General features: G+C 35.0%; 8 protein-coding genes across 8 annotated transcripts in view; 6 read left to right on the forward strand and 2 right to left on the reverse strand.

The window, feature by feature from the left end:
• Positions 1-5,844: 5,844 nt before the first annotated feature.
• LOC132556420 (MLX-interacting protein-like) lies at positions 5,845-45,181 on the forward strand. The gene is made up of 18 exons (XM_060220866.1): positions 5,845-6,240; positions 10,261-10,367; positions 12,314-12,387; positions 13,976-14,095; positions 14,470-14,644; positions 15,118-15,207; positions 15,678-15,751; positions 17,309-18,166; positions 20,059-20,191; positions 32,526-32,692; positions 34,442-34,529; positions 36,528-36,643; positions 36,862-36,957; positions 37,359-37,446; positions 37,733-37,832; positions 38,273-38,396; positions 38,825-38,954; positions 39,713-45,181. The coding sequence occupies exons 1-18, from the start codon at positions 5,864-5,866 to the stop codon at positions 39,829-39,831; spliced, it is 3,036 nt and encodes a 1,011-aa protein (XP_060076849.1). The 5' UTR covers positions 5,845-5,863; the 3' UTR covers positions 39,832-45,181.
• A 9,639-nt stretch (positions 45,182-54,820) lies between these two features.
• Positions 54,821-59,874, forward strand: LOC132555930 (uncharacterized). The gene has a single exon (XM_060220343.1). The coding sequence runs from the start codon at positions 54,910-54,912 to the stop codon at positions 59,704-59,706; it is 4,797 nt and encodes a 1,598-aa protein (XP_060076326.1). The 5' UTR covers positions 54,821-54,909; the 3' UTR covers positions 59,707-59,874.
• A 7,600-nt stretch (positions 59,875-67,474) lies between these two features.
• LOC132555017 (transducin beta-like protein 2) lies at positions 67,475-76,789 on the reverse strand. The gene is made up of 12 exons (XM_060219388.1): positions 76,663-76,789; positions 75,142-75,354; positions 74,596-74,647; positions 74,402-74,464; positions 73,979-74,087; positions 73,521-73,620; positions 72,624-72,710; positions 71,925-72,060; positions 70,970-71,019; positions 70,048-70,230; positions 68,833-69,019; positions 67,475-67,850 (listed from the first exon to the last, which is right to left on the reverse strand). The coding sequence occupies exons 1-12, from the start codon at positions 76,787-76,789 to the stop codon at positions 67,796-67,798; spliced, it is 1,362 nt and encodes a 453-aa protein (XP_060075371.1). The 3' UTR covers positions 67,475-67,795.
• A 329-nt stretch (positions 76,790-77,118) lies between these two features.
• On the forward strand, positions 77,119-84,010 carry LOC132555426 (DNA polymerase delta subunit 4-like). The gene is made up of 4 exons (XM_060219810.1): positions 77,119-77,229; positions 79,199-79,324; positions 80,286-80,397; positions 82,668-84,010. Exons 1-4 carry the CDS (start codon positions 77,130-77,132, stop codon positions 82,690-82,692), a joined length of 363 nt encoding a protein of 120 aa, XP_060075793.1. The 5' UTR covers positions 77,119-77,129; the 3' UTR covers positions 82,693-84,010.
• Positions 84,011-89,373: 5,363 nt separating this feature from the next.
• LOC132556822 (uncharacterized) lies at positions 89,374-97,931 on the forward strand. Its single transcript, XM_060221299.1, has 4 exons — positions 89,374-90,006; positions 90,336-90,585; positions 92,405-92,503; positions 93,046-97,931. Exons 1-4 carry the CDS (start codon positions 89,374-89,376, stop codon positions 97,878-97,880), a joined length of 5,817 nt encoding a protein of 1,938 aa, XP_060077282.1. The 3' UTR covers positions 97,881-97,931.
• Positions 97,932-101,749: 3,818 nt separating this feature from the next.
• LOC132556226 (serine/threonine/tyrosine-interacting-like protein 1) lies at positions 101,750-108,194 on the reverse strand. The gene is made up of 9 exons (XM_060220647.1): positions 108,056-108,194; positions 106,686-106,747; positions 106,042-106,141; positions 105,765-105,833; positions 105,184-105,251; positions 103,894-104,039; positions 103,032-103,129; positions 102,526-102,638; positions 101,750-101,881 (listed from the first exon to the last, which is right to left on the reverse strand). The coding sequence occupies exons 1-9, from the start codon at positions 108,162-108,164 to the stop codon at positions 101,750-101,752; spliced, it is 897 nt and encodes a 298-aa protein (XP_060076630.1). The 5' UTR covers positions 108,165-108,194.
• Positions 108,195-108,718: 524 nt separating this feature from the next.
• On the forward strand, positions 108,719-115,573 carry LOC132554646 (malate dehydrogenase, mitochondrial-like). Its single transcript, XM_060218994.1, has 8 exons — positions 108,719-108,848; positions 109,667-109,919; positions 110,256-110,365; positions 111,463-111,591; positions 111,889-111,993; positions 112,664-112,735; positions 113,115-113,267; positions 114,817-115,573. The coding sequence occupies exons 1-8, from the start codon at positions 108,777-108,779 to the stop codon at positions 114,949-114,951; spliced, it is 1,029 nt and encodes a 342-aa protein (XP_060074977.1). The 5' UTR covers positions 108,719-108,776; the 3' UTR covers positions 114,952-115,573.
• A 7,213-nt stretch (positions 115,574-122,786) lies between these two features.
• The window catches only part of LOC132556918 (telomerase-binding protein EST1A-like), a 26,712-nt gene continuing 5,319 nt past the window's right edge, over positions 122,787-144,179 (forward strand). The window contains exons 1-19 of the mRNA XM_060221406.1: positions 122,787-122,885; positions 125,787-125,987; positions 127,099-130,022; positions 130,366-130,530; positions 130,829-131,012; positions 131,369-131,592; positions 131,976-132,054; positions 132,480-132,590; positions 133,025-133,201; positions 134,480-134,541; positions 135,485-135,630; positions 136,178-136,430; positions 137,216-137,313; positions 139,187-139,290; positions 139,954-140,134; positions 140,345-140,629; positions 142,481-142,695; positions 143,534-143,615; positions 143,913-144,179. The exon at positions 143,913-144,179 is cut by the window's right edge and continues 5,319 nt beyond it. Coding sequence (XP_060077389.1) covers positions 122,787-122,885; positions 125,787-125,987; positions 127,099-130,022; positions 130,366-130,530; positions 130,829-131,012; positions 131,369-131,592; positions 131,976-132,054; positions 132,480-132,590; positions 133,025-133,201; positions 134,480-134,541; positions 135,485-135,630; positions 136,178-136,430; positions 137,216-137,313; positions 139,187-139,290; positions 139,954-140,134; positions 140,345-140,629; positions 142,481-142,695; positions 143,534-143,615; positions 143,913-144,043 — 5,721 coding nt within the window. The 3' untranslated portion in view covers positions 144,044-144,179. The remainder of the gene's footprint in view (positions 122,886-125,786; positions 125,988-127,098; positions 130,023-130,365; positions 130,531-130,828; positions 131,013-131,368; positions 131,593-131,975; positions 132,055-132,479; positions 132,591-133,024; positions 133,202-134,479; positions 134,542-135,484; positions 135,631-136,177; positions 136,431-137,215; positions 137,314-139,186; positions 139,291-139,953; positions 140,135-140,344; positions 140,630-142,480; positions 142,696-143,533; positions 143,616-143,912) is intronic.

Below are 144,179 nucleotides of genomic sequence, written 5' to 3' on the forward strand. Positions count from 1 at the left end.
CTCGTTCAGCTTGATCATCTTTTCCGAAGACTGAGATTCTCATTTCTCACCCTCAATGTTTGGTATTCTTGATGTGACATCATAGTGTTATGCAAGGGGAATCCCCTTCCTCTCAACCTAAGGGTGAGACATGGGAAATTCACACACTGGTAAAAGCTTGGATACACCTGTTGAGGGTAATAGAAATTATTGTCTCACACAGTTGTGCAATTTGGAGCACTTTGATGATACCAGTAATCTGTTTTAAACATCTTGAGTACTCTACATCATCCCACTCTAGATCTGTGCTAGTCATGTGTAATGAGGGTGAAGTTTTAGACAAGGTATATCCAATTAATTAACAAAGATATCTTCAAATCAGACTTTTTTTTACCAGACTTGAAAACTTTAGAACCAACTTGAAAGGGATTTATCAAAATCATATTTTGGGCTTAAATTTTACGGTTTCACAAAAATGTACACTTTATTTGCACTTGATTGCATGGATGAATCATGCTTACAAAATTCACACAAAATCAAGCTATTACTGATTTTTTTTATCATTTTGTGGACATATGAGTTCATTGATTAAAAGTTACCTTGAATCAATCAAATCAAAAGCTCATGAAAGTCACTGGCTTTACAGTAGGACAAGTATCAGGCTCATAAGATACTGAGTAAATAGTTCTGTTGGAAGGTCAGTATGTGTTGTTTACCATCAGGCAATGTCCAGTAAGGTCAACGCCCGGTCAGTTTGAGGTTATCTTACCGTGGTGACATTCTCTTGTAAACATGTTGACCTATGTAGTGATCAGAGGAATGGTTAGCTTTATATATTTATTATCATTTATTTAAAGTAATGTTTGTTCCTCATTAATACAAAAAGTTCTCACAGAAATGTCTCCGAGTGTGAAGATAGGATTTATTATGAGTTATTAGTAAATGTTAAATTAGCCAGATGTACTTAATGATACTTAAGCAGTCAAGCTACGGTAAAATCCTATATTTGGTGTTGGAAACTAATTGGTAGATGATTAAACTTGTGGTTTAGTATTATCATGGAGGTCAAAATGTTTTAGAACCAAAACAAAAATAAAGTCGTACAAATCAAATATTTAATTCCAGAAAGTTCAAATTAGTTGATGTACAAATTTACAATGTATGTTTAGGTGAAGTCTGTTCCAGTGTACAAGTTTGTAAATAAACTGTAGATATCAATACAGGTCAACGAAGGACAAAAAAACACAGGTTTGATAGGAAAGAGAGAGATAATTATTGAAATCATTCTGTAATGATATAAGTATGAGATAGTCAATAAAACATTATTCTTGTGTATGTTACTTAATATATTCTGTTATGCATTTCAACTTTGTTATTTATCAGATATGCATCAGGAGTTAAAAAAAGAATTTGGAAGAATGTATTTTTCTTTCATTTTGCAGTTCATATTTTGTTTATTTATAAAAAAAAAAATAGATTAGAGAGTTGAAATGAAACCATTATTAACCATGAATTTTTTACTAATCAGTGTCATTGATGACACAAAAATGTATTTGTCCTACAAAATGTATCCAGAAATATCATAGGATACTACAAAACCTCAAAAAACACAGAGAATATTTAACTTTTTGTGTGTATGCAGAATGTTTAAAAAAAATCATTTCAATGATTTACTGCAGAACTGTTGATGATAATGTAATGCTGACTTTCTTTGCACCATGTTGCCTTTATCATTGTTATATATTCTAGGTTTTTTCTGTCACTTTTATTTCATTTAATTGTTAAAGCTTTCAAAGTTAGTTTCCTGTCTTTTGTTTGAACAATACAATTGGTTTTGGTTATTTTTACGTTATTTGAAATATTTCCACAAGATTTTTGCATCCATTTTTTTTTTTTTTTTTGTATAAGTAAAAGAATGAGAGAACAGTTATGTCTGGTTTCAGATGAAACTTAACTAAGAAAAAACATTTAAAGATTGTTTAAGTATTACTTCAATTGTTGTTATTTTGAACATTCATTATTGTTACATGTGTTTGCGACTCAGTAACTATTTTCCTTGTTGTTTACATGTGATTTCACCACTGTTTGGTGTTGGGGAAACTCGTCATATATATATATATATTTCACAGTAGCTGCATAATTGTCGAAATAAAATCAGATATGAATTTTTAAAATCACGATGCAATCATGACTTTGTTGTTTTATTCCCTGCAAAAGAATATGGACTGCCTTTTGACCAGTGATTTCTTACACAGAGTTGCTTCCCTTAAATCATCTGTTCACACCAAAGAATGGTGAACTGTGAAGCTCAAACCTATGACATATTGAATCATTATTGACTGAAATCAAATGAGAAGATTCTAGACAACAGGTCAAGGTGATCAGGTCAAAGGACAATACCAAATAAGGTGATCAGAATCAAAAGAGAGGTCACCTAATTAAAGGCCAAGGTCATCAGATCAACGGTCTCTTGTATCTTCTAATGGCTTAACATTTTGGTAAGACAGTAAGAAGCAATGTTGTCACAATCAGACAAGGTATCAACCGACCAAAGCTCAAAGTCATTGAGTCAAGTGTTCAAGGTCAAATTTCATATTATTTAACTGATAAATATTTTGTTAATGTTTTACAACACACCTCATATTTTGGATAAGTAACTGACATGAAAAATATTATTTCATTAATAGAATACCCTTAAAGAAAGTTTGGCCACAGTTTAATTCTTCTGAATATTGTAACATGATTGTAAGGTGCAGGGACATGAATTTAAAAAATGATATACCATGGCAGATTATGCACGAACATATTAAGGAGACCAATTGGAGAGATGTAATGAAGAAGCAAAATGGAGTTGGCGTAAATTTGCCAATATTTCATAATAGGATTCAGAAGCTAGTCGACAGATAATACTTTCAAATAATATTATAACAAACTAGTACAACAAATGCTATTTCCCTGTAGACACTTGCAAAAATAACAGTGAAATATATGATGTCCAAAAAAGCAGTAGAAACGACTAATGTAGGATAAGAAGCAACACAACAAAGTAAGGATGGAAGTAAAGTTTAGGACTTGGGGAAAATATGCAAGACCTTTGAACAATCATTTACAATAAAAGTAAAAACTTATTCCAAATGTGTATGACAATATCTAAATCAAAATCAGAGGTAGAAATTTTGGATTTATAGATAAATTCTAAAGCCGCGGTAAATAAAGAAAAAACACTTATTTTGGGAACTTTTTCCGAAGTGTAATAATCAAGGAAGAAAATGGAGAAATTCCAAATTTACTAAATAAAGAAATATGTAGCAATATGACAGTACTTGTGATAGTGAAATGGTTAGTTTATCAAGGATCTTAACTAATTTTAAAAACCAATTCAGTGAAAATGTCAACAAGAGGCCTATAGGGCTTATGTCGTTCACCTGACTTTCCCAGGATGTCAAGACCCACAGTTTATACAAAATTGATTCCCCTTTATCCAATAAACCTTCAGGCGTATATTGGAAAAAATACTACTACATGCAGTCCAGTCCACATATGACGTGCGTTCAGTACACCACTGCTGAATAAAGGACGTCAGATAATAGTTTATATAATTATCACCCGTCCATTAGATTTAAGAAGCTCTGTTATATTCTTTGTCAATTTTGTTTCTATAATTTTTTCTGAGACAACTGAAACATAGAATTTGGTATTACAAATCAGAAATTTTCGCAATTAATTTAGTGTACAGTCATGTGCGCACACAGTTCAGTGCAATCAGTCTGAATCCCTAATCCACCTGAAGAATGGAAATATTTTTTTTCGTGTATCCGATATATTTTTTTTTTTTTTCATTAATTCCTTCCTAGATGAGTTTTTATCTGTTTAAATTGCAAAATGTCTGTTTCAACTGGAAAAATGTTTATCACTTTAGACAACATTATATAAATTATGTATATTTCCAGTCATAGAAGTTGACTTTCATAACCTAATATAACTTTTAGCTGAACACCACAAGAAAAAACATATCTAAATACGATATTATCACATTTTGTACAAACTTTGATAACAAATATATTGAATTAATTTGAAAGTTCAAGTGTTGTCTTTTGTTCTATAGTGACTCTTGTGTTACATAACTGGTCATTTCAACACCCTCGTGAGACAACGGTGTTCAATCTGATACTGATCGTAACCCATGGAAGTTCGAGGACGACAACATTACCACCTGGCATGTTTAGGAATCGTTAGTCCGGAGGACTCTGTTAATCTACTAATGATTTGATATTTTGTCTTTGACGCAATTGACAGAAACTTCTGGACTAATGCTATATTGTCGAGTTAGCTCTTTATTGTCCTCGAATGAAGATAGACATTTATGATTAGATAAAGCAGAGCCAAAATAATTATTTAAGCTGTATCATGCAGCTTCTAGGTCTTGTCAGTGACGCTGAAGGGTTGAAATTTGAAATCAAGAAATCCATAAAGGATAATCAATATAAGTACATGTGTATAATCTGAAACATTCCAAAAATCGGAAGAATGAAACCGCAGCATGCTGATTGGTTCTATAGGGTGCGTATTTTGACGCACCTTACGCGTCTGTATAACTTGTCTGTGTTGTTGTGGCAGTGTTTTTGTACAAGACATTGCTCTGTAGAATGTGACGAGCCCTCTGTATGTTGTTCAATGAGGTCGCTATCAATGACCCAAGCTGTTGAATCATAGACCGATAAACAAAACAAACAAGCAAATATATGTTTGTAAGAGGATCTATATATATACACATATTTGTTCATGACAATCGTTTATAAGTTAATGACCAATAACAAATGCTTCCTGTTACAATGGCTTATCTTATTATTATATAAATCAGATTACAAGACTGTACATTCTATAAATCACTGCTTTTATGTTTATGAAAATTGCTCGATTATCCGAAAGGCAAACAAAAAAAAATAAATGAATAAATTAAAAGTCTAAAATATAATTGAACAAATGAACAAACACTTTTTGTATGTTATGAATACAATATATGTTGTTGTATTAAGGAAAAAAATAAACAGTTTTCTGGTTAGATATTTGACATGAAAAGTTAATATTCATTTCGAAAGCATTTAAAATGCCGACAGTCTATATATCAAGATTATATTACATAACATATTGTTATAATGTAGATATATAAATCTACGACTTTGTGAATTTTAAATAGACACTTTGAGTTTACGTAATCAATAGTTTGTCAAACTCCTAATAATAAATCTAACTCATCAGTTCTAATTATGTTTAAAGAAGTGTTCTGAAAAGGCAAATCGTGTTCCGTACGAACAGATGGAAAAATTCAAGTTTGCGAAGTCTAAAGTCCAAAATCAACGCATATAAATACACAGTGTATGTGACCTATATCTTGACGTGACGTACTTTGATATGATAAGTTAGCTACTGTGTAAGGAAAATTTGACAACACAACTATTCGATTCAATATTCGCATTGTTTATATTATATGTTGTTGGAACAATAAATATTCATCACTTCTTACAGATATCGTTTTATGTCTGGCCTTCAAGTATATGCCTGATATACATTTTCCGTAAAACACGTTAAATAAATTTACACATCATCATGTACACGGCCTTAAATTTATAAACTTATAAATTGATAGAAGCTAACAAGTTGATGTAATTGTTGCAGTTCGTCCAAAATTAAGGCACCTGCTACATGGAAGTAATCTTAAGGGAAACCCCCAAGGAAAACGAATCTAGTTTTTGTTTCAAATATTACCCCGCTGGGAGCCTCATCTAACACGCCCTCTATGAACAAGTTTTGGTGTAATGGCGGACGAGATTGGAGTAGGCCTACAGAGCCTTTCGTATGTTGTTGACAGTGAAGATATTCGGAAATGATGAGTGTGGAACCTTGGCCGTTACCCGATACGTTGGGTAATGGGAGGTATATGAATTCGCACAGAATGAACATTCAGTCAAACAGCCGTAATGTAAGTATGTCGGAATCGCGAGACGACAGAGACGAAGATAAGAACACTATACACAGTGGTCAGTTTATGCTAAGTCGTGTCCACGATCATGACCCTTCGCCATCTCTTGGGGACGATGACGGGCCTAGGATTCATCGTTCAAAGGACGAGAGTTATGATTTTCGCAAGGCATGCAAAGAAACGGCAAAGAGTTATACGTTTACGTCAGGAAGGAGCACAAAGACCATCGATATAGACGAATCGCTCTCTACGTTGTTTGATTGCATGAGTCTAGCTTACAGGTGAATAGTTTTGACAGCTAATGTTATACACGTGCGATCATTGCTCACGTTTATTATGTAATATCTTGATGAGGCCATCAAGTGCTATCTTTCCTGTCTTGAGTATTAATAATCAGAAAGACATGTAATGGTTTGCTGTTGTATAACCATTTATATTATCTAAGGTCAACAAACCGTGACTGGGTCAGGTCAGGCCGTTCAGGTCAGTCATAGTTAGTACATGTAAGGAATTATAGACGATGTTACTTTTTGGATGTTTTGTGCAGAATAATCAAAAGGAATATGTACAGAAATTTGTTTGTGTACTATTGAATGGCAGTAGTTTTCCTGGACCACTTAATAAATAATGGACACATGTACACACATGTACATATAGATGATAGAGAATGAATAAAATTAACATGACATTCAAGGACTTTTAAGTTAAACTGTAACCTGCAATGTGCTCCTTGACACTTCTGTTTAGCTTGATCAGTTAAGTGTAAGACTAGCAAGCTAGATGTCCTGGGTTAGAATCCTAGAATATTCATCGAAATAATGATCTCTGTTACATTGGTACCTCTATATGTAGGGAGTCGTGAATAATACTCAGCATTTCTTCCCACATGCATTGTAACCCTGGTAAATACTATCAACAATAATATTTCATTCAAGTAGAGAGAACATATCATTACCTTGATTGGTTGGGGTATTGGTCAATAAAAGATTGTAGTGAATAATGCTTAGTTCTACCTCTCACAAACATTGCTAGGACCCTTGTAATTTAAGGACTAGTTATTTCCTAGAGGAAGGGTATGTAACCGTAGTAATCACTATAGCAACATAGTAAACACTATAGCAACGTAGTAAACACTTTAGCATCATATAACTCTCGGCTAGAGAGAACTTGTCATTATCTTGATCAGTTTAACTATTAAGTCACAAGCCCAGAGTTCAAATCCTAGCAGAGACATCGAAATGACCTCTGTTACAACTTTAATACAAAAAATAATCCATTAACTTATCAGGACATTTTTCAATTTGAATATAATTAAAAGTCATTCTTTTTCATTGTTCTCCTGGAGCTCTGTCTCTAACATACTATACTGTAGTCCTTATGTAGGTAATGCATTACCAGTTAAGATGAGGTAACAGTAATGCTTGTGTATAACAGCTAATTATTTCAGCCAATACCTTCACGGTCATTTAATGTTTCCACTTGGAATACTGTAGTCAACCTACTTAGCACACCTGACCCTATTAGCCTAATCCCAACCTTTCTGGGGAAGAAAGATAACTGCACTTATTAAAACCTACAGTAGATGTCAATTGACAGTTAACTGTGTTACTTGCTTGTTTGGCATGTTTCTTAGAAACAAAATTCTATTTGAAATGCATATTTAATTAGTGAATACACAGACATTAGAATCAGGATACTTGACTTCAAGCTAAATGTATGATGTTTTAATATAAAAGTTGTTTCTATTGGGTTGTTTACACTGATAACAAAATAGCTGACTTGTTTTTATTTTTGATTTCTGGTCATGATAGGTAAAACTAGTGTAAACATTTTTAAGTATAATAAAATGAGTATGCATATTGTCAATATCAAGGGGTGATTACATTAAGTGGTAGAACAGATAAGCACTCTAACTTTCAATCATTCCGTAGAATTATTTTGTTGTATTTTCTTGTAGATATTCATGTTTCTGCTTCATTCAAACAATAAATAGCAGCAAGTAATGGCGACACACTGAACATTTAACACAGCCATAAATCATCCTTGAATCAAAGCAGATTTCATTTTCCATGCGCTCTGTAAAGTGTCATGCGCAGAAGACTACCTTGTGATAGGGAGCAAGACTGGGAGAAGAAATTTGAAAATCCCATCCCATTTTCCGATTTTGTTACAGTCACTGGCTGTGAGCTATGCAATCATTGATGACACATGGTTGATCCTTCCTATATACTAGAGGTTATACATATACTGAAATATACTATTTTTTGCTTTTTTTAATATTTCACCATGGTATATTGTAGGGTACAGGGTCACATGACTGTATAATGCAGATTACAGGGTCACATGACTGTATAATGCAGGGTCACATGACTGTATAATGCATAAATGTGTGTGATAGACCATTGATCTTAGAGGGTGCGATAGCTGTACAGTTGTTATAGAGAGGCAGCTTATGTAATCTTGTATAAAAATAATGCATGGGTAGACATTCCCTTCCCATGGCGATTTGTGTTGCTTAGGAGCTTAGAAACAGACTTGTCTTAATTAACGTGGCCGTTTCCTAGCTTTACTATAATACTGTTGCTCTGGGTGGCATGTAACAGGCCTTCTGTTCTTCATTGACAAACTACCTTCCATAAAAGTAGTCAAATATTCGTTGACAGCACTATTGTTACACTGACTTACATTACTATGGACACATGAGACATTTTGAGAAGTGTTACAATTGACAGTTCTACACCAGAAAAAGTTCACTGAAGATTATAACTCCTGGTAGGTCATAGCTATCGGCATCTTTCAAAGTGTAAGCAAGTTGATTAGAGTAACTTGACTAACTAACTGGTATATCCCCATATTTCGGAGGGAGACACCAGATTAATCAGTATGATCTCTTAATAAACACATACATTTTCTAAAATCCAATTCTCATTCATGGAAATTCCAAAATGTTTTCAATAAAATATCTTTTCCTTCCCACTTTAGTTTAGGTACTGCAATATTCCAAATATTTCCATGTAGTCTATTTGACTTATGTGCAGACTCTGGATACTTAAAAATTCCTTGAAAATAGCATAAGACAGCAAGCATTGCCAGAGCTGTCAAAGCACATCTGCCCCCGGCGGCCATCTTGAGACTCTTCCATATCCATGCATATGATAACAAACATCTTGTAATGAAAAAACACTATCCTACTAATACAATGTGGAACTCCTGATCTGTTTAGAATGTTCTAATTACAAACATCTGATACACCTAAATGTCCACAAATATATTGCTTGTATCCTGGTGTGCTTATTATTTTGAATTCCAATTATAGAATCCATTTTATAATAGAATCTTTTGGTGTTCATTCAACTGTATTATGCACATACAAATTATGTTGTGACAAACGCTATTATTCACTGTTTTGGAAGAGTTCTGTAATTTTAATGGCAAAAAAAAAAAAAAAATGTTTAGCAGGTCCGTCCTAGTATTTTCACTTGGTATGCTCTAAGTTATCACTTAAACATATAGCACTGTTTTCTCTCAACATACAAATTATGTTGTGACAAACATTATTATTCACTGTTTTGGAAGAGATCTGTAATTTAAATGGCAAAAAAAAAGAGGTAAGGAATGTTTAGCAGGTCCGTCCTAGTATTTTCACCTGGTATGCTCTAAGTTAGCACTTAAACATATAGCACTGTTTTCTCTCTTGACCATTTTAACTCGTTATTATCAATTTCAGATTTGTATTTTTTTCAATGCAATAGTTAATGAATATTTCTTCAGCATGAGTCGGTTGTTTATTGTTCCACTTAAGGGTTAGTAGAAGATAGCTCGGATGTCCTATCTGTGATGCTAATTTTAATATTTTCTGACACTTGATGTTATAATATTATTTCCTTTCTGAGATATACACTAATGTCTGACTCTTCATTATCACTTCTTGATGTTTTTATTTTTTGTTGGTCACTATTTTAAAAAAGCATGTTTTAGAACTTTTTTGATCTTGCAAATTGGAAATTATCAAATTTGATCATTTTATCTGCTAGCTGGCTTTTCTGTTCGTTGAAGTGAAAATTTGAATGAATTATGAAAATCTTAATTCTTAAGTCACAATCTTTGACATTACTTAGGGCTAAACCCCAAAATGACAGGAATTATTTCATCATTGGTTAACATATATTTTTATTGAATCAAACCTACTGAAGAGTTTTATTGAAGTTTGCAGGAAAGTACAATGCCAGTAAGAAATCAATTGATAAATGCTTTACCAAAGTACCAAAGTTAAACTATATCTTATAACTTTCTACTTCCAGTGGGAAACTGACCTCGCCCAAATGGAAACAGTTTCGTGGCCTGCAGCTGACAATTAAAGACAAGATTCGACTAAACAACCTGATATGGCGTGAATGGTCCATGCAATGTAAGTGTACTTGGCAGAAGTGTACTTGGCAACATTTTTTGTAATGTCTAACAGCCAACAGGGCCTTTAAGCTTGATGCTTGTAAACAAAATCTAGTGAGTATTATAAAAAGTTATACTCACATTTTTATCCTGTAATGAGTCTGTGAGTCTAACAGATCTTATATGACTCAAAATAGAGAATACCAGAGTTAAGTTATTATAACTCTGTCAATGAAATATCATTTAGTTGGAATTTCTGCAGAATCAATATATTCGTTGAGTAGGCTTATCACCAAACCTGCAGAGAAGAGGCTGTATAATAATGAATTTATGTGAATTGTATGCAAATTGAATAGATGAATACCAGTAATACTGACCAGTTGGGGCCCTTTTTTGGCTAATATGTATCTTATCTTTTAGTTGATTAATGAAAAGCTTTGAAAAAAGTTTGTATGAAAGTCATTGGGCTTTATTCTGATTCTGATATATGACAGTCACTATCTTTTGTTAGACACAATAATTTATACAAATTTGTATTGTGTCTTCTGTGATATCGAAAGTATTGTGTCTACTGTGATATCAGGTCCTGTGTTTATTTCCTGTTTGAGTTTTCAAAGATGTCAAATACTTTTATGAGGTTTTTATTGGTCTTTCCTGTCAGATGAGAGTCAATAAAAAGCCCAATGGTCTGTTGTGTAATATTGCCCCAAAAATATTTCACGACTAGATAGGAGATAGATTGCAAATGTTTGTCATTGATGTAATGAGTATATTGAATTGTTAAGTCATTTTTGGCTCTTTAATATGTAATGAACTCAGATTTTTTCAAAAAAGTAGACAACCCTAAATCAGGGTTAATTCAAAAATGAAGATGATTTGATGATATTCTCATTCACTCATCATGATGATAATAATGATGCGATGTTGTGCTTTTGGCCTATATAGATAACAGTGGTGTAAGCAAATTGTTTGTTAAAAGTAAGAATATTTCTTTTAACAAATCTTTTTTTCAAATGTTTTCCGATCTTGATTAAGTCAAATAAAAACACATTTTTTAAAATGTAAAATTATGTAATTTAACTTAGCTTTGCCATTTGTTCTTATTTTTCTCAATTTATTGTGAAATCTGTCAGTTCTCAAAGGGACTTAACTCCAGTTTGACACAAAAATTTGAGAAGTGCTCACTGGAATGTTGGGTGGAAATTTGACTCAGAATTCACTGTCATTGATATTCAACATTAACTTACTCATGAGAATTGGTTAGTTTAATTTTTTTTTCTTTTTATTATGATTTCTTTAACCAGAATGTTAATTTCATATATATTTCCATGATACAATATGGATTCAGTCTTCTGTGTATATATACATTGAATTACATTTTGGGACTGATCCAAAACCATGATGGTTGTCATTTCATTTAGCTTGATTTTAATAAATAAATGTTTCTTGTTGTAATGTGACTGGTCAGAAATCATTGGGTTTCTTAATCAAAATTGCCTGTGATATTGGAAACCATATTAATATATTTAATGTTATTGAGGAAATGATGAGTGGAGCCCTCCTAATTCAGGACACTTTAATAGTTGAGATATGACCCAGGGCTCCCCAACCTTCCTCTCATTATACATGTACACATTCTTGCAGATGTAATGAAATATTTTTTGTGGAAAAAAAAAATCTTAGATCATACTTGAAAGTTCTGATGAATAATACTAGATTAATGATGTCTTTTTGCAAAAATAAATAAATAAATCAATTTACATTAGGATTCATTTCAAACTTAAGGTAAAAAGCTGTTAGTAGTTCCAAATTTAGTAATGCATTATATTAGAAAATGAAAATGTAACCACCACCTCAAGGAAATAAAAGGATACATTTCATCTGTATTTTCACAACATTTCATGTAATAGATGACATATATATACATATCATTTATATATACAATCCCTATCACTTTCATTTTAGATGTCCATGGAAGGAATTCAGTTGTGTGCCAGTTTGCTGCATCTGTTTCAGATGACATCCATACTAAGCCAGAGGTAAAGTTATGAAAAAATGCGAAAAAGTCTATGACAATTTTTTTTTAAAGTTTCTATCAAAGAGATTACCATTGAGTGAGTGAAACAGCTGTAAATATTTTCTTTTGATCATTGTTGACGAATATCAATGTTAGTCAAGTTGTGTGTGTTTTTAGGTAATTAGGAATTTGGTGATGTCTTGTGCAATTAAAGCAGTGCCGTCTGTCCATTTGTAGCAACAGTTCTGTATATAAGATGTCTGACTTATTCCTTGAAAGGTTTAGTTTAAACAATAATTTTATTAAACCTTACTACATACAATGTATTAACATTTCATTATTCTTTTAATTGTAACTCCGTGGGGTTTTTTGGTCAAAAAGAATAAAAATATGTAGCATGCTACAAGAACATCAAAAATTTTGTCTCCATATTTGGAACATCTCCTTTTGATTATTGGCACACCTCCAGATTCTGGAAATTTGTTTAAGCAAGGATGTGCAGGAAAGATTTTGAAAATTTCACCAAGATGGAATGTCAATAAGGAACTCCTCTTGGAAATAATTGTCTCCCTACTTTTTCAAACTTTACTGTTTTTACTGTGATTTTCCTCCCAAGAGTAAGAACCATCAGTATTATGTGGTTGTTGTTGATAACATTTGAAATATCAAGGATAAATTGAAAGCTTTGTTTCTAATCAGTAGATTTAATTTATTTTATTAAAGATGATAAAATAGTTATATCATGTTGATGTCAGCATGCCATGATTTAATTGCACCAATCGAAAATGAATATCAACATTGGACTTTGGTCATTATTGTTGTTGGTTGGTGTAATAAACTCCTGGACAGAAGCCATTAACATGCTATAATTGTATAATATATCTAGGTAGTATGATGTGGTAGTATACTTAGTATTCATAACATCAGATCCTAAACCTGATTCAGTATTTACAATCATAAGCCATGTTAAAGGGTCAAAGGTCAAATTTGATGTAAAAATTTGGAAATCTTTTGTACAAGATATCTCATGTGCTTCTCAGCAGATTTACTTCAAACTTAACCATGATGTCACAGAATTAAGTTGAAATTAAGTGGGTATTTTTGGTTGTTATTGGTCACAGTTAAAGGGGTCATAGGTCACACTTCAGTACTTAGGCTATGAAATAGGAGGTGTACTATAGAACATAGAGTTCTGCACCTTCTTAAATTTTTGTGGGATCATTAGTCCAAGTTTAAAGGTCAAAGGTCATACAACAATTGAAGAAGTTAGTTGATATATACTCCTGTACCATCTGAAAGATCAAGGGGTCAAAGATCAGAAGGTCACAAGGTACCTTTATATGGGTCAATAATATGAAACGCTGATGCAGTTACACATACAACTTAAAATGAAATTATACAGGTTAATACAGATTAAGATTTTTTGATACTAGCTGTTCAGCAAGATTTTGAAATGTTAACTAATGTTATTTGTAACATTATTTTATCATTTTGGTAATATTAAAAATCATAACTGACCTCAGCACAAATTCTACTTGACCCGGAGGACAGCAGAGGTGAATTGTACTGCCCTGAATGGTGCTGATCTATGTCAATATTTCTTTTCATAGTCAATAGTCTTAGAAGGGAAGTACTGGAAACGAAGATTAGACACCGTCACATTTGAGTACAAGAAATGGCGTCGATATCACTGCAATCAACAAAGAAACATCAGAAGGAGAAACACCAGTGTAAGTCTGTTTTTCATTGCTCAGTGACACCAAAACTTTTGAGTGCATTTAAATCCCTCTTCAAACTTTTTAATTTTGCTTTGTCGATAAGGTGGGGAAGCAGATGATTGTGGAACTACGGCGAAATTTTCCTGTTATAAAGTAGCCTTCTGACGTAAATATTTATAGTGGAGATGTTGTAATAATTTTATGATGTGTAGAGTGAATGCTATAATGTCAGTTTTAAGTGATTTCACTATTATCCACTCTGATGTTTACAACAGCATGGTAATAGCTGTATACCACAGGCCCATGGAACCTCTTATTTTTTGTTTGTACTCATGATACAGTCAGTGCTTTGTATGATTATGAAAAAATCTTCTTTTCCCATACAGATGTCAAATTTGTCGAACAAAGTTGGCAGTGTGACCATGTCAACAGCTTCCCAATCACAGTCAGCCACAGACGTATATTTAAATAGTACAGACTTTATGGACATGGATCTGGAGGATGAGCTCTTTAATCAACTTAATCATTCAAACTTTACTTTCCCAAATCCTAAAGAATTCAGTAAGCATTACTCATTCTCATTATGTTCAAAAATAATATATTATTGAATATAATTAAGCAAAAATATGTTGTTTAACTGGAGAGACTGCTCTCTCTCCCCCAAAAGCAAAAGGGCTGGGCAAAATAAGGGACATAGAGGGGAAAAAAACCAGGTTAGCAAAATAAAAAAAAAAAAAATGTAAAAATTGTGATAACTCTGGATTAGTCAGGTCAGGTTCAAATATTATTAATCAAAGATTGAGTTTGTGGGTTAATATTTCATTAAAAATTTCCGTAGGTGATTTGTTTATGTTTTATTTTGTGCTTTCTTGTCTTTTAAGTTGTTCCTTTAGATAATTTTCTAGGGAGTTATCTCCCTTCTATTTGTATCTTCATGTCTTATATATTTTAAGTATTCAGCTCAAATGTGTAATCTGAGAAAAAAGACAAACCCATGTTGTATTACTGAGATAAAAGGAGTGATATATTTTCAGGTTCATATGGTATATCCAATCTGCTGCAGCCTGGTCTAATCCCTCTTCAACCAAACTTTGAAGACACCGATGCTCTCATGGATTTCGAAGGTAAGTTTATAGTTATTAGTCTTGTTAAGGATTTTTGAAGAAAATTGTAATATCTACTTTAGCATTATGTGTTCTGTGATTTGACTGTTTCATTTGAGGGATGGCATTAAAATCATTGCAGTTGTCTCCCCTGCCAATAACTCTGATTAAGAACATGTCCACTGGTAGTGTTAAAACTAATCAGCTTTGGTATTTGTTAGATAGGCTGATGAATTAAGTCATTTCACAATATTCCAGCATGATTTCTAAATCTTTTCTGGCAAATAATAATAAAAACTCCCAGTGTTGACTTTTTAAGGCTCAGTCTCTGGAATGTTACAGAAGGTATTTTTATTGCAAGTTTAAAAGTCAAAAGTAGGAAAAAAATCAAATGCGTGTCAGCCATAGTTCCTATTGTACTGAAATTATTTTAATTGCCACTCTATTCCTTTTTACTTTTAAACATTTTTTTTCTGATGTTTCTTTCACAGATCTCTTACAACAAACTAACAAGCCTGGGAATTCTGTTGTACAATTCACAGGAAGCACCTCATCCAGCTCACAGGTACAGCAAAAGAAAACAAAAAACCTTTGACAGATACAGAAATAGATGTATGATATAGAAGAAGAAAAAAAATTCTTATTCAGCGGTATTTTCAATTTGAATGTAAGAATTTCGGTTTTTAGTCCCTTGACAATGAAACCTGAGGGGACAATACTGTTAGTCTCCATCCATCTGTATGTCTGTCTGTCCGGATGTTGGTTTCCAGATGATGACTTAAGAAAAGATGGATGGATCTGAATGAAACTTCATTTAATGTTAGGTTATGAGGAAATACAGAGTGGGATTGAATTCGGGTCAAAAGGTCAACTACAAAGTCTCTGTTGCTAAAAAATGATATTTTTTGCAAATTTTGGATTCCTGATGATAATTCAGAAAGGATTGATGAATTTGGTTGAAACTTTATACATTGTTAATTTATGAGGTAATATAAAGTGGAATTATTTATGGGGTCAAAAGAACAACTACGAAGGTCATTGTTACTAAATATAGACTTTAATCATCATATTTTGACTTCCAGATGATAATTTGTGATAGGGTTCACCGATTGTATTGACATTTGATGCAATCTAAAATTATTAGAAAATATATAGGGTGGGATTGAGTTAAGGTTTAAAAGGTCAACTGTTAAGGACAATAGACATTTTTCACCTTTTTTAGGGCCCAAGGATATGCGACGCATAGTTTGTCAGAATAACACCAGTAGTCAACTGAACAATGTTCAAGGTCACTGTATCAAAATTCCAAGGTCAAATTTTACATCTTTTCATGTGCATACTGACAGTGTAACAAGAATAGTTAAATTTACCCTGAAAGGTCAAACACATAGCTGGGTTCTTTCTGACATGTCAGTGTTTGAGTTTGTTTTCCAGATAATCGCTTAATTGAATTAAGGATGACAAACCAGATTAAAACTTCATACAGTATTAAGCACAAGCAAGAACATATAAAGTTTTTTCTGCGTAATTTTTTGTGGTTTTGTGTCCTTCCTGTCAAACCACTTGTTCATAGCTATCAAGGTCTATGTTGCTTAGAAAATTTAATTAACAGCAGTGGACGAGTGTTGCATGCAACACTAACTGTAAGCTTGTTGTATTTAATGTGAATAAGTAATAGATTCAACATCAGATGATGATGCCTTTGCAAAAACACATACATTACTATCGATGATTGTTATTGCTACATCCTGAGAAATACTTGATGGATTTTACATCTATGTTCCCCTTGGTCCCAAGTTTTGATTTTGTATTAACAAAAGAGAAGGGAAAAGATCTGTCTCTAAAGAACAAATAACGTGTGAACAATAGTGGACACTAAAATCTTGTTAGGGCTCTTGTTTGTTATCTAGCAACAACTTAGCATAATTGTCACAAGAATAGATACCGTGTTGTAATTATTGAAGTGATCATTTTAATTTTCATTTCAAATTTTGTTAAGACTTTAAGAATGATATTTGTGGTGTATTTATCATTTCTTATAATGATAGGATTAATTATTAAAAGAAATTGAAATATTTCATGTTTTAAGCAACTACTGACAATTACTATATTTATTTTTCAGAAAGTTTACCCTGCAGATGACTTTGACATAGGCACAGGATCTTCATCTATGTCATTGCGTGCTCTGCTGCAGCCAACTGTACCTTCTCCTCCACCCCAAAAAGTGGCGACTCAGCGTCCTCTTATTCAGAGCCCACCTGCTCCTCAGCTGCTCCCGTCTATCTCTTCTCCTGTCCAGTCACCCCCTCAGCCTGACCAATCTACAGCACTTGCTGGAGGTAACACTGGAGGTAACAATGCTATGGTGGACCTGATCAATCTTCTACGCATGGCACAACAGTCACCAGAAAACAATAGTCAGCTTGTTTCATTGCTGGCAACCCAGCTTTTAGAGACACAGGCCTCTTCAAATCAGGCAAATGAAGCAGCCCTGCAGATGCAACAGTTTCAACAACAACAGCAAATTGTACAACAACAACAACAGCAACAACAACAACAACAGCAACAGCAACAACAGCTGATACAGTTGTTACAGCAACCTCAACAGATTCAAATGCAACAAACTGCTCCACAACAACAAACGTTTTCATTGCAAAATAATCAACAACAAGTTCTCCAACAACAACACTTCACAGTACAACAGCAACAGCTACAACAACCAACAAGGCTACAGCAGCCAGTGGAAGTGAAACAACCGACATTAAGTGCTAACAAAGCAGTCAAACCTGATGGACAATCAAATCAAAGTACAAGTCCATTGCAGGCTGCTCTCTTGTCTGGACTGAAGTCAAAGGTTACATCACGTGTGGCTAGCAAATCTGCTGCCACAGCAACTGCTACAGCATCATCACAGGCTACAGTAAATAAGATGAACAAATCTGCCATTGCGAAGTCTGGTGGAGAGTTTGTAGTACCAAAGGTAAGTAGCACATCCCAGAGTAGCTGTAAAATATTGTAGCACCAAATGTCAGTAGTACATCTCATTGTAGCTGTAAAATATTGTAGCACCAAAGGTCCGTAGTACATCTCAGGGCAGCTGTAGAATATTGTAGCACCAAAGGTCAGTAGTACATCTCAGAGTAGCTGTAGAATGTTGTAGCACCAAATGTCAGTAGTACATCTCGGGGCAGCTGTAGAATGTTGTAGCACCAAAGGTCAGTTGTACATATCAAAGTAGCTGTAGAATGTTGTAGCACCAAAGGTCAGTTGTACATATCATAGTAGCTGTAGAATGTTGTAGCACCAAAGGTCAGTAGTACATCTCAGAGTAGCTGTAGAATATTGTAGCACCAAAGGTCAGTTGTACATATCAGAGTAGCTGTAGAATGTTGTAGCACCAAAGGTCAGTTGTACATCTAAGAGTAGCTGTAGAATGTTGTAGCACCAAATGTCAGTAGTACATCTCAGGGCAGCTGTAGAATATTGTAGCACCAAAGGTCAGTTGTACATATCAGAGTAGCTGTAGAATGTTGTAGCACCAAAGGTCAGTAGTACATTTCGGAGTAGCTGTAGAATATTGTAGCACCAAAGGTCAGTTGTACATATCAGAGTAGCTGTAGAATGTTGTAGCACCAAAGGTCAGTTGTACATCTCGGAGTAGCTGTAGAATGTTGTAGCACCATATGTCAGTAGTACATCTCAGGGCAGCTGTAGAATGTTGTAGCACCAAATGTCAGTAGTACATCTCAGAGTAGCTGTAGAATATTGTAGCACCAAAGGTCAGTAGTACATCTCAGGGTAGCTGTAGAATGTTGTAGCACCAAAGGTCAGTTGTACATATCAAAGTAGCTGTAGAATGTTGTAGCACCAAAGGTCAGTAGTACATCTCAGAGTAGCTGTAGAATGTTGTAGCACCAAAGGTCAGTTGTACATATCAGAGTAGCTGTAGAATGTTGTAGCACCAAAGGTCAGTTGTACATCTCGGAGTAGCTGTAGAATGTTGTAGCACCATATGTCAGTAGTACATCTCGGGGCAGCTGTAGAATGTTGTAGCACCAAATGTCAGTAGTACATCTCAGAGTAGCTGTAGAATATTGAGGCACCAAAGGTCAGTAGTACATCTCAGAGTAGCTGTAGAATATTGTAGCACCAAATGTCAGTAGTACATCTCAGAGTAGCTGTAGAATGTTGTAGCACCAAAGGTCAGTAGTACATCTCAGGGTAGCTGTAGAATGTTGTAGCACCAAAGGTCAGTTGTACATATCAGATTAGCTTTAGGATACTGTATTAACAAAGATCAGTGTATCTCCCAGCGAGCAATAGAATGCAGAAGCAACATATGCAAAACATGCAACAGACTTTTCCAACCACTCTTTTACCTAGCAATAATTAATGAATTATTGTTCAAATGCAGTATCTGTATTTGAAATAAAGAGACAATGTGGATGATGTGTATCATTGTACCAAATTGTTAAATTCCTATATATCACTAGCAAAAATCGCATGTTCTCACGAAAATAACTGAAATTTGTCAGGAATCTGAGGTTACCACAATGTAGCAGTACAAGTCATCATATATTATCCTTAAAAAAGGGGAGATAAGTCACTTTACTTTCATGAAACAAGTTTTGAATTTTGTGGATTTTTGAGATTTGTGATATTAGCAGTGAACTGTCATGGATATACAAATTTAAGATAAAGCATACCTCAAAATTCAACAAAATTAAATCCTCAAAAAATTAATATTTCAACGGTAACATTCATGCTGACATGAGCTGTTAATTCTGGTTATTTCTAACAGACAGAGACAGACAAGATTTGATGTTTTAGAAATGTTCATTTAGAAGACTGTTTTCATATTTAAAATTCCAGACAAAAGTTATGCGAGTGAAGGCGCGACAAGGACAAACTCCGTTACTGCCTAAAACTTCCTCCTCTACACCTGTTAGTAGCACTTTAACACCCTCCCAGCAGAATACTTACCTGGCTCAACTTCTCACTAAAGGTAAGTCTCAATTACTCAATATATTTGTAGATCCTAGTATAGAACATCGCTGAAACCTGAGTTTGTCCTCTGTCCTGCTGAAATAGTTCAGACTAAATGTAATCAGATTTGCTAACTCTGCTAAGCAAGTCAAGTGTTGCTATTGGTTTATTTTGAAACAAGCTCATGAAAACTTCATAAAATAATTTAGCTTTTTACAAAGATATTCAATATTGCCACCAAGACTGCCATCTTCAGAATCTTTTGAAATATTGATTGATTTGAAAACCGTGTGTGTTGGATCAAAAGATTGTTTCTGTTCGGACCTGTAGAACTGTTGAGAGTCAACCTACTCTAATATTTGTGTATCATAGGTTTTACTATATTTATTCTTTATGTGTTCAATCAATTTTGATTGTTATTTTGTCATTCTGTCTCTCTATAACTGAAAAAAGTGCTAAGTAAGATTGAATTGAATTAATTTAATTGCATCTGTGATGGTATAGCTATTAAACTGTGTACATTTTGTGAGGGATTTGGACATACTTTCACACTGGTAATTAGCCTTGACCTTAGAATTTTTTCACTCGACCATGAACATAGTGATGTGATACACAACGCACAAGAGGCACATCAAATGTATCCAGGAAATTACCATCAATGGCAACAAAAACACGTTATTTTGAGCCGATACTTGCCATCATGGCAGACAATAAACAGCTTTGTTGACATTATTGAGGTATTTCCAGGGTTTGTTACAACATTGTTCATTTTATCAAGGTTCCAAGTTCCTTTATTACTCCTCCAATAGTAACCTGGGGGAGGAACGGGAATTAGTTTTGTTTTTATACGCCCGTCGAAAGACAGATATATTATGGTATGGCGCTGTCCGTCCGTCCCGTGTCCATTGTAAACTTTTACTTGTCTGGAGATCTCCTACATTTTTCAGCCAATCTTTATGAAACTTAGTAGGCTTAATCACCATGATATGAAGTTGTGTTTTCCTGAATGGGGTTTTGATTAGACTATTTGAATAAGAGTTATGCCCCTTTGTTTATTTCACTATAGAAATCTTGTCTGGAGATCTCCAACATTTTTCAGCCGATCTTTATGAAAGTTTGTATGCTTAATCACCCTGATATGAAATATAAAAATCTTGTCTGAATATTTCCTCTAACCGATGTTTATGAACTTTTGTAGGTTTAATCTCTATAACATGATTTTATTTTTCTGAATGGAGGTTAATTAGATGATATATACAGAACCATTCCAAAAGTATTCAATCACTTAATATTTTTACGATAAATTTGAGTGAATATTTGATCATGTGATGAAAAGGATCTTATATTCATTTCCATTTGACGTGAGATTTATGAAACTCGCGTCAAATTTTTCATTTTACCTCACCAAATGCTCTGTAAAATAAAAACGTCTTAGGATCGTTTCATAAATTCCTCCTACTTTTTTCGACCTTTGACTTCCATCAAAGTACACCAGGTAGAAGACTGTAATTCTTGAATTAACTTCTTTGTTTTGGATATTCACGGGCCTATTTTGTTCCGCTTTGTGGTACTCTTGTTGTACCTATCTTTCCATCCTTATTTACCTTGTCGGGACTGTCTTTCCTAAACAGTACACTACATGTCACTGGAACTTCATATGGGTGGTATTGGTTCATCTGTGTGAAACAGTGTGTCTTATATCAAAAATAGGTCACTCTGACCTCTGTTTTGACCTTTAACCTACATCAAAGTAAAGTTGGTCCATTCTCTATATTCTACATTACTTGCAACTGGAACTTTATACTTGGAGTATGAGTCTACCATGGTGGGGCAGTGTGTCATGTACATTACATATAAAAATACATTGTTACATTGCTGTCACAACCAGCAGTGTAACACAATACCCTGTCACAGCCAGCAATGTAACACAATCTCCTGTCATAGCCAGCAATGTAACACAATACCCTGTCAAAGCCAGCAATGTAACACAATGTCCTGTCACAGCCAGCAATGTAACACAATACCCTGTCACAGCCAGCAATGTAACACAATACCCTGTCACAGCCAGCAATGTAACACAATACCCTGTCACAGCCAGCCATGTAACACAATACCCTGTCACAGCCAGCAATGTAACACCATGCCCTGTCACAGCCAGCCATGTAACACAATACCCTGTCACAGCCAGCCATGTAACACACTACCCTGTCACAGCCAGCCATGTAACACATGTAACACAATACCCTGTCACAGCCAGCAATGTAACACAATACCCTGTCACAGCCAGCCATGTAACACAATACCCTGTCACAGCCAGCAATGTAACACAATACCCTGTCACAGCCAGCCATGTAACACAATACCCTGTCACAGCCAGTCATGTAACACAATACCCTGTCACAGCCAGCAATGTAACACAATACCCTGTCACAGCCAGCCATGTAACACAATACCCTGTCACAGCCAGCCATGTAACACAATACCCTGTCACAGCCAACAGTGTAACACAATACCCTGTCACAGCCAGCCATGTAACACAATACCCTGTCACAGCCAGCCATGTAACACATTACCCTGTCACAGCCAGCCATGTAACACAATACCCTGTCACAGCCAGCAATGTAACACAATACCCTGTCACAGCCAGCCATGTAACACAATACCCTGTCACAGCCAGCCATGTAACACAATACCCTGTCACAGCCAGCCATGTAACACAATACCCTGTCACAGCCAGCAATGTAACACAATACCCTGTCACAGCCAGCCATGTAACACATTACCCTGTCACAGCCAGCAATGTAACACAATACCCTGTCACAGCCAGCAATGTAACACAATACCCTGTCACAGCCAGCCATGTAACACAATACCCTGTCACAGCCAGCAATGTAACACAATACCCTGTCACAGCCAGCCATGTAACACAATACCCTGTCACAGCCAGCCATGTAACACAATACCCTGTCACAGCCAGCCATGTAACACATTACCCTGTCACAGCCAGCAATGTAACACAGTACCCTGTCACAGCCAGCCATGTAACACAATACCCTGTCACAGCCAGCCATGTAACACAGTACCCTGTCACAGCCAGCCATGTAACACAATACCCTGTCACAGCCAGCAATGAAACACAGTATTGGTCACTGCCAACAATATAGGAAGATATGGAAGGTTGTTTTATTCACTCATCTTTATAAAGCAAAGATTATTATTCCCCTCCCATCAAAGTTGGTAGGGGATATTCAAATTGGTTCTGTTTGTCTGTCCTTCCATCTGTCTAGATGCTGCTTTCAGTATATCTTTTGAAGGACTGATCGGATTTTGATGAAACCTGGGTGGTACTCTTGTTGCCTTAATCCCTTGTCCAAGTTTGATTAATAGGAAATTCTGCAAATATTTAATGAGGCTGTTTTGACCTGATTGGCTGATTTTTTTAATCACTCTCAGATACTACTTTCCACATTATATCTTTTGAAGGACTCGTAGGATTTTGATGAAACTTGGTTAGTACACTTGTTACTTTAATCCTTTGCCCAAGTTTGATTAATGGCGAATTCTGTGCATATATAATGAGGCTGCTCTGACCTGATTGGCTGATTTTTTCATCACTCTGTGGGACATCTTTGTGCACTTTATCTTACGAAGAAATGATACAATTTTAGGAAACTTGCATCTTTTACTTAATACCTTAATTACTTGTTAAGGTTTGGCAGACTCTATGCATATTTTATGAGACTGCTGAAACCTGATTGGCTGATATCTTTCAGCGCTTTAGCTGAATGCTCTCCACAGGTTTTCTTGTGAAGGAACAAATGAAATATGATGAGACTTGCATGGTAGACTTTTTACTTTAATACTTTGTTCAAGCTTGATTATCGGCAAATTCTGTGCATAATTAATGAGGCTGCTGTGACCTGATTGGCTAAAATATTTCAGCACCCTTACTGAATGCTTTACTCATGTTATCTTTTGAAGAAATTAATGAATTTTTAATGAGACTTGCTTACAAAATCTCCTCACTCAAGTTTGATCAACCATGAATTCCATCAAAAGTTTTATTATGATACTTGCTTAGTAAACTTAGTACCTTAACCACTCTCTTAAGTTTGATTATCAACTAATTCTGCAAATATCTAATGAGGCAGCTGTGACCTGAATGGCTGATTGCTTTGCACACAATATCTTCTGAAGTAATAGTAAAGAGATCTTTAAAAGACTATAAACATATCTCTTACCTATTTGGAAACTCAGATGCCACAAAGTTATGGAAAATGAATAAGTATAATAATGATAAGGAACAGAACAGTAACAATAGGTCTTTTCACCCTTATAAATTTATGATAGTGAATTTCCAAAATGTTTTTAGAAGTCTAATGTACGAAGTGATGTAACACTATCACTGGTTATGCTTCGTTTTACTGATGGTAACTATCTTTTTATTTTACATATCTGAAGATTAGATGCTGTATTGTGTTTTATCAATGTGTATAATCATTTCACTGTTTTGTCATACTTGAGCTGTAATAGAATCATTGATTGATCCAGCATCACTGAAATTAAGTGCCAAATATTCTATCATTACCATTGGGTAAAAGAAGGGATTATGAAGGTATGATCAGCTGATTTTAATATTCATAGTATTTTGCAGCTAAATTTTTATCATACAGAACTTTAAACTGAACATAAACATTGAATTATTCCAATAATTTAGTTTTCCATGTTGCTAATTTTAAATGTTTATAATTTACAACTTAATATGGGTGGGGGATCTCTGTGACCATGTCCTTTTAGGACTGTGATCAGAAAATTAAATTACAGGTATTTAGGTAAGGGTTTATTGTAGCTGTCCACAATTTTAGCACCTTACTGAAGAAATTTTGCAATGATGTATTCTGACAAAGTCCAAGTTTTAGAGCAAAACCGATAGGCAATACCTACTAAATTACATGAAACTGCCTTTTAAATTCATAAAAATTAATAGAAAAATGCTATTGGACGTGATCACCTTTCCTGGGCACTTTGTTGTGTAATTACCATCTAAAGTCCATGTGATCACCTTTCCTGGGCACTTTGTTGTGTAATTACCATCTAAAGTCCATGTGATCACCTTTCCTGGGCACTTTGTTGTGTAATTACCATCTAAAGTCCATGTGATCACCTTCCTGGGCACTTTGTTGTGTAATTACCATCTAAAGTCCATGTGATCACCTTTCCTGGGCACTTTGTTGTGTAATTACCATCTAAAGTCCATGTGATCACCTTTCCTGGGCACTTTGTTGTGTAATTACCATCTAAAGTCCATGTGATCACCTTTCCTGGGCACTTTGTTGTGTAATTACCATCTAAAGTCCATGTGATCACCTTTCCTGGGCACTTTGCTGTGTAATTACCATCTAAAGTCCATGTGATCACCTTTCCTGGGCACTTTGCTGTGTAATTACCATCTAAAGTCCATGTGATCACCTTTCCTGGGCACTTTGTTGTGTAATTACCATCTAAAGTCCATGTGATCACCTTTCCTGGGCACTTTGTTGTGTAATTACCATCTAAAGTCCATTGTGTTTAATTTCTTGGAATGAAATTGGCTTCTTTTGTATTCTCTTCAGATTTTGAAATCAAAACTATAACCTAACATGATATAACATTTTGATTTCATGGTTTCTAACCTTTGTTACAGGTAGAGATTAATATTTGAGCAGGAATATAAAACATAATATGAAAGAATTTGAAAAACAGAATTATTTTCAGGGACATGTACTGCATTTCTGGGGCAGGGTTTGGTTACTCTCTCACACACTGTGATAATATTCTAAACTGCCTTTATCATCAGACTAATAAATTCCTGTTTTTAAGTTTCTATTCAGAAACATGAAGGCACCTTTTCTGTGACCTATTATTATTGAAAGACTGATTGTATTTTTGTGTGGAAGAGTCCATCGGTTGTAGCTGGGAGAGTCTATTGACTTGAAGGGTATAGCTACTTATGTACATTTAAGTGGGTCAAGGTCAACCGCACTTTGTCTGGTGTTACACATTCAGGACAACACAGTGTGAGATGTCCATATCTATTGTACCATACACGTGATTTATTTGATATTGTGATGATGTTGTGGTTGACTTTTTGTAATCGATTAGAATTGTAGTGTTTCATGCTATAATAGTTAATATATTCAAAATACATCACAATGTTTCGGAGAGAAAATCAATGAAAAAGCTGAAATGAGTGTACAGGACCTGATGAACTGATTACTATGATGTTATACAGAATTAAGTACTGTTGATGTGATGTGATCAACAGGACTATAATTATATCTATGTAAGATGTTTGTGTCAGTAGTATGTTTTGGTCACTGTTGGTCACAGTAGTGCTGTGGTTACTGTTGTCTAGACAAGACAGGTTTCTGTGTTTACAGACTATACAGGTTTCTAGACTAGACAGGTTTCTGTGTTTACAGACTATACAGGTTTGACTATACAGGTTTCTAGACTAGCCAGGTTTCTGTGTTTACAGACTATACAGGTTTCTAGACTAGCCAGGTTTCTGTGTTTACAGACTATTCAGGTTTCTAGACTAGCCAGGTTTCTGTGTTTACAGACTATTCAGGTTTCTAGACTAGACAGGTTTCTGTGTTTACAGACTATTCAGGTTTCTAGACTAGACAGGTTTCTGTGTTTACAGACTATTCAGGTTTCTAGACTAGCCAGGTTTCTGTGTTTACAGACTATACAGGTTTCTAGACTAGCCAGGTTTATGTGTTTCTTTGTTTACAGGCTATAAAGGTTTCTAGACTAGCCAGGTTTCTGTGTTTACAGACTATACAGGTTTCTAGACTAGCCAGGTTTCTGTGTTTACAGACTATACAGGTTTCTAGACTAGCCAGGTTTCTGTGTTTACAGACTATACAGGTTTCTAGACTTGACAGGTTTCTGTGTTTACAGACTATACAGGTTTCTAGACTAGCCAGGTTTCTGTGTTTACAGACTATACAGGTTTCTAGACTAGCCAGGTTTCTGTGTTTACAGACTATACAGGTTTCTAGACTAGCCAGGTTTATGTGTTTCTTTGTTTACAGGCTATAAAGGTTTCTAGACTAGCCAGGTTTCTGTGTTACTGTGTTTACAGAATATACAGGTTCCTAGAATAGTTTCTCTGCCTAATGACTGGATTAATTCAAAACATGTCCTTGTACATGAGAGCTCTCATCCTTAGGAACATCAACACCAACCTACATATATACTGCTCAATTAAATGTGTGTGTGTGTGTGTATTAAGCGTAACTTAAAAATAGATGTAAGGAACACCTGACTTATAAATAGATTATGTGTGGCTTATGTTTAGAGTAGGGTTAGGTATATAATATGTTTGTCTTCAAGTGTAGACAGTGTTATCAGTTTGGTGATAATCAAGTACAATTGTACCTAATACAGTGCAGTAAATCAGCAAGGTCTGTAGTATACAATCCACTAGACATAAGCAATTAAACTTATATATATATATAGGTAGGCCTACTTGAAAATTTTTATTAAATGTATGAAGGTAGTGAAAAAAATGGAAAAAAATAGGTAATAATTTAAGATATTCTGTTTCTTGGTTATATTTGCTTTTGATAAAGTGACCTTATGACTCACATCTGTCTTAACCTGTCATGTATTTAACACATTTTGATGATTCGACTTGTACGTATGTTTTGACATGGGCTGATCATGAGCTGATCACATGACCGGTTCATGATTAGTAAGTTCACATGTGACTGGGGAAACTTGCTGTCAAGGCCACTTTTAGTCAGTCTAACCCTGTCAGGGCAGCCTGTACTAGTCTAGTGAATGTAGTCAGCATGAGAGGACCGTCGGTAATCTACATGACAACATGGCCTGGTAAGCTAGGTTTAAGTACTGTGTGTGTGATCCTTCCGTGATCACTGATCCAAGTGTTTGATAACTAGTTATGTAATAGGACTGCTTACACTGGTATTTAAAATTCTATGGAATATGTAACACTAAAACAGTTTGTTTATAAAACCAGGAATCATGGAACAACACAAAACAAGGTAATTATTTACAAACTTTGGAATGATGCAACACCACAAACAAGGTAATTATTTACAAAGTTTGGAATGATGAAACAACACGAAACAAGGTCATTATATACAAACTTAAGTCGCAAACTACAGAATGATGCAATACCACAAACAAGGTAATTATTTACAAACTTTGGAATGATGAAACAACACAAACCAAGATATTTTTATACAAAATAAAGTTGCAAACTACAGAATGATGCAACACCACAAACAAGGTAATTATTTACAAACTTTGGAATGATGAAACAACACAAACCAAGATATTTTTATACAAAATAAAGTTGCAAACTACAGAATGATGAAACAACACAAAACAAGGTCATTATATACAGAACAAAGTCACAAACTACAGAATGATGAAACAACACAAAACAAGGTCATTATATACAGAACAAAGTCACAAACTACAGAATGATGAAACAACACAAAACAAGGTCATTATATACAGAAGAATGTCACAAACTACAGAATGATGAAACAACACAAAACAAGGTCATTATATACAGAACAAAGTCACAAACTACAGAATGATGAAACAACACAAAACAAGGTCATTATATACAGAACAAAGTCACAAACTACAGAATGATGAAACAACACATAACAAGGTCATTATATACAGAACAAAGTCACAAACTACAGAATGATGAAACAACACAAAACAAGGTCATTATATACAGAACAAAGTCACAAACTACAGAATGATGAAACAACACATAACAAGGTCATTATATACAAAACAAAGTCACAAACTACAGAATGATGAAACAACACAAAACAAGGTCATTATATACAGAAGAATGTCACAAACTACAGAATGATGAAACAACACAAAACAAGGTCATTATATACAGAAGAATGTCACAAACTACAGAATGATGAAACAACACAAAACAAGGTCATTATATACAGAACAAAGTCACAAACTACAGAATGAAGCAACAACACAAAACAAGGTCATTATATACAGAACAAAGTCACAAACTACAGAATGATGAAATAACACATAACAAGGTCATTATATACAGAACAAAGTCACAAACTACGGTCATTATATACAGAACAAAGTCACAAACTACGGAATGATGAAATAACACATAACAAGGTCATTATATACAGAACAAAGTCACAAACTACAGAATGAAGCAACAACACAAAACAAGGTCATTATATACAGAACAAAGTCACAAACTACAGAATGATGAAATAACACATAACAAGGTCATTATATACAGAACAAAGTCACAAACTACAGAATGATGAAACACCACAAAACAAGGTCATTATATACAGAACAAAGTCACAAACTACAGAATGATGAAACAACACAAAACAAGGTCATTATATACAGAACAAAGTCACAAACTACAGAATGATGAAACAACACATAACAAGGTCATTATATACAGAACAAAGTCACAAACTACAGAATGATGAAACAACACATAACAAGGTCATTATATACAGAACAAAGTCACAAACTACAGAATGATGAAACAACACATAACAATCATTATATACAGAACAAAGTCACAAACTACAGAATGATGATAAAACAACACATAACAAGGTCATTATATACAGAACAAAGTCACAAACTACAGAATGATGAAACAACACAAAACAAGGTCATTATATACAAAGTCACAAACTACAGAATGATCAACAACACTAACAAGGTCATTATATACAGAACAAAGTCACAAACTACAGAATGAAACACCACAAAACAAGGTCATTATATACAGAACAAAGTCACAAACTACAGAATGATGAAACACCACAAAACAAGGTCATTATATACAGACTATAGTCACAAACTACAGAATGATAAAACAACACATAACAAGGTCATTATATACAGAACAAAGTCACAAACTACAGAATGATGAAACAACACAAAACAAGGTCATTATATACAGAACAAAGTCACAAACTACAGAAACAACAACACATAACAAGGTCATTATATACAGAACAAAGTCACAAACTACAGAATGATGAAACACCACAAAACAAGGTCATTATATACAGAACAAAGTCACAAACTACAGAATGATGAAACAACACATAACAAGGTCATTATATACAGAAGAATGTCACAAACTACAGAATGATGCAACAACACATAACAAGGTCATTATATACAGAACAAAGTCACAAACTACAAAATGATGAAACAACACATAACAAGGTCATTATATACAGAACAAAGTCACAAACTACAGAATGATGAAACACCACAAACAAGGTCATTATATACAGAACAAAGTCACAAGCTACAGAATGATGAAACAACACATAACAAGGTCATTATATACAAACTATAGTCACAAACTACAGAATGATACCAAGCTTATTATTTACAAACTACAGGAATTATAGATTTATACAAACCTAAGAAATATTGAAAAGGAGAAATCAAGATAGTTTTGTAACCAAAGTACTGTGGTTTAGTTAAAAACAATGGTAAAGTCTATTAGTAATGAGGATAGGAGGAAGCAAAATAATTATGGTCAAACATAGATATTACCTTATAATAAGGATACTGTGAACCCACCTATTATTCTTTTATTTTAGCACCTTTCACATGAAAAATACAACATTGAAATACCATTACACTGACATTTTCCCTTCTGTAAGTCGTCAATAAAGCAATTATTGCAAATGTGCAAATTCATCCTTGAGCAAATGTTTTCAAAATTGATATTGCACTGAAATTTGGTTATGCTCAAATAAGTACGTTCAATGTATACAGGAGACTACTGTTAATAAGTGGTCTGCTCTGTTAAACACAAACCTGGAAATAGATGAAGAAAGCAAGATAAAAGTATGCTGTTGAATGTATGAATATGGAAACAGGAAAGCTTTATAGGAAGATAGAACAGTTTACATATAGTATGTATAATACCCACACAAAAATGTCATGCATGGTCACACCAGAAGCCAGAGGAAACTGAAACTTGATAAGTAGGCATAGATAGATGGAGATAACAAACAATAATTTGTATGTTTCCTTGGTAACACCGTATTCTACTCTGAGGAAGAGGGCTTCTCTTTACCTTGAACTGCATCAGTTTTGAAGACTAAAAATACAGTTCTCTTGGCTTCAATTCCAAGTGGTGACATTGTGATAAATAACCCCCGTGGTAAGGGAAAATTGGTAACAAATTGTGATAAGGGAACAGATATATTGTATAGTTGTTAGGACAGACGACCTTAAGCCATTGTGCTTCGCCTGCATAAACATTTAAAAGTTCCTCCAATGGGATTGAGCTCAAAGTTGTATGGAATGATACCAATATGGTCCTGACCAAGTGTTGATATTTTTCAGGCATTCTGAAATTCAAGATGGCCACTGTCCTGAAAAACTTATTTTAAACTTCTCCTCCAGTTCCACTGGATAGGATGTGATGAGCCATTCACCGTTTAACATTTTTAATTGGACTGCATTGACCTTCTGTCTACTCGAGAATGTTTTTATCGTAACAAGACATGTCTTAAAACCCTTTTTGAAACTGTTGAGAATTGTAAAATTCTACATTACCTGAAAGATGTTGGTCTATATAATAGATTTTGATGTACCATTTTAATCTTTTGTGTTAATACAACCATTTGAGATTTCTAGCATTTGTCTTTTACCTTTTGGTTTGTTTGATATTTCCTTTTGGATCGCTGAATGTTTTACCGGTTGATGGCCCTAATGACCTTTTATGTGTTGATGGGCTGTAAAGAATGCAATAATAATAATAATGATAATAAAAGTTCCACTTATGCCACTGAGCTAAAACAAATTGGTGGAAATGTTAAGGAATGGTAGCCAATAAAGTGTTGTTATTTTTCTACTTCGTCAAAACTTTGACATTGCAGCCAGGGAGGCCAGTTTGTAACATGATTGCGCAATCATGGTTATCATGTGCATCACCTATTTCAAACTTCATCTCAATTTTCACCAGTGGGATCGATCTCCAACTTGTTTGAAATGACCCTGTGATAGTCCTGACGAAATCTTTTTGTTGGTTTGTTGTTTTTTTTTCAGCCGGATTAAAACTTCATCATTTTATAACATGATTGTGCAATTGTTTTACATGAACAGAACCTACCATTGATGAGTCTCCGATACTTCCGAGGAATGTTTGAATTTGAATTCATCCGATTTGTCAGACCACCATCAGTGAATTCTGTGGTTTGTCCATCCATTCGTTGATTGTCAGATGACCATTAAAGCCCCTGGTCCTCTTGTTTATACATTACTTATGGTTACAGGTACGTACCCAGGAGCAGTGATTAAAGTGGAAAAGGATGCCGCAATATCTAGTCCCACCCCCTCAAGTTTGTCCATGCCAGGTCTGTCACTACAAGCACCTAGCCGTCCTCAGGAGTCACTGTCACAGTGTACCCCCTCCCAAACTGTAACAATCAGTCTGCAGGAGGTAAGAAAATGCTTGGTCCTCATGTTTGTCAAATGTTTGATTACCTTTAAGAAAATCAGGCGAAAATTCATTTACTGTAAAGAGTCTTTTTTTATTTGTAAGGGCTCCTGTTTTCATAGTTAATCCAAAACCATGCAGCACAAGAGTGTATATATCACAGAAGCTGTTAATTTTGTTTTCCATACTATCTTTATATCACTATTCCATGCTATCCTCAAAAGGTTACATCAATCTGGATATCAAAATTTGGCATCTTTTGATCAATCTCGATATCAAAATTAGCTGTCTGTTGGGTCACATCAATCTGGATGTCAAAATTAGCTGTCTGTTGGGTCACATCAATCTTAATATCAAAATTAGCTGTCTGTTGGGTCACATCAATCTTAATATCAAAATTAGCTGTCTGTTGGGTCACATCAATCTTAATATCAAAATTAGCTGTCTGTTGGGTCACATCAATCTGGATATCAAAATTAGCTGTCTGTTGGGTCACATCAATCTGGATGTCAAAATTAGCTGTCTGTTGGGTCACATCTGGATGTCAAAAATCTGGATGGTCAAAATTAGCTGTCTGTTGGGTCACATCAATCTGGATGTCAAAATTAGCTGTCTGTTGGGTCACATCAATCTGGATGTCAAAATTAGCTGTCTGTTGGGTCACATCAATCTGGATGTCAAAATTAGCTGTCTGTTGGGTCACATCAATCTGCATATCAAAATTAGCTGTCTGTTGGGTCACATCAATCTGGATATCAAAATTAGCTGTCTGTTGGGTCACATCAATCTGGATGTCAAAATTAGGTGTCTGTTGGGTCACATCAATCTGGATGTCAAAATTAGGTGTCTGTTGGGTCACATCAATCTGGATGTCAAAATTAGCTGTCTGTTGGGTCACATCAATCTGGATATCAAAATTAGCTGTCTGTTGGGTCACATCAATCTGGATATCAAAATTAGCTGTCTGTTGGGTCACATCAATCTCGATATCAAAATTAGCTGTCTGTTGGGTCACATCAATCTGGATGTCAAAATTAGCTGTCTGTTGGGTCACATCAATCTGGATATCAAAATTAGCTGTCTGTTGGGTCACATCAATCTGGATATCAAAATTAGCTGTCTGTTGGGTCACATCAATCTGGATATCAAAATTATCTGTCTTTTGGGTCACATCAATCTGGATATCAAAATTAGCTGTCTGTTGGGTCACATCAATCTGGATATCAAAATTAGGTGTCTGTTGGGTCACATCAATCTGCAAATCAAAATTAGCTGTCTGTTGGGTGACATCAATCTGCATATCAACATTAGCTGTCTGTTGGGTCACATCAATCTGGATATCAAAAGAAGTCATGTTTTGAGATCACATTAATCTATAATTCTAAATTAAGAGTCATTTGCGATCATAATAATCTGAATATGAAAATGATTAGCTGCCGTTTACGTCACACCAATCATAGAAATCTGTAAATATCTTTTTCTAAGCTATTTCAGTGTATTCTGTTAACTCTTGTTGTTAGTATACTGCATCATTTTATTGAGTTTCAAATTATGTCGTAGAGAAACACTAACAATGGGTCATTATATTTCATCAATCTGTTGAACAACTAGATGTTGTATAGATTTATCAGTATGTCATTTGTCTGTAATATGATTCTGAATTTGCATGTTCATCTGACATTATCATATGAAGAAATGTTTTCTAGATAAGAAAATATTTATTGGTGATATTAATTTCTGTTATATAATCAGCCATCTGACTTAAGCAGTAGGAACAATCTGTTTGGGACAACAGCCTCCACTCTCACTGGTAGATCTACTGATGACATCTTCTTAGACTGTAAGTATTTACCACACATATCTACCCTGTTATCTGTGTATATATCTACCCTGTTATCTGTGTATATATCTACCCTGTTATCTGTGTATATATCTACCCTGTTATCTGTGTACATATCTACCCTGTTATCTGTGTACATATCTACCCTGTTATCTGTGTATATATCTACCCTGTTATCTGTGTATATAACTACCCTGTTATCTGTGTATATATCTACCCTGTTATCTGTGTATATATCTACCCTGTTATCTGTGTATATATCTACCCTGTTATCTGTGTATATATCTACCCTGTTATCTGTGTATATATCTACCCTGTTATCTGTGTACATATCTACCCTGTTATCTGTGTATATATCTACCCTGTTATCTGTGTATATAACCACCCTGTTATCTGTGTATATAACTACCCTGTTATCTGTGTATATAACTACCCTGTTATTTGTGTATATAACCACCCTGTTATCTGTGTATATAACTACCCTGTTATCTGTGTATATAACTACCCTGTTATCTGTGTATATAACTACCTGTTATCTGTGTTATCTGTGTATATAACTACCTGTTATCTGTGTATATACCCTGTTATCTGTGTATATAACTACCCTGTTATCTGTGTATATAACCACCCTGTTATCTGTGTATATAACTACCCTGTTATCTGTGTATATAACTACCTGTTATCTGTGTATATAACTACCTGTTATCTGTGTATATAGCCACCCTGTTATCTGTGTATATAACTACCCTGTTATTTGTGTATATAACCACCCGGTTATCTGTGTATATAACTACCCTGTTATTTGTGTATATAACTACCCTGTTATCTGTGTATATAACTACCCTGTTATCTGTGTTACTACCTGTTATCTGTGTATATAACCTGTTATCTGTGTATATAACTACCCTGTGTATATATCTGTGTATATAACTACCCTGTTATCTGTGTATATAACTACCCTGTTATCTGTGTGTTATCTGTGTATATAATCTGTGTATATAACTACCCTGTGTATATGTGTATATACCCTGTTATTTGTGTATATAACCACCCTGTTATCTGTGTATATAACTACCCTGTTATCTGTGTACCCTGTTATCTGTGTACATATCTACCCTGTTATCTGTGTATATAACTACCTGTTATCTGTGTATATAACTACCCTGTTATCTGTGTATATATCTACCCTGTTATCTGTGTATATAACTACCTGTTATCTGTGTATATAACTACCCTGTTATCTGTGTACATATCTACCCTGTTATCTGTGTATATAACTACCTGTTATCTGTGTATATAACTACCCGTTATCTGTGTATATAACCACCCTGTTATCTGTGTATATATCTACCCTGTTATCTGTGTATATAACCACCCTGTTATCTGTGTATATATCTACCCTGTTATCTGTGTATATATCTACCCTGTTATCTGTGTATATATCTACCCTGTTATCTGTGTATATAACCACCCTGTTATCTGTGTATATAACTACCCTGTTATCTGTGTTTATATCTACCCTGTTATCTGTGTATATATCTACCCTGTTATCTGTGTACATATCTACCCTGTTATCTGTGTATATAACCACCCTGTTATCTGTGTATATAACTACCCTGTTATCTGTGTATATAACTACCCTGTTATCTGTGTATATAACCACCCTGTTATCTGTGTATATAACCACCCTGTTATCTGCGTATATAACTACCCTGTTATCTGTGTAAATACTGTCTATAAATAAACTGTGTTATGACCACACATGTAATATAACATGTAAAAGAGCTGTGATTGGCTGAAATTCCAGTTTGTTTCAATTATGATGTCATGACATCAAGATGTCACATTTATTTTGACATCACTAATAAAAAAAAAGCCCGATAGATATAGATTCAAGGTATAACAGCTGGAGTAAACGTGTTGATAATGATATGGAAATCATGGAATATGTATGTAAATACAAGAAGCTCCAAAACTAAATCTAGCCTTACTTTACAGGTACAACCGGCTCCAGTTTAAAGTCCAATACAACATCTATGGTGGCGGACAGCTCCTCGATCCTTGACACAAGCAACCTTGAAATGGGAAGTCCACTCTCTGACACAGAGGATAATGTGAGTTCTGAGTAAGGCTTCTTGGTAATATGTTTTATAGAGTGTGGACATGCTACCCATCCTCCATGGAAAACACAATCAATTTTAGATAATTTCATTCTTAATGTGTGTTTTCAATGTTTGTTTTAATTTCAAATTTTTAAAAATATTTGTGTCGCATACTTACAAGATGATTTCTTTGATTAAAAAGTCTCAAGTTATTTTAATGTGTACTTCAGGATTCCCCTAGAGGGCGCCACAGTAGTGGAGATGGGGGAGGTACTCGACGTGTGTCTCACACCTCTGCAGAGCAGAAACGTAGATGTAACATAAAGGTAAATATTAAAAGTACATTTTACAGACTTACAGACTCTGTGGTATTTATCCTTTACAGAATTACTGCCGTACTTATCTGATAACTCTCCACCTCTCCCCTCCCCCCCCCCCCCTTCTCTCTCTCTCTCTCTCTTTAGTATATTACATACCTGTATGTATATTAGAACAGCTTACTTTTCTTATTAAGATTAATGTTTCACACATCAATTCAGATGAAGTTGCTTCTGAGGTAGTGTAAATTACCAACAATCATGATGATTAAGAAGATGTTATTTGTGGATAAAGTATATGATTCATTCAACATTAAGTTGACTTATTTTGATTGTGTCTTTTTTAAAATACATAGCACAGTAAAAGCATAGATTGGAATTATGGTTATGACCTCTATTGTATATTTCAGAATGGATTTGATGTTCTACATTCTCTGATACCAGCGTTAAGTCAAAATCCAAATGCGAAAGTCAGCAAAGCAGCCATGTTACAGAAAAGTAGGTCACTGCTGTCAATTACAACTCTTTTTCGTGAACTTGATTGTCTTGTTACTGATAGTTTGGTGCATTCGGAATGACTCGCAACATGTTGTATATTTTTACTTGAAGTTTATGAAGTGGTGTAATATAATATTTAAGGGACAAGGTATCAAGTTAATTGTCTGTTAAGTGGATTAATGTCATAAATCAAAAAAAAATTCTTACAAGTATGTTTATGAAAAAATTAACACTTCCTAATTAATTAGTAATTGAAATATTTCAATAAGAGAAAGGTTGGTTTCAGCTGCTGATTACTGTAAGAAATTGAAGTCAGAACGAGCTCAGATGCAGAAGGAGGCAGAAATTCTTAAACAAGAAATTGAATCTCTCAACCAGTCTATCAGGTAAATATGTCTCCTAACAAGAAATTGAATCTCTCAACCAGTCTATCAGGTAAATATGTCTCCTAACAAGAAATTGAATCTCTCAACCAGTCTATCAGGTAAATATGTCTCCTAACGAGAAATTGAATCTCTCAACCAGTCTATCAGGTAAATATGTCTACTAACGAGAAATTGAATCTCTCAACCAGTCTATCAGGTAAATATGTCCCCTAACAAGAAATTGAATCTCTCAACCAGTCTATCAGGTAAATATGTCCCCTAACGAGAAATTGAATCTCTCAACCAGTCTATCAGGTAAATATGTCCCCTAACGAGAAATTGAATCTCTTGGCCAATCTACTTATAAGTGATGTTAGCTTTTACTCTGAAAGGACAATTTATTTCACTTTTTGTGAGCGGTTGATTTCACTTTTAAATGCCAATTAATTTCATTCTCACAGTCAATGCCAGTCACAGTTACCAGCCACTGGTGTTCCTGTGACAAGACAGCGAGCTGACCAGATGAAGGAGATGTTTGATGAATATGTCAGGACGCGTACTCTGGAGAACTGGAAGTTCTGGATTGTATCCTTTATGTTATACTAAGTAATGAAATTCATCTGAACGACTGTTCTGGTAAAGGCCTGATATCTGTGATTGGTTGGTGATATAGATAGCTTTGAGAGTCCCACATGGATACAGAGAGTAGAATCTGGATGTTGTTTCATTAAGCACACTATATACTTATGTAGATTGCATGGTTTATCATTTTGATTTGGCTTCCCTGTTCTAGCTGGTGGATATCTCACTGAACAACATGCAAGAGGCAACGATATGCTATTCAAACAATTTTGATGGGTCATAGAGTACACTTGACGACTTTTGAAATAAAAGATGAGATGATTTGGCTATATCTAAATGAGCTCTCACTTGTTTTTGATGTGTTACATACTTCAGCTATGACTAAAAATGTAAAGGAATTAGGTGGTGTTAATTCCTTGACCATCGTCCAGTTTTCAATTATGGTGAAACCACTGTTTGAGGCCTACAATAACATGGTATCTACAGGTAGTGTGGATGAGATGTGTAGGACCACGATGGCTTGGCTTGATCAGCACTGCTCACTTGTGTCCCTCCGACCCAGTAAGTGATTTTGTCATTTAATATGCTCTATCCTTTTCCTACCATCCTTCAAAGCTGTGTTATCAGTCTCCTTTTTTCGTATAACATTGCATTTCATCTAGATGTAGAGTAGCTAAATCAGACAGCAAGTCTTTTGAAATTTTTTTGTGTTGACGAATAAACTTTCAGTGATTTTAGTTCACATCGCCCATTCATCCATCCATCCATCCATCCATCCCTTCCCATCCTCAAACAACATCTTTATTTGGTTGAAATGTCCCTGGATGAAGCTGAACAGAAATGGTGAAAATGACTTTAACCCATATTCAAGATCACAGGTCAACATTTGGTAAAACTTTCAAATGACTTCTTCTCAATGACCAAAAGGGCTAGAATTGTATAATATTATTTAGCCTGAAGGTTTCTTGGATAAAGCTAGACAAAGTTTGAGAAAAGAAATGACCTTGATCCATATTCAAGGTCTTAGGTCAAATTTTTGTAAAACTGTCAAACGACTTCTCATTAACCCAAAAGCTTAGAATCATGATAGAAGTATGGAAGACCCTGGGATGAAGTTTACAAAAGAGAAAAAAAAGAAGACCTTGACTCAAGGTTATAGGGGTCAACTTTGTGGAAATCTTTCAGTGAATTCTCATTGATTAACACTCTGAATGTCTATGATAAAAAATATTTATGAATGAAAAGCATTATACATGAATACCAGGTGAGTGTACAGGCCCATTGGGCATTGTTTATTTCCCTTTTTGATTCTGTTTTAGCTGTTTTAAATGCCTTACGTCAACTCAGTACGTCAACTAACATACTGACTGATCCAGCCCGCCTTCCAGAACAAGCCACAGAGGCAGTCATTAAGGGGCAAAAGTCATCCAAATCCTGAGTCATGGCTTACATCTCAACGGCTCAAAGTCTGTGATAATATATCACACTCGTCGTCCGAGTCCAGAGTCCACAACCATCTATGGAATTTGCTCAATTAATAAGGCAAAATTTCGGAAGTTCAGTCCGATAGCTTTTGTGTGTCGAAAAAATTGATTTGCAAGTTATATGTCAAAATATCTGACTCATCTGTTTGTCAAAATGATGAACTTTGTAGCTAAGCATTTCAAGTTTAACTTTATATTTGGATTGGCACATTTGAGGAATCCATATGGGAAGCCTGGTCAGGGACAGATTGCCATCGTTGGCTGTCACATGTAGGCAGTGCATGATGGAACAAGTGGATAAAATCTGTACACAACCATTATTGACAAAGTGATCCTTCCTTTCAGCAATCATCTAGAACAGCTTGAGGGCAGATTTTTAGGATGAAAATGGCCAAGTTCATTGTTACATAGTGTTTCATTTGCTTTGCAATTTACAGAACTTGGTAGGTATGAATTTATAGCTGGAAATAGAGTTCTCATAAGCTGGGGATTAAGATTGAAACAGAAAGTGGAATAAAATGGATACAGAAGGTGTTGTAAGATTTTTAACTCAGTTGAAATAATAGATCAGTGTTTAATGATGATGTTGATTATCAGTGGACATGCAGACAGGTAATTCAGGTCATCAACTTTGACCTCGATCCTAAAATAACGCTAGCCAAATAGATTTGGTACAGACATTCTGTGTGTTTCTGACTGGTTGACAGAGTAAAATCTAAATTATTTGTTTTCCTGAGATATTTTCACTGAGCAAGTAATATATTTACTAAGATGTTAAGACGGCAAGTACATACATGTTAACAAAAATTTTGACAAAGGAATTGGAATGGATATTGAAAAGTGATTAATCTCCTAGAAGTATTTTTTGTCTGCTGTAAATTATGTTTCAAATATAAAATTGTTTACACTTTGTGTGTTTAATATACTCTTTACTTATCATAATTTTTGTCTGTGAAATACTACATCATCCATTTTTAAAATGGTTTTATTTCATTTTGATAATAATGTGTTTATGTCACAAATTACGTCATACAATTATTGTGTCTGTGAATTGCTCATTATTTGAAGTACAAACATGGTGTATCATTCTTCATTCAGAAACTGGCATGTCTTCAGTATCTACATACCAAAAACTCATAATACATACATGCATACAAGAAATTGGTTTCAGAAAATTCAAAAAGTTTCTATGAGGAAATTTAGCTGGTTTTTTTGGGAGGAGAGGATATTGTGGCTGGTGAGAATATTTCACTGTACACGCAGTCACTGATTGGCAACATACTTTAAGAAAGTTTTGGTTGACCAATATGAGGGAAATCAGGCCTTGAGTTATATACCATGGCTTTTCAGAAAAATACTAAACAGTTGGTACTGTTTGCAGCAGGTTTTTTTTGCTATATTCCTTGCCATTGAAGATAGTGTAAAATTTAATACTTAGATTGTGAAATATAATTTCTTTGAATAGATATATGTCCATGACTATGTGTTTACCTTTTCACAGCCGAAATATAATTTTAGACTATAAAACACAAATGTAATCTCTGTTATTTAATTTGAGAAACTCAACTAACCCATCAGCTTTCATTTTAAAACGTTGGACAGTGCTTAAGTGAAATGCTTTCTCTAAAACAGCGGATTCTCTTTATGAACGACCATGATAAAGCGGTATTGTATGAAATTTAAACTTTTGAACTAGTACAGACTGGAAGAATGAGGAAGTTTTAGCTCTGTGAAATTCAATAAATATGCAGTATCAAAATGTCCATATCTACAATACCAACATCTGTCACGCAATTACAAAGGCAATATTACTATTCAAGAATACCATTGTTTTAATATGATGCCCTTTGTTTCGTACCAAGCAATATATTTCTTTTATATTAACTATTTATTATCATCTAAACAAAAGGTTCAGTCCCAATGTAATATTCATCGCGATATTTGATCGTCATTTCGGGGAATTTTTAAAAATGTTAGTAGAACAGAGTTTTCTTATAAATATTAAAGGATTTAAATACAATTTAGTGACATAAAATGTAAAGGCTCGAAAGTTATTGTCAGTAAAGGAAATCTATATTTGTTAACATTCTTTCTTCTGATATTCATTGAACATAAATTCACAATTTATATTGTAAATCAAAAGTTACAAAAATTTCATATACCAACAATAAACAGCAAAATGGTAGTGGGTTATGCATGAAATCATTGACGTTGGGAGTCAGCCTTTAGCTGAAATTCTTATCTATATCATTCACAATATGAGGGAGGAAAAAAAATATATCAGGAGTCACTTATATTATAAAACATTCCAGTTTTTGTCCAAGTCTAACTCCTAGTAAATCATAAAACATAAAGATTAAGAAAAAGCTGAATTGCAGAGCTGAGCGTTGCTTTCCTGTTCTATCTGGATTTCCTTCTTTATTACCTTTTATTCTTAAGTAAAATTAAACTTACTGTTATGGAAATAAACCTGGGGGAAATATACTGCCTTTGAAGTAAGCCATCTATCAACTGTCTTGTAATTACATGTAGTTTCTTAAAGCTGACAAGTTCAAAACAATTCATTTTTAGATTTTTAGAGTTTCCATTTTCCAAATGCTTTGGCGATGCTCCCTATGATAACAATATTTTTCAGTCTTTGCATCTAATGAAGTGGTCAAGATTTTAGCCCTGGTCGTGCTTGGAAATAAGTATAGGCATTCCAGGGTTTAAAAGGCTTGCATTTCAACATCTGCTGCTGGAAGTGAAACTTACTTGAATATTATGATAACACATACACCTGACCCTAAAACAGTACACTCACCAGAGGATCTTGAAGATGCATGAAGATGATCAATGAGACATGATCCTAACACAGCTTCATTTGCACGTCGTAATTCTTTTACAACGAGGTGTCAATTTTTTTTCTTATTAGACCTTGGGCTAAAACAGAAAAAGAAATTACTGTCACTTGCCGAGAATTATAAACAATTTTAGAATTCAAAATAAAAGATAAAAACAACTACGTATATTATCGTGAATAACATGTCCTTTATTTTGAAAACCAGCCATATTCTGATAATTTTACTTGATGTATAATGGCAGATTATGGTGAGGCAATTGATATACTTGTGTCTGTGGAATGAAACATGTATTTAACATGTATATCCATGTAATTACAGTGATATATTAATCAAGAATGAAATTCTTATGTAAGTGTATATATACAACTAACTACAAAAAGAACCTAGTTCTTGTATGCATTAGCTGTGTGTTGATAAGGAACGTTACAGAAAATGTTGGGACAGATTTACAGGGAATAATATCAGTTGGATTGGTCCCTCTCCAGGATTTGGAGTTGAAATTGGAATTTTCATTGATGAATAATGATCATCTTTTTTCATGATACAAAAATTGATTATTTTAAATAAAGGTATGAGCAATATTTAAATGTGTTCGGTTGATCAGCTGCAATGGTTTCAGAAGAATTTCATCTGTATTGTGATTTTTTTTTTTCTAATTGTTAGAATTCATTACATCTCAAGATTATATAGTAATAATTAGTTCATGTATAACATTTAAGTGATGTGATAATCCCTCTTACCATTAATGATATTCATTATGTGGTCAGTCTTAAAAGTTTCATTTTTAATGGAGCTTCTTTCTCATTATTAAAAAGGTTTGAATTATTTTCACTTCTGCCTGTTTACTGTTTGTATATTCTTAAGATGTTTTATAATCCGTTCTTAAAAGTGATATACAATTATAGCATCCCTGTTTGATCATCATGTTGGTGGTAGAGCTAGTTTTTAAAAATGTTGGTGCCAACATATAACAGAAGCTACTATAGTGATACTATATACCAATGAAGATGTTTGATGGAGAAGGGAGATAACTCAGAATGACTGAAAAAATATCAGTCACAACATCATGTAAGTTGAATCTTGGATTTGTTGGTATCTGACTGAAGGTCTTTTCTCTTTTGTACATATATACATGTACAGCATATATATATAAATTTTTAAAGGCAGCTTCTTGACATAGTAAATAATCCTTGTAGATTATATTTATAAATTGTAGAAAGTGTTGTATGATACATAATTCTACGCCATATTTATACCTGAGAGCGGTCAGTTCATTAATACCTTGTGATCAATCATGATAAATATGGATGTTGTGAAAGTGTTTCAATATTTTGAAAATTATTATATCAGTAAGTGCTTTTAAAAACAAATTTAACCCAATCAATAATTGAAATAAAAAAAAAACAAACAAAAGTTTGTTCAATGTAATTGCCTTCCATTCTATAAAGAATTTCTTTTTGTTCGGTGTAACTTCATAGTGTTTTTTAACAGTATGATAAATTAAGAAAATTCAATTTTTTTTTGTGGTAAGGTTTTGTGACAGTGATTTCTAGCTATATAGGGGTAACTCAAAAATAACTTTTTGAGGGTTGATAATCTTGAAGTTAATTATGGTGGTTTCTAAAGGCATGTTTTCTATTGACGAGGAAGCTATATTATCAGAGTCTGTAATGTTCATTTTAAATTCATAAAATTCCTTATTTCTCTTATGTTACGAAATTTAAAAAAAATTGATAATTTTTTAGCAAAATTATACGAGAATAGGTAACAACATCATAATTGGTATAATCAGGTAACAGCTATGTATTCTGAAAACTTTCAAAACAACTTGAAAGGTTTTGGTTGCATAAACAGTCTGGATCATATGACATGTACTAAATATGTTACTCTTAAATTGAATTTGAGAGATTGGTTGTGTGTTAACAGATGATATCATTATATAACAAAGCTTAGGGCTATTCCATCAAAACATCTGTCCCTCCTCAGGACTCAAGGTTTTGTATAGGGCTATTCCAGTAAAACATCTGTTGCATCCCAAGACTTGCTTTTGTTCAGGGTTTTTCCTGTAAAATATCTATCCCACACCAAGACTCCATTTTTTTTTTGGGGGGGACTTTTCCATTAAAACGTCTTTTGTATCCCAGGACTCCAGGTTTGTTTAGAGGTTCTACCCATATAAGTTAATTGATGGTTTGAGAAAAGTCAGAAAATTGGATAATGGATAATAATGATTTATTTTGGGAGTCCTGGGGTCAAGTACATGTTAGTTTGCTGGAATGGCCCTGAATTGTATTAATTTTAAGAAAACTTGAGATGTGAGCATTTTCTTTAATTGTGTAGTTATTTCACATAGATTACAGAGGCCTGTGTGTATGTGTGTGTGTTTTGATCTATAGGGCAAAATTCCATTATTTTCATTGTCACATTTACATTGGTCAAGTAAACTATTGTATATACATTACCGTTGTGTTCATCTTTACTTTTGTCAACAGCTTCTTATTTGAAGTTTCCGTATACTTAAATGATGAATTCAGGGCCCGTATTCATGAAACCGTTCTCAAGCTCAAACATGAATTTTGTGCGCAAGCCTTATGTCTTGTTTAAGCGAAACATTAATAAATAAAACTGATTTTGCCAAGATTAAAAAAAAATTTGAAAGGACTTTAAGTCAAAGTTATATTCAATGTTTATATTTGACATTTGTATTATTTTATATGATTTAGACGAATTATAAAAATAGTCTGCTTGAGCACAAAATCTATGCTTGAGCATGAGAACGGTTTCATGAATACGGGCCCAGATCACATCTCAAGAAGCATTGTTATGAAGAAGGTGAAAAGGAACCTTTCTTTTACCTCATTTACATGTTAAACAATCAACATCAGATCCATTGAGTTTTTGCTATGAATCCACTATAGGTACAAACATTTTTTGGGATGTTGGAGCAAAAACTAGTGTGCCATCGGTGGAAAAACTAAATCAACAGACATCATCCACTACCACCAGTGCAACTCAAACCTATGTTTTAGGGGATGGTGATTTAAATATTGATTCATTACCCCTTTTGTCAGGTAAAATTCATTCCTCTGATCACTTCTTTTGTAGTCTCATGTGACCTAATGTGATCACCTTTTGTCACCATCGTCCGTCATAAACAACTTACATTTTCAACTTCTTCTCCAAAACCAAAAAGCCAAGGGTCATAGTCTTGGGCGAGTAGCATGCTGGGATGAAGTGACCAGCAAGTTTGTTTAAATGAATGACCTTGACCAATTTTCATGGTCATAGGGGTCAAATGTGTTAAAATATTCAAATGACTTCCGCTCAATAACCAAATGGCACAGGGCCATAATATTTGGCAAATAGCATGCTGGAATGAAGGGCTTCCAAGTATGTTAGAAAGAATTACCTTCATTCTAGGTCATAGGTGTCAAATACATGTGCACATTGAAATCGTTTAAACAAATTCTCAATAACCATGAGGGGACCGTAGATGACCGTTAAGGCTCAGGGCCTCTTATACTGAACGGTTTTCAACATGCTGTTGTTATCAAAATAGTATGTAAATTTTGGTAAGTACATTTCATTAAGAGGAAGGCAATTTAGGAGACTGAAAATAATTGGAAAAACAAGCCAAATTGATACATTCAAACGCTACATGAAGATCTAGGACTAAAACTTCTCTGTTGAAATGGGAAGAATATGTGCAATAATTTCTTCATTTTCAGTCCTACTGTTCTGCATTGGCATCTAATACCTGTAAACATTGCCCCACTGACCTGGAATGTGAACGATCATTATTCAATTACAACAACTACCAATTGTCAAGTGAAAAAACTTAACCAAGATGACCTATTGAAGCTATGATGACATAAAAAGAAGAAAATACAAACGGGAATATAATTATAATCAGAGCAAAAATTGAATAAAATTAAAACAAATACAAACAAGAAAGAGATTTACATGGATGCTCCTGAAAATGTACAAGGAGAATAATGACCGGGAAGAGTAAGCGTCTTCTGCTTCATCAACGACACGTGCAATTATGATATAGATATGAACTTGTAGCAAGCAGTTAGTGACCAACCAAACACTAATACTACGAAGTTAAGCCATGCACTATTACAGCTAACGATAGGTGAAGCTTTGTCCTCATGATGTCATAGAAGAAAACCCCAAAACATAAAGCATACACTAAAGCAAGACTTACATGACCATTTCTGCACAAAAAAATGTAAAAGTAAAATAAAGACCATGTGTTCCAGAAGAGTAAGCGTCTTTGCTTCACTGATGAAACCTGCCATGTTTGACCTTGGCCATTGCAAGTAAGTATATCACATCCATCAGGTAACGAACATCAAACACGTCCTCGCTTTATGTTCGAAAATTCGCTCTCGGCACCCCTGGAACATATGACAAAGTTGAAGGTTCCGTGTGCGACACACTGTGGACGAGAAGACTAGTTTGATCCTTTGATGTACATCAAACGAATCTCGAGGTCGCATAACCGTCATCCTTTCAACTCACTTTGGCTCTCTGCACCCTTGGAACATGCCACGGCAATGTCTGGATCTCGAGGAAAGGAAATACGAAGTTCTCTCCAACTCTATTGGCATGATGTGGTTTTGTGCACCATGTCAAGTTGTTGTTGAGAAAAGCATTCTCACTGACAGAAAAAATGAAGAGCGCCGTAAAGAAATTATGGTGCCATACTCACTCAGTATCTACTGCATCGCCAACACAAAACATAAGCGGAGATAACGGAGGAGTTAAACGAGAGAAAGCGAAGAGAAAGCAATATTGTTTTATTCGGCATTCCTGAACAACAACACAAAAATGTAGGAGAAAGAAAGAAGCTTGATACGAAACACGCAAAAGAAATTATTGGGGTTTGTTGCGACTGTCCTAATGGAATGTTTAAAAAGGTGATCAGGATTGGGAAAAGACCAGAGGGAGAAGAGCTGCGGAATAGGCCTATCATGATATCGCTTGATGATATGGAAAACAAACGGAAGATATTAAGGAGTAAAAGAAGACCATCCCGGTTTCTCTAAGATCCGAATCAGAAATGATCTTACTGTTGTCCAGAGAACAAGAGAGAAGGAACTAAGAGCAGAAGCCATCGAGAAAGAAAGCGAAGAACCCGAAGGCTTTGTTTACCGGGTCCGTGGGCCTCCATGGAAACGGAGAGTAGTCAAGCTACAGACAATTAATATTTAACAATCGGGAATAGGATGAATTAATTATTTATTTCTGCAGAGGTCACAAGATTTGTGTGAATTGGACTAATGAGGGAGTTATGTTTAAATCGAAATACTGATCAATTCTAAAATTATAATGTAGATATGGATATAGAGGCATTTATTTTGCCTGCGTCCATCAAAATCTTATCTTAAAGATGAAGGCACAAGCGGAGTAATTTGATTGGTTCCAGGAGAAAAAAAAACTAACCAACCACAGACTGACACACCTACATTTACTCTACCGTTCTCGAATTTGGTATCTTTGTATCTGTTTCATGATCGATGCTGTAATGTAATTTATGTAATACTTGTGTCTGGATAAATGGGCAGATTGTCTTCAATTCACTTGTCCGTACTGTCCTTATTATTCCCTTGATCACACACACACACACACGCACACACAATAATTCAATAATAAATGAAAACAAAAAAGTTTAAAAGAAAATTAAAAGATAATTAGTAAATCTGCAGTTATTTATGTTACAATCACTCGCAAATTAAAAACTAACCTTTCCAATCTTGCTAATTACTTTTTTTATAATATGAAGTATCTGATCAAGCGTTGACCGGAAATATCGGGTAAAATCAAATTTACATATTTAAATAACTCATTTAAATATGTTGTACACTTTGGACATAGTGACGTTTAAACGCTCCATTTTGAGACAAAGACACTCTAACCGTCCTCCCTTAGGTGTATTTCTCATATCGTTTTCCTGAAGTCGTGTATGTTGGTGTAGAGTCATTAGCATACTTGGTGCTGTTCCACTTAAATTTCAATGCAAAGAATAAAAACAACCTATTGAGAGGTGTACAAGTTTAAAAAAAAACACCACTACGTAGCAATATTTTAAAATGAAAGGGAAAATAAAGCTGAAACACGGGAAGGTTTTGAATCTAATGGGTTCTGGTGTAGTGGATCTGTTTACATACGTTCAATATACGTTACCTTTCTCATGATACACAATGATGTCATCTAAGATTAATTATAACAGTTAGTTGAACCAGAGACGTATATGGTTGAACGGGTACGGAAACCGAATTTGATTATCACAATTTACAAAATGTAATATCCGACATTACTTTGCTGTCTGACAGTAATTGTTCTTCTAATACTGAGAACATTCTGTCTTGGTATTTGTATACATAGGAAAAATCGAATATTTCCATTACGCCAAACTCTGTAAACCCCAACCTCCCCACCCAACCCGCACGCACACACACATTAAATTAAAACTACATTAAATTAAGATGAATGGTTATATACATATATACAGAGACATATATAACACTTATCATTGATATACGTCTCTGATATATATAACCATTCATTTTAATTGATAAGAACTAAAATTTTAATCTGTTCTCTGTTTATTTACTTCCTTGTTTATTTGTAGCTAGAAGCTATAAGAGTGCAGTAAAAAAATCACTTCCTGTCCTGGCTTTATACAAAATCATAATTTATGTACAGGTTCTTGTAAACTTAGTTTTTGATAACTCTTAAAATAACAAACCACACAATAGCCTTATAAAATCTAGTACACAAGTGCCTGTGAATTTAAGAACATACGGGCACTCTTTGCTTGTTGGTTTGACACTGTTATGCATATGGCGCCAAATTCACACGGACTTTCGACTTTTGGAATGAGGATGAAAGAACCCCCCCTACTAAGCATATACCTTAACACTCCTGTATCAACCACTTTGCCTGACACGGAATCACCATTTCCACGCGAAGGAACACTTCTACAGAGCTTATATGTTCCCTGAAAGTAAGTATATTAATACTAACTAAAAAATTGATGCAACCTTTCTGCGGAGACGTATATATCACATATTTACGTCTCTGCTTTCTGTTACCAATATTTACTGAGAGTCAAAATTACGATTTCTTTTATCATTCTACAATGATGTAGATAGTGGTAAGTATATTGGGTTGATTAAGGACATGAAATAAGTCGAGGTCGAGTTTGATAGGCCTTTTAAATCAATATATATATATATGAATCCGGTCAGACGATTTACCGAAACAGACCCAATCACAGGCACTCGAGGCCAGGATATTATTTTTTAAACATTGATTTTTGTTTTAGCACTCATGACTGACGAATTAAAATGTATTTTTAATGACCGTGGACCTCGAATTTGTCAACCGGCACATAAACTTGAATTTTGCTGATATTTCGTTTAAATAACGTCAGTCATGAGTGCTAAAACAAAAATCAATGTTTAAAAAATAATATCCTGGCCTCGAGTGCCTGTGGACCCAATTACAAAAGTTACGAAAGTATCAATCATGCCTTGAAACAAACATGTGACTGTACAACACAAAATTGCCAATTTACTTAAAAAGCTCTATTTCAGTCTTGTTTTGGTCTTGTTTCGGTAATTGAGTCTGTTTTGGTAAATCGCCTTACCTCATGAATCTCTACCACAAAACGAAAGTAGAATCTAATTGTTACATAACCCTACAGTTTTTAACAGGCTTTTAGCCTAATGTATAGCACACAATTCTACTCAGATGCTTTATTGATACAATTGGATCTGTTAACACAAAACAGAAAGGAAACCAGTGAGTTAAAAATAGTACCACCTAATCAGGGTTGTTTTTATATATAGGTAACGGTTTCTCCACTATAAAATAACATCACGCATACCTCTATTTAAGAAAATGTGAATTGTGTTATGCTGTAATCCATAATGAAACAAGTAAAAATAATTTTGTTTCAATCATGATGTAACATATCAAAGAGACGCACGTGATTCGGGGAATATCACCTTAAAATACAGCCAAGCAATAAATAATACTATGTCATACATGTGTTTCGTCCCTCTGTGACTCGTCAGTGATGCTATGTGTGTAACTAGCTGCAACCTATAAAAAAAAGGAACATAGCCCCATCTGTATATAAAGGAGCATAGCCCCGACTATATATAAAGGAACATAGCCCCGTCTGTATATAAAGGAACATAGCCCCGACTGTATATATATAACTGTATATAAAGGAACATACGAATGTATATAAAGGACCATAACACCTGTATATAAAGGAACATAGTCTGTATATAAAGGAATATAACTGTATATAGTAGCCCCGACTGTATATAAAGGAACATAGCCCCGACTGTATATAACGGAACAGAGCCACGTCTGTATATAAAGGACCATAACACAGACTGTATATAAAGGACCATAACACAGACTGTATATAAAGGAACATAGTCCCGAATGTATATAAAGGAACATAGCCCCGACTGTATATAACGGAACATAGCCCCGTCTGTATATAAAGGAACATAGTCCCGACTGTATATAAAGGAACATAGTCCCGAATGTATATAAAGGAATATAGCCCCGACTGTATATAAAGGAACATAGCCCCGACTGTATATAAAGGACCATAACACAGACTGTATATAAAGGAACATAGCCCCGACTGTATATAAAGGAACATAGCCCCGACTGTATATAAAGGAACATAGCCCCGACTGTATATAAAGGACCATAACACAGACTGTATATAAAGGAACATAGCCCCGACTGTATATAAAGGAACATAGTCCCGAATGTATATAAAGGAACATAGCCCCGACTGTATATAAAGGAACATAGCCCCGACTGTATATAAAGGAACATAGCCCCGACTGTATATAAAGGAACATAGCCCCGACTGTATATAAAGGACCATAACACAGACTGTATATAAAGGAATATAGCCCCGACTGTATATAAAGGAACATAGCCCCGACTGTATATAAAGGACCATAACACAGACTGTATATAAAGGAATATAGCCCCGACTGTATATAAAGGAACATAGCCCCGACTGTATATAAAGGAACATAGTCCCGAATGTATATAACGGAACATAGCCCCGTCTGTATATAAAGGAATATAGCCCCGACTGTATATAAAGGAACATAGCCCCGACTGTATATAAAGGAATATAGCCCCGACTGTATATAAAGGAACATAGCCCCGACTGTATATAAAGGACCATAACACAGACTGTATATAAAGGACCATAACACAGACTGTATATAAAGGAACATAGCCCCGACTGTATATAAAGGAACATAGCCCCGACTGTATATAAAGGAACATAGCCCCGACTGTATATAAAGGAACATAGCCCCGACTGTATATAAAGGCCATAACACGACTGTATATAAAGGAACTGTATATAGCCACAGACTGTATATAAAGGAACATAGCCCCGACTGTATATAAAGGAACATAGCCCCATAGCCCCGACTGTATATAAAGGAACATAGCCCCGACTGTATATAAAGGAACATAGCCCCGACTGTATATATATAAAGGAACATAGGAACATAGCCCCGACTGTATATAAAGGAACATAGTCCCGAATGTATATAAAGGAACATAGCCCCGACTGTATATAAAGGAACATAGCCCCGAATGTATATAAAGGAACATAGCCCCGACTGTATATAAAGGACCATAACACAGACTGTATATAAAGGAACATAGCCCCGACTGTATATAAAGGAACATAACCCAGACTGTATATATACTGTATAGGAACATAGCCCCCGACTGTATATATAGCCCCGACTGTATATAAAGGAACATAGCCCCGACTGTATATAAAGGAACATAGCCCCGACTGTATATAAAGGAACATAGCCCCGACTGTATATAAAGGAACATAGTCCCGACTGTATATAAAGGAACATAGCCCCGACTGTATATAAAGGACCATAACACAGACTGTATATAAAGGAACAGAGTCCCGAATGTATATAAAGGAACATAGCCCCGACTGTATATAAAGGAACATAGCCCCGACTGTATATAAAGGAACATAGTCCCGACTGTATATAAAGGAGCATAGCCCCGACTGTTTGTAAAGGAACATAGCCCCGACTGTTTGTAAAGGAACATAGCCCCGAATGTATATAAAGGAATATAGCCCCGACTGTATATAAAGGAACATAGCCCCGACTGTATATAAAGGAACATAGCCCCGACTGTATATAAAGGAACATAGCCCCGACTGTATATAAAGGAACATAGCCCCGACTGTATATAAAGGAACATAGTTCCGAATGTATATAAAGGAACATAGTCCCGACTTTATATAAAGGAACATAGCCCTGACTGTATATAAAGGAACATAGTCCCGACTTTATATAAAGGAACATAGCCCCGACTGTATATAAAGGAACATAGCCCCGACTGTATATGAAGGAACATAGTCCCGACTGTATATAAAGGAACATAGCCCCGACTGTATATAAAGGAACATAGTTCCGAATGTATATAAAGGAACATAGTCCCGACTGTATATAAAGGAACATAGCCCCGACTGTATATAAAGGAACATAGTCCCGACTGTATATAAAGGAACATAGCCCCGACTGTATATAAAGGAACATAGCCCCGAATGTATATAAAGGAACATAGTCCCGACTGTATATGATTTTGATTCTTTGCAGACACTAAAGCTAGTCACAAGGTAAAAACCAACGACGGACTACAACATGGCTAAAAAACAAACCCGGACTGAGCCAAACATGTTTGGTGTTCAAGGCGTCAGCATCCCTTCACAAAGAGGTACCATTTTAAATTGATTATTGTATGCCAATGTATTCACAGCCCCTAGGATAAATTGTATGGTTGTTCATATGTAGATACTGCTTTCTTTCTGTGACAAAATCAAGCTGATTATACTTCTTTAGTTATCTGCATCTTGAGATTTTTTTCAGAGAAAAGAATATCATATTTGATTACAAATCTAGAATTAGGTAGAGCTATATAATTACTGGAACTGTTTCTCACGACCGTTACGTTATTCTTTGACATTTTTTCAACAGTAAAGATAGAAGGTATTGTAAACAGTTATGAATATCTGAAATTACTGTAATAACTACTTACAGACCTGCCAAGGGGGTATAACAACTTTGCTGGAGGTTACTTGAAATTTTGCTTGAGATGGGATGAATTTGCTCATATTTTGCTTGAGGTTCCTGGGAATATCTTCACTAACTATTAAACTTTATATATGCTAAAAAAAGACTTAACTAGTCAAACTATTAGACTGCCAGAGCCACATGTAAGCGTCACTGTGATTGGCTAATCAGTAGCACTAGGTGGCAGAGTGCGCCGCACATCGCTCGACTCGTCGTCACCACTGCTTAGGATCATATAACCGCGGTATAAGTGTAGAAATCGAGAAGCGTGAGACTTGGCAGGTCTGTAATTACAACAGGATTAGTAATATCTTGATCGCTTAAACAATTAAAACAGGACGCTTCAGGTTAAGATATCATTTATCTTTTTTTTTTTGTTTTAATACAATGTTCCTAAGAATCTAACTAGGACATACACTACTTGGTATTTCATCATGATTCTCTTTCCTTTTCATCAGACAATTCCGATCCGACAAAAGTCATAGAACAATACATCTATCCACAGAGAGGATGTAATGTAATGATTGGAAAGGAAAACACTGTGATAGTTAACGAAAATGCAGGAAGACTTCTGGAAGACAAAACAGGTAATTTTTTAGCATTAAAATCATATTTACATTTGGATGTCATTATGATACCAGGTACTTTATATACTATAACAATATATCATTTACAAGACTTTAAATGACATTGATCATGTGTCATTTATGTACACCGTCAAAATGACTAATCAGTCAATTGGACCACGTCGTCCAATATGAAGGAATTGCTCTAATCTGACATTCTAAATAAGACTTTGTCTACACTTATAGTTATGTAGACTATGTATATATTTTCATTTCAGAGATGAAAATACTTCCTTGAAATAATTTAAGGTCATGGAGCTATATATTTATATCTTTGTATTCCTCTTTCAGCTCTCGATAATGCTAACCTAAACAGAGATGAGCTGTTGGTGGGTCTTCTGAATCGTATCTTGAACCCAAAGCTGTTGAGTAATCCATCATCAATGCCAATGCGACAGCTTGAAAAAGAATTTATGAAGACATATGGAAAACATTTGTCTGATAAAAGATTCAAAGATGTAGCAGGAATTCCTCTCGATTTGTTTATTGACAAATATCCCCAATCATTTGAAAAATATAGCAAAAAGGGCGAGGTGATGCTGAGATCCTTAATGCGCAAACCAACCAACAAAATAAAAAGCCCTTCTTTGGTAAAGAGATGCGATTCGGCATCTTCAAGTGTTGGTACTGACACTTCTTTCTACACTGCAAATGAAAACATTAGTGATGTCGGTTTATCTGAAAATGAGAGCTATCCACAGGAATGTTATTTGGATGATAAACAAAACATAGATGATAAAAATTTAACGTCTTCACAAGGTGACGACGACGATTGCCTAACACCGCGAAATGCAGAGGTTGAAGATGCGAGTGATTCCAGTGGTGAATGGAAAGAAGTGAGAAAAAGGAAAAAGGGAAAAGCTAAGACGTCTAGCAGATACAGCCAAAAACATTCGGACAGGTTAATGAGCGGCTCTTGGAAAACACCTCTTGTCTCAACAATTCAGACTAACAGAGATACTGAAAATCAGAGGTTACTGCAAGACCTGCTGTCACAACCAGAAGATAAGAAATTAAGATTTGTCCCCGAGAATGTTTACCGATGTCATTTGAAATGCATGGTGGATATAGTGAGCATGTGGAATACTCCATGTGCATCTCCAGCTTATATTGTGTTGGGTGTTGCCAAGGAATTGAACAGTCCACTTCATTTACAAGGATTAGTTTCACAATATAATCTTCAAATGTTTAAGTCTTACTTCGATGAAGACATTTTCACAACTGTGCCTGAATTTTCCTACTTTGAAGCCACAAATAATGATAAAGCATTCGGTGTTTTTACAATACCGAGCAGCGAAGGACACACCAAGCCATGCATAGTAAACTGTTCAAAATCAGACAGCATGCAAATTGTTCAGGAATCACAGCTGTGGTACAGACCTGGTTTGGAGAATATTGTATGCGAACCAAGAGAGGAAGCATTTACACAGATATACAACTGGTTCTACAGCAAGCCGTCATCCTCTGCATTGCCTCCTGAGGAGGAAATAGGATATGACAAGGAAGGTGAAAAAACGGGATCCTTTACCAAACACCGTTCACCGCACATCTATAAGACGATCAGTGATTTACAAAGATTTATCAACATAAGAAAGGATCATTTTGTTTTAATTGCAGGTGATGTCCCTTCCGGGTTGTCTCATCTTGACGCAGTATCTCTTATTCCATGGATTGCAGTTTTCGACTTAGATGCGAACAGCAGAGACAATGGTCTGTTGCGTGCAAATGAACCACTAATTGCAAAGGATAGATCATTGCAAATTACAACATGGAAGGATCCAGCGGCGAGCATAGTTGAAGAAGGAACGAGATGGTGCTTTATTCGAGGTCGAAGAGATGACCCAACAAGTAAAATAAATCCAATTGGCGACGTACGCAAATGGCTCAGAACAGTTCAATCATCACTTGATGCCCACATGGATCAGCTCAGAAAATTTGCCTCTGATTACACCATATTAAACATTGTTGTTCTATGGCCCAGTGAGGAAACAATCGCCCCTTTCGTGCAGAAGATTTTGTCGAAACTTGATGAAAACATTGATCCACCACCTAAAATCATTTTGTTTATGCCACAACAGCTGACGTCAGTCGGGCCAGCGAAACATGTATACGAGTTGTTGTGTAGCGAATATCAACAAAACCTTACTGTGTTCCAGGTGGATTTCAAAGAAATTATGAAAGGGCTGAAGAGTTTCTTGCCAAGAAATGGACCTCCGATATGTAAAAAATTTGAGCTTCCCCATTCAGACGAATACATGAACCATGACATAACAGATGAAAATGCAGCATGGCTACGTGAAGATTTGAACGTCTTGTTCTTGAAAAGTCCATATGTCAAAGAGAGTGAAGATCTGGAAGTTCTCCAAGAGGAAAAAAACAAATTCTATCGAGGTGGAACACTTCATTGGTCCACGTGGTATGGCTGTAATTCTAGATCTTTGGACGTCCCACGAGATGTCAGAGACTCATTTGCAAAGACAATACAAGAGCGCATCAATGAAAATCGCGGGTGCCTTATTTATCTGTATCATGATCCTGGGTCGGGAGGGACAACACTTTCACAAAGGCTGTTGTGGGACTTTCACACTAAGGTTCCCAGTATCCATCTGAAAACGAGGACGTACACATCGACCAGATCGCTGAGAGAGAGGATTGATTTTCTCTATGAAAAAACACTTCTACCAGTTCTTTTACTTGTAGATGGAGAGGATGAAACAAAGGTGAAATTTATGTTCAGAGAGTTAAATGCCAGAAGTCCTACCATCGTCATTTGCGTGAAACGCCACCCTTTCCAAGGGCACGAAAAAAAGAGTTATCCAAAAGTGCAAGGGCACGTATCCAGTGCTGAAGCAAAGAACTTAGCAATGCAATATATAGAACAATGTAAAGATGACGAAAAGAAGCAAAGAGAAGTGAGCAGAATCTATGAAGATGTCAAAAAAAACCAACCCCATTATCTGTACGAATTTGGATTAGCAGCTTTCCTTCATGAATTCACTGGATTAGCATCTTATGTCAAAGGATATCTACAACCCCATTGGACTCCTCATCGTGAAGGCATTAACGACATTCCAAGAATTCTTGGGTACTTGTCCTTGGCATATTTTTATGGACATACCTCTCTTCCCAGTCAATTTTTTGCAGAATTACTGCACAAACCGTCGAACTATTCTGTTGATCTTGACGATTTTCCTCATCCGATCGGACTTTTCATCGTTCCAGATGATACTGAGGGAAGACGAAAAAACATACGGATATGCCATTATTTGATTGCGAAAGAAATCCTTGAATTCATTCTTGGTAGTGGAAAGGAACAGAAAAGTCATTCAAGCAATGATCTTAGCATATCAGCAAAGCAAAATCTTTCAGAGTTTTGTCTTGACCTAATAGGTTATGCCAGCAACAAGAGGTTAAAGAGTGGACTTACAACTGAAACTATTGTTCATTGCTTGACAAGAATATTCATTTTTCGTGACTACAAAGAAATGGGTCAGACCACAGAGGTGCGAAGGAAACCGGTATTGTCAAGAATTATGAATGATATTTATTCCACCCCTCCATCCTTCACTGAACGCCAACAGGTTCTAGAAAAGTTGACTCAAAGTTTTCCAAATGACGCAAGCTTTTTAGCTCACCTCGGCAGATTCTACTCATTCTGTAAACCCGACGAAATTGAAAAAGCTGAGGAATGCTTCAAGAAAGCATTGGAACTGTGTCCAAAGTGCAGGGACGAAGAAAACTTGGAAACAATAGATGATCGATCGAAGACAATTCTAGTACAAGTATACCATATGTTTGGAACAGTGTTGCAAAGGCGTTTAGGTAGGTACACTGGGAATGCTGCTCATGACAAACCTGAGAAGGAAACAAAAAATGAAGACTTCAGAAAGAGACTTGAGGAAATCTGCGAAGTCGCAAAGAATGCTTGCAAGTTATTTGAAAATTGCAGAAGGTACACCGCGACTGGACAAGAAAATGGATATGGATATATTGGAGAGATAACAGTCCGTCTACAAGTTTGTGATTTTGTACAACGAAACTACCAAAATGGAGACAATGCAGTTGGAATCAAAGGGTTCTTGTCTTCGAGTGGTAAAGGAAAATCCGCTACGAAGAAGTTTCTGCAAAAAAGTGGATACATCATACCAAATTTGATTTCAGAATGTTACATGGTCGTGGAAAAGGACGATATTGATTCTGGTTTGAAAAAGTCAGTCATTTGGTACAATCATTTATTTCAAGCAAAGAAGATGAATTTGGAAGGTTTGGCAGTTCATGAAGACAATAACTCCTACCGATTGAAAATCGCCATTAAAAAACAGCAGTATGCCAAATCTACGGACTCGCTGACTTTGATTGAATGTGTCGATAAGCATCAGGATATCAAAGAAATAGTGGAATGTTATGAGAAAATCTTCCAGAATTTGACCTATACCAACATTCTTAGTTACAGAAAACGACAAGAAACAGAACTTGAATTTATTGAATGGTTAAGCGCTATCAGACATAGGCTGTGCTTGAAGAAGTACACAATTGTTGATGTTCTCGCGCAAGTTGAGATTTGGGATGAAAAAATACCTTCAGCAATGTCAAAGTTTTACATTTTTATCTTGAAAAGCTTACTTGGCATTGGAACTGTTAACCAGAAAGGGGACACTGCAAAGTTACTTGATGCACAAGCCATGATCAACCAGATGCAGCGTTATGGACGATCAGTCTTGAGGCCAAAATACCCAAGAGAATGGATGGGAGCATCAGATGATGGTATCAAACGTCTAATACCCGGGACGCGTTATCTGGGATTATCATCTGATGATCAGATGCAAGGTCAGCGAAATACACGTTTATTCAAGGGAACAATTACTTCCCCAAACAACAAGAAGGCTGCAGGCATCATACAACTTGATCTGGATGACAACGATATTGAAGTCAGAGTGTTTTTCATTCCAAATAATGTGAATCTTTCGGGAACTCAGTATGCTGGAAAACGAGTAGAATTTGAATTGGCCTTCAGTCTACATAATGGTTATGAAGCCTTTGCAGTGAAGCTGTTACGACTTTATGGTTGCACCAAATGCAGCTCATCAGCCGAAATATGCAGTAGAGAAAGTAGTGGCAAGTGTCCATCTTGCGAAACAGTGATCCAAAAGGACGATCTGACACTTATTCAAAGAAAATAGAGTTCATAGTATAATGAACATTTGAAACCAAGAACAGATCAATCATCCATGGTACTTTGTAGACTTTTAGATATTTTTGAATGAACTACATCTAAGATTTCTAAACACAAACATTAACAATGACAATCATTGGTGTAAAAAGGATTGAAGAATTTGAACATTCCTTAATTTGGCAAGCAAATGTTACACCTTACGTAATATCAATAACTATTATTTTGTCATTGCATTACAAATGTACACACTTTGATATGAATCATTGAAAAAAGTTTTCAAAGTAAAGACGTCATTGATATTCTTAACAATGATGAATTATTTTTTGAAGCTTTGAAAACTAATATATGCGAAACAGCCTCCTAAATGGAAGCTAAATGAGACAAATATGTTTCATATTAAAAGCTGTCCTTGTTAAATTATATTTGACATACATTTGTGATGTAAAATCAAATTTATCAAACTTTGATTATTGATCATAGAAAATGATAATCGAGTTGTTGCATGTTGTATTTGAGTTTCAATTTTAACAAATTTTATTGATTTTTTATATGTCAATGGGATAAGACATCAGGCTGCGCCGATTTGAGTCTTTTCCAGACTTATACATGAATTTTAGTATCCAGCTAACTTATCCATGTCCTATAGTGTAAGGGAGACAACTTCTTTTGAGGTGATGTGATATATACTATTGAGTTTACCAAATTATAATCTACGTAGTTTCTTTCTGTGACTTTGTGGTTTTGTAAATTATGCATATTTACCAACAACTTAGGATAAAAACTCTGTGGGATACAGGTTTAAAAGTTTATTGTGTGTAAATAAACCGATGTATTATGGTATTGTGAAGCATAGTGAAATGAATCGGGGTCAAATTTCATAATGATGAAAGGAACAGTGGTTTGTTTCACCATGGCCCTAGTTAAGTGAATCATTTCACTATTTTCTTACTAATTTACTTTTTCATAAATTTTTCTTCAAATTACCCCATTTTATTCATGTATGAAGGTTGTGACCACATCTACAGGCTGCTGTGGTCACTTCACTGATCCTTATTCAGGTAACTAGCATTATTTTTCAACTGACATATAAATATACATTTTCTATATCCATAACAATTAAAATATTAGTAATTGCTGTAAAGTTTCCATTTTTTTTAATCTGATTTTTTCTCGAAAAAGTATTAAAATTCTGTACAAATTGATGGAAAGAAGCTGTTAGGGTAACTTTTGGATTTTACGTTATGAAGGGTTGAAAATTCAGTTCAAACTCTGTACCAATTCACCTTCAATAGTAATCCACCTCATGTTACATAAAGCAGTAAACATGACATTTTTGCCATTTATTTTGTACTTTGATGTATTTCATATAATATAATATTTATGTGGAAAAAATATAGTTTTTAATGTTTCCTATGTAAACAGAGTAAGTTCAGATTGATACCATGTAGTAGAGGTATTGGCTGTAAAAGACTGTATGATGGCTTTTTACGTACGAATATAGATATATATATATATATATATGTATTAGCGGGTAATTTATTTGTTTCATCAAAATTTCTATATATATTTTGGATTAATTTCTAGTACTTGTTGATATGTCAATGCTATATTATTACAAAGTGATATTGATATATTGGTATCAGTTATTGACATGTGTGAAGCTGTTTGTAACAACTTAATGTAGTGAGTGTTACATCATTGCCAACAAGGAAATTGCCACCTCAATAACAAGTGCTTTAGATATTATATATCTATATATCTATATTCAACAACATATTTTATTCTGTGATACTGATGTAATTTTGTTAGTATATTTATCATTTACTCTAAATCTTTTATACATTGATGCAAGTTCACCGCTGAAACTAGTACTACAGTGTATAGTAGCATTATTGTAATTATGAAAGCCTTATCTATTGTGAAAAATTTTTTTTTTAATCTGGTCAAGGTTAAGACAGATCACAAATCATTCTTCTTTTTTTTTTCTAAAATTATTTGAACAACCACTTCAATACTGTGAACTTTTTTCAATGGATGAAATCATCACAGTTTTAATGGAAGCTTGAACCATAGAGATTTATTTCTCATGGAAATCAGGAAACAAACAATAGTTTCCTCAGTCAATATGATTTGTGAATTTATTCCGTCCTCGAAGATGGTGAATACGGGACCCTCAGAAATTACAATCTTTACACCATATGGTACCCTCAAAAATTACAATCTCTACAGCATACGGGACCCTCAGAAATTACAATCTTTACAGCAAATGGGACCCTCAGAAATTACAATCTTCACAGCATATGGGACCCTCAAAAATTACAATCTTTGCAGCATATAGGACCCTCAAAAATTACAATCTTTACAGCACACAGGACTCTCAGAAATTACAATCTTTACAGCATATGGGACCCTCAGAAATTACAATCTTTACACCATATGGTACCCTCAAAAATTACAATCTTTACAGCATACGGGACCCTCAGAAATTACAATCTTTAGAGCATATGGGACCCTCGAAAATTACAATCTTTACAGCATATGGGACCCTCAGAAATTACAATCTTTAGAGCACATGGCACCCTCAAAAATTACAATCTTTACAGCATATGGGACCCTCAAAAATTACAATCTTTACAGCATACGGGACCCTCAGAAATTACAATCTTTACAGCATACGGGACCCTCAGAAATTACAATCTTTACATCATATGGGACCCTCAAAAATTACAATCTTTGCAGCACACAGGACTCTCAAAAATTACAATCTTTACACTATTGGGACCCTCAGAAATTACAATCTTTACAGCATATAGGACCCTCAAAAATTACAATCTTTGCAGCACACAGGACTCTCAAAAATTACAATCTTTACAGAATACGGGACCCTCAGAAATTACAATCTTTAGAGCACATGGGACCCTCAAAAATTACAATCTTTACAGCATATGGGACCCTCAAAAATTACAATCTTTACAGCACACAGGACTCTCAAAAATTACAATCTTTACAGCATATGGGACCCTCAAAAATTACAATCTTTACAGCATACGGGACCCTCAAAAATTACAATCTTTAGAGCATTACAAAATTACATTGTTTTCTTAAAAGTATCCTACTGTGATATTTTTTAATTGTCTGTGATGTTTTAATTTTACTGACTGTTAATGTTATACATTTCTAATGTCGACCACTTGTAAGAGGAGCATTGAAAACTCCAAGTGTCGTTGACCTTAAGTAAAATCTTTCATTATTATTATAATCTTTATAGTAGATGAGATAATTGATTGTATGTGCAATGAATTACTTGGGTTATGTCTAATTTGAATGCCTTGCTATAATGGACATTAATGCTATACTGAAATCAAAGATTTGACCAGTCTGTTTTACCCTATAATTGTACATATACGAACAATGTACTACAAAGTATATGTCTCTGATCTGAAAGCCTTGATATGGATATCAGAATGTATTGAGCAGTGTTTTGATCACATAATTATATGTACAACATATGACAAAGTGTATGTCTCGGGGTTTAAGAGCTGTGATACTGATACTGTGTTTAGATCACATAATTATATGTACAACATATTACAAAGTGTATGTCTCAGGGTTTAAGAGCTGTGATACTGATACTGTGTTTTGATCACGTAAACGACGTAAAACGTAGTACAAAGTGTATGTCTCTGGTTTAAGAGTTGTGATACTGTGTTTTGATCACGTAAATGACGTACAATGTATTACAAAGTGTATGTCTCTGGTTTAAGAGCTGTGATACTGTGTTTTGATCACGTAAATGACGTACAATGTATTACAAAGTGTATATCTCTGGTTTAAGAGCTGTGATACTGTGTTTTGATCACGTAAATGACGTACAATGTATTACAAAGTGTATGTCTCTGGTTTAAGAGCTGTGATACTGATACTGTGTTTAGATCACGTAATTGTATGAATGATGTTTTACAAAGTGTATATTTCTGATTTTAATGCCTCGTTATTTTGGACCTTAATATTGTTATATAATATTCTACATAAAGTTATATATTCTTAATGTTTTGGCAATTTTTGTTTTACTTGATAATAACACCAATACAACTAGGACTGTGAATTTGCTTTGATGCTTTTGCATCACCTCCATTTTATTCTTGATTCTTTACCAACAAACATTCTCCATGTTGATAGTCCCTCACCGAAACAGCCTTACAAAAGATAAACCATGCAAGCAAAATGCCATTTAAGTGTTCAAATGATTATTTGCAAATATCGAAGGTGAAAATATCAATGCAGATACATATAAGTGGTAATATCAAAGTTAACCATCATTACAAGTATTGTCAATGTCTAAATGTGGCCTTATACAGAGGTATCAAAGTTATAGCTGAAGGAAAAATTAATTACATCAGTTGAAATGTAGCAATGTGGCCCATTAGCAAAAGTTAACAAGAAGCTCTTTGACATAAATATCAAAGGCTACTGGAAAGGAACAAGATTTATGTAGGACACAATGACCTACTTTTGTTATGTGACACACTGCCTTTCCAAGCCGAACCCACATCTGAAGTCTTAAGTTCTCGTAATAGAGCTTTGACAAGAAGAGGATAGACTGATGGACATAACACATCACTGTAGTCTTATCCAGTTCTTCATGGAAGACTAATTAGTTGTTGGAACACAGAGGGATCTATGTATCCTGGTGTATCGTTTGTCTTTCATCCAGATTCTTCTGGACCAAGATAAATTCCAATATAATGGGTGGTGAGATGACACAGAGGTTACACACCTGCCTGCCTCTGTGATGACTGCTTCAGATCCCAAACGAAATGTATGAAGTCACCTGCCCAACCACATGGGCTTTTTTCCAGGTGCTCTAATTTCTTCCCAACAACTACAAGCTTTATTTGCCATTGTTGTGCAACAATTAATGTCGAATTTGATACAAAATTTATATATAATATACTACAGTGTTGATGATCAGGTGAAAAATAAAACATAAAAAAAACACATGAGAAGACAATTTAATGTTGACATGTACTTGGAGTTACTGATTGAAAAACTTTTAATTTGTCAAGAAAATTTTAATGCAAGAATGAAATTTCAGAAAATAAGTTTCAAAAGAAATCTGAACACATGAAATCATTGTGTAAACACAATTATCAGAGAACAATTTTTAATCAAAATCATAACATGTATGAAAATGTTGATTTTTCATTCATAGGTAATTATAAAGAAATATCTATTCATGAAAATACTCAGTACAAACAATTGAAAATATTTTGTATACAATGAGAACCAAAACCCTGAAGCAAGTAATTAATAATATAACAATTGGTATCTAAAAAGGATGACATGATCAAATACTCTGTTTTAATAGGTCGATTGTAATCAAATTGTTCCCTTATTCTTTCACATACATTCAATGATTTAGCAGTACTCAACAAGTCTTTTTGAGAATTTAAGGTATTGATGATAATTTTGTATATTTTTAAAAAAAAATTTTCAAAATTAAAGATAAAAATATTCTAGCTATGTACCATGAAAGAAATTCCATCATGTGCAACTGTATTCATACTAAAATCGATACAAAAGACACCATACATATGCTTATACAAAACTGAAACTGATATAAAAACAAAGAAGTTGTTACAGAGTATGAATAAATAACCTTCATCAGTAAAAGGTTTTACTTAGAAACTTAGAGTTCAAGTCTTATTTCAGCTTTGTTTTTGTTTATAATTAAAGACCTGCGGACAGATTAGATCATTGAAATATCTACCCTACACAAACTAGGATTCAAATATGTAGTACATCTGATCAAATATCAATAAAAAAGCAACCTGACATTAAGTGATTATTAAAACGTTTACACCTCTCGACTTGCTCAATTTTTCAGTATTCATTAATATTTACTTACATACTTCAGAAATATATTGTCTACCGGTATATCTTTTCTTTATAAGCTTTAACTGGTATGGCATTTACATCAGTAATAATTCATATTCAAAATATATAATATCTGTAACATATGAGTGTATTGCAGTTATATCTACTGTACAAAAACTCTTCCTCTCACAACAATAAATTAGGAGACCAGTGACTCTCTGGAAAATCCGTAACAATCTCAGGTACTGACAAAGTGCACCTAGGTCTGTATAAAGTGGTTGTGATATCAAAAAAGGGAACAAGACACGCGGAAAAAAACACTGAAAAATAATGCTCAACTATTTTCAGGTACAAAGTTTAAAAAAACTTGGTGACAAATTTTATCACCAAAATGAATTTCAGTTTACAGATGAACAGTGTGATTTGATTATATACTGATAAGTTTGTTACAAGCAGTATCAAGATGACAAGTTAACAAGTGGATCAGATATCAAATCTTGGTTTGTATGCTCTCAACTGTTCACCCTCTTGTAAATTGTCTCAGAAATTATATCTAAAATTCAGCCATTCTGTCCGCTTAACCCAAGGCCTTATGAACGCAGCTTATCAATTAGTCAAGTGAAGAATATCATTAAAATCCTCAATCTTTTTTTTTTACTAACATATGCATACTTTTCAAATATGATTCCATGTAAAAGATCCCACCACATCGGATTGAATCGCAAGCAAGATTTTGGCAGTTGGTACATGTAATTAAATATTAAGTTACATGAACTGATTGAGTCAGTTTTCTGTACAAGAATGAAGCTTAACATATTAACCTTATATTATGCTTCATTAAAGTCACACACTGATTTCCCCAAAGTACCTTGATATACTATCTCGACAAGAGATGTGAGAGGGATCCTAGCATCAACCATCCTATAATCCTTATTAGTCCCTTATCTATTGAATCTTCTCTCTTTTTTTTTTTTTTAAATTTGATCCAAAAATCAAACTCCCAAAACTACCGTAAATATTCGCGTATAGTGCGCACTTTTTTAAGCTGAAACCGTCGTGTCAAAAAGGGGGTGCGCACTACATGCAGGTACATGCCATTCCTGGGGTTATCATTCCCGAGTTCTGCATCCGCCATATTGGATTACCTCCCTTCACATAGTTATATGTAAAAGTCGTCGGTCTTTTGGAGATAAAAACAACCAAAAAATAAAATAAAATAAATTTCGAATGTTTTAATCATCTGCCATTCACGCTAGCATTACAGTGAATCTAATTTTTTTTCGTTTCCCGTCGGTCTTACTATTGGTCGGGGCTATAGTAGTGTCTGAATATCATACATATTAAGGGATGTAGGAAAGTCTACATTTGAAATTTGAGGAAGACCCAACAAGTATTTCTTAAGAAATGTCTATAACAATCTTCAACTTTTAAAATTAAATATGGATGACTGTCAGCCATTTTGTTTTTCCCATCAATCCCAAAACTTGACATACTTAACTTAGGGTATCCAAGAGTAACAAAAATATTAAATTTGATAATTATCTGTCAAATAGTTCTCAAGAAACAGTGAAAAACTTCAGATGTCAAAACCCAAGATGGCTGTCAGGCAGTCATTCCATTTTTCTGATCAGTGCCAAAACTGAACATACACAACTAGGAATCAAAGGGAACATACACATACATACCAAATTTTAGCATGATCAATCCTGTAGTTCTTACAACAAGAAATGTTTAAGGACTGATGGATGGACCACAGACAAAAGGCTAACTGAATTGATGTGCTAAAAAGTCATATTTGTTATGCTATTTTTTCTTTTACAGTTAAGTAATCAAATTGCATTCAGATCTTGAATATACTGAAGCATTTCTTATATTTAAACTGTGAAAAATTAGTCATCTCAAGTTTGATCTGAAAAGTGTTTATAGGAAAAAAAGTGTGTGTTTGGCTTCAAAAACAATTTCATTTCAAATTGTCTTCATATGTTTAAGTGAACATATATTGTATAATATTAATCATGAAAAGAGGACAGCGATAAAACGATAACAAAACCATACCCAAAACTAAACAGAAACACAATGACAAAACCTTTCTTAAGGGAACATCAACATTTCATTATTTTAGTCGAGAAATCACTCCAAAATTATCAAGTGATATTATAAAAATAGTGTGTAATGTTTGTCAGGAATGCTGCCATGTAATGGATAAATGTGTCTGAGCATCATTTGTTGTTAACGTGGCCGTTTGACTGCCCGAGTATACTGTCCAACGATGACCTGCAAAGTAAATCAGAAAATATAAATAGATAATGTCTATTAAGACTAACAGATTCCTTCTTCCCCTTCAGGGCGAGATCTCAACCCTAGGGAAAAGATTATTAAATCATCAAACACAAGGCTTGTCTGACTGCATAATAATCTTTCCCTGGGTGTTGAGATCCCCCTACCTATCTCACCCTAAAAAGATTTTTCTCTGATCCTGTTTTCCATGTACAATGTGTGTAAACAAAAACAAGTGGATGGTGTATGAATAGAGACAAGACCCATGCCTCATATGCTTCAGTCACTGAGATTTCATTTTGTTCAAAATATAGTTCTAGTGAACTGAACATATGGAACTGGCCTCAAGCTCTGAGCTAATCAAAGGACTGTAGTTAAACACATCGTCTGTCAAACCTTTCACCAGTTGGTGTTAACGTGTGTTGTTTACTTCTCCAGTTTTACACAAACTTACTTCAAACAAGAAATTTGCTCCAATAGGCTTAAAAGTACTTTGAATTATTCCTTGTTTTACATTAGCCCAAACATTTACCAATTGTTCACCCTAGTTTCAATCTTGATAACATAGGATTTACAGTTTTGAGGACGCCATAAAGATTTCAATAGCAGACAAAACAAGTGTGTGTGTGACCTCATAAAAGCAGTTTCGTCTTACAGACATAGTTAAATGTTTTGTATGGTAATATCTTACAGACATAGTTAAATGTTTTGTATGGCAATATTCTACAGCTATATCTCAAAACATCCTTGAAGTTATACTATATTTAACATCTGAATTGATGGAGATGGGAATTAATTTCATCAATAACTACCACATATGCTAGGAGATAAGTCTGTGTCTTGCTATGTTTAGAATAGAACTTCAAACAATTTAAAATATGATAATCTGCTTTCTACCTGTTATCTCATAACTAAGGTAAAATAAATGAAACAGAGATTTGAAAAAAACAAAAACAAAAAGTTATAGATATGTACATACCTAGCATCTGAGATCTGTTGGCGGACACGATCCCTCATGGCTGTTGAAGATGCTTTTTTCTCCTTTTCAAGGAGGTCTTCTACTGTTGCTTGGTAACCAGTAACATTATGGAACACATGTACATAGCGATCGCCTGCGGTCACTAGATATTTGTTGGTCGTATCAAAACTCAAATCTACTAAGCCACCTGTAGCAATAAAGAGAAAAATAACAACACTGTGAAAAAGTATTTTAACATGTTTACATTTATATTTCATCAGAATTACTTTTTTATATACTCACTGAAGAAAATGCATTTCTTGGTTAAAGAAAGGTATTACAAGAAATCTGAATTTATTGTAACTGTTACAAAATCTTTGGCTTTTCATTGCCCTGTGAACAGTCAGGGTGGAGTCTCCTTTTAGTAAGTGACAGCTACCCCACTGAACAACATACAGAAGATCAGTCGCATGCGATCCAGAGTAATTCGGGTAAAGTGTCTTGCCCATGGATACAACCATGTCAGCAGACAAGAGTTTGTTTCTCGGAATCCTGAGAAACACAAGCCATTTTGGGTAGGGAAATGTTGGACCAAGCACCTCAGATCTTCACCAGAGATTACCAAGGCCAATACTCTGAGCTATTGTGGTCCTTTCTATCTTAAAAAATGCTTACACAAATATGAAATTATTCTATGATAACTGTCATCAGCAAGTTTGTTGTCTTGAGTAATAATTATCACTAGTGCTCATTAGCACACCATGGTACAAGAGGATCATTAAAAACAGTGCTTGGATCCCCAGTGTTGTATTGTGGAACATCATGAACCATATGCATGCATCATGCTTGATATGGTGAAAAATACTAACATGATAAAACACGATCTAAATAATAATGATCATCGTTTAAACGTTAACTCATCTCGAGAGAGTGCAAGACGGAGAGAAAGAGTGAGAGAAAGGGCAGAGGAGACTAGTTTTGTAAGAACAGAACTGATTTAAAAATGAAGTTGATAAAATTGAAAATGGTCAAGAGGAAGAGAGTTCCAATATCAGAGATTATTCCAGGAAAAACAAATTTTTACCTCCCCTACGGTAACATGAATGTGCTTGATGTGTTTTTAAGCATACATGCCTGGTGTAGTATTAAAAGAAAATTTTGTTATGTGTGATTTTGTTTAGGGTTTGTAGTAGCATATCTTTTCTCCCGATTTCTTACTACAATATATAACCTCACCTAAATGAATATTATCCACACTTTCTTCTTCTTTGCAAGAGACAGCATTGAAAAATGTAATAGAGTTCTCTCCCCCTACTGTGACTGTCCTACCATCTGGTGACAAAGCTATGAGGCAATGGCCGGAGTAACTGATGTTTCCTGTGTGTAGCAGGTATGGATCTTGGTTCATCTCATAACGTACTGCAAGGAAAATCATTCTTCATTTCACATCATACACAAATTACTGTTCATCTCATATGGTATGTCAACAAAAAATTACTGTTCATCTCATATGGTATGGCAACACAAATTTTTGGTCGCTTTATATCTTACTTCATGACATAGTTTGCTAGTTATCCAATGAATTAGTCTCACTATTATAATATACCCTCGAGTGTTTTTCATTGGCTGCACCAGTCAGAAACAGATTGTGATGTAAAAACGTGAACAATGACATTATGTAATGAATTGACAATTGGGCAAAAATTTTGTCTCCACATTTTTAGTTTAAAATGTGATTTTTCTGAGTTATCTGATAAAAAGTATCTTAAATTTGTTTTCATTTCAAATGAGATTTTATGAAACTTGTTATGATTCATGCACGCCAAAGCTCACATAAAATGAAAACTTCTCTTTCTTATTTCACAAATTCTCATTTTGGATCCTATAGATAATATCAATCTTTGTTCATCTCATATTGCAGTACAACTAAATTCATTGTTCACTCCATATCGTTCTTCATGCAAACCATTACAAATGTGATCTTCAAAATCATCGCCAGTTTTGTGGGAAGGATACAAGTATTTATCAGGGTGATCCTTACCCCATTTTATAAAACCTTAAACATGTTTACTGAGGTAGGAGCACAGTCCAATTTTAAGAAATATTCTCAGAAAAAAATGTTTATGTTCTGATATTGACCAGTTGATAAACAACTTACCATTAGTATCCCAGTATTTCCATGTACCGTCTTTAGACACTGATGCCATTCTTAAATGAAAAAATAAATAATATCATATTTCAATAAATTCCATATGGACGTCCAACAGGTTGACTTAACATGTCTAACAAACCATTCAGGTGGTTACATCATGAAAATGATTTGAATGTCTGTGTTGGTAAATAACTAATTCATAATTCATAAAAACACTTCATTAGAATAGATCTACATTCAAATAACAGCAATTTGCTCATTACCATATCAAACATAATGAGCAAAAATATCTTGTTTCTTCATGAAATTAAAAACATTTATTCCACTGAGCTTTTGTTCTCTTCTTTCATTTCTAATATGCTTACATGAAGGTAATTTCTGTTCTCGACCACCTACCTACTATAATCATTGCCTACCAGAAAGGTAATTTCTGTCCTGTCCACTTACCTACTGTAATCATTGCCTACTAGAAAGGTAATTTCTGTCCCAACCACTTACCTACTGGAATCATTGCCTACTAGAATGGTAATTTCTGTCCCGACCACTTACCTGATGTAATCATTGCCTACTAGAAAGGTAATTTCTGTCCCGTCCACTTACCTGCTGTAATCATTGCCTACTAGAAAGGTAATTTCTGTCCCGTCCACTTACCTGCTGTAATCATTGCCTACTAGAAAGGTAATTTCTGTCCCGTCCACTTACCTGCTGTAATCATTGCCTACTAGAAAGGTAATTTCTGTTCTTGATCACTTACCTGCTGGAATCATTGCCTACTAGAAAGGTAATTTCTGTTCTTGATCACTTACCTGCTGTAATCATTGCCTACTAGAAAGGTAATTTCTGTTCTTGATCACTTACCTGCTGGAATCATTGCCTACTAGAAAGGTAATTTCTGTTCTTGATCACTTACCTACTGGAATCATTGCCTACTAGAAAGGTAATTTCTGTCCCGTCCACTTACCTACTGGAATCATTGTTAAATGAGAAACTATAAACTCCTGCGGTATGTCCCTTTAGTTCAAATGCCCGCTTGGTATCTGAATAGCTTCCATTTTTGTTGAAGCATACTTCCCACACTTTTACATCTGGTGTAAATCCTATCAATTAAAAACAGTGATTTTAAATTATAATTAGGGGTTCTCAAATAACAGGATGATGGTTTGACTACTATTTTCATTTTTCATTTTACAAATTTTTATTTAACATTAATGCATGTTTTTTTTTTTTTTTTTCAACGTAAATGAGTGGTATAATAATCACATTCCTCAAATAATCAAGATATCATGTGTAGGTGAACTAGGTTTATTATGGTTTAAAATATTGGTGCCCTGGGTTTATAATGGTTTACAGTGGTATTAATGTTTTCTACCCACATGTAACATGAATTGTCAATTGAATGCTTCAGCTGTTACTGTAATGTTGATTTACTGCAATTTCTTATTCTGATTTTGAGGCGAAATACATGTATAGAGCACAGATTTATTGTCATTAAATACATTTGCAGGGTAAAAATTCATTGCCCTTAAATACATTTACCAGGATACAGATTTCCTGCCGCAAAAAAAGGCATGTTCAAGACACAGAATCATTGCTTAAAGATCATTTCTAAAAGGTCATTAACAACTATTAAAAATTACTAAAACAGATTTTTATTTTTTACCTGAAGATGCAACAAATCTACCACAAGGTGAGACACAAGCAAAGGAATTGTTCATCTGATGCGTGTCGATAGACTCAAGCACTTCACCTGTAAAGGTAAAATATTTGAACACAGGTACATACAGTAAAGTTCCTTTTTTGTTTTTTTGATGATGGTTCAATTTTTATGGTTTAAAAAAAATCTTGATATAAATAGAAGTATTGTTTGAGTAAGTCATTATACAGACTTTTGTATTACAATGTATTTCATTTTACAGGGTATACATATCTCATTTTCACAGTATCCCGATCTCATTTTCACAGTATCCCCATCTCATTTTCAGGGTATCCATATCTCATTTTCACAGTATCCCTATCTCATTTTCACAGTATCCCTATCTCATTTTCAGGGTATCCCTATCTCATTTTCACAGTATCCCTATCTCATTTTCACAGTATCCCTATCTCATTTTCAAAGTATCCCTATCTCATTTTCACAGTATACCTATCTCATTTTCACAGTATACCTATCTCATTTTCACAGTATCCCTATCTCATTTTCACGGTATCCCTATCTCATTTTCAGGGTATCCCTATCTCATTTTCACAGTATCCCTATCTCATTTTCACAGTATCCCTATCTCATTTTCAAAGTATCCCTATCTCATTTTCACAGTATCCCTATCTCATTTTCACAGTATCCCTATCTCATTTTCACAGTATCCCTATCTCATTTTCACAGTATACCTATCTCATTTTCACAGTATCCCTATCTCATTTTCACAGTATACCTATCTCATTTTCACAGTATCCCTATCTCATTTTCAGGGTATCCATAATTCACTTTCAGGGTATCCATATTTTTCTGTCTACATCATAAATGGGTGATAGACTCAAATTAATGTGAGAGTTATCTTACCTTTAATGGTCCAGATGATAATGGTTGTATCACTACCACACGACATTATATATTTGCCATTACTTGCTATACCTATTCTTATTATGTCTGCCTGGTGTACCTGGAAAGACAATGTAAACTCAACTTAAATCCTTTTTTGTGTGTGTTTTATTCATAAATATTTTATCAAAATAATTTGAAATATATCAAACCTGCATTTATACTATAACTTTAATACCTCCTTTAACTAAAGGTTACTCTTGGCTTGTACAGTGTGTTGTTTACTTCTCACAATATATATACATGTTGTATTTATATGAAAGGTTAATATGAACTTTTGATCACAATTGCACAGTGTAGATTACAGTTGTATTCTTCTTCATAAATTCAGTCACATTTTATACATAACAAAAGCAGAATATTATCCAATAATATTCAGTAAAATTTTCATCAGGTGGTTAAACCAAGAGCCCCATTACCTTGGGAAAGTCAAAAGCAGAGGTGATATTGCCTGGCGACCCATCGTCTTTCTTGCCTATTCGATAAACTCGCAGAGCATTTTCATTGGCTAAGCTTATAATGAAAGCTCTGAAAAAAAGTTATGCAATCATAGGTAAAAAAAAATATCTGAAAAAGACAGTCAGTTCAGAAATAGAATTGACAGAGAAGAGAAGAGTTACTTTAAAACTGTCTACAATATATGTGATATTTAAATGAAAAGAAAAGAATTTAAAAACAAGTCTTTAATTTTGGTCCCAGCTGATCACTAATCCACCATAATTAATATATGAGTTTTCTAGAAGTAATAGGCCATTAGAAAGTGTTTTAAGATGCTTCGATCTGCCATTAATTTTAAAGAAAAAGGTTGAATGAAATAGCTAGTAAATCCCTGCTGTACCTACTTGGTATCTGGGCTGAATTTGACTTGAGTCCCATGATCCAGTTCTACAATGCCTTTAATAAATCTGAGAAAAAAAAAACATTTTCAAAAATTTGAAAGCAGCTGTATGTATAAAGTATTTTTTGTTTATGATCTCAATAGTTTTTTTTCAATTATCAATTAAAACAAAGTGTTACATGTACACTATATACTAACTTGTGTTCCTTTTGGTTGAAATCTTTGGTGCTCCATAACATAACACAGCGATCTGTTTAAAACACACCAGAAAAGAAGTCAATTAATAACACAAAAAGTATAGACAATAGTTAGACACTTTAGAAAAAAAAAAAAATTCAGGAATCTTTGTTTGTACCAAACCATTTCAACAAAACCCTTAGCAAACTCTTATGAAAGTCTGCCATAGATATGCAGTCACAGTTTGAACAAGAAATCTGAGGTCTGATGTTCTTCAATGGCAATTGATTCAAAAGTGAATTGAAGCGTTTTTTCTTAAATGGTGACCTTAAACAAAATATTGCCATCTATTGATGAGGGACAAGTTTTGATATAAGTCTCTTTGATTGTAACATGATGTATAACCAAAGGAAAATTGACAGTAAGATGTAAATTCACTGACATATATTGTATCAAATATACTGCATTGGTATATTATACAATATCAAAATCTCTCTCGAAAGGTAATATGTTAAAAGAACCAGAGAACTTACTAACATGTTTGGTAAAGCCTTTTCTATGTCATACCTTCAGCAGTGGTAATGAGATATTTGCCATTTGGACTGAAGTCTATTCCTAACACAGCACTGCTGTTTCCCTTCAGAGTGCTTGCCAGCCAGGGATGTGTCACTTGCACCTGCTGTGGTTTCTTTGACCGAATATTCAGCTTCAACTTCTTTGAGTTTTTTTCTTGTTTAACTGGTTCTGTCTTGACTTTAGATACTTGATTTTCACCAGAGTCTAAAACGTGAAACACATAGATAACAATTAGACCAATTCCAGCTATAACAGTAAAGCAGTCAGGGTGGTCATGTGTCACAGTGGTAATACTACCAGAGCTCTCGATCTGCCAGATTTGGGGCCGAATTCCCAATGCAAAATAGTATCTTTTTTCCCCAATTTAGACCCCAAGTTTTCCTAATTCTAAGGAAAATGCCGCTATTTTTCCCAATTCTAAGGGCCCCGGGTCCCAGTCCCAAAATGGGGTGTGAGAGCCCTGACTACTGATTCCCCACATGGACATGGAAAGTAAACTCTGTAGAATATTCTTCTATTAAATTACACCATTTACAGCAATTGCATCCTTCATGAGCCTATCACTAAATAGTCAACACTTGTTATGGGTAAGATGCTAACATGAAAAACATTCAGTTTTTCCTTAAAAATTCAAAAAAAATTCAGTAAAATCAACATACAACTGTTGTATGATTTCATCTCAAGTTTATGATTTATATCAACTCTGGTAAATACTAGCCACAATATACCGTTCTGCTTGAGAGAACGTCTCCAGCTCAATCAGTTGAGCATCAGACAAGTAAGCCAGGGATCACAGATTCAAAACCATGCAGAGGCACTGAAATAAATAATTACCTCTCTTACATTGGCACCCGTGTAGGGACTTTGGAATAATACTTCGCGTATCTTTCAAAAGCATCACTGTAACCCCTGGAAACTTGAGGACAAGTTGTTTCCTAAAGGGGGAGTATGTAACCCTGGTAAATACCAGCAGCAATATACTAGGGAGAACTTCTCTTTAGCTTGATCGGCTCAGCGTCAGCCTAGTAAGCCAAGGGTCACGGATACAAATCCCAGCACAGGCATTGAAATAAATAATGACCTCTGTTACATATAAATTAAATATTTCTGCTTTAAAAATAATTGCCCTTTCTTCGCTTTATCCTCGTGGTAAATGCCAACTGAAATATACCGCTTAATTGTTAGAGAAAACTTCTTAAACTCGATCGGTTGACCTAATAAGACGAAGGTCCAGGATTCAATCCCTTGCTGAAGCATAAAATAAATAATGACATATATTACCATCATTTGGTGTTGCCTAATCACTCGTGTTTTTAATCGCCAAAAAAGCAAATGACCCCGAACGAAACAGAAAAAAAAATAAAAACAGTAAAATGAATCCATATGATTGCATGGTGTCTCAATATCATGGTATGTAAAAACGCATTGCAACATAAACTGCAACTTCAGTTACGCGTCTGCTTTTCGACTGTTCGATTCGCTGTATATGTGATGCAACCCTGCTTTAGTTACCTTCCTTCTGGTCTTTGGTATCTTTTTTCCATACACTACAAAGAAGTACCAATAGTAGTACGACAGCTCCAACAGCCGCAGTTACTGCCAGAGCCGGTACAGCAGAAGCTTCGGTTAAATCCGCCATGATGCTGAGGTGTACTTACTATTCGAAGTTCTTCGGACTTTTCCATTGAAATATATTGGATGCGTTCCGAAGTTTACTTTCTGTTTCGGGAATTTGGAAATTTGTTTCAACCAAACGACATGCAAATCACGAAAAAATAAAGAAAATCGTCACCACGTTGCTAATTTAAATACTTTTCTAATTAAAATGCTGTTTAAAGTTAACGTTATGATAAAAAGGCAATAAATTACATAATATGTATTCGTTCCGATTCATTTTTAATAAACCGAATCTGAAAGATTGCATTGTCAGCAATAACAGAAAGGCGTCGTCTTGTTTACACTTACAGTAGGGTACGACAATGTCTAGTACTAGATTTATATCAGATACTTTCAAGTACGTGAAGAGGCCATCGTCGAATCAAGTATTGAAGCGATCTGACCTGGTCAGTCACGATGATGGTAAGTTTCAGGTTTCGTTTCAATTTGCCTATAAAGAGGTAATTATCGGCTCATCAGTTTCGGACCACAGACGCTTTGGAAATAGAGACACATCGGCTCCAAACTTCACCAGCCCAATACTTCTTGGCCCGGTACTCTTTCGATTAAGATACCTTGGACCCTCAATCAAAATAAAATAATAGAAACGAAACCCACATACTCGCTTAGAATCAGTACAGTATCGTCTGGATATCGGTTCCGGAACGTTATGTATTTAGGAACGACTATTTGGTCGTGCTGTATCGTATGGAGGGGGAGTGAGAAGGATTGGAACTCCGAGAAGAGACCAAAAAGAAAACTATACAAACATCGGGGGAATATCTCTATCCCGTAAGGGGCCAACCATGGAACAGAAAAACAAGAAAGATGAAAAACAAAACGATTAGCAGAAATTAACACCAAACAAACATTCTACCACTTGAACTGGTAATATAGATAGTATTCCGAATAAACAAGATAAGATTTAATGATTAAAAGGCCACTTCTTTTTGCAATTGTTTGGCTATGGAAGTCCAAACATGCATGCCGTATATTGGAAAATTATGATTTTTGAATTATTACGTTTGATGATACATTTCTGATTTTATCAAACTAGCAAGTTTATCAACAGATATGGCTTATTTGAGGGAAAAAGGACTAACAATTGAAACTTTAACCTAATTCCCAGTAGAACAGCTGCACACATCAACACAGATATCCACCATTTTCATAACAATTCATTTAATTTACTACATGTGTATTTCTGGGTCACATTTGGCTAACTCAAGCATCTCTGTGACTCAGAGATGTCATCAGAAACGAAAGTGCAGTCATATGTCTGATACACATGTCAGTCATTTCAGATCGAATTTGAGGTCGTATCTGCGGATGTTTTTTTAGAAAAATACTGATTAGTTTGGAAATAAATCTTACAGTATGAACACGTTTCAAGTTGTTTATGTATCTATTTGGTAGTGGTATTTCATCAACACAGTGTAGCAAGCCAAAAATAAATGTTAATGGGTCCGAAACTTATGTGCAATGGATAGATTTTTAAAAGCTTGAATCAAAACAAAACAAACCAAAATCCTTTAGATTAAAGACTCAAAGAAAGGAAAGAGCAATATCAAAGCTTGTAAAATTTAGAAATTAATCAAGGCAGGGCAGACAGTTTAAAGGGCAGCAGGAGCTCTATTCTTAGCTGGATCGCCCCACAGCCTCAGAATCAAACTAGTCAGAATTGTTTTGAGGTTCTTTCTACTTTTGTAATAGGAAGGATTACCAAAAAACATCGTGCTACTGCTGGGGTTGGAAATAGTGGCCCTTCGGTCTCTAGCCTCTCAACTAAAGGGAAAATCTGACTAGCTGCAGATTCAAACTAGTCCGAATTATTCTGATGTTCTGTCTTCTTTTGAGAGTCATGAAAAACACCCTACCACTGCTTTAGTTGGAGCTAGTGATCTTCTGGTCTCTAGCTGAACACACTACCTCTGAACTAAAGGGAATTTCCCACTAGCCCAATTAGTAAGGCGACCTGTACTCTCAACTACTCTCATCTTCTACACTACTCCCTCCTTCACAAAGTCTTTGACCCTAAAGCCATAACAACCCAAGTTCAATGTCTCCGAAGAAACATCTCGGTCTCCTATAGCTTCTACCCTTTAAGTGGTCAACAGCACCAAATCTGTAATAGGAAGTAGTAATGAAATCACCATGCCACCACTGAAGTTCGAATTAGCGAGCCTCTTCTACACTTTACACTGTATGTCAAAATAAAAAAGTCAACAGAACATCAGAATGAATCAGACTACCTTAGAACCAATCTATATTAAAACAATTTTATAACAGAGAGCCCAGATACTAAATTTTATCAAATTCAGGAAACAAAACTAAGATAAAATTTAAAGTCACCCAATTAAATTTTTTATTTATTTGTATTATTTCATTTCAGATAAACCTTCATCCAGTAAAACTGACACGGATGAACTGTTTCCTGTCAATATCGTAAAGCACAGAAAAAGTGATAAAGACTTCCTCCGTGAATTTGACATGAACCTTGAATTTGGACCATGTATTGGTAAATATACACACAGCTTAAATGACTAGGAAATGATACACAATTCAAAATTATCGTATTACTTTTAAGGGAAGAGAAACATACGCTGCTGTTTGGCTTATAATATGGCAATTGTAACAGAGGTCATTATTTATTTCAATGCCTCTGCTAGGAATCAAACCCATGACCCCTGACTTACTAGTCTGATGCTCAACCAATCGAGCTAAAGAGAAGTTCTCTCTAGCCGAGTGGTATATTGTGGCTAGTATTTTACCAGGGTTACAGGTGATATTCTCAATCCAGTATCAACTTCAATTATAATATGGCAATTGAATAAAATTATGCCGCATGATATTGTTTCCTAACTTTACTTGATGAAGAATGTAACGTAAATCCCAATCTCCATTTAAAAGAAACGTACTGACAACTTCAGAAGAGTCTCCTGTCATAATCTCTTGTCAATGCCTCTCTGTGATGTCTGTTGTTATATCGATCTGCTTTTATGAATACCTTTACCATTTGGAGATAGGCATGATAAATTTTCAGATATATACATTAGGAATCAATATGAGAAACACTTTAGATAACCCATGCAGAGAAACATTATAAGTCTTTACAAATGCCTTGACCATAAATCCTGACCTGAATCTATCAAGAGTTTGACTAGAAAATGGACAGAGCTTTTAAATTGTCAGTGGTTGAAAGGGGCGTTTTTATTTGCTAAGAACATGTGAAGGACTGTTTCAAACAAAAATTTAGCAAGTTTTAGCTTTATTTTAGTTTTGTTGATATTTGGATAATTATTTTTTATGCGTATACTAGAAATTAGTAAATGAATTTTGGTTTTAATGTGAAGCAAAGTCACGAGACACATTACGTCATTGCGTATGTTAGATCTATTGTTGAAGGGTCTTTATAAAGTCGTAGAATATGAATAAGATCAGTAGAATAAGTTTCTGATCATTTAGATATTATTTGATAGGTATAACTCGTCTGGAGAGATGGGAGAGAGCACACAAACATGGCCTTCAGCCACCTCAAGAGGTAAAGGAACTTCTGGTCAGGCATGCTGAGGATCCCAAATATACACAATGGTAAGACTGCTGTCCACACCAAGGTCTTCAATGTTCAACAAATTGTCAAGAGTTAGAAAATGCAGTTCGGTATTAGAGGTATGAAAGAAAGTGTAAATAAAATATATAGTATAGTAAACAGTTATATCTATATTAAGTGTGAGTGTAAGATATTTTCAGTAAATAAGTGCCAAGATCTTTTCAGTAAATAAGTACCAAGATCTTTTCAGTGAATAAGTGTTAGATCTTTTCAGTGAATAAGTGTTAGATCTTTTCAGTGAATAAGTGTTAGATCTTTTCAGTAAATAAGTGTTAGATCTTTTCAGTAAATAAGTGCCAAGATCTTTTCAGTGAATAAGTGTTAGATCTTTTCAGTAAATTCAGTCAAATAAGTGTTAGATCTTTTCAGTAAATATCTTTTCAGTGAATAAGTGTTAGATCTTTTCAGTAAATAAGTGTTAGATCTTTTCAGTGAATAAGTGTTAGATCTTTTCAGTAAATAAGTGTTAGATCTTTTCAGTGAATAAGTGTTAGATCTTTTCAGATCTTTTCAGTAAATAAGTGCCAAGATCTTTTCAGTAAATAAGTGTTAGATCTTTTCAGTAAATACGTGTTAGATCTTTACAGTAAATAAATGTTAGATCTTTACAGTAAATAGGTGTTAGATCTTTTCTTTTCAGTAAATAAGTGCCAAGATCTTTTCAGTGTTAGATCTTTTCAGTAAATAAGTGCCAAGATCTTTTCAGTGAATAAGTGTTAGATCTTTTCAGTGAATAAGTGTTAGATCTTTTCAGTGAATAAGTGTTAGATCTTTTCAGTGAATAAGTGTTAGATCTTTTCAGTAAATAAGTGTTAGATCTTTTCAGTAAATAAATGTTCTGTCTTTAACAAATAAGTGTTAGATCTTTTCAGTAAATAAGTGTTAGATCTTTTCTTTTCAGTCAGTGAATAAGTGTTAGATCTTTTCAGTAAATAAGTGCCAAGATCTTTTCAGTGAATAAGTGTTAGATCTTTTCAGTAAATAAGTGTTAGATCTTTTCAGTAAATAAGTGCCAAGATCTTTTCAGTGAATAAGTGTTAGATCTTTTCAGTAAATAAGTGTTAGATCTTTTCAGTAAATAAGTGTTAGATCTTTTCAGTAAATAGGTGTTAGATCTTTTCAGTAAATAAGTGTCTTTAACAAGATCTTTTCAGTAAATAAGTGTTAGATCTTTTCAGTAAATAAGTGTTAGATCTTTTCAGTAAATAAGTGTTAGATCTTTTCAGTAAATAAGTGCAAGATCTTTGGTAAGCACATGTGAGGTCTTCATTAAATTAGTGTTATGTCTTATTTGTAAATAAGTGTTCTGTCTTTAGTAAATAGGTGTAAGGTCTTCAGTAAAGAAGTGTTAGGTCTTAAGTAAATAAGTAATAGGTCTTCTGTAATGAAGTTTTCAGACTTGGTTAAATAAGTTTTAGGTCTTCAGTAAATGAGAATTAGGTCTTTTAAAGTAGGAAAGTTCTTCAGCAAATAATTAGTCGGTCGTAAGTTAAGAAGTGTTCAGCCTTCAGTGAATACGGTAAACTCCCAGTCAGTCTGAACAAAAATCAAATAAATATAGTTGTACCTATACAGAGTGTGGATTGAAACTTATGACTACGGATTAATATTTGTTAAAATCTCTATGATTTGTAAAATTCTTTATTTGACATGATAAATAGGGACAGTCTTGACATGATTATCTTAGATATACATACTTGGGGTTTTACGTTATGTCAGCTGGCACCAGGACAGTGTAACAGTAAGATGTGAAGAAACCACGCTGAATCAATGCTAACTTAGTGACTTTTATGTGTATGATTTGGTAGTGTCAGTTTCCTATAATGGTCATTTACAGTCCACTACCATCAGCGTGTTTAACTCTGATGATTATACAGAGTGATTATTGTGACACCAATATCTTTATCAATAGTTATAAAATTTGAATTATAAGTGAAACATGACTTTAAAGGGATCAAACTGTCATTAGACAAAAAAGAATTTTTTTATTGGAAAAAAAAACATGTTTGAACTATCCACCTATTGCATCCTCGATATTCCAGGGGTTACTATCACTTTTGCTGTGTGAAAAAAATGTTAGTGATGGTAATTCCTATGCAGGCTGATAGGAAGTTTACTGTATGTGTTAATTCTTCAATAAAGAATGTTAGAGTTTTGGTATGGAGGTGTAAGTTTGTAAATACGCATTAGAATTAGGTTTAACTTACAGTCTCCACTGAATTACTGGTGATATTTTTCTTACTTTTTGCAGTGTTTGGAATGACTATGTGATCTGATCCACTAGAACATGGAGCTAGATTGACTCTGAATGCCTAAAACAGTTTGAAATATAGTGAAAAAGGGACCAAGTTATGTGTTCAAATAGACCAGGATGGTCGACACTGTTGTAACGGGTCACGGGGTTTAATGATGAACTAGAATGATATTTTTGCCTGTATAACTAGGATGGCCGACACTGTTGTAATGGATCACCGAGTTTAATTATGGACTAGAATGATATTTTGCCTGTATAGACCAGGATGGCCGACACTGTTGTAACGGATCACTAAGTGTAAAAGATGGACTTTAATGATATAGTGAATGTATAGATCTCAATAGTCTTACACATCTCAGAAAAGTGCCTTCTTTAGTTTATATAGAAAGATACAATGTACAAATATGCATCAAAAGTCCTTTGAGATTTCCTACATGGTTAACCATACTATAGGATAACCACTGACTGATGTACAACATTATAGAACACTCTGTGCAGGGACTTGACAAAATAAGTCATTATATTGTTCATATTTTGATAGTAAGGCACAGCAAATCGTGTTTATATAGAGTATGTATTGCTGAAAAAGGATTTCACTACAGGCATAATTTGGTTGAGGATTTGAAAGTATGATATGATTCATCAATGATCTGGTGATGTAGGAATTTTTACATGGATCAGATTAATATCTACACCATTATCATCATTCGACCATGTTTATCCTTCTATAGCTTTTAAAGACTTGTATCATTTTATTTACACATCCTATATATCTGCCATTTTAATTAATGTTTAATATCAGCTGTCTTTAATTGGTATTACTATAAAAACGTGAGGGAACTGACTTCTTTTGCTTGGGGATGAAGAAGCCACTAATATTTCTTCCTTTATGGAATACATCTATAGAAAACAGCTGTCAGTATGATTCTGAGTTATATATACATGCACATATATGTTGAAACAATATTATTTAATAAAGTCTATTTATTATATTAAGAATTAATTAGGTTTCAGATATGCCCAAGAAAAGAAAATGATACGTTCAAACTATGATTTTAAAAAGAGAAAGTAATTTGATATAGGGAAAATTGTTTATTGCAATGATTACTGGTATAATTTTCTTTGAACAAGTGCATGCCTGAATGTGTAATACCAAAATATGTTTACTTTGCTGAATATCAGAATTTCAGTAGTTTTAGATACGTTTTTTAGTTAACATGTTTGTCATCACACTATATATAAGTTGTTGTTTTTTTTAACTCAATATTGTGAATGTCTGCTTCTGAGCATAAATTCCGGTTTCTTTTTTTGTCTCATTTGTCTGTTTTCGTGTTTGTTAATTATAAAAGATGATTTGTTGATTTTTTATTATTTAATCAGTGTATACTTACTTACATATATTTGGTACTTGAAAATACATTTTATTGAGAAAGAAACATTTATTTGCTTTGTTTTTGAGACACTACTGGTTATTTGTTGAAACATATTAGAGCCTTCCTTTTTATACTCCAGTCATAAATCATTTTGATGGGACATTATATGCTATGGCGTTGTTCATCTCTTGTAAACTTTAATTTGTACAGAAATTTCCTTCCAGTTTTCAACCAATATCTTTCAAACTTTACTTAATCACAATGACATAAAGATTTTCCAGAACGACACTTTCATTCCATCGCTTTTGGAAGAGTTATTGCCCTTTATTTTGTAGCAACTTTATCTTGTCTAGAGATGTCCTCGCCCAGTTTTCAACCAGTCTATATCAAACATGCCATCACATGTTGTAGAGTTATGTTTTTCCTTAAGAGCAGTTTGATTAACAAGTTTAGGGTGAATACTGTCTCTTAACAGCAGTTTGATTAACAAATTTAGGGTGAATACTGTCTCTATACAGCAGTTTGATTAACAAGTTTAGGGTGAATACTGTCTCTTAACAGCAGTTTGATTAACAAGTTTAGGGTGAATACTGTCTCTTAACAGTAGTTTGATTAACAAGTTTAGGGTGAATACTGTCTCTTAACAGCAGTTTGATTAACAAGTTTAGGGTGAATACTGTCTCTTAACAGCAGTTTGATTAACAAGTTTAGGGTGAATACTGTCTCTTAACAGCAGTTTGATTAACAAGTTTAGGGTGAATACTGTCTCTATACAGCAGTTTGATTAACAAGTTTAGGGTGAATACTGTCTCTAAACAGCAGTTTGATTAACAAGTTTAGGGTGAATACTGTCTCTTAACAGCAGTTTGATTAACAAGTTTAGGGTGAATACTGTCTCTAAACAGCAGTTTGATTAACAAGTTTAGGGTGAATACTGTCTCTTAACAGCAGTTTGGTTAACAAGTTAAGGGTGAATACTGTCTCTTAACAGCAGTTTGGTTAACAAGTTTAGGGTGAATACTGTCTCTTAACAGCAGTTTGATTAACAAGTTTAGGGTGAATACTGTCTCTTAACAGCAGTTTGATTAACAAGTTTAGGGTGAATACTGTCTCTTAACAGCAGTTCGATTAACAAGTTTAGGGTGAATACTGTCTCTTAACAGCAGTTTGATTAACAAGTTTAGGGTGAATACTGTCTCTTAACAGCAGTTTGATTAACAAGTTTAGGGTGAATACTGTCTCTCTAACAAGTTTAGGGTGAATACTGTCTCTATAACAGCAGTTTGATTAACAAGTTTAGGGTGAATACTGTCTCTATACAGCAGTTTGATTAACAAGTTTTGGGTGAATACTGTCTCTAAACAGCAGTTTGATTAACAAGTTTAGGGTGAATACTGTCTCTTAACAGCAGTTTGATTAACAAGTTTAGGGTGAATACTGTCTCTTTACAGCAGTTTGATTAACAAGTTTAGGGTGAATACTGTCTCTTAACAGCAGTTTGGTTAACAAGTTTAGGGTGAATACTGTCTCTTAACAGCAGTTTGATTAACAAGTTTAGGGTGAATACTGTCTCTATACAGCAGTTTGATTAACAAGTTTAGGGTGAATACTGTCTCTAACAGCAGTTTGATTAACAAGTTTAGGGTGAATACTGTCTCTATACAGCAGTTTGATTAACAAGTTTAGGGTGAATACTGTCTCTAAACAGCAGTTTGATTAACAAGTTTAGGGTGAATACTGTCTCTAAACAAACAGTCTCTAAACAGCAGTTTGATTAACAAGTTTAGGGTGAATACTGTCTCTATACAGCAGTTTGATTAACAAGTTTAGGGTGAATACTGTCTCTAAACAGCAGTTTGATTAACAAGTTTAGGGTGAATACTGTCTCTATACAGCAGTTTGATTAACAAGTTTAGGGTGAATACTGTCTCTATACAGCAGTTTGATTAACAAGTTTAGGGTGAATACTGTCTCTATACAGCAGTTTGATTAACAAGTTTAGGGTGAATACTGTCTCTATACAGCAGTTTGATTAACAAGTTTAGGGTGAATACTGTCTCTAAACAGCAGTTTGATTAACAAGTTTAGGTTGAATACTGTCTCTATACAGCAGTTTGATTAACAAGTTTAGGGTGAATACTGTCTCTTTTTTCCAAGGTTTTTATCTTTTTAAGATGTTGCCCCTTTGTTTTAAACCAATTTCTTTGAAACATGGAAGGCTTCTCAACCATGACATGAAAATGTGTTTTCCTGAAAGGCACTTTGTTGTAATTATTTTTTTGGAAATCTTACTTTTCATATTGTCTACTGTCTGCATGCTTGCTTGTGGATGTTAAAACATGTGTAAAGGTATATACATGCTTGTTTGTTACATCCGAGGTAAAATCTTCATGGACAGTAGAAACTTTGTTGTCTTCATCATTTGTCACATTCGAGATCAAATTCTTGTAGACAATGGAAACTTTTGTTATCTTCATCATTTCTTATATACAAGATTAAATCCTCATGAACGGTAGAAACTATTGTTATCTTCATCTTTGGTTACATCAGACTTCAAATCCTCATGGACGATTGAAACAAATGTATAATGTTTAATGGATATGCAATCATAGAAAAAACTGCCAAGAAACTTCAGGTCTGAAACATCTGGACAGTATTTTCAAATAAATTGCCTGAAATTCCCTACCCGCGGTCCATATAAGTTATGAGACTTGTATTGAAGCAGGGTTGTCTTTTTCAGTGTTACTGTTCCCTAAATGTGTACCCGAAGACTGGTGTCATTTGGTCAGTTTGTATTGGAGAGGTAGGACTCTAAAGTAAACAAGACAAGTGACTTTTGCAAAATGGACAAACTGAAAGAACAGTGATTCAATATTTGCATGAGAAAGGTCCAGCACCTAAGGATATCCATACTGATATGGTAGCAACACTAGGAAATGATGTCCCTTCATATGCTACAGTGAAAATGTGGGTGGCGGAATTAGAATTAAACCGTGGCAGGCAGAGCCTTGGGGACGACGCCCATTCTGGAAGGCCTGTCACGTGCTGTGTGTCTGTCTTATATTCCATGATGACACCAATCTGTATTCACGCACTTCCGTATTACGTTTTTCTTTTCACGCGTGAAATGCAGCTGAGGGGGAAAACCTTATTTAATACTTGATTTTTCGTACTTTTATCCGTCAATACTAACAAACACAGATTTATGGTTATAATGATATATGAAAACTACTGAGCTTCCGTATTTCGAGAAGACTCAACATTTCAATATGGCTACTATAATACTTTCCTACTAACTTCTTTTACCCTTTTCTAAATGGCTTATAATTCTGTAATGTAAACATATATCCAATTATATTAGAAGAAACACTGGGATACACAGAGTCGTTTTCATATACATTGTTGACAAAATCGCTTTACGCAACAGTTGTTTTCCCATGTTTACCGTCAGATGGAAGAACGTTCTGATGGAAAGCTCGTTGTTTATTATATGTACCGTATTTCTCCGGCAATAAGCCCATGCTCGGTAATAAGCCCACTCCCCCTTTCTGCCAACTCCTATGCACAGGGGGGATGTCCGGTATTAAGCCCACCCCCATTTTTGACCTCAGCCGACCTGTCCCGGTCGGAAGACTTACCGATCGGGAGAATGAACTGAGCAAACTGAACTGTTATTCTGTCGATGATTGAAAGACTTCTCATAGAATTTCTGTCGTGTTTGTTGCATCATATGAATAAAAATACAGTCTTGTTTTGTATTGTGCCGGTGTTTGTAAGATTGTTGCATCATAAAAAAAAACAGTCAAGTTTTGTATGAATACATTAACCCAGAAAGTCGTCTGCCGATGTTCATCGACGCAGTCATGCGTGTACATCTGTGTATACACAAGCACAGGCACTCGAGGCCAGGATATTATTTTTTAAACGTTGATTTTTGTTTTAGCACTCATGACTGACGTTATTTAAACGAAATATCAGCAGAATTCAAGTTTATGTGCCGGTTGACAAATCCGAGGTCCACGGTCATTAAAAATACACAAGGCAAGCAACTCCAGATTTTAAAAAATCGACCCCTCGCTTGGAAACTGGCTCAAAAAAAGTAGTTATGATAAGTTCCTTGTAAAACAATATGTATCCGTCATTATACAAATACATTTGCGGGGATGGAAAAATAATGGCTGGGCATTTAAAAAAAAAATAGAAAAAAAATCATTTAATTTCCAATTTCTAAGTTAATATATTTCCCCCACGATATTTTTCATAAATTGCGCCCTTTTTTCATTATCTGCATGATTTTTTTTTTCTATTTTTTTTTTGAAAAAAAATTCTCATTACCGCCAGCTTGATTGAAATTTGATGCATTCTGTATAATCCCTTACCATGATATTGTATCCGAGTTGGCAACTGTGGACTTTCTTTGCCCAGCCATTATTTTTCCATCCCCGCAAATGTATTTGTAGAAATAAAAATATCTATTTTGAAGTTACACGCGTAATGACATCGGAACCTTTCTTACCTGTTCACTGGTATAGTGCTATCCGGAACTCCTCTCCCAAAAAGTCGGAGTGACCGCCCTTGAAATGGCATGTTACTTCCGTCAAAGATAATTACATGGGCGATAAAATCTCCGATTATTGAGATGTTAATCTCATGTACGTATTGTGAATTTCTCGTTGCCTGTAATGTTATGCACCAAATAAAAGGTAAATATACACACTACCTACGGATACATATTGTTTTACAAGGAACTTATCATAACTACTTTTTTTGAGCCAGTTTCCAAGCGAGGGGTCGATTTTTTAAAATCTGGAGTTGCTTGCCTTGTGTATTTTTAATGACCGTGGACCTCGGATTTGTCAACCGGCACATAAACTTGAATTCTGCTGATATTTCGTTTAAATAACGTCAGTCATGAGTGCTAAAACAAAAATCAACGTTTAAAAAATAATATCCTGGCCTCGAGTGCCTGTGTACACAAGCACATTGACGGGTGGCCAGGTTACCATAATTAAAGGTATAAACTACCCTGGCTATAATACCTGGTATGTTTTCGTAGTGTAAGAATAGTGCGAATGTGAAACAATGGTGGCTAATTGATCAGCGTGGTCACTGGACGAGTATAACACGCGCTTTATGAAAACAGTTACAGTCAAGTAAATATAAAGGCCATGCCCGTTGAAGTCGGGTGTCGCTATAACAATAGCGCCTAATGACACCTAAAATAACATCAGTATTAGACACTTTGAGTAAGAGCTAGACATCTTGAGATCAAAGGTGCCGTAATGGGATAAATAAGGAGAGGTGTCTTGCTTTCATCATTCTACAGCATCATGCCTCTTAGTCGTAAGCGCTACACAGTGAAGGACAAGATCGACATCGTCCACTGGTTTCGAGGGAACGGCTCGAACTATTCCGCCACACAGAGGGAGTTTGGAGTTGACCGGAAACTCATCAGAACATGGAACCACGATTACGACAAGCTACTTATGAACTCCGGTGGGAAGACAGGATCCCTGAAGAAGATTGGTGCAGCGACGCCACCAAGGTCTATGGAGCTTGACAACGCCGTGTTTGAATGGTTCGTGGAGGAGAGGGCCGAGGGACGAGCCGTGACTAATTATATGCTACAAGCTCAGGGCCGCATCATCGCCAGCCAGCTTCGAGTTGATGGTTTCATCGCATCCAACGGCTGGCTACGCAGATGGAAGAAGCGCTTTTCTGTCGGGATTCGCCGCGGGACCAACGACGCACAGAAACTGCCATCAGATTATCAGGAGAAGATCGCCGCCTTCCACGACGCCATCCGCCACCTCCGCCAGGCCAACGACTATACCGCGTACAACATTACCAACATGGATCAGACTATGGTCCGATTTGACACGCCATTCACCACGACCAACTCCATGATCGGCGAGAAGACTGTCCGTATCACGAACAGCGGCGGGGCCAAGAAGGGTTGTACCGTAGCACTGTCAGCCACAGCGTCTGGTCACAAATTCCCAGCTTACATTATCTTCAAGGGATGTATTAAAATGTATTTTACCATGACAATCTTATACAATACTGATTTCCAATTAAAACAATTAAATAGATTAAATAGATAATTTTATTTATATACCTATAATTGGACATTAGTAAATAATTGAGTAGTCTTGTGTTATTTATAATTACCGTACATAAAACAGGGACTAATGATATGATTCCCTGTATAAACAATACGCTATAATTACCAGGTATTTTTATTTCATTTATTTATTTATTATTATTATTATTATTATTATTATTATTGCAGGAGAAATCTGGTGAGCTGTCGTCCCGGATCCAGGCTTCACTTCGGATTCCTCCGAATGTTCGAGTATCCGCTTCCCAGAACGGATGGATGACGGCTGCCGAGGTGCAACGCTGGATTCGGCGAGTGTGGGGCCCGAACACTGACGATGTCCGCAGACTGCTCACTCTGGACAGTTACCGTCCACACACCTGTCCGTCTACCCTTGAGATCTTCAAGCAGTATGACACAGACATCGTCACCATTCCCGGAGGTATGTATATAATATTACATTTTAACATGGAAGTGCGTTTATTCAGACAATTACGGTACATAAAGCAATGTTCTGCAGACCCCGGAAATGAATGTAGGTCATGTATATATAGAAACATTATGATTCCGTCATAATAAAAATCTTGGGGAATTCCCCTTACTTGCCTGCATAGTCCATGATCATACATGCATGTAACTTAGTTCTAGAAAAACCTTAAAAGTATGCACATGAAAGACAGATGGAAAAAGAAATCACAATCATCGAGGTCAGTATGTTCTTGTTATGATTTCTGATTAGCACTAATTATGAAATTCAGAGTTGGTTGCAAAGATATCAATGTTTACACAGTAGTGTAGTCCAAATTATCCTGACATTTTCTCGATCTGGAATTGACGTCGTTTATCGATTTAAGACCGTTATTTCAAAAATCGAAAGAAAATTACACTGTTCACACTGTCAGCACGTAAATACACGTAAATTATAATACTATTCTTTATACAGTTTTTTTACATCTAATTCTTCATTTGTATTAAAAGTCGGCATTCACTGGTGTGCCTTTTGTACTATGAGATGAGAAAGTCACATATTTATGTAAAAACGAATTTGTACGTGAAGAATATAATGATATAACACATATATGTAAGTATATGACACCATGCGAGTATTTAACACAATGTGAGTATATGACAATATGTGATATATATGATAATACAGTTCGTTATAATGTATTGTCACTGTTTGTTCGCCAGTGTTCAAATTCAAATTCTGTTGTGTATTGACAAAGAAACTACTCCCCGTGTGTAGATATTTCTCGAACAATAGTTGCGGAGAGCTTTGGAGAGTCACGACATGGTTGACTTACTTTGACGTAAACAGGTTCGACAAAAATTCACCCACACGCTAATATATCTTGTGTATCCGGCTGAAAAACTCAGCCAGAACTGTATAACAAGTTATATTGATTTAAAAATTAATTTAAACATGTTTTAAAACTCTGCAAAGTTAACGAAAAGGTTGAAACTGATCGATTTGCTCAATTACATCGTCTTCCTGGTCCAGGGAAATCGATCTCGTAGCCCCGTTCGAGGAAAATTGAACTCATGTAGCCTTTTCGAAGGAAGTTGACCTCATGTTCGAGGTTACAGCAACAATAAAGGTAAATTTAATGAAGTATTTCGGCTTTGTCCTTTTTGTTATATTCAAACCCATTTTTTTTTAAATTTTGATGATCATAGAAATTTCAGTAATTACTCATTAATAGGTCATCGATTTCACCGAGATTGCCCTTAATTGTGAATAACAGTATTTTGTTTGCAATGATATTTACTTTTTATAAACAAAGGCGATAAAAGCAAGTCTAATTTCAGTGATTTTTTTTTCTATTTCATCAACTTAAGTGATAGGAACAATATGAAATTCCCCTAGAATAACGACTGTGTTTCCGTCGCATTGCTGTAATACCAAGCTGAAAACATGGCGGATCGAGAAAAACGTGAGTTTATTTCTTTAGTAATTTGTAATGTACTTTTTAATTCAATCGAATGGCGGCACGGCTTAGAATAAACAAAAGTACTTGGCGTTCGTCCGAAATTATCAGATATGTGAACATTGCGATGTTTATATGATTGTGTGGCTTATGCCTCTCCCGATATAGATTTCAAAATGTAGGCCCTTATCATCACAGGTGTATGATAAAGTTAAATTTCTGGTTTTACTGTTTCAAATTGAAATTTGTATTAAAGGGCGATAATCACTTATGTGTCATATGCTAGATTATTGGACACAAAATAACACCCGTATTGATTGCCTATGTTTACAGGAGTAGTCTTTAAGATAACAAACTACTTCGGTAATCAGGGTATCCAAGTAGGAGACTGCAACACCATGCAGATAGCGGAAATGTTATCCGGAAAAAAAGGTGTGTATTTCATCATTACATGTTAAGGAAGGATTCGTGTTCAAGATAAACTAGTACGGGGGTTATTCGACACAGTCACCTGCACATTCCCGACAATATGAAGTGGGTGTCCTTTATTGTTAAAAAATGAAAAGAGATAAAAAAAATTCCTAACCCTAGTTTAAAATCTCCACGATCATATGTTACTGAGCTACACCATTGCTATTGTTTAATGCTGTTTTTGAAAGATTGCATAAGGTATAGGTGGGGTTTCCTTTTTCATGACGCAAGCACAGTTCGTTTTGTAAACAAAAATGTAATAATATCTCCACGAAAAGATAAAGTTATTGGACGCTTTATCTGCAGGCACGATAACATCTTGAAGTGTCGATTTGTATTTTGAAATTCATTTTCCAGCTAACGGACGAGGTTTCACGAAATTTATAACCTTTCAGGATAACCTCTCGTAGCTTAACATTTTGAATAATGCTTTAATCACCAGTTTATTTGTATAGTTACGTTTTAATAGCACCGGTATTAACACTCCCTGAATATTTTTCCAGGAACCACACGGGAAGATGTTCACATAGATAACCTTCTATGTGGTGCACTTAACAGTATTCTAAACCCGAAACGTTCCAAGTCTCCACATCCAATGAATCTGAACGTGTTGGAAACGAAATTTATAGAAACGTTTGGAGATCATTTACCGGAGGGAAAGAGAACGTTCACAAGTACAGCTGGCATGTCGCTCCAATCATTCCTTCAAAAGCATGGGGATTATTACGAGACACACTTTACATCAAAGGGAAAGACAATGGTGCAACAAAGACTATCGACATCCGAGTCGGAAGAGATTCCCAGTGACAACAGTCATACACACGCTTGTAACAGCCGTAAACAGGCTATGAGGCTCGAGAAAGAAAACGGTGGCGCTTTGCAGAAGGAAAACATTGTATACGATCCCTTGAATGACAAAAACAGAAATACGGAAGAAATAAGTCAAATTGACAATGATGCTGATGGGTGGCAAACAGTTTATAGTAAAGGACATAAAAAAATGATAAAAGCAACGAAACAGAGTGTCAAACCCGAAAGTGAAAGGAAACAACAAAAATATGCAGATCAAGGACACTGTTTTATAAAACATCTTCTCGAGAAAAAAAGCAGTCACGATTTGAAGTTTGTGCCATCGGATACCATATACTTCCAGAATTACCTCTTGTTTACCATAGATATCATCAGTATGTGGAATACCCCAAAGGAGGTCCCCTCGTACATTGTCCTTGGTATTTTCGATAATGGCACAGATGGGTTAGAGTCTTACACCACCACAGGAATGAAAACAAGTCACACAACTGAGCATTTCAAAAAAATTTTCTTGTATGACTGCGTGGCCGGCAGTATCCCAGAGTTCTCGTATACTGAACTTTTTCTAGGAAACGATGTAGTAGGCGTGATTGAAATATGCAACACTGGAACGAGTCCATCTCCATGTGTGATGAACTGCAACCGGGAAAACATTGCTATTGCGACACGCGAAGGAGACATGTGGATTCGAAAGAACTCAACGACTATTGTTTGCAAGCCTACAGATCACATATTTGCACAGGTATATCGATGGTTTGCAGAAAGCCATGCAAATACCTCAAATAACGTGCAAGGTTTCGTTAATGAAAAATGTTCCATCCGAGAAACCGAGAACAAAGATTCGAACCCCATTGTTTATTCGCGACAGCCAAGTGCCGTTTCAGAAACGGACGATGGTTTGAAAGTATGTATTTCAATGGATCAGATGTTAGATGCTGTGAACAATTTTCGCAAGGGTCACTTCATTCTCTTGGCCGGTGATATATCCAGTCAATCCAAAAACATTGATGCAATCGCATGTGTACGCTGGCTGGCTGTTTTTGATTTCGATCCTTACAGCAGAGACCGAGGACTTCTTTGTTCAAATGAGGAACCCTTGTCCAAAACGACATCCCTTCATATCACCACATGGAAGTCAATCAACAAGCCTATATCGGAGTACGGAACTAATTGGTGTTTTATACGTGGATCAAGAGATGACCCTGAAAGTCGAGAGTGTTTCCAAGAATCAGACGATCTGCAGAGTTGGAGTCGAAAAATAAAACCGTTCATTGATCCTTACTTGAATGATATACAGGATTTCGTTGCAGATTACACCGTGCTGACCTCGATCGTTTTATGGCCTGAAGACGAAAGGATGCTCCCTTACATTCTGAAGATGATAAATAAGTTAGATGAAAACATTGATCCTCCTCCAAAACTCGTTGTCGTCCTTGAGTCAGAACCTCGGACTGAAGCCGGAAAAAGACTCTTCCGTATGTTTTGTGACGAACAGAACGAAAACGTTACTTTCGTTCGAATGAAGTTAAGCGACGTTCTGGATGGACTGAGTCATGCGCTTAAACAGAATGACAATACACATGAAGTCAGATTTGATCTACCTGTAACCGAACAAAGAGATGTCTGTGTATTGGAGAGAGATGCATCATGGCTGCGTGAGCATTTGAACGTTTTGTTCAAATCCAGCCCGTTTGTACAAAGGGAGCACGACATGGAGTTCCTGCAGGAAGAAAGCGACAGTTTCTATCGTGGTGGAACACTTCATTGGCGGACTTGGTACAGTTGTGAAGCAGGTCATTTTGATATAGAGAGAGATATTTACAGAAACGCCAAAACAGTCATTCAGACAAATATTCAGAAAGAGAAATCAGGTCTGGTGACACTGTGTCATGCCCCTGGTGCCGGAGGTACAACACTTGCCCAACGTCTCGCCTGGGAATTCCATGAGAAAATTCCAACAGTACATGTAAGGAACAATAGTTTCAGTCTCCTCGATATTGTCCCAAGGATTGAATTCATTTACAGTAAAACACGGAAACCAGTCCTGGTACTTATTGATGGAGAAGACGAGCAAAAGGTGTTTCATCTAATGCAGTATCTAAAAAGAAGTTGCATTACCATCATTTTGTTTGTGAAGAGGCGTCTCTGTAAGCCACAAGTTAGCAAAGATGACACCGAACAGCTGTGGTTAAGTGGCATCGTTTCTACGAAGGAAGCAAAACAGTTGACCCTGAAGTTGTCAGTTCACTGCAAGGATGACGAAAGAAAGAAAAGGAATTTGTCTAGATTGTGTAAGGAGACCGAGCAAGGAAAACGGCACCATCTGATCAATTTTGGTCTCACTGTTTTTCTGCATGAGTTTAGGGGTATATCGTCCTTTGTACAAGGCTACTTGCCCGTCTCGGGACACGTAGAGTCACCAACAGCTGACCAGAACATATTGCTCTTTCTAGCAATTGCGTATTTCTATGGGCACACATCACTTCCTTGTCAGTTCTTCAGCGAACTTCTCCACTTACCAGCAAACTATTGTATAGATCTAGATGATTTTCCACAGTCGGTCCAGTCTTTTGTTGTCGAAGACGAAGGAGAAGGTAAGAAGTCAAACATTCGGATTTGCCATAATCTGGTGGCAAAAGAAATCCTTGATCATGTTTTGTCACGAGGAAGAAATCCAAAAGACTCAATACAATTAGGACTTTCTGAACCAGCACGACATAAACTTGCATCTATTTGCTTAGAGTTTATAAGATACGCAAGCAGAAGGGAAAAAAGGGGTTCAATTTCGTCAAATACAGTTGTACACTGCTTGAGACAAATTTTCGTTGTACGGGATACTTTGGATATGAATCAGGGATCCGAACATCTGACGAGAAAGACTCTCATTTCAAAGGTTTTAATGGACATTAGATCTTCACCGCCATTGTACAGTGAAAGGTTAGAGGTTTTGAAGAAACTCGTTCAAGCGTTTCCTGATGATCCAAGTTTCATAGCACATCTTGGTAGGTTTTACGCAAACTGTCTTCCACATGAAGAGAAAGAGACTGAGAAATGTTTTCTTAAGTCTCTTGAGTTGTGTGAAGCCAATACCAGAGGAACCAGTGATGGGAAAATAAACGACAGAACGAGGCTCCCTATGATGTACATATATCATATGTATGGCATGTTTCTACTGAAACTGATCAAACGTGAAACCGGAAATGGTACCTTCGGCGCCGTTACGGGTAGCTCGGAATCAGAAAAAGCATCTAGAAACATAGATGAACTTCTTACTTTAGTTAAACAAGCATGTTCGCTGTTTGAAAAGTCCAGGATGTACACGCCTGTTGAACAGGAAAGTGGCTATGGTTATACCGGTGAAATTGAAGCTCGTCTTCATTTTTGTGATTTTCTTCAAAAAGAAGAATCTTTTCTCAGAAGTACATTTGAGATCACCCGTGAGAAAGTGAATATCTTTGTCAGAAAAAGTATCCCGATTATAGATCAACTTATAAACGAATGCACGAAAGAGTCACCTCGTCAAAAAGAAATCGGCTACTTCATTAACAAGTACACCCGATGGTACGACCACCTGTTTAAGGGAAAAGTTTTCACTTTGGAACAGATGGAAGACTGCTGTGACATTGATTCATGTCGACTGGGAATCGCTTTGACAAAAATTAACCACAAATCAGGGACCAGAAGTAGCGTCAATATCATGGACGATATCAAGAACAAGGAAGACATAGAGAACATAGTGAAATTGTATGAAAAGGTTTTTGAATTGGTCGATGTCTGTGATACGTACAGAGAGCAAAAGGTTTTAGAAACGAACCTTATTGATTGGTTGAGAGCAATCAGACACAAAGAAATGACCACAGAATACAGCATCGAGCATGTTCTTGGACTTGTAGCGAAAATCTATAACATTGTATCATCACCAGTTGTGAAGTTTTACATCTTCGTCCTGAAAAGTTTGTTAGGGTTTGGAATTTGCTCAGAGTCAAGACAGGTGGATACCAGTGTCCTTTATGATGCCAAGCAACTAAAGACTGATCTCAAAGCTTGTGGAAATGACGTGATGAAGTCCAGATACCCTAGGGAATGGATAGGGAATTCTGGAAATGGAATCAAGCTTCTAATCCCGGGATTTCAGTGCACGTCCTTGATGCCAGAACACAGGTTAACTAGGCATTTTCCACTGCTATATGTCTTCAAGGGATCAGTGTGTCATCCAAACAAGAAGAGGCTCGCAGGATTTATCAGTCTAGACCTTGGCGAAAACACGTGCCCGGTGGAAGTCTTCTTCATACCTGATATTGCAAATATGACAGGCTCCCAGCATGCAGGACGTAGGGTGGAGTTCACGCTCGCATTCAGTATTGAAAATGGATATGAGGCTTTCAATGTGACTTCTTTGAAGAAATATAAATGCATACACTTTCCATGTGGGGCTAGTGTTGAAATCACCTCTGCTGAAGAGTTTGGTGTTTGCTATGCTTGTAAACGGGCGGTTTACAGAAATGACTTCCTTGAAGAAGATAAATGAGAAATCTGCACAATCATTATAGACTGGTTCAAGAATCATACTCTTATCCCACAAAATAACTAATACTTCTGTGGACTTATTTCTGTAAATGAGCGTTATCATTAATAGCCCATTCAATTTGAATGGCAACAATTTATTTATGCAGTGGCAACTAAAAGATGGGAAAATAATTCAACTTGTCAAAACATCTTGGGCCATTGCAAAATATTATGCTAAATGATAACCAAATGCTTAAGATCTGTTGGTAAGTGTGAAGAAAGTGTGTAAAGTTTTATTGAAAACAACCAACAAGCCTGAAGCAGTTATCTAGACAAAGACCTTCCAACAAAGGGGTATAACTCCATGAGTATCAGAAACACAGCCTCAGGAGATGTGTATGATATGTGAAAAGGTTACTTTCTAGTACCAGGTAGTTTAGACTGAGTTGTGTTGACAAATCTTTCAACAATGAGGTATAACTCAAAATATGACAACTACGCATCTACATGATCACAAATAATTGCATAATTATATTAGAATTATATTAGAAAGAACCATTTTTCCAAAATTAGATTTGTTACTTTGAAGCTATGACATCATGATGCAAACAATGTGAACCTTCAGCCAATCACAGGTCCACTAGGTCATATTACACGAGTAATAAACATCAAAGACGAATACCAACATGTTGCCGGTGTAGCATGGAATTGAGAAGCATGGGGAAAGGAACCGGGGTCAAAATACCATAATGGTGAAATGAACCCCTCCCACATAGTGAAGTGAAGCCACTTAATATTTTGTTTTCAGTCTATGTTTCTGCACTTAATTTCTTATCACTTTGATTAATCAAATTCCTCCAAACATAATAAAATTGATTACTAAAAATGGTTGGGCAAATTTAGGGTGGGGCTGGGCCTTGGTAGAGTGAAGCATTACACAATTTTCTTAGTGGTTAAATTTTTTTACAAATATTTTGGGTATTCACCTTGATTCAGTCATACAGATAACAAAAAATATGTCTGGGGTGGGGAAATTTAGGGTGGGGCAGGGGGATGCTTCACCTCACCATGGCCAGACATATTTTTTATTATTTATGTATTTATATGATTGGATCAGGGTGAATTGCAAAACATTTATGTATTGAGGAACATAATTAACTAAACTGAAAAAAATTAAGTGAAGAAACAGCAATTGAAAACAATATATAAAGTGGCTTCATTTTACCATGGAGGGTGGGGGGGGTTCATTTCACCATAATAGTGAAATGAACCGCGGTTCACTTTACCATAGGCTTCACTTTATCATACTACATCGGTATCTGAATTCAAATTAGAAACTAGAGCAAAATATGAACAAAAAACAGCAAAAATAAAATAATGTAGAGTTCTGAAAAAAGGAGAAAGGTAAGGGTCTTCTACTTAATAATTAGTGTTAAATTCCCATTGTTTGTAATCTCACCTTGAATTCTTTTACAAGTGTTTGAGAAAATAGAAAAATAAATTTTTTTTTTTTCCTAATGTTAAAATTGTCCACTTTACTTCATTTTTCTATCACAGTATTAGTTGTATTTAATCCATATAATTTTAAGACTGTTGAATATCGAAAAAACACACACAATCAGGAAAAATATCCAAAAACGTTTTCTAAATTTTTGAATTTATTTGTTTGGGTGACATAACATGCTCAATAAACAAGTTTTCTAATCAATCACAGTACCTTGGTATATCTAAAATTTTAATATTATTTACAACAACAAATTATGTACGACACAAATGTTTGAAGGCAAACTTGTATCATACTTCAATTTTTCCATATATGGCGTGTTTATAGACATGTTAAAATGTAAAGACTTGTCCCGATCAGTAAAATAATAATTTTGTTAAAAACAGAATTACCACAGATTATACGAAAATGATAACACAATGAAAACATGAATCAATGGATAAAGACTTATCCACGTGTAAAATTTTTGTCATACTTATTTCACCTCCAGAACAAGGTAATTGTGAAATCCAGGAAAGTCTGACTAAATCCTCGCTTTGTAACATTGCATTTTATCATTACCTCATAACTATACAGCAAAGCTTTTCTGTTAATGATCACTGTTATATGTACTGTTGCTGTGTTTATTCTTGTACTTACAAAATCTTAAAATATACATATATATATATTTTTTTTTTTTTTTCAAAATGTGTGTTATCAAAATCATGGTATAATTACATTAACTTGAAGAAGACACTGTCTTTGATCCCCTTAATGCTGAAATGTGTATATAGAAAATGTTGTCATTCATAGAACTGATGTAATTCCTACATATTATAGATTTCAACTTCTATTTACAATTCCTAACACAACTTTATAATCTACTGAAAGTTGTTGTGAAATGGATTGTATCCAATGAATTCATCAGTTTTTCCATTATGTCCAACGTAATCATCACATTTTTCACTATATCAAACTTAATCATAACATTTTTCACTATGTCCAATGAACTCATCATGTTTTTCACTATGTCCAACATAATCATCACATTTTTCAATATATCAAACTTAATCATCTCATTTTTCACTGCCAAATTAATGTTGTAAACAATTTACTAATTTATGTTCCTTCAGTAGCTAGACACTAAACTGATCAATTCATGTTCATAGTTAATATGAATTGATCAGTTAGAATTGATAAAAAAATCCAATTAATATTTATATTGGCTATGAATGACAAACATGGAAACAGTTTATACATAATATTTTATAAATACTTCAATCAATGCGATGCAATTCAGCTTTGAGTTTCATTTGAATAAATAAAAGAACCAAAATTCTAAAAATAGTTGGTAGCAACCTACAGTCAAGTCTTTGCATTCATAGCTGATGTAAATGCCAACTTAAGCTGATAAGTGTTATAAAAAGGTTGATAGTACCCTAAAATCATGTCCTTATATTCATAGCTGATATAAATGCCATCAAAAATTGGCTGTGTTAAACAGTATATTGCAGTGGTCAATATATTTTAACATCACCGATCATTGGGTAAAGTTTTAAATATTTATCAGATAAGATTTTGATGTTGAAATACTTTATTGTTATAGAGAGATGTTTTCTAAGAACATTTCTGCAAATATATAAACAGTATTAGTGCAATAGAAAGCTTTTCAAAAATATATTTTTACATATTTATCTTCAAAAGTTGAGATGTAAACTGCTAAGTTATCATTTACCAAAACATTCCAAGCCAAGTTCAGTACATGAAACAGTATGACAGTTTTTCAGTTGTCTATCTTAAAGTTACCTAGGGGTATCATGGTTACCCATTACAGCACTCACCAATGATGATGTTCTTCAGTCAGATCAGGATAACATTGTCATATAAGGTTGGTGAGACCAATCCTGACATTCCATTGTTTAATTCACTTTTACTTTTTTCTACTACTATACTTAAGAAATGCATTCTGCTACAAATACTTTAAAATATTAAGGAAAATTTGTGGTAGAAAATGATCTACTTCTTCATCAAAACATATTCAAACTGCTAAAAATACTTTAAAATATTACGGAAAATTTGTGGTGATCTACTTCCTCACCAAAACATATCCAAAGGATTTTAAATTCTTGCTATCTCGTATTCCAAGATTAATTGGAAATGTTTCTTTGAGAATAAAGATGGGGAAAATACATAGTATAATGTACACGGTATAAAGACATGTGTGTTGAACATTAACACAAGGTAAGCACTACAGTTGGCTCTACAATGGACGGAGATAGGTATATAGTAGAACAATACTACATCTGTACACACTGGTAATGATAACAAATTCTCCAAATGTAAACTTGATGACATAAAATGTTTATGAATCATAATAAATGATAGAAATGAACACGTTGAGACTTTCCTTAATAATTTGGATCTTCTATTTGTGTTGTAGCTTTTCCAAATAAATATTCTTCAAATTTAGAGAGCTGCTGAATGAATCCTCTGTTTGGTCGAACTGTTGAGCAGCATTGTGTGAGATGACCATAAGCCTCCTGAAACCAACAAATTACAGGAATATTGATATCTACCTGAGAGTATGCAAATTGTGCATGTATACCCGAAAATATCTATGAAATGATTATACATGTATAATATTACATGATCATAGTGGTAAAATATGATAAACTTCATAATACATATAATTTGTAGTATATGACAGTTTGTATATCAAAATGAAGAAAACTATCATGTTACCTTACAGTTTCCTCAAATTCCCACACCAGATATTAGACATTTTAACTCAACCCCTCCCCCTCCATTTCCATCCCTCCCAGACATGTCAAAATATCAAATGTCAGATGTAGGAGATGGAAACCCCTTGGGCTAGGTGCAGCAAATTTTGTATGAATATGGGTTTCAAATCATTGTTGAATTCTTCTATAGTTGTATATCTTAAAATTTACACATAAATTTAATAACTATTCAGGGTTTTCCATAAGAGCCGGTCACCGGCCAATTTGACCGGCTACTTTGATCATTTAGCCGACTACACCAATACAGTTCCGTAATAATGTTCTGTACACGACTACACGTACACGGCAGGCCAGCCTCCTACTTTCACTACACAGCCTGCTACTAACAAAATTATGGAAAACCCGGACTATTTAATAAAACAGACTTCCAGGCATGACATTACCTTAAGTGTCCATTTGTAGTGGTGCATGAGGTAGGCAACAACCACTGTGGCACTACGACTGATCCCAAGGGAAGAGAACACCAGCACTGCTTCATTCTTCTCCTTGTGTGTGTCTGTAACAAAATGTTACATATAATGGATTACCTCCCCTTAATGAAATGATACCTAACTTTCAGGGATAATAAATGGTACCTTTATAAGGGCACAAGTAACTTTCCGATACAGAAAGTGATATAGTATTTTTTTTTTTTCAAATAATCTTTATTAATTTTACAACAATTGCGAAGCAAGTTTTTCCAACTTTTGTTGGCTCGGAACGAAACACATGAGGGGTCTTAGTGTGGGAGGAAACTGAAGTACCCAGGGAAAACACACATGGTTGAGTAGGTGACCCCATACCTTTTCACATCCATTCCGGGAATCGAACCCCAGACCGCTAGGTGAAAGGCGAGAGTCTTACCACTGCACCACTCGATTATTTTAAAAAAAAAAGATACAGTACTCACCTATGAAAGCACAAGCATGCTGTAGTTTACTGTAGAGGTCAGCTTCTGCCTCATCATTGACCTGTAGGTGTAACAAATGGGGTCCAGGCTCTGAAAAGCTGTACACAAACATATCGGTAATATACTTGTTGGCATATCTCTCTCCAGTACATTATACATAAAACAATATATCCAGAAGTCACTTTTATTAAAATGCAATTGACTTCAATTTTGAATAATTGCAAATCATGAATCTAGAATAATTTGTTGTTTTTCAATGTGAAAAACTTATCATAATCCTGATTATGAATAACAATAAAGATCAGATTACAAAATAAAAAGTGATGCTCATAATGATAGGGAAGTTAAAAAAGAATATGGTTATAATCTACTCCATTTTTAGGCAAAAGTATAACCAGTTTCTTATAACCACTTTTAATTCCACAGCCTACCAACAATCTTTTGACATCCCTTTTGGAAAACTGGAAGCTCCAAATTTGTATTAACAAATATCAACAAAATTTGCTGTATTAACAAGTACCAAATATTTGAAAAGTACTTATATTAAACCTTCTTTAGCTTAGTAAGGTTCTAAGAGTAAAATGCTGTACTATGTTAATACTATGTTACTATGTTTTTACTAGTACTTGATTTTGAAATTCATGAGTAAAAGGAATGCTCCATAATATTGAGGTGAAAATTTTGAAAGTTTAAAGCTTCCAAGCAGAGTGTGCTTGTAAGTTTACCACTCTAAGTCCCACCATTGTCTTGTTTTAGAAAGTATCAACAGACCAAACATCAATTTTATAACATAGTTTTTATGTCAATAACTCTACATAGGAGAAAAACTTTCATATATCTGACTCCATCAAAAACGTCTTACAATGTTTCTGACTCCAAACAGCAGTTGATATGACCTTTGATCTTTAAGTCTTTCTGAATGTATCTGGCATTGCCTTGTCTCCAGTTTCCCAGGTATAGAAACCCATGTATGATCTCAATAGGGTAGGACTTCATCTCATCCATTTCCTGTCAAATCACAAAAACAGACACCAGTATATACTCTAGGTACAGAAACCTGTGTACATATCATATCAATGAGACAGATACAGTCTGCTCAAAGAAAATACAAAAGGCCCAAGCTCCTGAACAGTGTGAACCCACAAATGGAAACAATTGGACAGAGGAGTCTTACCTTATGACTCTTCACTCCAAGATGGGTATTTGGGTATAAAGAAGATTTTTGAAATTTCGGTCAATTTGAACATTTTCTATCATGCCCATCATCCCCCAGGGATCAGCCAATGTAAAGCATCTTCAGACCCTTCCATCCATGAAGAGTATTTGATTCTAACAAATTTGAGTATTAAGTAGAAGATTTTTGAAATTTTGGTCAATTTGATCCCTTTTGGTCCTGCCCATCAGCCCCTTGGGGTCAACCAGGGTTAGCGTGTGCATGAAATCATACTGTCGTTCTATATGCACAAACAATTCTAACCAAGTTTGATCTTTCCAAATTGGGCTCAAAAATGTAATTCCTATAAAAACTATTGTAAATTTAACTCCTTCCTTAGGGGGAAATGTGAGATCCTTGGGCCGCAAAATTTTTAATTTTGGTAAAACACCTTCAGACCCTTTCATCGATGAACAGTATTTCATTCTAATATATTTGGGTATTGAAAAAAGATTTTTAAAAGATCAGTCAATTAGACCCTTTTTGGCCTCGTCCCTCAGTCCCCTAGGTGCTGGGGACCATACAATTTACAATTTTGGTTTAGCCCTTTGGCCATGGAAGGTTTCTACCAATTTTTATTGAAATCGGTTCAGGGTAAAATGAACTGGCTAAGACAACATGAACATTCTTCATTTACAGTACTGACTATTGAATATATAATCAGTGAGTAATATATGATTCATCAGATTATTTCCATATACAAAGAAATTGTGTCATTGAAATATGAAGAAAATGTAATCAAGTTACACAGTAAATTTCGCTAAAATCAATTATAATTATGATCACAAGAAACTGAAAAGTCTGTAATTACTAATTACTCTTGAATACTTTGAAACTTGTAATTGATTATGTTTACAGGATTACAATTTAATTGCCTCATGCCTGGAGCTATTTTTTATCATTTTTTTTTTTTTTGTTATCAATATCATCAATACAAACCTTTGGCATGAACATAATTTTCTGTGTTCTCAGGAATGGATACAGTGCTGAGAATTCCTCATAACCACCTGTTTACAGTGAAAAAAGCATGCTCTTGTGTTAAGGTGTCAGACTTCTAAACATGCAATTGTTACAACAAGTTTTAATACTAATTTACATCTAGGATATAGCATTCCTCTCTGTTAGTTGTTTTCTTATTCATACAGAAAGATTAGATATGTAAATTTCCTTGTACTTGATACCGATATTTCAACCCAGCATGCTTACCTGTGGCCCCCTGAACGTATTGTAAGGGGTACGTGTAGTTATTAATACACAGTGTAGTTTTTATCAATATAAATACCTGTTTCACAATGTCTACTTATCTTGGTGTCTCAAAAAACCACTGACTGTCAGTAAAAATATCTAACAACTGTAGTTACCAGTAATAATAATGTGGATATGAGATTAAGTCTTACTGGCATTAATCAACAATCTGTTGTAACAAGATAATTAATATATAGGATATTGATATTAGTTATTAGAAACATCTTATTAGGCTTGACTTCTGTAAGTTAAATGTTATGTGTTATAGAACTTACCTTTTAGTATTTTAACTCTATTTCTACTTCCTTTATCCCATAGCATCATCCCACAGTCTATGGCTTGACCTAATAATTACAAAATTTTCAAATCTCTGATATAATTCATAGATTCGTAGTATTTCATGAGAATGGATTATAACTCTGAAATTGTTCCTGGTGTGATATCAAGTGAACTCTTTTATATTTAAGAATTATGTTGTATATGAAGGAAATGAAATCACACATGACATTATTGTCCAAGTTCAAATCTTTTGGATATATATCTAATACTCACCTCCTTCACGGATTGTTTTTGTGTTACTGTCATAAACAACGACATTTTGTTTACACTCCAGTTCAGCATCATAAGGAACTCTAAAAGACCCTTCAGCATCCTGAAAAAAAAAGTAAAGAATTTACTTATAAATGAAGATAAAACAGAATATTTATCTGGCATCATGTTTATATGTTCTGCCTTTAACCCTAACCTTAAGCTTATTCTGATAGCATCTACATACATACCAAACTTATATTTTGGGAGGAACTTAGCCGTAGACAAATATGGTGGTCAATATGATAATCGTCATAGGAAAAATCCTCAAAATACCATCCAGATTATCTTGTGAGACATCCAACAGGTACAGTACCTAACAGTGACCCATTACTCAAATGACATGTATTTTTACATCTACAATTGCAGATCTGAATTTCTTAAAATAATCACCAACTATCTCCATTATCAGTTTCTGAAAAGTAGGACAATACACATTACTTGAAACAAAATTGACAATTCTTTGAATTTTTTACTTCATTTCTTTGTCCTTGACATGAATTGTTGTATAAATAACTGCACCAGTCACTTCACATCATTTTTACATAACAAATGTTAAATACGGGTAAATGTAATTAATTGTGAATGCCAAAACATTAATATCATACCTTTGGTGCTTTCTTAGCAGTTACAACATGACTTTCATTATATTCATTTTTATTCCTTGCATCTGAAAGTAACAAAATTAATAATAAATGAATGTGTTTCAAAAGGAATCAGAAAGTCTAGGATACCTGCTACTTTAGCAGCTTAATAGCTACAATTCATAAGCAGCTTAATAGCTACATTTCATTAGCAGCTTAACAGCTACATCTCGCATATAGAAGGTCTGATCCCTATGTGCAAGAGAGAATGAAATTAAAATGAAAAGGCTAATATAGGATAATGAATGATAATATTAGGAGCATAGTAAATAAGCATTCATATCTTGAAAGTTAAAAGGTCTAACTCTGGACCTCTCAGACTAACAACAATGCTTTTTGCATTTCTGAGTAGCAATTCAACCACAAACAGTATCACTGAAAACATAGACCCTTTTGCGATAATCTTCTTTCAGCACTTTTCATGTCAAAGATATTGTGCTAAAATATGATTGCACAAAGAGGAATACCTCCTATGAATTCCGATCAAAAGAGCTTTCTGAAATTTCTCCATTTCTCAAAATAGTCTAAAACTTCCCTTTTTTCCACAATATTACCCAAGTTGTAGATTAACTCATTAAGTAGGAACACAATTTGTTTCTATTGTTAATATGGTAAACACACTTAATTTTGCATAAACAAATTTGAGCCCATAATCTTTTTTTGTCAAATAAGTGCAATGATAAATTCATGCATCCAAGCAGTGTATAAAACTGCAAATATTGAAATCATGTTTAAGTGTAATTCAGTGCAAAAAGCACTTGATATAGGCTACTGCTAAAATATGTTCATTTATAGTAACAATTGTTCAAAATTGATAATATGCTAAAATGTGACAATTCAAAATATGTGGTCCTGCAAGTATTATATAATAAACTGTCAAAAAATCAGGTTTTATTTCATGTCATCATAAGCTTTGTAATCTTTGTCTCCTTTGGTTCAATGACCTAGAAGGTTTTGTTTACATGAGTCTTATTTAAAACTCAAACTGTAATTCACTTAAATACATCTTCAAGTGGAATGTAAAACTAATAAACAAGCAAAGAAAATTTGACACACACACCTAGCCCATTAAACAAAATGACCTAATTCATAAGGTTGTATGTTCCTGTTTCAAAAAATAGGGGGGATATGAAGTAATAATTTCAAAGACTCGCTTCATATATTGTAATAAAAATTGTAAATTAAAACAGGACGATAGTAGACTGAAATTTAAAGTGTGTTATATACGTCTCTGACTGAACAGGGTAAAAAAGTGTTATTGGCAAAAAGGCTTACGATAACACGAAGACATGAAACTGATACTGAAACGTACAAAGTAAAAGAACTATTCTTACCTATCAATAGTAAATAATTAGGGTCGCTTAAATTCGAATAAATGGTAGCTTGCTGAAGCATATTATAAAGATCTGTTGGCTCTAAAATGTCAAGTCCTTCCATTTCCATTTTGCAAGATTTTTAGTATCCTCTTCCTAATGTTTACGTGCAACATGTGCTGGAACCTGACAGCAGTTATTATATACAAATAGTATTACGCCATTAGAATATAGTTATCTAAGTTTTATTTCAAATTTAACAAGAAAAAGGGAAAATCTATTCATTTTATACAAAAGGAACAAATAAACTAAAAAAATAACGTCACTTATGTTGGACGGTCATTTTTAGGCCATCTTAAATTAAAAATACTTTTCATCGGTTGTCAAGTGCGTATTGATATCAAAAAGTCACTGAACGCATGCGTGATAAGATGAAACTAACTTCCGCTTTTGCATATTATAATATGTAAAAACGAACCTGATCCGGAAATTAAGGAAAAGATATATTAACTATATTTTATCATCTGTCTTCCACAACGAACCAAAAGATATTTAGATTAAATTCAAATTATATATACATTTTTATGTCATAATAATTTTGATATTTAGATCACTAATTTTCAAGGTCAACTGTTCAGGATGTATGATTACGTTGGTGTCACATTTACTTAGGCACGACCTGTCATTGAGGCCATCTTGAAATTTCGGAAAGGGCACCGGCACCTAAAACAACTTCACAAACATGTTTTCCAGACTTGCAAGACCAGCTCTCTCAAAATGCATGTCACAGAGGACATTCATGACATCATCAAAGGTATGTTTGATACATGACAATGGTTAAAATTAATCAGATTTTGGATTTGATTCAGAGTTGAAAGTCAACAAAGCGAACAGCTGAAAAGCATGTGGCGGTTGTGCTAAATATTATGAGATAAAACATAAAAGATAAGCTGTTGTATAGGTTAGAATATTGTATGCATTTATTAAATATTTTCCTATTGTCAGAAGCCATAGCAAGTATTAACTGCATCCCGTGTACGTAAAGTTAAATCGATGACATGTTAATGTCAAAAAGAAAACCTTGGCAGACTATAAATCGGCAAAAATCACGTATCATGCTTCTAGCGCATGATCATTGGAAACGGAAGGGGTACTCTTTTGCAGGAATGAATTGAGAGAGAATTTTTTGTTTGAGTTTTTTTTTTACCTTTTTAATGCATACACGTCGAATCTAGGTAAAAAATAATATTGTGTGTGGCAATGACCGAGTTTTAGCTATGCATTTCACGGCATTTAACAAGAAATAACAAGTTTATAATAACAACTACGATAATGAAATTCCATGGCTTATTTTTTAAACAACATTCAATTCTTTTAAATAATCCTGAAATCACTTACGACTTACGAGATTTTCAGAGCGTTTGATGATTTACTTGCAATAGTGTAAATCTTACTTAAAAAAAAGAAGGCAAAAGCTATATGTGGGGTTCAGTTTAATAAGCTTTGATACACAAAATATTTCAGATGGCAATTCTTGGGTCCCTAAATGTTGTGCAAAAGAAAACACTAGTGCTATTATAGATAAAGCTGTTAAAGTTGTTATATCTTAATACATGTATCATTGTTGAACAGGACCATGCCAAAGTTGCAGTGTTGGGAGCCAGTGGAGGAATCGGACAACCTCTCTCTCTCCTGCTCAAAACATCACCAGCAATTACTCAGCTGTCTCTTTATGATATTGCACACACACCTGGAGTAGCTGCAGACCTCAGTCACATTGAAACACCAGCAAAAGTTTCGGGTCACATGGGACCAGACGAGCTTGATGCCTGTTTAGAAGGAGCTAATGTTGTGCTCATACCTGCCGGTGTACCAAGAAAGCCAGGTGAACTACTATAATGTGGTTATATTTGAAATGTCTTCATTGAATGTATTCCTACCTCATCATTAAGAGCTGTAGCTGCAAATTCACAAGAACCATGATTGTTTATTTATCATGAATTTGGAAGATTTTTATGTCACCGCATACACAATAATCGTGTAAGCTGAAACATTCATGTCTTGCACAATTACAGCAGAAACAGTCACATCAAAGTCTTTTTGATATTTAACGATTTATTTAAAAAACTACATATTCAAACTCATATTTGTACTGATGCAGAAAATGATAGACATTCTTTATGCATGAATTCATTTACAATTGTGATTATTTCTTTCACAGGAATGACAAGAGATGATCTGTTTAATACCAATGCTAGTATTGTACTCAATCTAGCAAAAGCATGTGCTAGAGTGTGTCCTGGGGCCATGCTTGGTATCATCACAAATCCAGTAAGATCTATTATATTTTTCTGATTTTGTGTCATAATCAAAAATTGGTTTGAAAGATCTTTAAATAGATGATAAATCCCTGGCATGGTTATTCAATGTTTATTTACCGTAAAAACCCATGTAATGTCCGCACTTTTTTTCACCGAAAATCAATCCAAAAAAGGGGGTGCGGACATTACAGAGATATAGAGGAAATACTTTTTTCCTTCCGACAATTCATATCATATCTCCTTGAATAAAAGCCAAGCATAATGGATCAACCAAACATGATTATTTATGATTATTTATTATAGTTTCCATGGTTATTCCTTTTTCTGATTTTGTGTCGTAATAGGAAGCCATGACAAAAATTGGCATATACAAAATAACACAACATTTTCATTCTACATTTTATTTACAAAATAACATGTAGAATATTACATAAAATAAATAATCAGACGTTTTATTGATTATGGATCGTTTATTCTTAATACAAATAGATGAATAGTTGTCTTCCTCTGTCTGGTCGTTGTAATAAATGGCGTTCTCGTCGTCTGATGGTGTGTCAGTAGGGTCAGTGGCGCCGTGGGTCATGGGCGGGTCATGTTCCCTGGCATGGTTATGGTAAGCTTACTGTACCATTATGGAGAATAACTGTTGTTATCAATGTTTCGGCCATTCAAAAAAGGGGTTTACACAGATGCGGATTTATTTAACTGGTTTTACATCCACTTTTACAACCATTTAGCCTTTTAGCAAAAATAAATTATCAATATTTGAATATCAGTATTCAGTTACCTGTAACTTCATGTCTTTTTACTCTTCTGTGAAATCAACTACCTGTATATGGCCTAAACTACTATAAAGTTTCCTATATCCTAAGTTTTTAAATCCACTTTGACAGTTTGTTTTAACATGATGTAGTATTTCGTCTATTATATGTTAAAACATTTTTTTGTATACCAGAATTCTGTTGACTGTGAAATGGGAAGTTTTCATGTTTCATGAAAATATTTGATAGGTAAATGGAAAAGTTATATTTTTGTGTTGTGATAAAAGAAAACTCTTAGAGGCATTTGTGTGTTTTGCAAAGATCAAAATTTCATACTCTGTTTTAGGTAAACTCCACAGTTCCAATTGCTGCAGAAGTATATAAAAGGATGAATGTTGATGGCTGGGAAAAACGTCTTTTTGGTGTAACAACTTTAGATGCTGTGAGAGCTAACACATTCATTGCTGAGGCCAAGGTAAGTGACACCTTTACTCAAAATTTGTGTCAAACCATCATGGTACATGTATTTATTTTGAACTTTGTCTTATCAACTCTTTATATACTTTGATTGGTTCACTGTGATTTCACTTGTTAAAAGAAGTCCACCAGAGTGATGATAGGTTGACATTATAATGACAAATTATTCTTTATATATATGTATAGTCTAAATATGAAGTGATACCTGATGATAAAAGCCTACAAATCTGTATGTCTTCTCCAGCCCCGTTTTTAATCTGTAACTTGACATGTGCTGACCTTTTTGCCATTTCAGGGAACTGATGTAGCAAAGATGAGTGTGCCAGTAATTGGTGGCCACAGTGGTGTAACTATTATACCAGTCATATCACAGGCTACCCCTCCAGTGTCCTTCCCTATGGTAAGTGCAAAAACAACTTTAAATACACAGTTATTCAATAATTGTCCAAAAGAACACGACCATGTCACAATCCCAATTGCAATAGCTATATTTTGTCCATTAATCTCGGACTCTTCAAAGTTTCAGTGTGTCATAAGTATATTCTCTAACTTGCCCTATCGCCTTACTGACTTTGAGAGGTCCCTGAAATCATGATCATCATAGGAGTGTTCTAGGGACAAAATTAAAATTATGTAATGTCTCACTGTTTCTGCTTATTTCACACAAATATATATACTAACTGTTTTACTCAAAAATGAAGTTTGAAAAAATTGAAGCAAAAAAATGCAGTTAAGGATGAAAATGCACACCACTTACAGGGGAACTTGGGAAGTGATGATTGATCAGTTATGTTTGATATTAATAAAGCAATGTTTGAAGTTTAGTTTTAATGTTGTGAAATCAATCATGTTAATTTAGGTTTTGTTTTGTGTTAAAGAAATTTATTATGCCCTCATATTGATAACTTCCTTAGAAAGTGATGATGTATTGTTGATGGAATTTGTGAGAACCATTCATCAACAAAACAAGGTGTCTAAAAAATAACACAGTGTATTTTGTTGAAAGCTGAAGCTCCATTACGATATATGATGTAATAGGGATTGAATTTCATGTATTATGTAATTTCCAGGAACAACGCAAGGCATTAACTGTGAGGATACAGAATGCTGGTACTGAAGTTGTAGAGGCCAAGGCTGGAGCTGTAAGTTGTCTCCCTTAGAACACTTGTTTCTCGTGCAATGTACATGCAAATAATTCAATCATGAGAAAACTTTTGCCGAAAATTTTGCAATCTCTGATCATCTAATCAATGTAAAAAACATTTAATGAGCATATAATTGTACATGGTGTAAAGGAAATCTGCTATCGAAAGTCAAATATCTTGTTTTTGGTTTAATTACACTTGTCAATTTAAGTATATAAATTAATATCAATTCACTATGGATGATTTCTTATTAATGGCACAGCTGGTTAATGATAATGTACTTTTTTTTCTAAGATATTGGTTTTGTGCATCAAGTTTGATGATTGAAATTACATCTATTAATAAATTCACTCAATCATATTTTTTTTGTCCAAAGGGATCAGCCACTCTGTCTATGGCTTTTGCTGCAGCCAGGTTTGCAGAAAAGCTTCTTGAAGCTTTGGCTGGTGGTAAAGGACAAGTTGAGTGTGCTTTTGTAAAATCCAACGAGACAGATGCCAGCTACTTTGCTACTCCTATCCTTCTCGGGGTAAGATTCTTTGCCACCTTAATATATATTGAAAGGATAAAGAAATGCAACTTGTTTCATTGTGGAATATTTTGTATCAAATTTACATGGTCATATATAAAGTAAGAGGAATACCAGGGCAATAGTGTCAATTTCTAAGTATCACCAAGATATGTGATTGCCAACAAATTTGCAATCAATTATTGTTTTTACATATATGCAATGGCTATCCCACTGGGCTCTTGCAATGCTCACAGGAGGTAGCACACAACAACTGGTCACTACTCCCTCAGGAGTTCATAAGTTGACTATGTGTTGATTTGTTTTACGCCTCAATGCCATGGGAGGTGTTTATGAAGGAGATCTGGACATCCACATGTCACATCCAGAGTGGTTCATAAGACTTGCCCACTTGCATGACAAGAGATTAACAGCAGCCGAAATGGCACAAAATACCATTGGCATTGGATACTGTCGAATCTACCAAAAAAAAAACTGTGAAAAATAGAATGTGAGAGGCAAACTTATGCCATGGTTACTAGTGCGTTGGTTTGCCACTGACACCTCAATGTTGAAAGCACATGTGTCCAGACATTTCTTGACAAGATGTTGGAGGTTCCTGTTCATCATGGATGAATCTTGATTACATTATTTTAATCAATACCATCATTTTTCATCAATACCAGCGTCGACGAGAGCATCATGCAGATGCTTGTGTTTTGTAGCAGATATGGGGATGAATTGGTTATGATTTAGGGAGGAATTTCCTATGGTTTAAAGACACCTATAGTGATCATTTAGGGGAATTTAACAACTGTACACTATTGAAGTGAGATCCTTGGGTCACATGATGTGCCTTTCATTAAAAGGCACTATTGATTTTTCAGTATGATAACGCGAGGCCACAAGTTACAGGAGTTTGTAGGGACAGTCTTGCAAACCAGAACATCGTCCCTATGTATTGGCTTCCATGTAGCCCCGATTTGTCCCCAATCGAACACTTATAGGTTGAATTAGAATTCGGAATTGAGCAAACATCCCAAATATCTTCTGCCAATTGGCCAATGCACTTACCAAGGAATTAAGAGACAATATAACATTTGGGGAGGGCACACGCAATATTAGGGATCGGTCTGACAACTGACGTTATTTCAACTTTGTGTATATGATCGTACCCTAATTCATGGTGTCCTTATGAGGTCCTCATTTGAAAAAAATCTCAAAAAAATTGAAGACGGGTGGTCCAATATTTGACATTAACTACTGTATTTTACATTTAGGCATATTGCTCAAAAATATCATTACATTTAACCATAAAGTTGAAGTTGCATTTCTTTGTATATGCAAGACCTGGAAATAATCTCAGATTACATAAAACAGAAATCTAGGGTTTATATCTCTTCAACATCAAAATGTTATCTTTGTACTGAACCACTGTATTGTATTTCATATAATTGGATAATAATTACCATTGTTTGAAACAAAAGTCAACAAACAGGCGAACAGATACTGCAGGATGTGTATAAAAATATATTCGTCTAGGATAACATTGTTTGATTCTATTTTTCAGGAAAATGGCGTTGACACCAACTTGGGAGTTGGTAAGATGATTGAATATGAAATTGAACTAGCTAGTGCTGCCATGGGAGAACTGAAGGCAAACATCAAAAAGGGAGAAGACTTTGTAGCCAACAACTGGTCCTAGAGTATATCAGCAACAGAGACAACTTGTTTGAAGGGCAGACTGCAAATTTATTATCTATGAAAGAGGTGCAACAACTCCCAACAACAGTGCTATACAGTCATCTAATGGTGCAAAATACAGTGCTACAGTAATACACCGAGGACTCCCATCATATATAAGATGTTCCAAGGGGTACAGACCACACACATACTCTAATTTTATTGGATTTTTTTTTTTCAGAGATGTTTTTTGATATATTATACAGAAATAACACAGACTTGTTATCCATACTAGAGAAACAAATTGATCGCATAAAGATGGCTAAGACCACTAAGTTTAATGTTGAACACTACTTCGAACAGTTTATATGTTAGATAGGACATATTGTGTCTTTTTCAGCATTTTGTACTACCTTATGCCAGTGAAATAGTTTTCCTTGTTTTTGGTTGTTTCCTAACTTTTGAAGTTGTTTAACACCATGTGTTAGACTGTGTGATATTAGGTTCTCGTTTCTACGGGGAAGAGAGAACAGTCAAAAAATGTTGAGAGAGGAATTGTTTTAACATGATTAGAATATAAAACAAAGCTATGATGAAGAAGATTCACTGCTATGTGATAAAATTAAAACATTTCCATACTATGATTTATATGTGGTTTATTTATTTCAACTTATATATCAACGTACATGTTAAAGGATCAAAAATGGAAAACTCCAGTTTTAAAGTCTTTCCCAAACTAGAAATTGTGAATACCGGTATGTTACTTAAAATTCAATACTTTTTGTACTTTAGCATTTTATAGCAACTGCAAGTACTGCAATCAACAAAGATTAAGAATTAAACTCATTATATTGATCTAAATAATAGATCTTCTTGTTAAGAATCTTCAGTTTGAATCTAACGACCAAATTTAGAAGAATAAACTGGAGATTCCTGTTCAAAAACCTGAGAATTAAAAGGAATCACATTTAATCATTTTACTCTGACTTTCTAATCTCTCAATAGTGTCTGTTCATCCATCCATACGTTTTAGCTGTCCATAGCAGAGACCTAATGTTACATGTGTGATGTACATTGGCACTACAAAATGCAGGATGCAGATGCTGAATTGGGCAAACAGTTGGAATTTTCGTGCAGCCCATATTTTGAAACTTAGTACTACTCTGTTTATATTTAAATTTGCTAAATGAAAAAAAAAAAAAAATGCAAGTGGGAAGGCTCTACAAAATGCAGGTAGAGGATGCAGAATTTGACCAATTGAGTTGAAATTTGGATAAAAAGATTTAAATGAAGTCACTTCAGGGTATATATTGGCCAGGATGATATGGTGCTGGTACATGTAGGATTGTTCTACAGGAACGTGGCCCCAGTGCCTAATCTCTAAAATATGTGCAGCATTGCAATGCAGCGAAGTTCTGTAAATGAGAGCCAGGTGTATTGCTTGGTTTTAGCATTGAGCGTTTAATGAGGAACTTAGAAAATAGTGACATGGGCCATTTTGAATAAGTAGTGTGAAAGTTGATAGCAATTTCTTATCACAAAGACATAGGGGCCATTTTGAATATTTATTCAGTTACATGCAGATATAAAAAAAATCCATCTCTTCATACATGTATATATATATATTAATACATGTATATCATCAAAATGATTTTTTCGTATTAAAATATAAATGACTTATTTTCTGGTATGAAAAATAGATTTTTAGAGAGGAAAAAAGAGCAATTTTTTGTCTGTCTTTTTTCATCTTCAATCAGAATATGGTGAATAAATAGGAAAATGTCCCCTCATAGAAATGGAGTCACTTGAAAGTGAAAGATTGTGGGAAATTTGCTTAAACTATATCAGGGACATATAATATAGATATACAATTGAGAATGAAATGTAATACAAATGAGACAAAGTTTGGTTCGTACAACTCTTTTTGTTGTATTTTTTGTCCAACGAAATGCATTAATAGGCTCTTTGCTACAGAAAACTAATCGATTTTGGACATTAATCTGGAAGACCACTTGTTCCCTAGGTTTGCAGTTTTAAACATTGGCAACATTCCAGATTATACTACATACTACACACTTAGCGTGCAGAGAAATTCAAGTGTGGATTGACATTTCCCAAGAGGATATGAAATGAGGTCCATAGGGCCTGTATTGCTCACCTGGCAAATTTTTTTCCTTTTCACTCAAGAATGATTCAGACCAAACTTCAGCAAAACCCAATCATTCCTATTATGTATAGTATTTTCAAGAATTAACTACATTTCCCTAATTGGTTCCCACCTCTCCCCCCTCAGGTGTCCAAGACCCACTGTTCACACAAAACTGATTCTCCTTCACCTGAGAATGCATCGGACCAAATTTGGGCAAAATGCTATAATTCCTACAGGAGAAGTAGGATTTTAAAGATTTGCTCTATTTCTCCGATGGGGCTAAACCCCTCCTGTCCCAGAGGGCTGAGACCCACCATTTAAACAAATTTGATTCTCCTTCACTTAAGGATGTTTCTGACCAAATAAGGACAAAATCCTATCATTCCTACAGGAAAGGTAGGATTTTAAAGAACTGGCACTATTTCCCCTATTGGCTCCCCGAGACCCACCCTATATACAAAACTGCTTCCCCTCAACTGAAGAAAGCTTCAGATAATTTTGGGACAAAATCCAATCAGTTCTTTAGGAAAAGTAGGATTTTAAAGAATTTGCTTTATTTCCTCTTTTGGGCCATGCCCCTCCTGTCCAAAAGGACCAAAATACACTGTTTACAAATATTGATTAGTCTCCACCAAACAATATATCAGACCAAAGTTGGACAAAATTCATTCATTCCTGCAGGAGGAGTAGAATTTCAATGAATTTATTATTTTTCCTCTATTTGTCAGTCCCAAGGGGCAAAGACCTACCATTTTTTCAAAATTGATTCATCTTGACCTTAGTATGCTTCATATCAAATTTGTGAAAAATTCAAAGATTCCTAAAAAAAGGACCTGGATTTTAAAATATCCCCTTTTGGGCCTGCGTTTCAGGCTTCTGGATGCCAAGACCCACCATTTACAAAAAAATCTGTTGAACTTTTACCAAGGATGCTTCTGACCAAATTTTGTCAAAATTCTACGTTATTTCAGACTAGTAGGGATTTTTGGGTGACAGATGTTGTGGTATACTATAAAAATATCAGAGAAAGAAATTTCATTGTAATTAGTACCTAAATGTATATAAGTGGTATTTAAAACCTTATGGTATGCGATTCTAGGATAACCACCCAATGATATGCATTTTGCTGTCTTATGTAGATGATAACTTGGTTTAAACTACAATAAATTATTTATAGTTGACAGTGTAACCCCTCAAATGGAAAAGCCATTTTGAAGGCAGGATGTCAATGTTTGAAAGCCATGCCATAATTGAAGGCACAAGCAAAGTAATTTGATTGGTTTCAAGAGAAATAAAACTAACCAATCACAGGCTGAACCGTTCCTTTTGAAGAATACTAACGAGTGACACGCAACATCAAATCCATTATAATGTACCTTATGCGACCTCGAGGTTTGTTTGATCAAAGTAGGCTTTTCGTCTTGTCCACAAGGTCTTGTGCATGGAGTCTTCAATTTTGCCTCGACATGTTCCAGGGTAGCAGTGAGTGAAATTGATTGTAATTCCTGGAGTATAGAGGATGCTTACAAGGACATTGTATTGGTCATCGCTCAATAAACACTGCTTCTTTCTGGTTGGTATCGAGACATTTCCATACAAATGTACAGTTAAAATAAACAAACCTAACAATTAAGGTATTATAAATGATGCCCATTATGAGGTCATTCTTGTTGGCGTAGAAACAGTGACCAAAAACTGTTAAAATGACGGAATATTCTTTTGTAATGATGATCTGCATAACGGACAGCAACAGGTGTACATGTTTATAGAATAAAATAGGTGAACAGGACCAGACAACGCCAATGAAGATCTTCTGTAACTTTATTAGTTGACTAGTTTCGGCACACTAGGTATGCCGTCCTCAGAACAGTACAAATTCAAAAAGCAGGACTTTATATACTCCTGTGCCTAGCAACTACACATGTTATTTCCACCAACGTCATAGAGAGTACACTATTTGTAATGACGTAATTGATTGGTGACGTCATAATGCAAGTAAACAGATAATAGCGGAGTCCCGCTTAGCCCTCAGGTAATCCGCTGTGGAGTGTAACCGGACTTACCAGCCTTACCTCTTGGACGTTGGATCTCTTTTTCTTCGTAATGTTTATAGAATGTATATATCGAATGTCTATAATGTGTATATAGAATTATCTAGAATATGTATAAAGAATGTTAATAGAATTATATAGAATGCAAATATAGAATTTTGTATAATCAAATAGAATGTGTTTGTAGAATTATATTGAATGTATGTACCTATTACCTCTTCATAGACACCACTTGTTAGCTTATCTCAGCTAATTGAGGCGCATTTTGTCGAGTCAACTCGTTGTTGTCCGGTTGTGCCAAATAAAATCTAGGATAAAACTTGAATGGTACTTGTTGCAAGTGTTCGTTCTCTGCAAAGTGTTTAGGGTAGGGGCTTCTATTACGGTGTTTGGAAGAGAATTCCAAAGATCTACTACCTGTCGACTAAAAGTCCCTTTAATGACATATGCTTCTTGAAAAGTTTTTACTATTACCTCTAGCAGAGACTGTGGACATAGTAAATAGTTTGTCTATGTCTAGTTTGTCAATGTTGTTATACCTCAACCATATCGTTTCGTTTACGTCTATACTCTAAAGTTGGAAGACCTAGCTTTTTTAACCTGGCATGATATTGTAAGTTCTTTATGGAGTGTACTCTCATAGTGACCCTGCACTGAACATTCTCTATTGCAATCTGATCTTTTTACTAAGACAGGTGACTATACCTGAGTAGCATACTCTAGATTGGGGCGCATTAAACTTTTGTACAAGTTTGAAAACAATGTCCGTGAAGACAAAAGTTTTAAAGATTAATTCAACAACATGATTCCCTTTGTTAACTGCTTGACTCACATGTTCACTAAATTCTAATTTGTTGTCGAACACTACACCTAAATCTTTTTCTTTGTTAACCTTTTCTATTTGTTTGTTAGATGGAAAATAATATTTTATGTTCTGATCAATGTTGCCGATGTTTAGGTGTTTGCATTTCTTTGTGTTCAAATATATTTTCCAGTCTATTCTCCACTTGATAATGTTGTCAATATCTGATTGGAGTTCTTGTGATTCAGATGGGTTAATGGTGCTTTTGAAAAGCTTAAAGTCGTCAGCAAACAATTTCATAGTGCTGTGTTGTGTTACGTCAGGGAGGTCATTGATATAGATCAGAAATAGAACAGGCTAAGGACACTGCCTTGGGGTACACCGCTTGTCACATCAACTAGACCAGACTTCTCACCATTGATATAAAATGTATATAGAATTATATATAATGTTCATAGAATGTGCATAGAATGTAAACATAGACCATAAATGACATAACAAGACAAACTTGGCTTTCACAACAAGATTTTTTTCCTCACAATTCCACAAAACGTTGGTGAGAGTTCTCTTGGAATACTAGATGTAATAACCTTTGGATGAAACCAATACCGTAGACCACTTGAATTATACTGAAGGAATGTACAGCAATATCTATGATAGTACAACATCTTTTACTAACACAGATCAGAGTCACAGAAATCCAAAGTTTTAATTTTTGACTTTATTAGTATACATCAAGACTGATCTACCTTTTACGGGAAGTGAAGTCTCTTTATGAGCATTTATATAGTGAAGACAAAGACATAGAAGATGCATATTTAGATGAAATTTCGAAAAATTACCACATTCCAAAATTTAGTAAGGTATAATCTGATAGCTTGGAAGGTCTCATTACTCTTAAGGAAGCTTCTGATACTCTAAAAAACATGTAAAACAATAAAAGTCCAGGTTCAGATAGGTTTACAGTGGAATCTAAAAAAAATTTTGGAAAGATTTGGGGAACATTGTAGTTAGGTCTTTAAATCATGGTTTTAGAAACGATCAATTGTCTGTCACTCAGAGACGGGGTATGATAACTTGTTTACCTGAGGGGGATAAACCCAGGCATTTTATAAAGAATTGGCATCCAATTTCTCTTCTAAATACTGTCTATAAAATAGCTTCTGGTTCCATTGCTAACAGAGTTAAACCATAACTAGGAAAATTAACAAGAGGCCCAGAGGGCCTGTATCACTCACCTGGATCTTTATGACCAACATTACTATATCTGTGCATATATTCCACGTTTAACGCATTTGACCCCAGTGACCTTGACTGGGTCAAGGTCATTTCTTTTACTTTCTTGGACTCCATAAAAGGAACATACTGGCCAAATATAATGATTCTAGGCTTTCCGATATTTCAGAAGATATTGTTTAAACGTTTTAACACATTAGACTCCTGTGACCTTGAAGATTGGTCAAGGTAATTTATTTTGGCAAACTTTGTAGGACACCATAAGAGGAACATAGTAGCCTAATATAAAGTTTCTAGGCCTTCCGGTATTTTGAAAGAAATCGCTATAAATTTTTTAACATATTTTACCTCTGTGACCTTGAATATGGGTCAAGATTTTTTTTTTTTTTTGCAAACTCTGTTGGGCTTCATCATAGGAACCTTCCAGCCAAATATAATGATTCTAGGCCTTCCAGTATTTTGGAAGATATTGTTTAAACGTTTTAACACATTAGACTCCTGTGACCTTGAAGATTGGTCAAGGTAATTTATTTTGGCAAACTTTGTAGGACACCATAAGAGGAACATAGTAGCCTAATATAAAGTTTCTAGGCCTTCCGGTATTTTGAAAGAAATCGCTATAAATTTTTTAACATATTTTACCTCTGTGACCTTGAATATGGGTCAAGATTTTTTTTTTTTTTTTTTTTGCAAACTCTGTTGGGCTTCATCATAGGAACCTTCCAGCCAAATATAATGATTCTAGGCCTTCCAGTATTTTGGAAGAAGTTGTTTAAAGGTTTTAACACATTTGACCTCTGTGACCTTGAATATGGGTCAATGTCGTTTCTTTTTGCAAACTTTGTTGGTCTTCATCAAAGGAACCTTCCAGCTATAAATAATGATTCTAGGCCTTCTGGTATTTTGGAAGAAGTCGTTAAAATGTTTTAACACATTTGACCTCTGTGACCTTGAGAAGGGTCACGGTAATTTTTTTGCAAACTTTGTTGGGCTTCATCATAGGAACCTTCCAGCCAAATATAATGATTCTAGGCCTTCTCGTATTTTGGAAGAAGTCGTTTAAAGGTTTTAACACATTTGACCTCTGTGACCTTGACTATGGGTCAAGGTCATTTCTTTTTGCAAACTTTGTTGGGCTTCATCAAAGGAACCTTCCAGCAAAATATAATGAGTCCAGGCCTTCCAGTATTTTGGAAGAAATCGTTTAAAGGTTTTAACACATTTGACCTCTGTGACCTTGAATATGGGTCAGTAAAATTAAAGGGTGCGAAACATCGTGATGTAACCCGAGATTGGACCGATATGACAGTATATTAATGCCAGATTATCGCTCTCTGTCAAAATCTAGGGCCGAATGTGAAATGATGGCATTGCTTTTTTGACGTTTCACTCTTTGAAATATACCAAATATGTGATAGCATAGGTGTATAAGCTTAACAAGAACGCGCATATAAATATAATTGTATGAGACAGTTCATGTTCCGATTTAGCAAAGCTACTTTAACAGTCACGGTAAAAAAAATGACAACAAGATTTTTGTTCTTACTTGGAAATTTTAGCGGGACTCTAAACGTGGAACTCTTCATTTTGAGGAGATACGATAATGGCGGCTGAAGAAAATGGCTGCGAAAACAGATATTGTTCGGATTTCTTACAATGAATTAGAAAATATTGTACACAAGAAAACAGAGAAATCGTTAGCACATCAAGGAATTCAAGTAAAAGAAGGTATGTATGCCAAAGCAGTTACACTGCAAACTTTCTCGAAAAATTGTAATGGAAATAGAAAAATATAAAAACTTTCTTTGGTCCATAAGTAACTGTAAATTTTCAAAATATTTTGAGTATTTCCATATAAAGGATATGTCAAAGCGTGAACATAACATCAAACTGCTATCTTGATTCTGCCTTAAAGCAAAGTTGTGGACGAATAAAGATAGTCTGTTTGGATTTTCATGATCTGTCAGATTGTCACCAACGTAGATAATTTCGTTATATTGTTATAATAACATCTCCCCATTCAAAGCTTAATATTTTCTAACTCAGCGTTTTTGAAATTCAATGGTAACGTTATCGAAGCAAACGTTTCGAACTGAAATATTCCCAAACATAAATTATGCAATTCTAGTTGTCGATGAAACAAATAACAATAGTGAAGTCGACTCATGCTGCTTTGATGCAGAACAAAACTTGAATTTTGCAGCAATTTTTGCTCGCATTACTGTGATATCAAGTCACCAACAAGAGACAATGTTCTCAATTAAATATGTTTGTATCAAAATATAAAATATATCATATAGGATTTACAAAACACATCCATGTAAATATTACATTTCCTTCATGTGAGATGGCATAAAATATATCAAGAAAAATAGATGAAGACACCAAAATGATATTGTAAACATACAAAAGTGTTAATTTGAAAATGGTTGGATGCCTGAAATAATTGAGTCTATTATTAGGAATGCCAGTGAATGATGAAATATGTATTGGAACAGGAAGATAATGCAAACTAATTGTTTTCACAATTGTTAAATATTAACATTAGAAAAATTGCTAAATTTTATCAGTTCTCTGTTGACGAGTGGTATGTCCAATTTACTCTATGAATAGAATTTTGTCAGCGAAACAATCAAGGAAGTATATAGTGTTTTCAAGGTTTTACACCTGTACAGTTCACCATGACACTGATAAACCTATCTCCAGAGGGTCTGAAGTCCCCATTCAGATGTTTTTTACACCTCATTTGCGTGAAGCAACAAAGATCACTGCCATACCTGTAATATTGTAGTGAAATTTGGTCATATAGCCTTGTCAGTCCTTTTAACCAACATTTTAAGTACTTACTGTTAGGTGTTTATGGACATTATGACATATGGTTTATATAAATATCGGATGACATTTTCCCTTAGACATTCGAAGCATCACATTGACAATGGGTGCATAGTGATGGTCATATTGACACACTTTTTGAGAAATTCTTTGGCGATCTCAATAAAAGAGATGTTGTATGATCAATCAAATTTTTGTTGACTTTAACTTACATTTAACATGGTTATGGGCCTTATACATATAGCAAAGGCCATCATTGTAGCAGATGAAATCCTATGATGATATTTCAATTATAGATAGTAATTTAAGAACAATTCTATTTTCTGAAAATTTTGAAATATGAGTGGATATCTATCTATCTTTGTGTTTCCACAACATGCCTTTTCCAATGACACCTTTCAAGATATTTTCACAATTTGAATTCATAATCAGAAGAATAGGTGTAGAAGTTGATCTTATTTGTTAAATTAACCTTTCCTTTGCGGTTTAGTTCTGGTATTAGGGGGTGGGGATGAAATGGAACCATTGTGGATTGTGGGTACATGCATCATTCTGTCCATATTGGTAAAACATTACTGATATTCTAGTGTACATATGGGGACTGACTCCTTAAAGTTTAATACCATATGTTATGGATATGAAAACTATTTGAATATTCGAATGATGAATCGACAGATATTCAAATGACAATTTTTGTTGAATTGACATCCTTATTCACCAGATTTGGTTCTAAGCTCAAAGCTCTGTGGATGTTCGGTTTTCTTGTACAGTCATTACTAAAGTAAGTTGTTCCTCCTAACCACAATTATGTATAGTCAGACTTTTAGGTAATATTTAAGTCTGTGATGAGGCTTAATTATTTAAATCAAAATAACATTACAACTGATAATCAGTTCGAACTTCAAATTTGTTATAAATAGATAAAAAAGATAAATCCTGGTATCACTGATGGTAGTTGTAACTAAATACCGGTTATCATGCATGCACATTGATTTCAGCATATTATCTTAATTTGATTAACTGTTGATATTAGACTTTGTTGATAACTGTTAGGATTGTGTCTTTAGAAAATAATGAAATAAGTGACCCACACTAGGGCCTGGGTCAGCATTCAAATGATAATTATAGGAAAAAATGACATTTTCCTATGTAATCCACTCACAGATTGAAAGGTCTGTTCTTATCTACAAGCTGAAACAAACATAAAGTTAAACTACATTTTCTGTACCCAGCCATATTGGGATAGAAATTAGGACAGGAGGTCTTCAAAGAGATTTGTTAAGAATTTGCAATATCCAGCACATTTTTCAGAAGTCATGACAGATATTAAAATAAATCAGATGAAAATAAACACATACTCTCATTTATATCTCACTTATAAAAATGAATTACCTCATTGTCAAAATTGTGATATAAGGAATTGCTCAATTATACAAAGGCACAGAAGTGAATAAGAGAGAGTAAAGAGTTGTTGTCTGAATCTTTGCAGGAAGAAAGATTAATATGGCAAGATTATGTAGGCATGTGAGGAGACGAGATGTGGCTATATGACTAATGTGTGTTAACCGAAACAAAATTAAGTTCTGTGAATGTATGGGTGTTATTGAGCATATATCCTTTTTGAAATAATGATATGTCCTAAATATGTACAACATTTACTGAGGACAGTTACATTCAGTGTTAATTGTCCTGCATGTAATGCAATTTCCAAACTTGTGTTTGATCTGTGGCATGATCTGTTTCATTTTTTTTTTTCAGATGAACGAGCCAATAGATTGGACAAAAAGGAAAAGAGACCGAAACGCCCAACAAGAGGAGTGTACCAACCACCAAGTATTTTAAGGCACAAACAACAGCTTGAACAAGCAGGAGGAGGGAATTGGAATGGAGAGGCAGAAGGTGAAGGAGAATGTTGGGAGGAGGAATTAGATGTAGAAAGCCATGGGTCAGCAACTAACAGCAGCAAGGAGAACAGTGTCGAAAAAGAGGTATCATATTTTATCATTTGTGTATTAAAAAGTGTTGAGTATTTATTCTTTGTGTAGAAAACGAGGTAAAGTTTTGAATTGTTTGTGTAGTAAAAGGTAGAAAAAAGTAAACTATTGATTGTTTGACACCTGCTGGTAATTTAGAGGCTGTAATAGCTCAGTAGATTGTCGATCTTTGATCCGTTAGGTGAGGACGTGTGTAGCTCAGCAAACCATGCGTAGTGCTGTTTGTATTTTCAGCTAAATTGAACCATTCTGTACCGTTGCATTTGTTTTCTTGAGCAAGATACTTAATACCAATTGCTGTTGCTGTCAACAGCAGAAAATTGACCTCCTGTATATTGTTCAGAGTGGTAGCCACCAGCTACTATAAAGAAATCCTGCCTCAAAATGACTCTTACTGTGATAAGTGATAAAGCAGGCAAATGAATTTAAACAAACAATACTATTATTTCATAATTTGGAATTATTTCTATATGTCTAAAAGTACAGTCTAGTGTATTAACATACATGATCATATAAGGATATAAAATTGATGGATGGACAGTAAATGGAAATGCTAAACATGTGTCGGTTTATCAATAAATTTAAGTGACCAGCTCTTTAAAGAAATATCAATGAGAATCTGTCAGATTGATAAATCCTGGAGTCCTGTCAGTATTCTGATGTATAAATCTTCACATGAATTGTAACCAGGCAGTACATGTATTTCAAAATAAGATGAATATTATAATGCAGCTTTGCTAACGTTAAAATATATATATTATTAATTGTATAAGAAAATATTGAAAGAAAAAAAAATGATTAAAGAATTATAGAATTTAAATGCCATAAATATGTTTGAACAATGAATAGATATAGTCTATGTATGTATGAAATGTAAAAAATGTTATGAAGGATAAGATAATAAAAGATAACAAAGTGTTTAGTTTACTCGAGTTTACAAGAGGATAGGCTAGTAAACTTGTACATTCAAAGGATGAATTAGAACCAGTGAATTGAATATGACAGGAAATGAAATGATTTGAGAATTTATATCATGTTCATTCATTAACACTAACTTGGAATAAGGTCACAATATAAAGTGTATTTCTTTTTCTGTAAACAACAGATTGATGAGGTCCTCACAAACATTCGTAATCTGCAAGTGCAGTCTGAAGATGGACTGGTCAGTACTGGAGACGCCAAGAAAAGATCCAAGTCAGGGAAAAGACCAGAGATTCAGCGATATATTCCAAAGGGAAAACTGATAGAGCAAAGTCAAAAAGACTCTGAGTCAGAGGAGCTTGATGATCCCGCAAGAATTCCATCAAATGTTGCCTCTCCTCTGTTTGATGACAATACCTCTCTGCGTAAAATAGATTTTGGGAAATGTTCACCCATGGATGTCAAAATCACATTTGTGAATCAAACTTCCTCACCTCAGGGATCAAAGCCTGATGAGGCCTCAAATACACCTCAGAGAGCTGGAAGTGAGTCAAGGTTAAGTGGTGGTCAAGGAGAATCTCAAACTGGTGGTCAAAGATTGAGGTCAGCTGGAGTTCAAGAGGAGTGTCATTATCAAGATAAGAACAGAACTGACAACCACAGTCAGAAATTTGCAAGAGATAAACGACAAAATCAGAGAGGACAATTTATGGGGGACAGAGGAGGTAAACGTGGAGGAGGGTTTGGGAGGGGACAGAATCGAGAGGAAGGATATGGCACATGGCCAAGAGAAAAAGGAGGAGGTAGAGGAAATGTCCAAAAGGAAAACAGTCCACCTAGTGGCGAAAATTGGGATGTGGAATTACGGATTGTGGAAAAGGATGATATTGAACAGAAAGAAGACAAACAGAATCGAAATAATGTCAGTACCTCTCAAGCCAATCCTGTTACTGGATCAGAACCGCCAAAACCACAAAGAATTAATCAGCGGCGTCCACGTGATCGTCCCGTAAAACAGACAACTGTGTCAATTATTGATGCTCCGGACGAAGGTGAAGATGGCAATGGTAACCACATACCAACCATGATCTTTGAACGAAGGAACAGTAATTCATCAGTAACAGGCAGCGGGCAAGGTGGTAATGGAAATCTGAAACAAAAGCCTCCCAAAGGTCAACCTATGACCAAGGGACCCCCTAAAAGGTACTCACTTTCAACCATGCGTCGACAAAGGACTGGCAGTGTCAGCAGTGACGTAAGTACTGCCAGTGACTTGAGCATTGATGATGAAACAACAACCAGGATTCTGGATTGGGATAAGGAAGTAGAGAGAGAAATGGCCAAACAAGTCCAGGATGAAACAATGAAGTTAAAGGAATTTCTGGAAAGACAAGGGGATTTCCCTGGGATGGACTTTGGAATGGGTTCTTCTGATCAGAAACAACCAGACAGAATGTCAGAATCAGGTAGTGAATATGGTATATATCGTGAGAAAACTAGTGAGAGACAATACAGACCCTCAAGAGCCAAAGAAAATCAATACAACGAGAATAAAAATCGTAACTCAGGTTCCCGCGATAGACATGATGGCAGTGATCAGTGGTACAATGAGTTACCCAGGAGTAGACGGAGAAATAGACGGAGTTCCCTAAATGGTCGACACAGTAGAGACTCTAGTGTGTCCAGTGTCCAGAGTGTTCAGAGTTACCATGGAGATGAAGGAGAGAAGATGTACCACAGTCTAAGTCTGCCACGAAAAGGAAGGCGACGTAGGAGGAGTAGTAATGCTAGTCTCAAGGATATTAGTTCTAGTCGTGAAGCTCTCAACAATCCAGAAAATCTCAACCTCAAGATAACTTTTGCTCAAGATCACAATGAGAAACGCCAAGTCACAATGCAAGGACCTAGTCAAGGTCATCAGCAAGGTCATGGTCAAATTCACCAGCAAGGTCATAGTCAAGGTCACCAACAAAGTCATGGACAGGGTCACTATCAAGGTAACCAACAAGGACATGGTCAAATTCACCAGCAAGGTCATAGTCAAGGTCACCAACAAAGTCATGGACAGGGTCACTATCAGGGTAACCAACAAGGACATCAACAAGGACAAAAAGGTCAGGGACAAGGGTCAACATCTCGTGGAAGAGGACGGGGCAGAGCTCGGAGTGCTGAGAGGAGCAAAGATAAGCAGGGATCAAGGGGCCGTCCTGAGGAATACAGAGGACCAGCAGGAAAGGACAAAGACTACGATAAAATAGGAGTAGGGAGAGGGCAGGACCGTAGAAGTGTAGGCAGAGGGCAGGACACAAGAGGCAGTCGAGGACAAGATACAAGGGTTGGAAGCAGAGACAACAGAGGACAAGGACATGACATGAGGCATGATTCCAGGGGTCAGAGTCAGGACATCAGGGGACATGGTCATGATAAAAGAGGTCAAGGACAAGACATTCATAATCCTAGTTTTAGGGGACAAAGTCATGATTCACGAGGCCATGGGAAGGATCAACATTATAGTTATGACCGTCATGAACGTCGACTCTCAGGGCGCGATGAAACCATGCATGAGACAGGAACCTCCCCCAGAGGTGGACTGCTGAAACTTCCATCTGGTGCACTTCATAGTGAGACACAGAGCTATCGTGATGAAGGTCAAAGTCAAAGGTCTAAAGGTCCTCAAGTTCACAGTGGTACCTCTGGAAACACGTCTAGAGGTGGGGCAGGACAAAGAAGACTCTTTGACCCCAATAATCCAAACAAACCCATAATGATTCAGGATGGAAACAAGTCACAAAACTTACATGAAGATAGCAAACCTCTACAGTTTCAGGATGTTGATAATCCTACCACTCCTACCTCACCTCATGGGCCACCTTCTTTCCATCAGGCCTACCCGCCCATGGGTCCAGCTGCACCCTACTTTCAAAACTATGATCCTAGGTTTGTGGATGGTGGCCATGGCTTTCCTCAACGACATTCTGGTCCTCACCCAGTACCTATTTCTGGACACCCTGGGACACCTGGAGGCTACTATTTCCCGTACCCTGTGCCTTATAGGGACATGGCGATGTATCCAGAGGAAATGTACCAGAGGGAACCGTACTATCAAGGGTAAGTACCCAGAACATTAGCTGTTGTAGACTTGGTAACAAAAACAGTGGTCACATGTTGTGTCTTTTCACTACTTTTAGTAATCATCTTAATGAAAGAGATTCTAGGTTGTACATGTATTTAGAACTTTGGAAAAGAAAGGAAGATGGTTATTAGTGTTTAATCAAACTTGAATTACAATATTTTAGAATGAATGATAATATTATTTTGTGTATGTTATTTTTAATAATAAGAATATATTGACAGTTGTGTTGAATGATTGGGTTCATGTTGTTATGAATAAAGTTTAGAAAACACTCTACAGATATGGATAGTAATGATTTAAGCAATTTTTTTTCTTCAGGGGAGAGTATGACCAGGAATTGGCAGTATCTGGGCGATCTCGGACACAATGTCGCGCCATGGCGGAGCGAATGATTCAAGAGTCCCTATCATTAGACAGCCAGTTGAGTGATCTTGTGTCGAGGCGGTTATCTAGCAAGGATTTCACCACCCTCTCTCAGATCAGGTATGAAACCAGGATTTCAGCACCCTTACTGAGATCAGATATAAAAACTAGGATTTCACCACCCTCACAGAGATCAGGTATTAAATCTAGGATTTCGCTACCCTTACTGAGATCAGATATAAAAACTAGGATTTCACCACCCTCACAGAGATCAGATATAAAAACTAGGATTTCACTACCCTTACTGAGATCAGATATAAAAACTAGGATTTAAGCAGTTTTTAGGGTATTAGCCACAATGTAAAATACATTCGTTATTAGTGAAAACACTATCAAGTGTCTCTGTTTCTATTTTTAGACAAGACCTACAGTGTAAGTGTGAACAGGTGATACTCTTGGACTTGGATGTAGCCAACAAACATAATGCAGAACAGCTCCTGTGGAAGTCGGTATATTACCAAGTAATAGAGGTGTTTAGGAAAAACTTGTCCGAGGAAAAGGATGAAGAAACCAAAAGCCAGCTCACTCATATACTCAATCAGGTTTGTCACTGAATCTCAGCTCCTTTATATTAATAGTTGTCATCTTCGAACTCAATTTCCTGTTACCAGGTACCAAGATAAAATCCTGCTCTTTATTCACTGGAGACATGTAAATGTTAGCTTGTATATTTTAGCAGTGATATGAATATGCTTATTGCAGTTTCTGTACTGGATATGCTTATATAGCCATTATTGTGAATACATAAAGCCATCACTTCATTAACTTGCCAAAAAGTGATATTGTGCTAAAACTTCATAGCACCAAAAATAAGTACATTTACAGTATGCAAACTGTAAAGTAGAATTATGCTTTATTTTAAAAGTAGTAATGTTCAGTGTCTTTAATGTGTTTACAGGGAACTGAATTTTACGAGCGCCTTCTTCAGAAACTGCAGCAGACATTTAATTTCCAACTTGAGGCTTTTTTGGACACCAGTGTCTTGCCCCCAGAGAATATCTCCCGAACAGTCAAACTGGCTCTGCTCAGTACCCAGAGAACTCTGATCTGTCTCGGTGACATTGCTCGATACAGAGAGCAGAGCAATGATACCGGAAAGGTCAACTATGGAAGAGCAAGAAAGTAAGGTTCTTAATGACCTAACTGGAGATATGGAATGACTGCAAAGACGTCTTTTGAAAATAGATACAAAGAAGGGCTTAATATTTTTCAATTCTCCCTTCATCTTCTCTGAATCTATATTTTTATTATTGAATATTCTATTGCTATATTGAGAAACAATTTTTTACTGTATAATACAAGCACTTATATGTGTACATTTACTATATACATTGTATAACTTTTCAAGTGACCATTTACTGAAATCAATAATCTTTTTTGTAATACTGTTTTTATTAAGAATTATTATGTCTCTGCTGTCAGTCTTTGTAGGAGAAATTCCAGTATACTTTTCCATTGGTTGAAACTGTAAACTGAATGAAATAAATCATATTGTACTGTTACAGCTGGTACTCCAAGGCGCAGCAAATAGCTCCGAAGAATGGCCGTCCCTACAACCAACTGGCTATCTTGGCTCTATACACGGTAAGTGTTGTCAGCATAAATAAAGGCCATATTCATGATATATGATGTCAGTATCAGTAATGGCCCTATTCATGAAAATGACGTCCGTATCAGTAATGGCTCTATTCATGATAAGTGACGTCATTATCAAGGCTGAATCATTTCACTGTAAGTGATGTCCGTATTGATACTGGCCCTCTACACAGTGTGTTGTCCATATCAAAACTAGGTTTCTACACAACTAGTGTTGCAATATCTGTAGTGGAGGTGATAAAAATAGAAATCATTCAAATGAGTTTTAGTTATTGCACTTGAGGATGTGTTGAAGGAGGATTGCTGGGTTATAAGTATTGTATTTCTCTGGCACAGTGGTTTGTCAGCTTTAAAATCTCAGCAATTAAGTCATTGTGTTTTTATTGTATTATATTGTTTGTTAACCCTGACAGAGAAGGAAGCTTGATGCTGTCTACTACTATATGAGAAGTTTGGCGGCAAGTAATCCGTTCCTAACAGCACGGGAAAGTCTGATATCATTGTTTGACGAGGCAAGGAAGAAGGTAGGTGGAACAGCATTACAACAAAGAATATCATTCTACAGAAATATCAAATACGATAAAGTAGCATTACACAGAGTAATGGCACTTTATAGAATTACTATATACAGCAAAGAAGCATTACACAAAATGATGACACTGTATAGAATTACATGGAGTTGTAAATCAGATATGCGCTAATGCTTGATTTTGAAACTAGTTTAATCAGCACAATATTGAGCTTGAGCAAAAATAAAGTTTTCTGTAGGGAGTGAAAAAACCGGGACAGAGGTTTTACTGTACATAGTACGTATAACAATAGTTCGTTTCTGAATTTACTTCCTGTCTCCTCCTTGTTTGTCAGACTGGACTTAGAGAATTCTAACATTTTACTCAAATGTCGATGAAAACATTTATTTACTTAGGCTTAATTGGAAAATTGATCTTTTGTTCATCAGGCCCAGAACTCCGAGAAGAAGCGAGAACAAGAAAAAGAAAGGTCTCAGCAGCTGAGAAAGCAAAAGAAACAGCAGGGTGAAAGAATTGAGGTGTGGGTATCAGCAGATGGTACAAGTACTGAGGACAACGGAGATGAGGGGGCTCATCAGGACTTGTCCAAACTGGATGCTGTTGAGGTTAGGGTCAAATTATAGTTTGTTTGTTAGCTATGTTTATCACCCTATGAACTGACAGGTTCATTTTGAGTGAGAATCTCCTTGTAGTAGATGAGGACTATCTCACAGAACAACATATCAAAATAAATGATGGGAATATACTAAGGCTCATATGGTATGTTCATCCATCCTTTTGTCCAGCAGACCTTTTCTAGACATAACCAGATCTATTTGTCAGTGTATTTGCTTTAGAATGTAAATATGTTTACATTTAAATTGTCATTGCATCTTAAATGAAAGTTGAAGTTTAAATCATGAAGTGTTTTTACCAAAAATCTTAAGGGGGAAGTTTTGGTTACGCTTTGAGTTTAGCTCTATTTCCTTGGGACATACAATATTGGTTTCAAACAATCTGTGATTCATTATCATGAATTGGCATATATCTCTGCTTTAAACAAAACAAATTGAATTCCAAAATAATAAGTCTAAATTCCAACTTACAGTTTTGCAATATTATTTAAATGGATATCATCTTCCTGTTAATGTAAGACTGTGTAAGTTTGCTATGTTGGTGTTTGTTTTGTATCAATAAGTTTGCTACGTTGCTAAGGTTCATGTTGTATCAGTAAGTTTGCTACCTTGCTAAAGTTCGTGTTGTATCAGTAAGTTTGCTACCTTGCTAAGGTTTGTGTTGTATCAGTAAGTTTGCTACCTTGCTAAAGTTCGTGTTGTATCAGTAAGTTTGCTACCTTGCTAAGGTTTGTGTTGTATCAGTAAGTTTGCTACCTTGCTAAAGTTCGTGTTGTATCAGTAAGTTTGCTACCTTGCAAAAGTTCGTGTTGTATCAGTAAGTTTGCTACCTTGCTAAAGTTCGTGTTGTATAAGTAAGTTTGCTACCTTGCTAAGGTTCGTGTTGTATCAGTAAGTTTGCTACCTTGCTAAGGTTTGTGTTGTATCAGTAAGTTTGCTACCTTGCTAAAGTTCGTGTTGTATAAGTAAGTTTGCTACCTTGCTAAGGTTTGTGTTGTATCAGTAAGTTTGCTACCTTGCTAAAGTTCGTGTTGTATCAGTAAGTTTGCTACCTTGCAAAAGTTCGTGTTGTATCAGTAAGTTTGCTACCTTGCTAAAGTTCGTGTTGTATAAATAAGTTTGCTACCTTTCTAAGGTTTGTGTTGTATCAGTAAGTTTGCTACCTTGCTAAAGTTCGTGTTGTATAAGTAAGTTTGCTACCTTGCTGTTTGATTTGTATAAATAAGTTTGCTATGTTGTGCTTATGTATGTTTCATTTATGTTTTCCAGCTGAATAAAAGATTTGTTCTCAGTTTTCTCAATGTTCATGGAAAGTTATTCACTAAAGTCGGGTAAGTTGATTTTCTTAACTTATCATTTTATTCAAGATCTAAAAAGAAAACCTATTTATGTTCAATTTTTACATTTCTAATGCACCTATTTAGATCAATAAATGAAAGGAACAAACAAAAGGAGAAAATGATTCATCAAAAACAAAACCTTTTATGCGTGTAAAGAACAATTGATTAGGTTATTTTGGGTTCATGATTAATAGTTTCTTCTAGAACCAGAGTATTGTCTGGTTCAGGATTAATGGATTCCCCTAGAACCAGAGTATTGTCTGGTTCAGGATTAATGGATTCCTCTAGAACCAGGGTATTGTTTGATTCAGGATTAATGGATTCCTCTAGAACCAGGGTATTGTCTGGTTCAGGATTAATGGATTCCTCTAGAACCAGGGTATTGTTTGGTTCAGGATTAATGGATTCCTCTAGAACCAGGGTATTGTCTGGTTCAGTATTAATGGATTCCTCTAGAACCAGGGTATTGTCTGGTTCAGGATTAATGGATTCCTCTAGAACCAGATTATTGTCTGGTTCAGGATTAATGGATTCCTCTAGAACCAGGGTATTGTTTGGTTCAGGATTAATGGATTCCTCTAGAACCAGATTATTGTCTGGTTCAGGATTAATGGATTCCTCTAGAACCAGATAATTGTCTGGTTCAGGATTAATGGATTCCTCTAGAACCAGGGTATTGTTTTGTTCAGGATTAATGGATTCCTCTAGAACCAGGGTATTGTTTGGTTCAGGATTAATGGATTCCTCTAGAACCAGGGTATTGTCTGGTTCAGGATTAATGGATTCCTCTAGAACCAGATTATTGTCTGGTTCAGGATTAATTAATTCCTCTAGAACCAGGGTATTTTCTGGTCCAGAATTTTTTGGATTACCCTGTACCAGACTCGTGTGTTTATCTTGATGAAATATATGTTTAATCAAATTTCCTTTTTAGGAGGGAAACATTCCCTGTTTGTTGTGCCCAGATGCTGAAAGAGTTTGATGCACTTCTTAGACGAGGGGCAATAGGCCCCACAAGACTGCTTCAACTTATGGCTATCAACATGTTTGCTATTGATAACACAGCTCTGAAGACTCCTTGTAAGTTAGCATGTTGTGTGAACTGTTCTGTGTTAAACACTTTGATATGTTGCAGATCATCAGTCACCAAGTACGTTTTTGTTGCTTGGTTGTTTTCTGTTATCAGTTAATGATTTATTTTGGTGACTTGCACGATTAACAGCTGGCTGCTTAGTAAGTGGAAAAGAGCCTAGATGTGCTCTTGCTAAAAATCAACTAGATGCCTTGTAAGATATTTATATTATATTTTTTTATATGTTTACATATAAAATTCACTCTGATAAGGTTGTGTATACAGATGTATATAAAACATAAGGATGGGTGAGGTTGTGTTCACAAGGACACTCTTCACAACTTCAAGGACATCAGAGATAATAGAGGTCATCACGAAGAGTAATTTTTTCACAGACCTCTGATATTTTTTCGTTTGATATTTTTTGTTTACACATTCTGTAAAGCTTCTGACACACATATTCACATGTTCCCCTCCAGGTCAACCTGTTGATGGGACAATTATTCTTCAATAAATCAAGATATTTTCATTTTCTTTCAACAGTATCACCATCAGATCCTGGTTCTGATCTTCTGAGGTCAGAACTCCAGGAACAGGCAGTACAACTTGGCTTGGATATGTTTGGTATCCTGGTACGTCGGTGTTCAGAACAGCTGAAGGAACACCTGGTGTCTAATGACTACCCCGCCCACATGTTTAGTCGTGAGCTAGAGGAGCAGGTACCTGGTATTAAGGTGTGGACGGACTGGATGTACTGTAATCCAAACCTATGGAACCCGCCACCAAACATTCACGAATTTACTCTTGGGTAAGTAACCTCTTGAACTTGCCTCCATACATACACAAGCTTTGTTTCAAGTAAGTGACATCAGGAGCCAGCCCCCCCCAATACAAAAATGAGGTTTTTGCGAATTTAGCAATCCTTTCAAAATTACGAAAAAAGTAAATTGCAAAATTTGCAGGTGTTCTTCTTTTCATTGTAAATGCGGGAATAATACATCTATACAGCTGATGTGCCAATATGCACCAGAGCACTCTCTAGTCATGAACACTTCTATAAGAAATGATGTTTTCTCTTATCTAGTTTGTCTGGTCGATTTGATCTCCAGTTGATGGAAAAATATCCTGATATACAGCATTTAATGTTGTAGACCAAATGTTAATATCTCATTGTTATTAAGATAATTTTATGTTGTAGACATTATGTTATTAAGATAATTTTATGCTGAAGACAGTGTTATATTATTTAGATAATTTTATGTTGTAGACATTATGTTATTAAGATAATTTTATGCTGAAGACAGTGTTATATTATTTAGATAATTTTATGTTGTAGATATTATGTTATATTATTAAGATAATTTTATGTTGTAGACATTATGTTATTAAGATAATTTTATGCTGAAGACAGTGTTATATTATTTAGATAATTTTATGTTGTAGATATTATGTTATATTATTAAGATAATTATATGTTATAGATATTATGTTTTCTTATTAAGATAATTTTATGCTGAAGACAGTGTTATATTATTTAGGTTATTTTATATTGTGGACATCATGTTATATTAAAAAGGTAATTTTTTGTTGTAGACCTGATGTTGATGTTTGGCAGTCGTGTGCTGATCTGTGTAACATACTAAGGAATGTAGACACATCTCATGTGAAACTATACAAAGACAAAAAAGAAGGTATTGTATTTACATACTGTCCAGCCTGCCTTAGTGACCTGGTATATAATGACTCCTGTCTATAACAATGGTTATAAATTTCTTGGTATTATTTAAACACTATTCTGTAAAGCTATTTTGATATTGTCAAAGATGGAATGAAATCACAGAAAGTTAGTTACCATATGTAGAGGAAACCGTCGTACGTGATCTGACTGTGAGAAAAAACATTTATAATGGAAACAATCATCCATTGTCAGACTGTGAGTAAAATACATTTGTAGAGTAAACCATGGTCTGTTGTCTGACTTATAGTAATACATTTATAGGTAAACCATGGTCTGTTTTCTGACTTATAGTAATACATTTATAGGTAAACCATTGTTTGTTGTCTGACTTATAGTAATACATTTATAGGTAAACCATGGTCTGTTTTCTGACTTATAGTAATACATTTATAGGTAAACCATGGTCTGTTTTCTGACTTATAGTAATACATTTATAGGTAAACCATGGTCTGTTGTCTGACTTATAGTAATACATTTATAGGTAAACCATGGTCTGTTTTCTGACTTATAGTAATACATTTATAGGTAAACCATGGTCTGTTGTCTGACTTATAGTAATACATTTATAGGTAAACCATGGTCTGTTTTCTGACTTATAGTAATACATTTATAGGTAAACCATGGTCTGTTTTCTGACTTATAGTAATACATTTATAGGTAAACCATGGTCAGTTTTCTGACTTATAGTAATACATTTATAGGTAAACCATGGTCTGTTTTCTGACTTATAGTAATACATTTATAGGTAAACCATGGTCTGTTGTCTGACTTATAGTAATACATTTATAGGTAAACCATGGTCTGTTGTCTGACTTATAGTAATACATTTATAGGTAAACCATGGTCTGTTTTCTGACTTATAGTAATACATTTATAGGTAAACCATGGTCTGTTGTCTGACTTATAGTAATACATTTATAGGTAAACCATGGTCTGTTGTCTGACTTATAGTAATACATTTATAGGTAAACCATGGTCTGTTGTCTGACTTATAGTAATACATTTATAGGTAAACCATGGTCTGTTTTCTGACTTATAGTAATACATTTATAGGTAAACCATGGTCTGTTTTCTGACTTATAGTAATACATTTATAGGTAAACCATGGTCTGTTTTCTGACTTATAGTAATACATTTATAGGTAAACCATGGTCTGTTTTCTGACTTATAGTAATACATTTATAGGTAAACCATAGTCTGTTTTCTGACTTATAGTAATACATTTATAGGTAAACCATAGTCTGTTTTCTGACTTATAGTAATACATTTATAGGTAAACCATGGTCTGTTTTCTGACTTATAGTAATACATTTATAGGTAAACCATTGTTTGTTGTCTGACTTATAGTAATACATTTATAGGTAAACCATTGTTTGTTGTCTGACTTATAGTAATACATTTATAGGTAAACCATGGTCTGTTTTCTGACTTATAGTAATACATTTATAGGTAAACCATTGTTTGTTGTCTGACTTATAGTAATACATTTATAGGTAAACCATGGTCTGTTTTCTGACTTATAGTAATACATTTATAGGTAAACCATTGTTTGTTGTCTGACTAAGGTAAACACATTCATAGGTAAACCATCATCCATTCTCTGATAAATATATTTATAGAGGACGCTGTACATGTTGTTTGTTGCAAGAAATTGAACCATGAAAACAATCAAAGTTTGTAGTCATGACACTACATTTAATGACCACCTATACAAGATTGCTGACAGAAGTCGATTTTAGTTCCAAAAATGATCTGTTGAAAATAAAATAGAGGTGATAGATTTTATTATTTTCTGATTTGATTGATATGTATTTTTTTAAATACAGGCTGTGACCCTGTAATCCTACATGAAGATAATATGCTGGCTGGATTTGTGCCTCTGCTAAGTTTACCAATCAAATTCCACTATGTACATAGTACTGTAACCAAGGTGAGACTCCAGTATAGTTGTGTGGTTTCTGTAGACAAATATACAAGTAAGGGTTGATAAAAGACATTGGTTGTTGTAGACCAATATAACACAAGTAACAGTAGTGATTTTTTGAAAAAAATGTTGGTTTCTGTAGACCAAAAAACAAATGGCAAATGATTAAGAAATATTATTCTTTGTAGCCCAAAATGCATGTATCAATTTATTGAAAATACATCTGCCTCTGTAGACCAGAATTCAACTAACAAATGATATATAGACCAAAACACAACTTTTAGTTGATTCGAAAGCATTATTTTCTGTAGCCCAAATTTTAAGTATTGATTGTTCAAAAACATTCATCTGTTTAGACCTTAATACGAGTATTGATTGGTAAAAAACATTCATCTGTTTAGACCTTAATACGAGTATTGATTGGTCAAAAACATTCATCTGTTTAGACCTTAATACGAGTATTGATTGGTCAAAAACATTCATCTGTTTAGACCTTAATACGTGTATTGATTGGTAAAAAATAATGATCTTTTTATGCCAAAATACAGGTGTAATTGATTGTTGAAAACCTTTGGTTTCTTGAGTCCTGACAATTTCCTGAAATAATGTCGTGTCACAACCATTCATCTAAAGTCAGTGTTACGTTGGTAAACCACATTGTTTGTGCAGGAGATAGCCCAGGACTGCTGTAGGATTGAGAAACTGCAGGACTTCGGTGATTATTTGTGTGGTATTCCTACTCCAATGTTGTCTTTTGATGTGGAGCAAAAACAGTACTTTTCTATAGCGCCACCTACAGGATTCTCTGACGAAGAGAAAGATGATGATCAGTCCGAGGGCCACATTTCTGGTGTAAGAAATTCAAATTTATAAAAATTATACCTTCAATATTTCAGTTAATATCCAACTTTAAATACCGGTAGAACTGAATTATTACAATTTCAAGTCAATATTCCTTTCATATATATATATATATATATATATATTTGTTTTGTTTGAAAAGGCAAGTTACATTGATAAGTAGCTACAGAATACAAATTTGTCTTGTCTGTTCAGGAAGAAGATGTGATCGTCGAGAGTGAATCGGAGGAGATGACAGGTGAGGATGATGAACATGTACGTCATCTACGCGAGAAAAAAGAGGAGTTGAAGCGCATCAAGGAAGAACAACGTAAACAGAAGGAGACATTCCAGAAGATCGTGGATAAAAACCGACACCACTTGATACAACTGGAGATTCACCCTATCTTCTTGGTTCCTGACACTAACTGTTTTATAGATCACCTGAGCAGTGTACAGAGACTCATACAGCACCAGAAATACACCATCACCATCCCCCTGATAGGTAAGTAAGATGTGTCCCTGTTGTATACAGAAATATACCATCACCATCCCCCTGATAGGTAAGTAAGATGTCCCTGTTGTATACAGAAATACACCATCACCATCCCCCTGATAGGTAAGTAAGATGTCCCTGTTGTATACAGAAATATACCATCACCATCCCCCTGATAGGTAAGTAAGATGTCCCTGTTGTATACAGAAATATACCATCACCATCCCCCTGATAGGTAAGTAAGATGTGTCCCTGTTGTATACAGAAATATACCATCACCATCCCCCTGATAGGTAAGTAAGATGTGTCCCTGTTGTATACAGAAGCTGATAAAGCACCAGAAATATACCATCAACATCCTTGTCATAGATCAATCAAAATATTTGAGGTAGGTGAAAAAGAGAATCTATGGAAATATTCTACAGTATTTCAAGTAATATTTTGTACATTCAAATCGCTTTGTGTCTGTGGTCCGTCCATCCATTGTCCATATGTTCATGTTAGTAAACAATTTTTGATATCACTGTTGCTAGAGAAGTCCTGGATAGATCTTTCTCAAATTGTATATGTAGGTTTCCCTCAGTCCCTAGTTGTGCTGGTTGATTTTGGGACCCACCTAAAAAGCAGAATGGTCAGTCAGCCATCTTGAATTTTTTCAATGAAGTTGGTTATTGCTATTTTTTTTTTTTTTTGAAAAGCAGGAATGGATCTCTCTCAAACTTCATGTAGGTTCCCCCTGGTCTCTAGTTGTGCCCATGTAATTTTGAGACTGATCAGAAAAACAAAATGGCTGAAAGGTGGACATCTTGGATTTTGACCATGAAAGTTTGTTATTGCTAACTTGAGAAGGACTGGATGGGTCTTTCATAGATTACATGTGTAGGTTCCCTTTGTTCCCTAGTTGTGCCCGTTTGATTTTGGGACTGATAAAAGAAACAAAATGGCTGACAGGCAGCCATCTTGTATTTTGACTTTGTAAGTTTGTGATCACTGTTTGTTGAGAACTAATGCATAGATCTTTCTAAAATTTCATGTATAAGGTTCTTAAGGTCCCTTAGTTGTGCCTATTTGAGTTTGGGACTGTTCAGAAAATCAAAATGGCCAACAAGCAACCATCTTGGATTTTGTCTAATTCAGATTGTTATTGCCATTTCTGACGAAGTACTGAATGGATATCTCTTAGATTTCATATGTATTTTCCCTTTGTTCTCATTTGCTTTTGAGACTGATCAGAAGAAACAAAATGGCTTCCAGGTGGCCATTTTGGATTTGGCAGGTAAAGATTATCATTTATTTCTGCAAAGGAATGTTCAAATTCTTAGCATTAAGAGCAAAAACAGAGAAAGACGAGAAAAGATCCAACTTTCAAAGAACATATAAAGATCAGGCAATGGTGGGCACCAAGACCCCTCTGGGATCTCTTGCTATGACTAACAAGGAAAGGAAAGTTTGTCCTAAAAAATCTTGGCTACATTTACATAACCCAAGTGAAATGCTTGATTCCTTGATAAACAAACACCACTGTACAGAATGGTTATGATGAAGGTAAAGCTCAAAATACACAGTTTTAGAATTTTCTTTCAGACATAACAACAAACGAAAAATAGTATATGTTCAATTTTAACCGATACCGAACATCATAACATTTCTGTAAATGCACCAACCTGTTCTACGCAGAAATTCTGAAAACTAACGACATTCAGCCAGTTTTTGACAGTATGGTTGGCCCCACAAACCAGTTTAGCTGGTCCAAACATTTCAGCCACTTCTGTGAAAGCAACCCTAGAAAAAATGTATGTAGTAACAGTACAGTACCAGAGATGTCACTGATTTTGTGAATTGTATTATCATTGACTTCAGTGATAAATGAGTTGGATGGTTTGGCGAAGGGCAGTAGAATGGGACAGTATGATAGTCAGGAGCATGCCAACAAAGTGAAGAAGAGTGCTGAGGAGACCATCAGGTACCTGGAGGCCGAGTTCCAGAAGAAAAACAATCATCTCCGAGCTCAGACCTCCAAAGGCAATATCATGGAAACAATCTCATTCAGAAGCGAGGACACGGAGACAGATTCTGTAAGGAAACAAAAAATATACATTTGGTACTTTATAAGGATTGACCGTCAATGTATGTTAAGATATGTAAAGAAAGTTGAAATTTGCATATTTTCCGTTTTATAAGCTGCACCTGTATATAAGCCCCAGAACTGATTTTTTATCAATTTTTCGATTTGATCCACATATTAGCCGCACCAGAATATAAGCCTCATCCTTTCATATGAATTAGTAATGGTTACGTTGACCAAATTTCGTTGATATAACAGACATCGGAGTGCAATTTATCAGATTTTCAGTGAAACATTTGGCAAAGTTTGCAAATGAAATATACACTGTTAATCCTTTATTTTATTGATGTATTTCCAAAATAGTAAAAAAAACATACTGAAACTGAAAGTCCAGAAGATAACATTAAGATTCATATTAAAAGGTTGAATTAAACCCATGAGAATGATATTTTACTTTCAATCTTCAAATCATTCTCTATACAAATGCAAATGGTGGTTCTCAGCAATCTGTTTTAGTCACAAACACGTGACAGGCAGGTACTTGTAAAAACAATCAGTACTGCCTCATACTGATGTACTGGTATTGCTCCTGTTTTTTTTCTTTTTTTTTTTTCTGCAGTTTTTTTATTGACCAGATAAAAGCTGTGCTAGTATATAAGCTGCACACCTGACTCACGAGGAAAAAGAAGTGGCTTATAATCTGAAAAATACGGTACATGTATATTTGTTAATGAGTTAAGGAAGGACGTACTACTGTTAGACCAGGGTTTTTTGTTAATGAGTTAAGGAATGACTTGCTACTGTAAAACCAGGCTTGTTTGTTAATGAGTTAAGTTTTTGCATTACAGGGCAACAATGATGACCTGATATTGTCCTGTTGTCTCCACTATTGTAAGGACAAGGCCAGAGATTTTATGACGAAGGACAAAGGTAAGTACAAATTATTAAACCTGAGTATGTCTTGTAGTTCACAGGACGTCTTGTCAGTCTGTCCATCTGTCTGACCCTCCATACTTTTGTCACATGTTTATACTTACATTCATTATCTATATACCTGAAAGTATTGGTGAAAATTGCATTCAGTTTTGCACAAATTGACCTTATTGCTGTGTAGTAGAACATCTAGCAATCTTTTTTCTCCTGATTTGGTGATCGAGGAAAACGACTGTAAAATGTAATGAGAAAAATCCTTCAAAACATTTACATTTAACATTCTTGTTCCAACAGATGCACCTATCCGACTCTATAGGGATGTTGTGCTGCTGACTGATGACCGAAATCTACGGCTCAAGGCACACACTTACAATGTACCTGTCAAGGATGTGCCTTCGTTCATGCAATGGAGTAAGGTCACCTGATGTCAGAGGTCAGCAATGTGATGTCAGAGGTCATGGAGGTCAAGGTCATCAAACATGGCCTGCTAGCTCCCTCCCTCAGGCTGTGATGGTTTGTGATGAAATAGAATGAAATAATCAGTCAAGCATGATGGGAGGT

The sequence above is a fragment of the Ylistrum balloti genome, unplaced genomic scaffold (genome assembly GCF_031769215.1).
Source record: "Ylistrum balloti isolate Yb309-2 unplaced genomic scaffold, AGI_CSIRO_Ybal_v1 Utg369566, whole genome shotgun sequence".
Classification (NCBI taxonomy): domain Eukaryota; kingdom Metazoa; phylum Mollusca; class Bivalvia; order Pectinida; family Pectinidae; genus Ylistrum; species Ylistrum balloti.

Excerpts from the sequence above, each read along its gene's own strand:
- LOC132555017 (XM_060219388.1), bottom strand. The coding sequence starts at position 76,789 with ATGGCGGATTTAACCGAAGCTTCTGCTGTACCGGCTCTGGCAGTAACT. Across the intron at positions 72,711-73,520 it reads TATCATCTGGACCATTAAAG|GTGAAGTGCTTGAGTCTATC; the intron begins GTAAGATAACTC and ends TTACCTTTACAG. Across the intron at positions 67,851-68,832 it reads CAACAGATCTCAGATGCTAG|GTCATCGTTGGACAGTATAC; the intron begins GTATGTACATAT and ends TTTACTTTGCAG.
- LOC132554646 (XM_060218994.1), top strand. The coding sequence starts at position 108,777 with ATGTTTTCCAGACTTGCAAGACCAGCTCTCTCAAAATGCATGTCACAG. Across the intron at positions 108,849-109,666 it reads CATTCATGACATCATCAAAG|GACCATGCCAAAGTTGCAGT; the intron begins GTATGTTTGATA and ends ATTGTTGAACAG. Across the intron at positions 111,994-112,663 it reads CTCCAGTGTCCTTCCCTATG|GAACAACGCAAGGCATTAAC; the intron begins GTAAGTGCAAAA and ends TGTAATTTCCAG.
- LOC132555426 (XM_060219810.1), top strand. The coding sequence starts at position 77,130 with ATGTCTAGTACTAGATTTATATCAGATACTTTCAAGTACGTGAAGAGG. Across the intron at positions 77,230-79,198 it reads CCTGGTCAGTCACGATGATG|ATAAACCTTCATCCAGTAAA; the intron begins GTAAGTTTCAGG and ends ATTTCATTTCAG. Across the intron at positions 80,398-82,667 it reads GATCCCAAATATACACAATG|TGTTTGGAATGACTATGTGA; the intron begins GTAAGACTGCTG and ends TACTTTTTGCAG.
- LOC132556420 (XM_060220866.1), top strand. The coding sequence starts at position 5,864 with ATGATGAGTGTGGAACCTTGGCCGTTACCCGATACGTTGGGTAATGGG. Across the intron at positions 14,645-15,117 it reads CCCAAATCCTAAAGAATTCA|GTTCATATGGTATATCCAAT; the intron begins GTAAGCATTACT and ends ATATATTTTCAG. Across the intron at positions 15,208-15,677 it reads TGCTCTCATGGATTTCGAAG|ATCTCTTACAACAAACTAAC; the intron begins GTAAGTTTATAG and ends TTTCTTTCACAG.
- LOC132556226 (XM_060220647.1), bottom strand. The coding sequence starts at position 108,164 with ATGGAAATGGAAGGACTTGACATTTTAGAGCCAACAGATCTTTATAAT. Across the intron at positions 105,252-105,764 it reads TAGAGTTAAAATACTAAAAG|GTGGTTATGAGGAATTCTCA; the intron begins GTAAGTTCTATA and ends CACTGTAAACAG. Across the intron at positions 102,639-103,031 it reads GCATGCTTGTGCTTTCATAG|ACACACACAAGGAGAAGAAT; the intron begins GTGAGTACTGTA and ends ATTTTGTTACAG.
- LOC132556822 (XM_060221299.1), top strand. The coding sequence starts at position 89,374 with ATGCCTCTTAGTCGTAAGCGCTACACAGTGAAGGACAAGATCGACATC. Across the intron at positions 90,586-92,404 it reads CATCGTCACCATTCCCGGAG|GAGTAGTCTTTAAGATAACA; the intron begins GTATGTATATAA and ends CTATGTTTACAG. Across the intron at positions 92,504-93,045 it reads AATGTTATCCGGAAAAAAAG|GAACCACACGGGAAGATGTT; the intron begins GTGTGTATTTCA and ends ATATTTTTCCAG.
- LOC132555930 (XM_060220343.1), top strand. The coding sequence starts at position 54,910 with ATGCCAATGCGACAGCTTGAAAAAGAATTTATGAAGACATATGGAAAA.